Source organism: Rhinichthys klamathensis, unplaced genomic scaffold, assembly GCF_029890125.1.
Source record: "Rhinichthys klamathensis goyatoka isolate OS25496 unplaced genomic scaffold, OSU_Roscu_1.1 h1tg000256l_1, whole genome shotgun sequence".
NCBI classification, from domain to species: Eukaryota; Metazoa; Chordata; class Actinopteri; order Cypriniformes; family Leuciscidae; genus Rhinichthys; species Rhinichthys klamathensis.
This window is the reverse complement of record NW_026606778.1, coordinates 1,039,877-1,184,055: the sequence shown is the minus strand read 5'-3', so window position 1 is coordinate 1,184,055 and position 144,179 is coordinate 1,039,877. Positions and strand designations below refer to the sequence as shown.

Sequence of the window (144,179 nt, the reverse complement as noted above, 5' to 3'; positions counted from 1 at the left end):
GTCAACAGGTCATCAGTTGTGGTTCCTAAAGAGCAAGTTTGGCACATGCTGAAATTACAGAGATCACTGCAGCTCTCACAGTCAAATACTCCTGAGGTTGTCTTATAGTTTTGTGCCAAGCTCCTATATTAGCCCAGACTTTCCGCTGAGGACCTGTCTACTCATCCGGACTCCAACTGTTTATGACTGGCATCATTTATAAATGCATTAGCCCACAAATAAATGTTTTTTTTTTTTGTCCCACAATGTAGGTCTTGCTTCAGTACGGTTAATTAAATGGCATCTAACTGTTTATTAAAAGAGGAAATGCAAGTTGTAACACTTATACATTATTAAAGCATTTATGGACCATTTAAAATAGAATAATGCGCCATATCGAACTTTGGAATAACTACAGCCTCCATTAACCAGTAAATAATAATCATAGATATTTCATAACTCATAATCATTTTAAAGTGTGCATGTTTGCCTATATCTTTAAGGTCTGCAGAGGAAATGTAAAATCAGCACCAAATACCTGCATCTCTCCCTAGTCAGACAAAGGCAAGCATTAGTTTAGTCTGTATTACATCCTATTAGCTACTTTCCAATGCAAATTACAACTATGAACATTTAACCATTTAAAGGGGCCATGATGTTTTTATTTGATTTAAATGTTCCTTGAGGTTCACTTATAATGTTGATAAAGTTAAATGCACAAAAACAAATTATGTGCAAAAAAATAATATTTCAACCCTCATTCTGACAGACACTGTCTGAAATTATCAGTTATGCAATGGCTAACATCATTGCATAGGAAACAGTATCAAGGCCCCTTCACTAATATATAATCCTCCGAGCCGATCAGGACGCCATAAAAAATAAACAATCCACTTGTTTCTTTCTGATGCTGATCTGATGCTGATCCTTACGCAAACGATCTGTTTAATAAGGTGGCCCAGTGGTGCACAACACAAAGAAATTTAAAAAGCAAACATAAGTTCACAACACGAAATTAAAATTAAAGCTGCTGTCCGTAGCTTTTTTTGGGTTAAAAATTATCCAAAATACATATTTGAGAAAATACATAACCAGCCAGTGTTCAAAACTATCTGCTTGCCTTAGCTCGATTCAAAACGGTAAGCTTGTAATAACGTTTTTAATTCCAGTGGTACTGGTGGATTTCCGCGGGGGAGATTCGAGCATGTCTTTGCGTCATTACGTCACATCTGTACACATAAAGAAGGAGTCTCGGCTAGTAGGCTATGGCCCTGTCCCAAACGGCACACTCCGGACTTGTGGACTTCCTCAGAGTCCACACTTCGGTGACGTCATGTAGTGCAGACCTATAGGGCCCTTAGCGCGAGTCCGCGAGGGCGCATTGAGAGGTATTTTTGGGACAGACTCGATCGTCACGCCGGAAACAGGAAGACGGTCTGATTTGTTGTTATGGACAGGAGCTACAGGTTCGGGGAAATATGCTGCCTATTGTTGTTGTGTTTACATATGACTCAGTAAAGCCCTGACATTCTGTTCCATTTATTTAATGAATCATAATGCGATCGTATTATTTAGCTCGCTATTATTAGCCTGTGTTTAAGACATCAACCACTGGTTGATGATCATAATGTTTGTATAAACTTGTCATAAAAAGCGTAATGATAATTACACTTAAATATTTTCTTCTCAGCCATGTTAACAATTGTCCGTGAGCGAAATCCCATCCGTTGTCTGATTGGCCTTTCGCAAGGATTCCTGGGTAGTTAAAGTGCGTGGAGCCTGCATCTATGCGGGCTTCGCGGAAGACCGCTTCAAGGGTACAAAGGGGCGCTGCTGAGCACACTTCAGAGCGTTAAAATGCTAAATGGGACGGCCTACGGACTCGTAAACTCGGCGAGCACGCGTAATTTAAGTCCACGAGACCGAAAGTCCGCATGAAGTGCGCCATTTGGGACAGGGCCTATATTGAGTCAGTCTCGGCTAGTAGGCTATATTGCGTGTGAGGATGTTGGAGGTGGAGATTTATAGCCTTTTCTCACAGCACTTGATATAATCAAACTTATCAATTTGATGGCGGATCCAGAAAGGTTCAAACAACAATCACCAGTGACAACAGATTCACCCGCTGTAAAATGCAAAAGACTTCGTTCGGACTTCGGAGTGGCTACAGAAAAAAAAGAGACTGCAACCGGACCCATGCGAAAACAAGGATACATATCGGAAGGACATTACATGTAGTCACGCAATGCTGACGTTGTTAACATTAACAATTTGAGAACAAAGTATAATTTGCACGGTTTTGCGTGATTTAATAACTTATAAGCGATTGTTAGATTTAATCAGCGCAATTTACTGCAATGTCAGAACCAGAACAAAAGTGGATGGACATTTTCCGGTGAAAATTCTAATGTTGGTCATACTTCCAAAAAGAATAATCTGTGATTCTGAATGCCAGTCTCCACATCGGCGCGGTGACTGACAGCTGCACAGCACACTCTCCTCAAACACTGTGTTCATCCGCGCTGTGCCGTGTCGAGGGTGTTGAAGTACAACTCACGTAAAGTTGATAATTCCGTGAATGACTGCAATTGCAGATTTCAAACAGAGATGGCGACAAAGAGGAAAAACGCCGGACTGCAGCTTTAAGCCACAACACAACGATAAATGTACAACACAATGGAAATGAGCCACAACACAACGGAAAATGTACAACAACGAAATAAAGCTGAAACACAACGGAAATGCTCCCGACCACTATGGGCTCTCAGAGCGCGATTACGTTAGTTTTCCATGCCACTGTTCTATAGAGTCAGCAGTCTAAAAAATATATCAACACCACGATTAGTTTTAACAGTATAGCTAACCATTCTATATCGACATTTATAATTCAAAATCCCCTAAGTGCATTAGCTGCATATATACTCTAGAATGCTTTTACGCGCTACCACAGCGCATGATCCCTAAGGGAACGTCTGCCAATTCCTCCAAGTTATTAAAACGTATAATTTGTATTAATTAAAATTACTTTTAACATTCAAAAACAGACATGTTCAAAATCCAAAGCTTGATTGTTTCGGTAGTAGATTGACTTACTACAGGTGACTTTTTCCCAATACCTCCCTTCATGTATTTACAGTAAACAATTATTTTTTAGGAAATTTCTGTAATATAGCCTAATAAGTTTTTTTTTCTTTTATCATGTTTCAAAGGTTGTAGTTCCTATTAACCAGACTGACTTACAACAGGTGAAATTGTTCCAATAGCTCCCTGTATGCACAGTACACAATTTGTTTTTTATAAAAACATTAGGCCATACTGTAATTGACCTTTCGCCGGCCCCTCCCCCAAAACGGCCATTGTCCAATCACACATCATAGCAACCGTTACTATGTGAGCAGGTCCGTCAAACATTGACTCCAAGCAAGATGGTGAAGCGGTGCGCCCACGGCCGATAGATTGTCTGGAGTACCCTGATAGATTGTCTGGAGGAGTTGTGTTCTTTCCGTTTCCAAAGCCGAAAACACAACGCGAGCAATGGATAAAAACACTGTGGACGGCCCCACTCCCAGTTAAATGTGTCGAACATGGTTAACTCGCGTGCAGCGTGCGTGAGACTGAGACACTGAGATTAGTCAAAGAAAGATGGAGAAAGCAGATCAAGAGGATCTACAAAGGAATTACGTTTTCTAAAGGGTTTGACATGATATTTTTGGGGGAAAATGAGCAGCAGTCAACTAGCAGTGCAGCACCCGTAGACTACAGTTTAGAGGAGTGCACGTTCGCAACGGGGAAAGCATGAAGCTTACTTGACAACATCAGTTCATATATCAATATCTTAACGAATAGAAATAACCTTAAAGGTCCCCTGACATGGGGTTATTTTATTATTTTATAAGGTTTCCTGGGTTGCCCTTATAATGTTAGTATGTATTTTAGATCAAAAATAGCCATAATTTAGAAATAAAAGGCATTTTTCCTAGCCTGATTTTAGCCTCTGATTTGAACGCTCTGTTTGAAGGGGCGTGTCTGCTGTGGGATTCAGTGTAGCCAGCCACTGCTGTGATTGGCTGACATGCTTGCATATGAAATAGCTACGTATTACATGTGAAACTCTCTCGAATACTTTTACTACAGCTATTATACGTTTTTACTATTACAGCTATCGAGATTAACTAATCGTGAGAAGTTTTTAAAGTATTTAGATCTATTCCCATCACATAAAATGTTGCCGTGATGAGCATTGAGCAAGAAGATGACAGTCTGTTGATCGCGAGCATTAAGATCTTATCTTTGCAACGCAGTTTCTGCACTCTCTCTAATGCTTTCCCCAATGCAAACACGATGATGTACATACAGTAAGAGCTTCGTTGTGCAGTGTAACGTGCGTCATTGATTTCATAACGAGTTGTCCAGATAAACTCACGCTGTGTGGAAAGATTGTTCTTTGATCGCTTTCTGTATAATTTGTTCAGAATTTAAATAAGATTATTTTCATCCTACTAAAAGAAACGATGTGAAGTTGATATTTTAGTCACTAGCTTGACTTACTGATGCATAAACAGTATTGAACGATTTTGAGAGAAAGATTAACTTACCTGTCTGAACTTGAACAATTAGGCTACACATCAGAAATTGTTGCTTGGTAGCTCGATCGATTTATTTTCAGACGTTCATCGAGTTGAGGAAACAGTCGTCGGTGAAATGTTTGGACGGTCAAAATTGGACCATACAAAACTTTGGGAAGTTGTGTCGGCGCATTTCCAGAGAAAATAAAATTAACCCATTGTTTCTTCAGAGGCTCGGATGAAGGAACTAAAAAATACTTTTGTGTTCATTTGTACATCCGAACACTGATCAACTGCCATGCTTCACTCGTTTGCAAGCCATGATATCTCTCGAGGAAAAACTCAAATCTCAAAGCCATTTCTCTAGGAAAAACTCAAATCTCAAAGCCATTTCTCTAGGAACTTCCTGTTCCTAGCTCGTTTTCTCATGGGCGAGCCAAATTCTCCGGGCGGGCAAAGCAGAGAAAGGGGAGGTAACCTTTCTGATTCAAGATCAGCGCGTCTGAGCTGCAGAGAAGAGAAAAATAGCCAAAGCTCGGTTTACACCGATTGAAAATTCTAGACACGAGGGGACCAAATACAGGCTAGGGGAACGTACTCGGTTACTAACGTAACCTCGGTTCTCTCTAGAGAGGGAACAAGTACTGCGTAATATCTTACGCTATGGGGGAAACCTCTTTTCCACGAGATATTGAAGCCAAAAATTATCCTTAATTTTGAATTAATGTAAAACGCTGTGCAGCAGCATGCAGACATAGGCAGGACGGCTCGCGCGCCTATTGGCTGCCCTGCGGCAACAGCAGCAGCCTATCGAGAGAGGCGCTGCGTGACACCATATCCAATGGGGGCATTTCGCGCCCATTTCGTCACGTCCCGCCAGAAAGGGCGTGGTCTCGCCCTATAAATATAGCTCGATAAGGCTGGTACACTGGTTTTCATCGCCGAAGCGAACCAGAGCTGTGTATGCACGGCAAGATACGCAGTACTCGTTCCCTCTCTAGAGAGAACCGAGGTTACGTTAGTAACCGAGTACGTTCTCTTACGAGAGTATCTCTCGTACTGCGTAAATCTTACGCTATGGGGAACACAATGCAAAACGCCGTGCGTACTGGGATCCGACACTAAAGTCCCAAGGGCAGTAGCCCGGGGCTCATGTAGTGCATAATCACCATAGACTCACAGAGAGTCGGAGAAGAGAGGCTGCAAGCATCATTCCCCATGAAATAGCATCCTACAGGAGCTAGTTATGTTAACAGTGTTTCACAGAACGTGTTCGGCCTGAACTGGGTAATAGTACGGGTTATTCAACACCCATGGAGCTGTTTTATCGCTCAGTGAGCGATGCACAAGCAAAACTCAGCATCTGAGCCGGCACAGCGGGGCAGATAGCACTGAATTCTATACCGACAGAAGCTTGGCTTGTAAGGCGGGAACCTCTAGGTTATAAAACCTTATAAATGTAGACGGCGAGGCCCAGCCCGCGGCCGTACAGATATCTTGCAAGGTAACCCCACCATACCACGCCCACGACGAGGCCACGCCTCTCGTGGAGTGCGCTCTGACACCCAAAGGACACTGCAGGCCCTTAGAAGTGTAAGCCATTGCTATGGCGTCGACTATCCATCTGGATAGGCTCTGTTTTGATGCGGCCAGTCCCTTGGAGCGTCCGCCAAACAAAACGAAGAGCTGCTCGGTCTGTCTGAAGACAGACGAGCGGGACACATAAGCTCTCAGTGCCCTGACAGGGCAAAGGAGACTCGCATCCTCCTCCTCATCATGAACCGAGAGAGCGCACAGGGAAATAACCTGGGCCCTGAACGGTGTGTTGAGGGATTTGGGCACGTACCCGTGCCTTGGTTTGAGTATGAATTTTGAGTCATTTGGCCCAAACTCCATACATGACGCACTTACTGAAAGCGCTTGTAAGTCCCCTATGCGCTTCACTGAAGCGAGAGCCAAAAGAAACACCGTTTTAAAAGACAGATGCTTCATGTCTGACAAATGGATTGGCTCGAACGGGGCACCTTTCATGGCTTCCAAAACCGTAGAAAGGTCCCACACCGGGACTGAAGGAGGTCTGGGAGGGTTCAATCTCCGAGCTCCCCTGAGGAAACGCACGACTAAGTCGTTCTTCCCCAGTGACTGGCCAGACACCGGTTTTGCAAACGTTGCTCTGGCCGCCACGTATACTTTGAGCGTGGATGGGGTTCTGCCCTTATCCAACAGCTCTTGAAGGAAGGAAAGCACTTCGACCCTGAGGCGAAAGAGACCAGCGGTCCATGCCCGGGGCGAAACTCGCGCTTTCAGCCACATCTGCAGTGGGCGGATGTGAAGCAGGCCCAGCTGGAGTACAGAGGCTGCTGAGGCCATTAGGCCCAGCATTTTCTGAAACCTTTTGAGCGGGACTATAGAGCCGTGGCGGAAGGATTTCGCGACGCGCTGAATGTCTAGTCCGCGCTCCGGTCACAGGCGTGCTGTCATGGATAGCGAGTCCAGCACTGTTCCCAGAAAAGAAATTTTCTGACTGGGAGACAGCGAGCTTTTTGCCCAATTGACTGTGAGGCCCAGGTTCTCGAGGTGCTTGAGTAATGTGGCCGTGTTCTATGAGCTCTGAGTGTGATCGAGCTAGAATCAGCCAATCGTCCAAGTAGTTCAAAACTTGCATGCCCCGAAGTCTCAGGGGTGCGAGAGCCGCGTCCATGCACTTCGTGAATGTACGGGGTGCTAGGGACAGGCCGAACGGCAGGACTGTGTATTGATATGTCTGGCCCTCGAAGGCGAATCTCAAGAATTGCCTGTGATGGGACGCTATTTGTATTTGGAAATAGGCGTCTTTCAGATCTATTGACATAAACCAGTCCTCTTGGCGAACTTCCGCGAGGATTTTCCTGGTTGTAAGCATTTTGAACTGGCGCTTCACAAGTGCTCTGTTCAGCTGACGCAGATCTAAAATGGGTCTGAGACCTCCATCTTTTTTCGGTACCAGAAAATATCTGCTGTATAGGCCCCCTTCGCTCTGAGCCTGAGATAAAGGTTCTATAGCACCTTTGCTCAGTAGTTTCGCTATCTCGGCTCGAAGTAGATGTGCTACTTCTCTTTTCACCGTGGATTTGACGCGTGCCGTGTAACGGCGGGGGCGTCGAGCGAACTGTAGCGAATAGCCTCTTTTTATAGTGTTCAGCACCCATTCTGATACCCCAGGAAGCTGTGCCCACACTTTTGCATGAATAGCTAGGGGTAGAATGAGATCTGGGCTCTGGCCGTGACATAGTTACGGCAAGGGAGCTCCAGCGTGCTGTAACGCAGACACTGTGTTTACAGTGTGTGAGGCGGGGGGCGCGCCGATCGCTGCGGGCAGCCTGGCCGCGCTCAAATCCCTTATAGCAGTTTGCTGAGGGAGAGAGAGCGGGGCGAGCCCCGTGGGGCTTAACATGTCTGTGAGTGAATGTGGCCGTGGGACAGCGGGCACATATACTGCACTGAAAACACCGTCGGCCTAAGCTGACTGAATGCGTGTTGGTTTCGTTTTTACAGAACCCGTGGGACATGTGGTGTGTAGTGTTTGTGGGCACTGAGACGTGGGCACATTCACTACATTTAGAGCACAATCGACATGAGGCGATTTTGTTTGTGCGAGCCCTGCATTTTTGCGGGCTGTGTTTGTGTGTAGAAATGAGCACTGGGTTGTGGGCATTTTTATTACACTCATAACACCGGCTGTGGACGGAATACCAGAAAATACACTGCTTATGTGATTTATCTGGGTCGCCGTGGAAACAGCATTTGTGTGCAGGCAAGCAGGCCGTGGTACTGGCTTGCTTACTGCAAAATACACTGGAACAGTCGAATTTTCTGGAACTGAACGAGCGAAAAATTACGGTGGAAGTCTGGCTGCGGCGAGACTGAAACACCGTCGATTTCCTAGGAGGCTAGGAAGACTTGTGTTGGTTTCGTTTTACAGAAACCGTGGTACATGCAGTGTGTAGTGTTTGTGGGCACTGGGTTGTGGGCACATTCACTACATTTAATAATAATAATAATAATTCATTACATTTCATGCCTGTGAAGTGACGACTCAACACGGGCGATATGGACTCTCTATGGTGGACGGCACTGATCCTCAACAACTCGTCTTAAGACCGGCGTGATTACTTGGACTTCCAAAAAATACTCTAAATGTTCCGATCCAATCTGACTTGTAATGCTGCCCGAATCATGCACTGTTCCTTCGTTGGCCAGAGGAGAACTGGCCCCCCGACTGAGTCTGGTTTCTCCCAAGGTTTTTTTTCTCCATTCTGTCACCTGATGGAGTTTTGGTTCCTTGCCACTGTTGCCTTGGCTTTTAGGCTTGCTTAGTTGGGGACATTTAATATTCAATAATATTATTGATCTGCCTTACTTAAGGTGGACGTTGACGCAATTTCTTTTAGAAACAAACTTTGTTATATTGTTTTCATGTTATCACTGTGAAGCGCTTTGATACAATCTGTATTGTAAAAAGCACTATATAAATAAAGGTGACTTGACTTGACTTGACATTTATATAGCGCTTTTCTAGGCACTCAAAGCGCTTCACATGGAAGGGGGAATCTCCTCAACCACCACCAATGTGCAGCATCCACTTGGATGATGCGACGGCAGCCATAGTGAGCCAGAACGCTCACAACACACCAGCTTACTGGTGGAGAGGAGACAGAGTGATGAAGCCAATCAGTGTATATATATATATGGGGATGATTAGGAGGCCATGATGGACAGAGGCCACTGGGCAGATTTGGCCAGGATGCCGGGGTTACACCCCTACTCTTTCGAAAAACATCCTGGGATTTTTAATGACCACAGAGAGTCAGGACCTCGGTTTAACGTCTCATCCGAAGGACGGTGCTCTTTGATAGTATAGTGTCCCAGTCACTATACTGGGGCGTTAGGACCCACACAGACCACAGGGTGAGCACCCCCTGCTGGCCTCACTAAAACCTCTTCCAGCAGCAACCTGGTTTTCTCAGAAGGTCTCCCATCCAGGTACTAACCAGGCTCAGCCCTGCTTAGCTTCAGTGGGCAACCAGTCTTGGGCTACAGGGTGATATGGCTGCTGGCAATGGTAATGCACAATTGACATGTGTCGATTTCATTTGTGCGAGCCCTGTACCGTGGCGGGCTGTGTTTATGTGTAGAAATGAACACTGGGCTGTGGGCATTTTATTACACTCATAACACCATTGGCTGTGGCCGGAATACCAGAAAATACAATGCTTATATGATTTTTCTGGGTCGCCGTGGAAACGGCATTTGTGTGCAGGCAAGCGGGCTGTAGTACCGGCTTGTTTACTGCAAAATACACTGGAACAGTTGCATTTTCTGGAACTGAACGAGCGAAAAGTTTCGGTGGAAGTCTGGCCGCGGCGAGACTACATTTTTATCTGCTGCGAGAGCCGTGATCGAACAAGGGTCTCTCGCGCGAAGGTTTCGGGTTCCACCACTGAGCCACAGGGGAGAACTACACTATCTTGAGCAGATAAGAGAGTGTCATCACAGTTTTGTGTGTGTCGGCGTTTGTTTGCAGGTGTGCGTGTTATACAACAGGCTCATTACTGCAATATTGACATTTCAGCCGCTCAAACTAAGAGGAGCTGAGAAATGTTTGAGAAATGGAGATTAGTCCGGCCTCGGCGGGACTAAAACACACTCTTTCCTCATTTTGCCGGTGACGCACGCCCATGGGGGCGGGGGCGGGGTAGATTTCTTATAACGTAAAGAAAGCTAGCCGCGGTTTAGGGCTCGCGGTCTTGATGCTGGCCCGTTTCCCTGACGACTCGCGGACAGAAGGGGGAGGTCCACAGCTATCTCGTCGTCATTAATGGCGGAAGTGGCGGCGCGCGGCGGCCGTTATCCGTCAGTGAGCAACTCGAGTAAAGCTGGTGAAGCTGGCGGGCGAACCGGCGAGCTTTCACGGGCTGGAGAAGGCTCGGGGACCCGCTGAGTACGGCGCTTTTACGGCGCGGCACTGTAGCGGGTGGAAGTGCAGTCTCGCTGAAGGATGCCAGGCGAGTCCTCAGAGTCACCATAGGCAATAGCTCGTAGTGAGGGCAGCCGCCGTCGGCGAGCGCGAGAGCTGCATGATCCTCTCCCAGGCAGGAAACTCATATCACATGGCGGTCCCCGTCGCTGAGTGGGGCTCGGCACGAGCCACAGGAGGATGGCATCTTTAAAAAGACGCGGCTCTTTTAGATGATAGACGTGTGAGTTGCGGGGCGAGCACACACACACACACATACACACAGAGCAGAGTAAAGGATATATAGTACGCCGGAAAGCGCAGCAGGTACGGCGGCTGAAGGCGGCGAGGTGAAGGCCAGCGACTTCAGGCTCAAGGGCTCGTCCCGCTGAAGGCTTGCGTCGACGGCGCTGCTTCTCACTCTGGATCCAGCGGTGCGTGAGCTTCGCTGAAGAGATGAAAATCAGTGTACCAGCCTTATCGAGCTATATTTATAGGGCGAGACCACGCCCTTTCTGGCGGGACGTGACGAAATGGGCGCGAAATGCCCCCATTGGATATGGTGTCACGCAGCGCCTCTCTCGACAGGCTGCTGCTGTTGCCGCACTGCATACTGTAACCCCTTGTGCCTCGATCTGGAGGATATCGAGGAGGTATTGCTCCAAAAAAGGTCACTGACACGCACGGGTACCTCTTCCATTTGTTTGACGGGCGTAGTAACAATAACTAGGGTGTGTGGCTTTTGCGAACGTCAAATTCACCTAAAGGTTAATGTCCCAAAGCCTGTGGTAGGTTCCTAATGACCAGACTGACTTATTACAGGTAAAATTGTGCCAATACCTTCCTGTAATTCTGCAATTCACCAAATGGTTTTTATTTTTGTTTATCAAATTATATTATAATTATACGTTTTAACCACTTGGTGGAATTGCCAGACGTTCCCTTAGGGATCATGCGCTGTGGTAGCCCCTTCAAAGCATTCTCGAGTATAAATATGCAGTAATTCATGTAGGTGATTTTGAAGTAATATTTTATGTCGATATACAATGATTAGTGTTAAAACTAATCGTGGTATTGATATATTAAGACTGCCGATTCTATTGAACAATGGCAAGGAAAACTAACTTTAGGAGAGAGTGGGGGCGGTTGCAACACTTTTTACATTTCCTTCAGTTTCTCAGCGACTGTTTCTATTAGAAAGACAATATATATATATATATATATATATTAAACCCATATATGTCACCTACCTACCCATACTGTTGCAACATGTGTACATATGATAATATGAAAGTCATTTGTACTTAAATGGACCCTGAAAAATGTTGCAACTGTCCCCATATACAGTACCGAGGGGCAGTTGCAAAAGTCATTTATGTAATAAAACTCATACTTCGGCATCGTTTTTCAAATCTTTTTTTAGTTTATTTTAGACCAGAGTTCATTAAGTTAACGTATTAAAGTAAAAAACAAGTACACAACCATGAAACACCTTTGTCAACACTGCCCCCACCTGTCGGACGCCGCGCCCGGCAACAACATTTTTGTGGTTCTTGGACAGTTGTGACCCCGGTCTCATCCATATTCCAGATGTCCTTCCCTTCAAATTTGTTTTGGCTAGCACATTGGCAAGATTGTCGTAAAACAGGATACATTGTGACGGTTGAAGCTTGTGTTCCGTGTAAGACTGGTAGCTTGAGGGCACCGTATAGACAGACTGGGCTGTCTTTTCATGAACCCCATAAACCAATCCCGGCCAGCCAGGGAGCACTCATCTCCTCTCCTGGACTTAGCCTCTCTCTCATTTTAATAAAGCGGTAGAGGGTTGTGTGGCAAATTGAATACTGTTTTGCCACAGACCTCACTCTCCTGCCGTCATTGCTCACTACAGCAGCAGCTAAGGACATAATAGGTAGATGGACACCCCTATCTGTTGTCCTTTTCCTGTTTCGTGGCATACTGAAAAAACAGAACAGAAAATGTAGGATACACTGCAGCCTAGTTTGAGTTTGACTTTTAAAAAAGCAATTTGCTGAAATACAAAGAGGAGACACCTGGCTTTTGAAATACGTTCTTTATCAAACCACTGAATTGCCGTTTATATCAATTTTATCTAATTATCATTATTATTGTCATGAGGGACAGTTCCAACACCATGTGGGGACAGTTGCAACAATGCGTTGCAACTGTCCCACCCCCTGGCAGCCATCTTAAAACGTCTCAGGTTACTACTGTAACCATAGTTCCCTGAGAAAGGGAACGAGACGATGCGTCACTTGACGCTTTGGGAACGCCCCCAGCGTGCATGCGTCTGAGCATCAATGTCAACTAGTCCAATGGAAAGAATGAGCGTCACGGGCGGGTGACGTCATGACCAGGAAGGGATAAAGGCTCACCCGGTGAAACGCGGCATTAGCTTCAAAAAGTCGAAGCAAGCCGATCACAGGGAAGCAGGAAGTATGGCAGGGTGACGCATCGTCTCGTTCCCTTTCTCAGGGAACTATGGTTACAGTAGTAACCTGAGACGTTCCCTTTCGAGGGAACTCGCGATGCGTCACTTGACGCTTTGGGAACGAGAATACCCAAACCGCCAGAATTCCAAGTACCTGAGTGTCAGTCTGTTGGAACTAAGCACTAAGCACCTGAGAACCTGGGGCAGCATCCAGGTCCAAACTGTAAAACCTGACGAATGTGAGCGGTGAGGACCAGCCTGCCGCATCACAAACGTCTTGGAGGGAAACCCCAAATAACAAGGCTTTAGAGGCCGCCATACCCCTCGTTGAGTGAGCTCTGACCACCAAGGGACACGGATGGTCAGAGTACTCGTATGCAAGTGAAATAGCCTCGACTATCCACTTGCTAACCGTCTGTTTAGAAGCAGGAAGACCCTTCTTAGGTGATCCAAAGCAAATAAATAACTGGTCGGACTTCCTCATAGACGATGTCCGATGAACATAAGTATCCAGTGCTCGCACTGGACACAAGAGGTTCAGCCTTTCCTGGTCCGCAGATGTAAAAGGAGGAGGACAGAAAGCCTGCAGCACGATAGGCCTCGGAATCAAGGTCGGCACCTTAGGGACGTATCCCTGTTTTGGATATAAGAACGCCTTGACCATCCCCGGTGCAAATTCAAGGCAAGTGGGGGAAACCGAAAGGGCCTGAAGGTCTCCAACTCTCTTAAGGGACGAAATAGCTAGCAGAAAGATAGTCTTAAGGGTAAGAAATTTCTCTGAAACCGAATCTAAGGGCTCGAATGGAGCCCTAGACAGGCCTTCTAGTACTATTGCCAAATCCCAAGCTGGCACCCTAGTGCGAGTTGCAGGCCTCAGCCTCAATGTGCCACGAAGGAAACGTGTAATCAGGGGGTCTCGACCCAACGATGTACCCCCAACCAGGGCGTGGTAAGCCGCAATGGCCGCCACGTAAACCTTAAGTGTGGAAGGACATAACCCTGACGTAAAGCGCTCCTGCAAGAACTCGAGTACTGTGTTCACAGAACAGTTAACCGGATCCCACTGATGTCGGTGACACCATACAGAAAAAACTTTCCATTTCAGCGCATATAGTTTCCTAGTAGCTGGAGCTCTGGAGCTTAGGATGGTCTCAGCAGCCTCAGCTGAGAGACCACTCTCTATGAGTTGGGGCCCCTCAGAGGCCAAACCCACAGGTTCCAAATCTCTGGTCGAGGGTGAAATATTGTGCCCCCGGCCTGAGACAGAAGGTCTCTCCTGATCGGGATCTCCAAGGGAGGACCGTCTAAGAGATGGATCAGGTCCGCAAACCAGATCCGACTCGGCCAGCGTGGTGCTACAAGCAGTAGGCTTATTCCGTACTGGCGGACTCGTTCCAGAACTCCTGGGAGCAGAGCAACAGGGGGAAATGCGTACAGACGTAGCCTCGGCCACGTCTGCACCATAGCATCCAGCCCCAGGGGGGCTGGGTGAGTAAGGGAGAACCAAAGTGGACAGTGCGTCGTGTGCTGAGACGCAAACAGATCCACCTCTGCTTGGCCGTAAAACTCCCAAATTTTTTCCACCGCCTCGGGGTGGAGTCTCCAGTCCCCTGGCCTCAGCTCCTGCCTCGACAGGATGTCTGCCCCCACATTCTGGTCCCCAGGAATATACACTGCCCTCAGGGAGAGTACCTTCCCCAGAGACCACAGGAGGATCTGGTGCGCCAGTTTGCAGAGCGGACGCGACCGCAGACCCCCCTGACGGTTCAGATAAGAGACCACTGATGTGTTGTCTGTTCGTACAAGCACATGATGGCCCCTCAGGTCTGGGAGAAACTCTCTCAACGCATTGAAGACAGCCATCATCTCCAGGCAATTGATGTGCCACGAAAGATGATGACTTTTCCACAGACCCTGAACCGAGCGGCCTTCCATTACCGCTCCCCAGCCGGTGAGGGAAGCATCTGTCGAGATCGTAACTCGATGGCAGAGAGCTCCCAACACCGGACCCTGGGTTAAGAACCAGTGTTTTTTCCATATAACCAAGGCACGAAGGCATCGCCGCGTGATCTTGATCATACGAAGTGGGTTTCCCCTCGGGGAGAACCCCCTGGTCCTGAGCCACCACTGCAAAGGTCTCATGTACAGCAGGCCAAAAGGAATCACGTTGGACGCTGCCGCCAAGAGACCCAACAGTCTCTCGAACTGTTTCACAGTGCGTGACTGGCCTAGCTTTAGCTCTTTGGTGGCTGTCAGGATAGCAGCTACACGAACGGGCGATAGAGTGGCCCGCATCGTCACTGAATCCCATACCACACCAAGGAAAGTGGTTCTCTGTACTGGAGAAAGAACACTCTTCTTGGCGTTGAGCCTCAACCCCAACATCTGCATATGGGCGAGAACGACACCTCGGTGCCGAACCGCCAACTGCTCTGATTCCGCCAGAATCAGCCAGTCGTCGATGTAGTTCAGAATACGTATGCCCTGAAGCCTGAGAGGGGCTAGAGCTGCATCCACGCATTTCGTGAACGTGCGGGGTGATAAAGCTAGACCGAAAGGAAGAACCCGATATTGGTATTCTTTGCCCCCGAAAGAAAACCTTAGGAACTTCCTGTGCTGAGGGAGGATGGAGACATGGAAGTAGGCGTCCTTCAGATCTATCGTGACAAACCAGTCCTCGGATCTGATTTGAGTCACGATCTGTTTGAGTGTCAGCATCTTGAACTTGAGTTTCTGTACTGAACGATTCAACAGACGAATATCTAAAATGGGACGCAACCCCCCATCCTTTTTTGGAACAATGAAATAACGGCTGTAAAAACCCGACTCTCTGTCGGGCGAGTACACCTGTTCTATAGCTTCCTTTGCTAACAGGGCCTTTACCTCTTGCTCCATTACCAGAGCCTGCTCGGGATGCACCACTGTGGGCAGCACCCCGTTGTAACGAGGAGGACGAGAACCAAACTGGATTCTGTATCCTTTCTCTACAATCTGCAGGACCCAATGAGAAATATTCGGCAGAAGCTTCCACGCTGCCAGAAAATTTACTAAGGGAACCAGCCTCTCGAGGCTGGTCTCTGGTGTTATCGAGACAGCCAATTCCGGAGCCTGAAACATAATGGCAGGAACTACCTGAACTGGCCGCTCTAAGGCCCCCCTCAGAGGGCGCGAAACCGATGCTGTGCCGCAGCATAGCATCAGCGACTCGCTGGAGACCGCTGCGCCCTGAAGCACCAAGGGTGGCAGGGTTGGCAGAACGGTCTCGTGAGGACCCCGAAATGGAACGGGCACCGTATAATGAGGTGTACACCGCTCCACTTCGGTCGGGGCTGTCCTCACAGGCCTGATGCATGAACATCAGGACCTTTTTTTTTTTTTTTGAACCGAAGTCTTCTTCGCCTGAAGAACGGTCCTCAGATCCGGCTTCGACTTAGAAGACTTCGGTTGAGAGGGTTGCGTCCGTCTCCAGTCTCTACGTGGAGGTGCACGAGACGCAACACTCTCTTTCTGATGCACACGATATGATGAGCTCGACGGCTGGGGCTGCTCACGCCCAGCAGTCCCAGGGGGCTGGACCCGGCGAGGGAGAAACTTTTTAAAAACGTCCGCTTGCTTCTTTGACTCCTGAAATCTCTCGACGACCGCGTGGACTGCGTCGCCGAAGAGACCAGAAGGTTCAAGCGGAGCATCTAATAAAAAAGCTCGATCTTTTTCTTTAATATCAGACAGATTTAACCATAAATGTCTCTCAGTAGCTACCAAGGCTGCCATAGACCGCCCAATTGCTCTGGCGGTCTCCTTAGTAGCCCTGAGAGAAAGATCGGTAGCCCGACGAAGTTCACGAATATCGTCATGACTGACTCCCTCACTACTATCCAGATCCCCCAGCAGGTCAGCTTGATAAGCCTGGAGCACTGCCATAGTATGCAGACATGCTCCAGCTTGACCTGCTGCCGTATAAGCTTTGCCCACTAACACCGAAGTGGCTTTAAGCGGTCTAGTGGGCAAAGCCGAGGCTTTCAGAGACGATGCGGGACCAGGGGAAAGATAACTGGCTAAATTCTCTTCCGCCTGGGGCATCGCCTCATAACCATACTCTTTCAGCCCTCTTATTCTCGAATAAGTGTTAACATGAGGGCTGAAAAGACGTGATGAATATGGTTTATCCCACGATTTAGAAATTTCATTGTGCAAATCGGGAAAAAATGGAAGCCCTCGTGGTGGAGATAATGTGGTGGAAGATAAAAAGCGCTCATCTAATTTGCTTTTGGGACGAGCGCCCTTCTTCTCAGATGGCCATTCAATATTTAACTTCTCTACAGCCCGCGACATAACATCCACCAGCTCATCATATGCTGGGGAAATAAATTGTGAATCTCTTTCCCCCATGTGTGTGCTTACACTCTCCACACTCATCGCATCAACCTCCTCGGAGGAAGAGCAATAAAGTAATGGAGGGCTCTCTCCCCGGGCGGAAGAAACCGCAGAGCGTGCTTCCGACACCGGGGAGAGAGCACTGGATCTCTCGGGTAAGGAAGGAGAAAGAGCCCTCGGACCCGTCTCCAACCCCTCCGAAAGATCCTTTTGCAATCCCCAGGAATGCATTCTCCGCGCTGCCTCAGCAGACGCGGGTCCTGATCCCTGTGGATCGCGAGCCTGCCCACTCTCTTTATCAAAGAGTGACAGGCGAGAGCGGAGCATGCGAAGCGGTAACATCTCACAATGCTGGCACTCAGCCCCCTCGAAGGCTGAGACCGCATGCTCCACTCCCAAACAAACGACACAAAGCTCGTGTGTGTCCCCACCCGTTAAATAACGCGGGCAGGGAGAAGCACACTGTTTGTACACTTGTTTAGTTTCCATCCTTTTCCGCAACAGACAACAGTAAATAGACAGAGACAAAATGACACAGATCGCTTGCTGAGACACAGAAGCTAATGCCGCGTTTCACCGGGTGAGCCTTTATCCCTTCCTGGTCATGACGTCACCCGCCCGTGACGCTCATTCTTTCCATTGGACTAGTTGACATTGATGCTCAGACGCATGCACGCTGGGGGCGTTCCCAAAGCGTCAAGTGACGCATCGCGAGTTCCCTCGAAAGGGAACTACCGATGCTAGCCTTACACATTAGCTTGAACACATTGTACCTAAGTCTGTTAAGAGCTAAGAAACTGCACATTCAAACTATAAAACTATAAAGATCAATACTTAAACAGTTTAGACAGTATGACAAAAAATCTAGTTGTAAAAAAAGTAAATTTTTTACCTTGAATTTCAGTTCTCCCTCAAGGAAGTTTAACACGTGGCTGTTAACTTCCAGAAAGAAGGAGGGGCATACTGAGCATGTGCAGTAGGAGTGTAATGACTCCAGCTCATTCCGGATTGGAGAAATCAGCAATGTTGCAACTGCCACACGTTGCAACTGTCCCCACTCCGCGCTCCGAGAGCCCTCTAGTGGTCGGGAGCATTTTCGTTGTGTTGCGGCTTTATTTCGTTGTGTTGTACGTTTTCCGTTGTGTTGTGGCTTATTTCCGTTGTGTTGTACATTTTCCATTGTGTGGCTCATTTCCGTTGTGTTGTACATTTTCCGTTGTGTTGTGGCTCATTTCCGTTGTGTTGTACATTTTCCGTTTTGTTGTGGCTCATTTCCGTTGTGTTGTGGATTCATTTCGTTGTGTTGTGGATTCATTTTGTTGTGTTGTAAACTTGTGTTTGCTTTTTAAATTTAGTTGTGTTGTGCACAACTGGGCCACCGTAGAGGAAGCACCAAACAGGAAGCGCCAAAACGAATGTTCTTTTACTCTTCCATTTGTCCTGTTGTCAGGAGACTCACATGGAGTAAAATGTCAGAAACTGAGCAGGTATCTACTAGACAGAGTCAGTTATTTTAATGGGTTCTTCTTTTTTCTTTTGATGCGATGCGATGAGCAACTGAACAGTGTTGCCAGTTTGGAAATGTCCAAGTATTGCAAGTATCGTACCAGAAGCTCAAAATGATCGTATTTGGAAGATAATTATCATACACAAATAGTCAAACATACAAAATACAGCTACCGGTATTTATCTAGACCAACAACTTTTTGACACGACCTGAATTACTTTATTGCTAAACGATCGACCTAAGCTTGGAAACAACTGACCAAGCGCTGCAGCAGGAACGTTACTGTTTTTTTTTTTTTTTTTTTTTTCTTGCAAAACATACAGAGATTACATGTTTATAATATACAACTTTGTATACAACATACAAAAGGAACGTTAACTTGTGCTTGTGAGAGAGTCATTCTCCACGATGATTGGCCGAGAAGACGTAACGTGAGATGAGATGGAAGATATGCACGTTCACGTTCCCCTCACAATCATCATCACGGTAGATGTAGAATCCACAGCTATCAATGAGAAGCCGATAATTTTACTGACACATTCTGGGGACAACATAGTTATATTACATCTTGTGAAAAGGGGCATAATACGTCACCTTTAAAGTGTCACAAATTTCAGAAATCATCGTACAATATGGGATTTTTTTCATTATTGATCGTACAGAGGTCAAAATTATCGTACAAATACGATAATTATCGTAATTCTGGCTCTAGAGAGGCAGTCATATGCCAATAGGTCTGTACTAGGGCTGATGAGTTGTATAATGAAATTGACGCTGATCTACAGGTGCGTGTTGTGAATCAGTGGCTGCATCCAAAATTATATTTATTATGGATTTCTTAAATAACCAAAATTTAACAACATAAGGGTAGATCCCTTGAGTGCAGCTGATGATGCTTTGAAATGATACTCGAGTATTCAAGAATATAAATAAGATTACCTTTGATTCTTCCGTCCTCATTTTTTCCCTTGCATCCCAAGAGCAATAGTATTCAGCTGCAGACCCGCAGCACCACCAGTTTCAGAACCCCAGCGCCAAAACCGGAAGTAAGGGGCGGAGCTTACGTTCTAACACCAGCGCCAGGACCGGAAGTGAGGGGCGGAGCTTACGTTCTAAACCGAGTAACGCCACCTAACGTTTTGGAGCGTAATTTGCTTAGGCACGAAACGGCATGCTTTTATTACACACGAAACGTCATACTTTATACGTATGTTATAATGATACATTAAGGTACAGTACAATAAGCATTTTAAAACAATGATTTTGTGTAATATAATTGTATATAGTTATCCGTTTCATTGTATTATGAGAGTTACTTCCTGATCATGATGGTGAAAAATAATGCTTGAAACTATGGGCATTTTATATAAAATATACTTTATTTCACAAGAACATGTGCAGCATGCATTTTTCATTATGTAAAATAATGTCAAAAATCTAAAAAAGAGAGAAAATTCGGCATTGTTTTAAAAGAAACAATAAAAATGTATACAACAAATGACCAATTCACCCCTAGGCCCATTTTATCATGACAATCCTGTATACATTTAAAGGTGCTCTATGTAACTTTTCTACTAAAATGAATCCTTTTTTTATTGCCTGTGTGTGAAGGGGTTGTAATCACACATTAAATGATCCACTTGTCGAGTTTTGCTATTACCTCTGAAGGCCAGTATTCCTATTTCTATGTGAAGTCTCCGGGTCGGATTTACCGCGAAATCCAACGGATGTGACGTGCATGCGCGCTCCCGAGCCTCTCTCCTTATATACAGTCTATTGTAGACGGTCAGGGAGTTACATCCGGTTAAAGGCGCACGTTTTTCGGCTTATATCTCAGTCAATCTTTGATCAATATTCCCAAGACTCTAATCGTTCGTAGTGCTGGACGGGACCTTTCGAACGAGCCCACCCCTGAGATCCAACTCGCCCGGCTCCCCGAGTTATAGCCGTTCGAAATCGGGGGTCCCAGCGAACGGAGATCCGGTAGGGGGCATCCCCGAGGCCCGCCACTCTAGCGTTCGGGCAAGGGTTCCCCTGGGACCTCCTCCCCCGAATTTGAGCTCTCTGGGTCTTTGCGTTCCAGAGATACGAGCGATTTTCTTCCGAGATCGTGACGTCACCGGCGTCCGCAATTTTGCAGCGCGCCCGATGGTTTTCTGCTAATATCTCCACGAAAACACCACCAAAAACTATGGACCTTATATGGTTCTTTTCAGCTCGACTAGATGGTCCCAACGAGCTCGGTGCTCGCTGAATCCGTCTAGTATTCGCTGAGATATTTGCGTAATAGACGGTATTGTCTATGAGTTCGAGCACGAGCGCTCTTGTAAAATTTGGTTGCAATCTGAAACATCACCACTAGAGGCCGCTAAAAGTTATATAGAGCACCTTTAACTTACAATGTATCAAATGAGGAACTCACTCTCAGGCCCATTTTGTCCTTACATTCTTGGAAAAATAACTATAATGCAATAATAATAATTCCGCCCCTCCCTCACTTCCGGTTCTGGCGCTGGGGTTCTGAAACTGGTGGTGCTGCGGGCCTGCAGCTGGATATATCTCCCCAAGAGGGGTGGAGCTGAGACACAAGGAAAGGAAATGAGGATACACAAATAAAAAATGAGAAGCACCCAAAGTGTCCATCGTACATGCACACTTCAGAATCTTGCCAGAAGTAGTAGATCATTTGGGTACTTTGCCTACTCTTTTATGAGTATAGTGAATTCGGACATACTTCTTGTCACATACTATATTTATCGCCTACACAAATTTGGGCACTAGTAAGGACCCTGGCTCACTACATGATGGGCCTGTCCCAATACTAGTGATGTATGCCTCGAGACCACTTTTACATGGTCTCTGTCTTGTCACGGCCTTGACGGTCTTTGGGCTTGGTCTTGTATTGGTCTCGGACCTCTCGTGCGTGCTTTATTAATTTAGTTAATTTATATATATCAATATTATTGTTGAATATTAAATTAAATGTTACATTTGATGTCCCCAACTAAGCAAGCCAAGCCAATGGCAACAAAGGTGGAAAAAGGCGACAGTGGCAAGGAACCAAAACTCCATCAGGTGGCAGAATGGAGGAAAAAAACCTTGGGAGAACCCATGCTCAGTCGGGGGCCAGTTCTCCACTCCACTGGCCAATGAACGAACAGTGTATGATTATGATTCAGGCAGCATTATAGGTCAGAAGTCAGATTGGTTTGGAACAATCAGAATATTATCCAGTTCCATCTGGTTTAAGATAATGATAAACTTGCCTATAAGAGATAAACTTGCCTATAAGAGTCATCACACTGGGATGGAGACGGGTTTGTTGAGGATCAGTGCTAATGGCTGTCGTGTCGATGAGGCCTTCGATGAGAGTCTAGTTGATCCAATCTCTGTTGACACTTCAGGGACGCGTTGTGGCCGTGTCTAGGTGCAGGTCCTCCATCTGGTCTGGATACAGCCCGGATCCGGCTGACTACATCATGCGTTGTGGACTTGTGGCCGTGTCTAGGTGCAGGTCCTCCATCTGGTCTGGATACAGCCCGGATCCGGCTGACTACATCATGCGTTGTGGACTTGCGGCCGTGTCTAGGTGCAGGTCCTCCATCTGGTCTGGATACAGCCCGGATCCGGCTGACTACATCATGCGTTGTGGACTTGTGGTCGTGTCTAGGCGCAGGTCCTCCATCTGGTTTGGATACGGCCTGGATCCGGCTGACTACATCATGCGTTGTGGACTTGTGGCCGTGTCTAGGTGCAGGTCCTCTATCTGGTCTGGATACAGCCCGGATCCGGCTGACTACATCATGCGTTGTGGACTTGCGGCCGTGTCTAGGTGCAGGTCCTCCATCTGGTCTGGATACAGCCCGAATCCGGCTGACTACATCATGCGTTGTGGACTTGCGGCCGTGTCTAGGTGCAGGTCCTCCATCTGGTCTGGATACAGCCCGGATCCGGCTGACTACATCATGCGTTGTGGACTTGTGGTCGTGTCTAGGCGCAGGTCCTCCATCTGGTCTGGATACGGCCTGGATCCAGCTGATTACAGTAAACCTCGGAATAAGCAGAAAGACTAACATTAGCGTAGATGCCATTCTTCTTATGATGTAACGAGTACATCGGGTGTTATAGGAAGTGTTCCCGGTTCCGGCTGACCTAATTTATGCAGCCTAATAATCATATAATAAATTTGATAACGGCATTTTCGCGTTGTAGTGTGGACTGTCAAAACGGAGGTATTATAGTTTAGTCATGTGACGCATATTGTACCAATAGATATTCATGTTTATACCGGTATTGTGCCTGTTATGTGCTATTCACTTTTACACTGTTGCTAAAATACGTTACTTTGCACACTCTTCGTGCATTTTCCAAAAGTTTCTCATCCATACTGAAACGTCGGAAAACGCTAGTGTGGACAGAGAGCGTTTTTAAAAGAAAATGCCGTTTTCAAATGTATCCGGATTAATGTAGACGTAGCCTTAGAGAGCGAACGTTTCAGTGCACTGGAAGAATTTTGCGATTGCGACAGCCCTTAAAATGACTAACACCCTAATCAGTGCCCTGACTACTGAACTTTGGAGCTGATTGAGACACACCAATAGTAATGTTTATTCAAACTCCATCTTCTGGTGAAATCTCTCTGGTGACGTATGTCGGACTTCTGCAATCATTTATTCGGCTTAAACCCCACCCCTTCACCTTGACTGCAAGCTGGCATATATTTTTGAGAGCAACACCCACATCTCAAAATCCAATCAAGAACCAATGTATGAATAAAATCAAGGCCCCATCCTACATTTTTTTTTTTTTTTTTAGTAGTCTGTTAGACCTACACTGTACGTCAAAATTTAGAAGAAAAGATCTGTTGCAACTTTAATGTAGATTGTATTAATTCACATTAATAATTAACATTACAGCTGATTATAACTGTACAGTATAGCTCAGCCTCTGTACTTTTTTTTTTGTTTGCTTTCACTATTGCATTGCAGAACACTTTCCTAAACCCCAAAGTGTTCTTTAGGTCTTTTAGATGTTTGTCGTGTTTTATTCTAAAACCGCTTAAATTGTTTCTTGCAGACAGAAAACCTGCAATTATCTTTGGAAGACACTCTTGGATCAGTTATTATCTTTAAATACAGGACTTAACCACCAAAATTGATGTTCTGAAAAACCCATTAGGTAGCTTTATTTAACCGATTCCTTTAATGGATTCTGATTCCCTCAAGCGAGGGATATTTTTCCTCCCATTCTGTCATAAAAGAGTGAAAGGCGAGACATGTCTGAAAGGTAGAGGATCAGACATACCAACTCCAAAGAAAGAGTCTCTTTGTTGCTGATGCTTTTAGAAGACCCACCTATAGGTGGAGATGAAAAGCAAGTGAAGCCAATAATGCGTTTAACTCAGAGCTGAGCACTTGACACCGTCAACACACATTTCTCTTTCACGTTTTTGTACCTGTGATCTTTATACTGCCACATGGGACAAAAAACAATGATGTATCAGCATTTGTTTGACGTTTCATGCTTGATGAAGAACGTCCCAGAGACCAGTTTCAGAGTGTCTATTTCCAAGACCCTATAATTTCACCGACAATCTACTTGAGTAGGTCCCATCCACCCTTCCATTCATAAAACTCAAAGTAGCTTTTAGTGGTACAGTTAGTTTATTGAAATCTTAAATTTGTGTCCCAGTCTAGATGGGGTATCTTTAGCTCTCACTCAAAGGCAGATCCCTGTTGCATGAACCAATAATTATTATATAGCATGTTTTCCTTCTGGGTGAGGAAGTGCTCTGGTCACTGGGAGTTTCTTCAAATAACAGATCAGTAAAGCTAATGAAGGTTGGAGGTTCAAACCTGTACTCCCACCATTGTGGCCCTCAGTAAAACACTTGACCCCAGGTTGCTCCGAGGCAATTGTCCTAAGCGTACTGTATAGGTTGCGGTTTGTATGGTCCTGGCAGTGTATTTGTCTTTTGAATGACAAAATCTACTATAATTTAACAAAATATTTGCAATTTCTTTGTTGCTGGCTATTTGATTTCCATCAGAATAGACAGCTACATTTGAATGGCAAAACATCTATAGTATAATGAATTTCATCACATTATAGATGATTTGCTATTCAGAAGTGCATTCAATGAATTTTATTACACATCTACTTTTAATACTTTTTCATTACATCATAGATGTTTTGCCATTTAAAAATAGCTGTTATGAAATTCATTACACCATAGATATTTTGCCATTCAAAAGTATCTGTGTATTTTGGTGAAAAAAAAGTACCAATATAGATTCATTAAATGGTTAGTTCACCCAAAAATGAAAATTCTGTCATTATTTACTCGCCCTCATGTCGTTTCAAACCTGTCAGACTTTTGTTCATCTTCGGAACATTAATGAAGATCTTTTTGACGCTCTGTTGACAGCTACGCAACTGACAATTTGACGCTTCAAAAAGTTCATAAAGAGATCATAAAACTAATCCATACACTGTAAAAAAAAAAGCCTCTCCAACATAAATATTTGTAGTGACCCGTTGCACCTAAAATTTTTAGTTGGCCCAATTTAAGTTGCGGAAACCAACTTTTTGTGTTGTGCTGATACCCCTGCATGTAGACTGAACTTGAAATAGAATGTTGTGTCAATTAAATATTTTCTGTTGACTAAACATATCTTGTTGAGTTCGGCCAACTAAAGTTAAGTTTTCTAAACTACATCCAATAAGTTCAGCCAACTAAAGTGGTGTTTTGAAAATCAAATTTGTGTGCCACCATTATGGTGATCAGTGTTTGCTTTAGTTGGGCTTGTGACCCTTAAACTGTTAACATTAGATTTTGTTTGGCAGTTGTATCTGAGTTATAACTGCCAGATGATCAAAGAAAAAAGATGATTCTGATGGTGACATAATCATCACTTGAGAGTTTTTTAGTGATTCTATAGCAAATGATTTTCAGCAGTTTCAGTATAGTCCAAAATATTTCTTAAAAGTTTTTCTGATTAAAGCACTCTGATTTTTTTTTTTTTTTTTTGACACACTGACATCAATAATCAGCCTGTGAATCTCAACAATGGTGACAATAATAAAGCATCTTGCAGTGGCTGCCTCCAATCACAACTCATTAATGGCTCCCATCATGCATTGGGATATGAATAAATTATGATCTGAATTTTCTATGTAATTTACTTTTCCTAATTGAATATTCTGCTTGTCACTATTGTTGAGATGCATAGACTGAATCTTGAAGTCTGTGAGTGCCTATAAGAAAGATTTTTTTATTTTTTTAGGAAAACTTTTAAGAAATCCTTTTTATTATAGCTAAAATTCTGGATATTTACTCAGAATCACAGTTATGCTGTAACCAACAACATAAATCAAAATCATAAAGTTCAAATGATGACTGTCATAATATAACCAACACCATCAGATCTCTTTTTTCTTTGTTCATCTGGCAGTTATAACTCAGATACATCAGCCAAACAAAATTTAAAGTTAATAATATAAGGGTCAAGAGCCCAACTAAAGCAAACACCGATCACCATAATGGTGGCTTACAATTTTGATTTTCAAAACACCACTTTAGTTGGCTGAACTTATTGGATGTAGTTTGGAAAACTTAACTTTAGATGGCTGAACCCAACAAGATATGTTTAGTCAACAGAAAATATTTAATTGACACAACATTCTATTTCAAGTTCAGTCTACATGCAGGGGTATCAGCACAACACAAAAAGTTGGTTTCCGCAACTTAAATTGGGCAAACTAAAAATTTTAGGTGCAACGGGTCACTAGAAATGTTTATGTTGGAGAGGCATATTTTTTTTTACAGTGTATGCGGATCAGTCCAAAATCTTCTGAAGAGACATGATCGTTTTATATGATGAACAGTTTGAATTTAGGCTTTTATTCACATATAAACATTAATCAACTCACACATCAGTTAAGGTAAACGGAAACTCAAGCATGTTCGCTTGGCGTAAGAGAACCAATAAGGTTCATTCTTGTGTTACGCAGCACATTTGAGCTTCCGCACGAACCAATGAGGTTCATTCTCGTGTTACGCAGCACATTTGAGCTTCCGCAAGAACCAATGAGGTTCATTCACGTGTTACGCAGCACGTTTGAGCTTCTACAAGAACCAATGAGGTTCATTCTTATGTTTCGCAGCACGTTTGAGCTTCTACAAGAACCAATGAGGTTCATTCTTGTGTTACGCAGCACGTTTGAGCTTCTACAAGAACCAATGAGGTTCATTCTTGTGTTACGCAGCACGTTTGAGCTTCTACTAGAACCAATGAGGTTCATTCTTATGTTACGCAGCACGTTTGAGCTTCTGCAAGAACCAATGAGGTTCATTCTCGTGTTACGCAGCACGTTTGAGCTTCTACAAGAACCAATGAGGTTTATTCTTATGTTACGCAGCACGTTTGAGCTTCTGCAAGAACCAATGAGGTTCATTCTCGTGTTACGCAGCACGTTTGAGCTTCTACAAGAACCAATGAGGTTCATTCTTATGTTACGCAGCACGTTTGAGCTTCTACAAGAACCAATGAGGTTCATTCTCGTGTTACGCAGCACATTTGAGCTTCTACTAGAACCAATGAGGTTCATTCTCGTGTTACGCAGCACATTTGAGCTTCTACTAGAACCAATGAGGTTCATTCTTGTGTTACGCAGCACGTTTGAGCTTCTACTAGAACCAATGAGGTTCATTCTTATGTTACGCAGCACGTTTGAGCTTCTACAAGAACCAATGAGGTTCATTATTATGTTACGCAGCATGTTTGAGCTTTCTCAAGAGTTTTTTTCTTGCGCGTCAAGCAGGTTTAATTGAGCTTCTGTCTATGTTCGCTGATCAATATATGTGAATAAAAGCCTAAATTAAATCTGTTCATCATATAAAGCGATCGAGTCTCTTCCAAAAATGGCTCAATTCATATGGATTAGTTTTACGATCTCTTTATAAACTTTTTGAAGCGTCAAAGTGGTAGTTGCGTAGCTGTCAACGGAGGGACAGAAATCTCTTGGATTACAACAAAAAGATTTTCATTTATTTTCTAAAGATGAATGAAAGTCTTACGGGATGAACGAAAGTCCTACGAATTTGGAACGACATGAGAGTGAGTAATTAATGACAGAATTTAAATTCTTTGGGTGAACTATCCCTTTAATTTAAATATTTGTGATTTATGTATTGGTATATTATTTTTTTAAATAAAATGCACAAATATTTTTGAATGACAAAACATGTGCAATGCAATAAAATATTGCAATTTCTATGTTGCTGTCATGATCCCAGTTGTCCTTTACCATTGTTTCTATGTTCACTTCCTGTATTCAGTTATGTTCCCGTGTTTTGCCTGCCTTTTTTGTTACCATAGCCACCATCGTTAATTTCTGTGACAACTTATCACCAACACCTGTCCCTAGTCAGTCACCCTTGTCTGCCCCTGCGTGTAAATATATAGCCCTTGTGTTTCACTTGTTCCCTTGCAGTCGTTGAATGCATGTTCTCTGGTTTATCGTGTGTCCTCCCGTTACGCGTTTTCATTGTTTACGCCAGTTACCTTGTGTTATATGACCTTGTGGATTATTTTAATAAACCTAAACCCGCATGTGGATCCGTCTTCCAGCCTCCTCCTTTGCCCACCTGAATGTCTCATCCACAGTTGCTGGCATATTTTTTTTCTCTCTATTTTTTTTTTTACTTTTGTCTTTTGAATGGCCATTAATACATATTTTTTTTTTTTTTTTTTATCCACCAGCAGGGATTTAAGGGATTTACTTCACTCAAAAATAAAATTAAAAGTCTTCTTTGGAACACAAAAGAATTGCAGCATTTCTTTTCTCCATAATGAAAGTTGACGGCGTCCAATGTTTCTTATGTTCCACAAAAGAAAGAAACCCATACTGGTTTGGAACAACATGAGGGTGATACAATTGTGACAGAATTAAAAATTTAGGTGAACTGTCCCTTTAAGAGCATTGTTGTAGAATGTTAGTGTCTGCAATGACAATTAATTCACTTTTTTAACAATAGTTCGGTAGGTAAACACTTAATTCAGATGTACAGTATCTTACAGTTAATTTTATAAATGTCTACAATGCAGGCCATAATGGTTATTATAAAGTAAGATGGTGACCACAACAAGAGTGTCAGAGAGGGTAATGAGTTTAACAGAGGCATACATGGGTGAAAGACAATGTATTTCTTTCATTTGCTATCTTTTCCTCTGTTACTGCAAAGTGAAGTCACCATAACCTAAGTGCTGTGTCATTTTATGGTCCTTTGACACAGCTCATAAAAAGAAAACCAAATCACTTACATGACAGTATAGCCTTTTAATGACTTAGCAAACAGAAGCACGTTTTCATCAGATGGACACATCTTGTGATCTCAGGTTGTGAGTTGAGTGATGAAAAACCCTCTATGCTGCTCGTTTTGACAGTTTTCAAAAGAAGTAAAGACATAAATTAACAGAACCTGAAAATGTTACAAAAAGACAGACTCCACCCATACTTGCTCTGTCATTAAACTAAATGTCAGTAGCATTTTGAGTCACTCGCCTCCTTAGTGGGTTGTAAACACAAACATAGTTTGCAAAAATGAATGTTTGCTTGAGACTTCACTGCAGGAGGTGCAATGACACATTTAGAAAGAACTGTTGTCAGCGGAGGAAAGTGTTCATGGAGTTAGCACAAGCTTAAAGGGATAGCTCACCCAAAAATGTAAAGTTTGTCATTATTTACTCATCCTCATGCCATTCCTAACCCATTCAATGTTATTCTTTGTTATCTGTGGAGCACAGAAGGAAAAATTCCAGATCTTCTTTACTAAATCTTGTCTTCCAGAGAGAATCTGAACTCAAGAATCAGATCAGTTCAATAATGATGAATTCTTTTACATTTGCATTTGTGGATTTAGCAGATGCTTGTATGACTGACTAATCTCATAGAGCCAAAAATATGCATATACTGTAGAATGCCAAGTTTACAATATGTTTTTGGAATGATTCTTTTCAGTGAACCAGTTCACGTGGTCTTAAGATCTGGATCTTCAGTTCAACTCAATTAAATTCAGTTAAACTAATTCAATTCAGTTAGTTAATTACATTTTAGTTTGTTCATAACACAAAGCTATCAAGCTATTTAGCGTGACATACTGCCGTTCAAAAGACAGTTCGATTTTTTGAGAGAAGTTAATACTTTTATTCAGCAAGGATGCATTAAATTAAATGAGGAACGTCAAATAAAATTTCCAATAAATGGTGTTGCTTTTTAACTTTATAATCATCAAATAATCCTAAAAAATGTAGCACAGTTTCCACAAAAATATTGACCACAAACTGTTTTCTACATTGATAATGTCAATACATGTTTCTTGAGCAGCAAATCAGCATATTAGAATGATTTCTGAAGGATCATGTGACACTAAAGACTGGAGTAATGATGCTGAAAATTCAGCGTTGACATCACAGAAATAAATTATATTTTAAAATATATTAAAACCAAAAAGTTATTTTGAATTGTAATAGGCCATATAACAATATTAGACTTTTTTTATTGTATTTTTGATAGAATAAATGCAGCCTTGGTGAGCATAAGACACTTCTTTCAAAAAAATCTTTCTGACCCTAAACTTTGAATGGTTGTGTACATGGTCACAAATGTCCTTGTAAAAAACCTTTCACCTTTTGTGCGATACATAAAAATAACATACAGGTTTAAAGTCACATAAGAGTGACTAAATGATCACACAATCTTCATTTTAGGTGAACTATCCTTTTAAATACAACACTGTTGATCGCATCAGAATTAAAGGAAGAGGAAAAATCCTGTCTTTGGAGAAAATGAAGTGTCTGAGTGTAGTTTGTAATCAAACACGTGCTGCAGACAGCTGATAACGTGATCTTTTTTTTTTAGATGTCATGCCATGTCTAAACAGCATGTCTTCATATTCTCAGCAATGCAGTATTTTACCAAGTCGAAGAAGTTGGTATTTCAGGAGCCGAACATGTTAAAACAATGCTTGTCAACTGCAATTATTGTTCAAAACTATTTAGTAGCCTAGGCTATTTTAAGGCACCACTTTGGAAAATTATACTTGATTGAGACTAATTCAGATAATTGGAGATGTTGAAACAAACTTCATGTTCAGTGAACACTTAATGATACACTACTGTATGTGGCATAAATCTTCCATCATGTGTGCAAAAGGGATCTTCCATTAAACACGAATAAGCCTACATCATATGGAATCATATGGGCAGAACCATGCAGTATATGTTATTATGTAAAGATTTAGAAGCTGTTGCCTGCCGCACATAGCTGATCATGATCATACCTCAAGACCACTCTTGTGTTGTAGAGGGTATGATTAATTGGGTGTGCACGTTTCCCATGCGCCCAAAAATAAAATCCAGCAGCAGCCTCAGAACGTGAGGGAGAGCTGTGTGAGAAAACCTAATTTAAGGAAATAAAACATGATGAAAGGACCATAACGGCAAGAAATGCCTAGTGATGAAGATGCTGACAAATCCGAAACCATTCAAAAAGACATGCACGAGTACTGTACAAAATGTGCGCCCCCTTCTGGACGCTTTGTTAAATTGAATTCTCATCGTCACCCCCTCACAAGAGGGTAAAAAAGTCAAAGTCAGATGTATTTTCCAGAACGTCTTTTTATATATTCTTTATTAGCTGTTTCTGGGTGAAGCACTTACAAAAATACACACGTAAAGAACCATAAACTTGTTTGGCCTGAAATAGTACATTTTATGAAAGCCTCACACACTCTCCGAACAGACTCGCTGAACAAACAAGAGTCAAAGTGGCTCCTGTATGAGCATTTCTCAAGGAAAAGACTTAAATGTGTTCAGATACATTTGGATCCTTCGTGTTTGTTGTTATGGACAGCGGGCGGGTTTCAGTTCCCACACTAACCTGCTGAATTTCTCTTCCCCCTTATGTTTTTGTATATGTTTTTCTGGGAGAAATTCAAATGCACCAGACAGTCCCAAAAAAAAGTGAGGAATTTGTAAAGACAAACAGCCAGACAAGGCTAAACTTTTCAGACAAAGCAATTTTCAATAGCATTTATATTTATTGTAATATTACAGACATTTTTTATCTGTTTAATATTTGCAAGTGTCTATAATTGGACATTTCTAAATAGGATTGAATGCATAGATAGATAGATAGATAGATAGATAGATAGATAGATAGATAGATAGATAGATAGATAGATAGATAGATAGATAGATAGATAGATAGATAGATAGAGATAGATAGATAGATAGATAGATAGATAGATAGATAGATAGATAGATAGATAGATAGATAGATAGATAGATAGATAGATAGATAGATAGATAGATAGATAGATAGATATAATATAATATATGTGTGTATATTTCCAACATATTACACAAAACACATTTGCAATGCTAAAAGAAAAACTCCACACTGTTAGAAAGTCACTCACTCATATGTCAATAATTGTTTACATCATGTTTCTAAAGATAACAGCATTACATATAGGGAAGTACACATCATACAGACCATCCATACCCTAAATTTGACATTTTCAACCCAAATTTAGGACTAAAATGCATCTTTTGCAGCTTTGAGGGGAGCTTAACAAGATCTAATCATGGGTCTAAACACTCAAAGCAAAAAGCCATCCTGAAGTGACATGCCAACAGTGGGCAAATCTGCTTGGTAATTACAGCCTTGCGATGAGAGGGGAGGTACTAGTGTGGTAGGTGCTTTTTTAATGATGCAAAGGCCAGATATGGTATAAAAACCCTCATCATTGTGCTAGGCAGCAGCAGATCCTGTCTGGCTCTTACCACAAGGATATTCAGAAGTGCGAGCCGCGGCTGTGTTCAACTTTTTATTTATTTGGAACCCAAGTATGCCGGTAGGTGTCCATTTTATTTCTTCTCCTTTGTTTTTTTAGGCCTTGATACTGAGGGACATCTATCAGCAGGTGCAAATGGGAGGGTGTTCTTAAACTACATTGAGTTATGGGTTAAACAAAGTTAATAATGCAATGGAAGTTGAAATCATAGTATACAATTGTCAGCTGTTGCTTACTTTAAAAATGGACTAATGAACTGATTGTTCCATTTGAATGTTTCAGTTTTCAGCAGCAGCTGCAGTTTTCTTTACATCATCACATCTAACTCTTTCAATTCCGTTGCAGATTTGACCTCAGAGAATGGAACTACGAGTAGCAAGCATTCTTCTTCTCCTGGTGGCCTTGACGGCTGCCCATGGTGAGAGATATGTTGTCAAGAAGGTGGTGAAGGCCCCCCAGTACCAGCCTTATTCAGTGAAAAGCCATGGTATGTGTTTAAAATGGAAAAAAATGCTTTTCTTTGCTTTCTGCAGTGTACTAAAGATGTTTTCAAATAAGATGTTTGATCTAAAGACGTATTAGATTAACACATTCAGTTTAGGTTTAGGCAATACAAAACAAGTACGCGCATTAAAAAGTTCCATGGGTAGTTGAGCACACTGATTGGGTACTGATACACAGTGCTTCCACCAATAGTATAATGCAACTTGTCTAAGCTTTTGAATATTCAAATTGCAGATTCATGTCATGGCTCTACAGATGCATCATGCTATAAGTCTGTTATACTGTCTCTGATTACATACCGCAATTCAATTCATTTTTTTTAGTTTAGGTGGTAAAAATGCTTTTTACATCCAACGGATCCTTTAGTGCATCTTTGTATACTTTCTCCACACATCCTTCAACAAATTCCAGTTTGGAGTATTTCACAACAAGTTGAAGGATGTACGAAATATTCAATATGTTAAATCTTGTAGCATTTTCTTATACCATGCTTAACTGCATTGTTTGATAAAATATTCAAAGTTCAAATATAATCATTTAATTGGTGATATTGTACAACAAAATACTGCACAGATTTATACAATTTGTTTGAGCAGAAGTGATTGTTTTAGATTTTAAAGGATATGCATGTTAAAATCAACAAACTTTTGAAGGTTATGAACAGCTTTTTAGAATTAGTCTTTAGAGACATGTTGAAAAGTGATTTGTCTGGGTGTGTCACGGCAAAATCTAGACACATCTGTTTCATTAAAGCTGTGCCTCCAAGAATGACCTTTGGTATGATGTAGTTTACAAACCAATAGATTTTACCACATGAAGGCAATTATAAAACTGGAGTCCTAGCCACATATATATTACATATACATTTTTTTTGTGCATTTTATAATTCCACTGGAGATATTTTCATTTTATTTTGGTTGAGGTCTTCCATCACTGAGTATCTCTACCCTATATATATATATATATATATATATATATACATATATATAACCTATAGAACAGAGATTAGATTCTCTAGTGGAATTATAAAATACACAAAAAGAATATGTATTGTAATTCAATCCTGAAAAATATAATATATTCTTGGAGGTCTTTGTCAAGTCAAGTTTATTTATTAACAATACAGCAAAAACTGTAATTACAGGAATGAAAAGTTTCTGAAGGCTTCAGAGAAAAGAATAAAATAGAATCACAGTTATAACATTTTAAGTTAAAACCAAAACATTTGAGGCAAGCACTTTTTCACAAAAATTACAAAAAGATAAGAAAAAGTATTTCACTTAACACAAATACATGTATATAATCAAGTGATAATCAAGGTTTGAAGTTTAAAATGTATTATTTCTGATGCCTGAACACTGTGTTTTGATAAAAGGGATTTGAATAAAAAAAGACTTACCGGTAATACATATCAACATTCTCGAAGATACTGACTTCCTGCTGTTTTCTATTGGAAAAAAACCTGTAGTTAAATGTATATGAACTGTTGTTCAATTAAAACAATTTCTTACAATGTAGAAAGGGGTAAAAAGGCACTATTGGTTCATAGGAACACATTTTAGTCACACATTTTTGTAGACTGTCTAATTTGTATCTGATATGGTCCTCTCTAGCATTGTGTTTTCTCAATTTTTGTTTATACTATATTGTACTTATATTATATTTTGTAGTATATTATACTTTTAAAATAATTTATATAAACAGTCAATATAATTTTTTTTAACATACACTATAGAATTGCATGGAGAAACATTTCCAAAATGACAATTCCACCTATGACTGATTATTGAATGAATACAGTTATTGCCACTGCCATACAAACTGATTATGAGTATTGCCACTTATAAACTTCTTGTTTTATTCCAGTGGTATCAGTAGCTGGAGAACCAGGAATCCCCGGTGAGCCCGGTCAACCTGGACCTCCTGGCCCCCCTGGACCCGCAGGAGAAGATGGTGAAGGACTGCCAGGGCCACAGGGACCTCCTGGACCACCTGGTCCTACTGGTTACTCAGCACCCGGAAAACCTGGTTCTCCAGGTGGACCCGGCAAACCCGGAGCCACAGGTGCACCCGGACTTAAAGGAGACACTGGTGCAACTGGTCCTCAAGGCCCCAGAGGCATGCCTGGTTCTGTTGGTAGCCCTGGACCTGCAGGCATTTCTGCAACAGGCAAACCTGGACCATCAGGTCTTCCAGGAGCAATGGGACCACGTGGAGAGTCGGGTCTTAAAGGACATCCAGGTATTCCTGGTCTGCCAGGACAAAAAGGAGAAAGAGGCTTTGGGGTTCAGGGGCCACCAGGTGAGAGAGGTCCAGCAGGAGTAGTGGGTCCTTCAGGGAAGCCTGGTGAGCCTGGTGTTGGAAGACCTGGCAAACCTGGACATCCTGGTGAACCAGGTAAATCAGGCTCACCTGGCCGTGATGGAGAATCTGGACCCATGGGTGCAACAGGTCCAAAAGGTCAAACGGGTGCTCCTGGAATTGGAATGCCTGGCAAGCCAGGTGAAAATGGTGCCCCAGGTATTCCTGGATTTACTGGCCCCAAAGGTCCACAAGGCGCAGCTGGTGCTCCTGGTGCTCCTGGTGTTTCAGGTTATGGTAAACCAGGTGAACCTGGTGTAAAAGGTGAGAGAGGAGTAGCTGGTAGCCCAGGTACAACAGGTCAGAAAGGTGAGCCAGGTGCTAAAGGGCACACTGGATATCCAGGTGCTACTGGTCCTGTGGGTCCAGCTGGTATTCAAGGTTCAAGAGGTTTCCCGGGCGAGAGGGGGGCAACAGGTGATAAGGGTGATCAAGGTCCAATGGGACCTTCAGGGCTGAAGGGGCACAAGGGAGAACAGGGAGCCCAAGGCATTGAAGGCAAGCAGGGATATACAGGGGCAACAGGACAACCTGGTCCAAGAGGAGCTACAGGTGCTCCTGGTAACAAAGGAGATACTGGCCACACAGGTGCTCCTGGTACCTCAGGAGCACCAGGATCTGCTGGACCAAAGGGTCTTCCAGGATATCCTGGAGCAGCAGGTGAAAAAGGAGAGGAAGGAGCCCCTGGAGCAAGAGGCCCCGTTGGCCCAGCAGGTCCTGCAGGCCTACCTGGGCTTAAAGGCCACCCCGGTCTTCCTGGATCACCTGGCCCAGCTGGTTTGGCTGCCAAGGGAATTCCTGGACCTCAGGGTCCACCTGGACTTCCTGGATCTGATGGGTCTCCTGGACCTTCAGGGCCTGCTGGACCTCCCGGCCCTCCTGGACCTCCTGGAGAGGTCATGTTTGAGAAGGCCCAAGGTGAGACTACATACCCAGTTCTTGTCAAAAGTCCTGTGTCTGCATTCACTGTTGCAACTGTGACAGCTTATCCCCCATCTGGTACCCCAATTAAGTTTGATCAGATTGTGTATAATGCAGAGCAGCATTATGATCCTGAGACAGGTCTGTTCACCTGCCAGATTCCAGGAATTTATTACTTTTCCTATAGCGTGCATGTGAACGGAGCTAATGCTTTAGTGGCACTTTATAAAAATAGTGATCCAGTCATGTTTACCTATGATGAGTACAACAAGGGATTTGTAGACCAGATGTCTGGTAGTTCTGTCCTTCAGCTCAATGAGCAGGACACTGTTTATATTCAGATCCCTGATGATGAGGCCAATGGTGTTTTTGCTGCCGATAATGTCCATTGCTCTTTCTCTGGGTTCCTGATTGCCTCCACGTGATAAGGTGATCAAACCACATCATTTCTAAAACATCACTATTTCTCAAACATAATATCCTGTTCTGCAAACCTCAATGCACAACAGACTGTGCAATTGTTCTGAGAAATACAAGCATCCCAACTTGAAAATTCCAAGCAGTGGTGCCAATAAGAAGGAAGTCATTTATGTAATATGTTATCAGGGATACCAAGACGGTTAAAACCTTAACACTTTCATTTTATGTGTGTGGAGAGAGCACGTGAAGAAGTGTTCTGATCATTTCTCGCCTTTTCCTCATTTGTTTTTTTTTTTGTGGTCTTTTTTCTATTTTTTGTTACTGATCACAGTGTTTGTGATTCAAATCTTTGTGTCTTATTTTTATTGTTGTTCTTATACCCTTACTGATTAAACCGAGAGAATGCTCTTCCTGACATCCTTATTTCTGACTTGAATATTGTGAGATGGTGAAAATGATGAAAAACATCTACAAATGTTATCCCAAATTATAAATTTGTATCTGTAAACCATAATAGCTGAAATAAAATATTTCCTAAAGAGTTTTTTTGTCTGTGTTTGTGTTTTAGTGTGCTGAATAAGTCATGAGTCACTTTTTTTTCTTTCAAACAAGGGCAACTACAAAGTGGTATACAATGCAACAGAATTACAACAGTACACCTTTAAAATGCTATTTTGTTTTGGTGATTGAAAAAATGTATAAATCAAAAACCCGTACTTGCCAAGAGTAGTGTATTTAAAAACAGGATTGGGAAGTAAAGGAGTATGCTTTGATAACTGTGTTAAGTTACCAGTCAACCAAATAGATGTGGGTTAGGTGGAGAGACAAGTCAAACAGAAGCCGCTGGGCGGAGGCAATCAGAAGCTAGGAGCCACAAGCCACAGGCAGGCACTGCATTGGAGGAGTTGAGGGATGTGGTTGAATAAAAAAAGAAGACAAGAGCACCTGGAGGGTAAAGTCGTTACCATCTGTAAGTGCAGAGGTGGGAGCCACAAGTTTAACATTGGTGTATAAGATGCATATCCAGCATCTAAACTAGGAACAGGAATATTGGGTGAAAACACACCCATCTTGTGGTAGCTAGATTAGTGGTGGGGTTCATCTTGGAGTGCAGAAAATGCATGGTTCTAAATTATATTTAGCTTCTGTGGTAGGCTAAAAACATCTGAGTAGTGTCTGTGAACATTTATTTTATACTTGGAAAGTATTTGGCTTTAGAAGAACGGCATTTACAAGTGCTGAGGGTAAATACAAAAAACATAATGAAAAGTTCCTCATACCTCAAGGTCTATGTGATATAAGAAAGCAGTGTTGTAAAACCTATAAACCCTTATATAATTACTTAATTAGGTGCTTTACCATGGTACTGTTCAGTATGAGCTGGCAAACGACCCCCACCAAAATAACATGAAAATAAAGTTAGAAATGTTTTCTAAAAATGTATTCTCTTGTAAAAATGTGCAAAATTGCTGTATCACAAATTATTCAAGGCAAAGACATTCATATTATAAAGAATGTTGCACAATCAATACTCAAACAAAACCACTCATTGTCTGTCTAAATCCTTTATTTTTGTTTTGAGTGCCCCTAAAATAAAGGGGTAAAAGAAGCATTGTGAACGATTTGCACGCAGTTACATTCCATTTAAAAATCAAGTAGAGATGGTGCTGAAGTATTTACAAGAAAAAAAAAAAAAAAAAATCTACTTGACGATTGCACCGGCAATTTTTCAAACATTTGTGGAACTCTGCTGGAATAAAAAAAACACTTTGACTGCATTACACATGACAGGCCAAATGTTTGGATCTTAAACATTTCAGAACATTATTCTCAATGAAACGGGTTTTTCCAGATAGAGAGTAAAAAAAAAAAAACTTCAATTGATACCAAGGATATAAAGAAAAAAACAAGATAAAGCCATTTCAACATCATAAAATCCAGCAATGACAAAAGCCAATACCAATACATAATGCTGCAGTTTTGCACAATGCAGGCTGCTGAGGTTTTAAGCACCTGTTTTGATGATTGATGTAACGGCAATGAAATAAGAAAAGAAAAAAAAGTGACCAATAACATCTGTAAATTGTTCAATGATGTTGTTTCTAATAGCTCCTTTTTCCACACGCTTGATTTACCCAAATAGAATGGCACCAGTACCTTCAACTAACATTTCAACTCAATGTCCTTACAACAACTAATGTAAGTTCTACAAAAGAAAAAAAACATAGAAAAAAAAAACATTTGAAACAAGCAATGCTCTATTAATCTCACTCATGCACGCACACACACACACACCCACACAACTTACACAACTGCTACAAAAAATTATGAAAAACATGGGAAAAATGTGCCTTTCACTTCCAATCATTCCATCCAACTTCCTTCCTTCAAAATGCCATATACAATGTAGTGGATGGAACAGGAATGGATGAAAGTATGGGAGAAAACAGAAGGTTTGAAATGTCATTGGTTTTGTACAAATTTTCCATGTTTGTGCTCCTCGGACTTCATCTAAAATGGGCTTTTCACCTCCATCTTACTCTGTGGCAGCGACCGGGGCATCTGAGCTCTCTGCGGCTGCTGGTTCCTGAGGAGCAGCTTCTGCTGGCTTCTCCTCAGCGGGCTTCTCTTCGGCTACCTCGTTGGATGGTTTTTCCTCATTGCTTTCGGCTGGTTCGTCAGCTTTGGGTTCCTCAGCTTTGGGTTCCTCAGTTGGAGCCTCCGTCTTGGCCTCTTCGCTGGAGGCCTCAGGCTTGGCCTCCTCAGACTCAGCATCCTTCTTCTGCTCCCCATTCTCCACAACTGCCGCCGCCGCCTCTCCACCTTCAGCATCTTTTTTGGCGCTCTTCTTAAAGGAGAAGCCGCTGAGTTTGAATGGTTTCTTAAAGGAGAAGCGCTTTTTGGTTTTGGCAGGCTCAGCGCTCGCAGGGGTAGAACCGTTTTCCTCTGTCTTGGCCGAGTCTTCACCATTCGCAACGGCGGAACTTTCCGCATCCCCCTCTGGAGCGGCCTTGTCAGCGCCTCCTTCCTCTGCCTTTCCCTCCTCTGCTTTTACCTCTCCATCAGCAGAGTGCTTTCCATTGGCCTGCACGTCCTCCGTGGCTGCTTCTGCAGTTGGAGAGGCATTCCCATTGGTTTTGGCATGTCCATTCTCCTGAGGGAATAAGAAAATGCTTCATATTAGCTGTTTTTGCACTGCGTAAAATTTTTTAAGTTTGCATTCATTTCGCAGATTTGCAATCTACCAAAAAGCAAAGGCTTTATGAAAACACTGTTTGGAGTCAATAGGTTCGCCACGTGGGTGAAGTCTCATGCACTTTGTCTGGCTGATGCTGTTGCCATCTAAGTGAAAGCGTTGCAAGATGGACGAGTAGATCCACCAGCGCTGATCAAACTGAGGAGATCATCGTGTTGAGTACATAAGCAGCCTTGCAAGGCTACTTCTAATATTAAAACCATTTCTCATATTAAATATAGGGATTTTGTCTCGTGGCTTATTTGTACATCCATTTTATCAACAAGATGCAATAAAGGCGTGGTGATTTTTTTTACCGAAAATGGCTTTGCCACGACGGAAAAGCTTGATAAAGATACGAAGATAATACCATTTAAATAATACACAAAGAAAAAATCGGAATGCAAATCACTGAATTTCAACGTAATCGTAATTTTATGATTTAAAAAGGAAAAAATAACTCGCTGTTTAAACGCACTTATTACATTGGGGGTCAATTACAATCAACGTGCAAATGAGAAAAATGCCATTTACACCAAATATAACCCATTTGTGCTGATATTTTCAACATTTAAACAATAATATCATCGATATTTAATACAAAGTGTTGATTTTCAGTGAAAAGTGGAGAGTCCCTTTGTTGATCGGCTCATTGTTCATTTGAACCGACTTGATTTTTGGTACTGCACACCCTCAAAACACCACACGCCAGTACAAAGATAATAATTAAAGTTATTACCTGTCCATTTGATTTATTCGCAGTCTCGACTGGTTTTTCGGCAGCAGTCTCCTCTTTTGCTCCGTTTTTGGAGATTTGCGCTCCCATGCTTTCACACGCAACAAAGAATCGCAGATCAAATGAATGAACAAAGAGCGCGAGCTTCTCCCTCAGACGCGTCGCGTGCTCGCTCTCAAGAGCGTCTGTTTTCAAATAAAACCGCGGAAAAGAGATAACGAGAGGTAAAGCTGTGATCAACTGATCAGAGAAAAATATTAAATATAGCACTCTCTCAAATAAAATATATTATTTTGGGATACGAGGTGGGGATAATGAAATTGTTCTCTTTTGATAATGAGATGCGAGATACAACGCCCAAATACCCCTGACGTCACAGAAGAGCTGTGTGAGCCAATAAGGCGCCTCCGTGAAGCCGGGGGGAGGGGTTACACTCACACACTGGAGGGGGAGGAAGCGCGCGCAACCAGCAACTGGTGATTCGGTACAAGCGAATACAGTCACAAAGGGGTGTTTTTCTTGCTATTTTTATTTCTTTTTTGGGCATTCCTTTTATCCCCCCATAAACCTATCTTAAAAAAATCTTTATTTTGGTTTCTCAAAACTGAAGGGAGATAGCAAACATCATAGATTTAAATGGCTGAGTAGGCTATTGGTATTCGCTTTATCTAAATAGACACTTGGTCAACACATAGATTTGTGATCATTCCCGACGCTCCAACCATGGATTCCATTTTTCCAATATAAACATCCAGTCACACATTGCATGCATGATGAATTCATTCTGAGGAATCCTGGTGACCTAGATTCAGTCACAGTTTATTGTCAGCCGAGACGGAGCTATTTTGAATGCACTGAAATACACTTTCACATCACCATACTAACTCACATCACCATGGCAACTGCTCGACATCACAGCAGATTGCTCATAAACAATAATAATATTGTCACTGCGCAATGTTGATATATTTGTTTACGTCTGAACGAGTGAATGATATGTCTGAGCAATCCAGGAAAGAGTAAAGAGAGATTGAGATTGCAGACCATGCAAGCCCTAAACATTCAAATCTATACACCAAACTGGTTTGTGCAAACTCGACATTTATCTTTAAAAATCTTTAAAAAACTATAATGTATGATACAATTAATGTAACAGGACATAAATGAACAGTAGGCTATAAAACAAATTACGTAGGCTAGGGCCCTATAATGCTAATTGAGGCATTTGATCAACAACAATGTTTCAAATGTAAAAACATGAGCATATTTACAATCATTTATAATTTAACCAGTGAAGCATCACAAAAACATCTTGAAAAGTCAGCTCTCTGCATGCCATGAAGTGACTCAACAAAATCTTGATGATTATAAAATGTAGGCTATTCAAATATTTTACAATCTCACTACGGTTGGCCGACGCTGTAGCAACAGATGTTGATTTAGGGCTATGAGTCCTCTGGCAGAGTTTCATTTTCTAAGATTAAAACTAATAATATTGAAATTCAGCCCAAATCTTGATCTGTTTTTGCTGATTACTGATATTGAATACACATCTGTAACAGTGCAAGTCATATGCACACTTTGCCATTTTTTGGGACATGGTATAGAGCTTTTTTGAGGCATGGCAGTATAGGCCTGCCATTGGTTTTTTACATGTACCAAATAATTTACGATGGTGTATAGAGACCAGGGCTAGAAGTCAAGTCAGTTATAAGTCCATTTTAGAACAATCACATACCCATAAAATAATAATTTATTCACTCCCATGTTCTTCTAAACCTGTATGACTTTCTTTGTTCTGTGAAACACAAAGGAAGATGTTGGGGAGAATTGGGAGAATTTAGAACGACAGAGGCTGTCATTCTGTCAAACATCTCCTTTTGTTTTCCACGGAAGAAATAACGCCATACAGGTTTCAAACAACAGTAAATGTTCACATAATTTAAATGTACAGGCAAACAATCCCTTTTAAGTGATTTGAACATTTCCAACATTATTGCCCAAAAGATAGCGTTGAAAGATAGCGTTGAAAGAACACACATTTATGATGGTGTGTAATCATAATGGAATAATGATCTGTAAAAAGAAATCCTGTTGTTTTTATAAAAACATCCTGTGGTTGCCAGAATAATTCTGTAAAAAATACAGTAAAAATGTAAACATATTTACAGAACAACCTGTACATTTTACAGTATAAAACTGTAATTTAGAAACAAGAAAATTGCAATTTAAACCGGTAAATCCAACAACGCACAGTCGCACACTGCTACAAAAAAATCTGTTTTGTACCTTTAACATATACTGACAACCACCATAAAAGTGCCTTTCCACAAGCTGAATTATAAGGTGCACAGAGTCATTCATGCAAACGCAAAACACTCATGGCAACACACATGACACTAAAATAATGCAATAAAAATTCATTAAACAACAGAAGATGTAACCTAAAACCCAAATGTGCTTAACTGATAAAAACTATTAGGAAACATAATTATTTAAACAAAATGCTTGTCACACAGGGAATTGATTGTCAGTTTACCATTTTCACTGTAAATAATAATTCAATGTCTTTTTTACTTAAAAAACTTTTTACTTAAAAAAACTAACAGCATTTTACTGTTTAAATGACCGGATAGATATTTTACAGTTTTATTACGGGAACATCCTACTGTTAACCTATTAACAGTTTTTTTTTTTTCATAGTGGTTTATTCAGTATTTTACAGTTAAAATTACACAACATTTTTTACAGTTCATTTTAATATGCCAATTTTGGGCTTTTCAGTTAAACAATTCATGGAACAGCAAAAAGGTAAAAAGTCAAACCAACCCAGAGAATTATAATTCATAACATGTGATGACTTGCCCCCAGACATTTATGAAAAAATTCCCTTGTCCTGAGAACATTAATTTGCAACCTTTTAGTCAAAGGATTTGCATAAGCATGCATTTAGGATAATCACTTGCAGGTGATATAAACTAAAAAGTTTCACACCCATACCATTTCTAATTTAAAGGGTTAGTTCACCCAAAAATGAAAATTTTGTCATTACTATATCTCACCCTCAGCTTGTTCCAAACCTGTAGCCTGTTTCTTTCTTCTGCTGAACACAAAAGAAGATATTTTGAAGAATGTAGCTAACCAGAAAGGTGACGGCACCCATTAACTTTCCATGGTAGGCTATTTGTTTTCTTACTTTTCTTTCTTAAAACTCATACAGGTTTGGAACAACATAAGGGTGTAGAGTAAATTATGACTTTTTTTTTGTTTTTTGGGTGAACTAACTAACCCTAACGAAGAGTGTCTAGAAAAGCAGGTGTAGCTCACAACATGCATGGATTAGAAAAAAAAGAAGGTATTTTTGAATTAAATTATTGGTGTCACAAGTTGTCGACGATTACAGCGAGATTTGTGGAGCATGACCAGACAGTCCTTGTTTTCCTATAGTAACCACAGCTGTGCCCACGCTGCATAGTAGGAGCATTAAAGGACCATCGAGGAGGCAAAATATGCGCGCGCACGCACGCAGGCGTCTTCTGCGCCAACTGATTGGCTGAAGGTCCTGTCAATCACACCCTCGGTCCCCAGAGAATCCGCCTCAGCAACGCCATCATCTGTTACACTCGGCGACAGGAGCAGCCTGAGCCGTCAGGGCCAATGTTGTTATTTTCATAATTCACCGAGATTTTATTAATATAAAAAGCTGTCTGCAAATGACCTATTTTCGACTCTCTCTTTGCGGTGAAATACAAAACACTTCAGGCGACCCCTCTATTGGTAAGCATTTTTGATGGTCTTGCGCTTTTGATACACTTGGTGCAGCCGATTTGTATCCAATGGATATTGTGGTTAATGGAAATGATGGGAGATGGAGGCATTATAACGCCAGTGCGAGCGGACTAACCATAATGCGTTCGCTTTATCGGCCGCATGGTATTTAGGGATGTTTAAGATCGAGCATGAATGTGTTTTGTGTAGGGATGGTGTGATGCTTTTGCTCCGAAGCGCTCGTCTCTGGCAGCAGGATTGATGCGCAGCAGAAAAAGCCTTACGTGCACAATTGAATGGAAGAATAAGGCCTCTGTCACTAGACAGTAGTCATCTTATGTTAGAATGAAATCATACAATACCCCTTATCAGGGTTTACAATCTCCACACACATTTGTGTGACTTAACGGATTTTATTTTATTTTTTAGGACAATCTGTCTATTGATGTTTTGATGGTTTTATGTCTATTTGAATGTATATGCAGTGGATCTCAGGCACAAAAAAAAAAAAAAAAAATCCCCTCTTATTGCTTGGTTTATGCATGCAGAATTATAAATACAGGGTTACATGGTCATGGAAAACCTGGAAAAATCTGGGTATTTTAAAATAGTCTGGAAAAGTAATAAAGTCAAAAGTCATGGAATTGTATCTAGTGTACATTTGTTTCTCTGGTTTTGCTTTGAGTGCCAGAAAGCCAAATCCTTCATTTACCTGCATTCAAATCTTTTTGAGACTTAAAACTATAGTTGAAATTTCTTAATTTAAAGGATTGGTATCTGAAATATGTAAAAAAAAATATCTGTAAAAAATATTTGCGCAGTAATCATGAACAGAGAAGAGAGAAATTCAACTTTGAGGGAGAGTAAATGATGACAGAATTTTTATTTTTGGGTGAACTATCCCTTTAAGATATGTTCTATGGTTTCATTAAATATTTATGTTGTGATGAGTATAAAAGTATGTTACTTTATGTTTTTTAAGGAATGCAGATAAAACAATAGTTCTTTGAATATATTTGCTATAATAAGGTCTGTGGTTGAGACTGTGGAAGAGAGAAACTTTTCCTTGTTCAACAAAAGCATGAATGGCTCTTACTCCCGATTTCTGTTTTCTTGAGATTAATTAAACGATGTTAAAGCCAGGATAAAATGTGCATTTTATACAGAAATAAGTCCTTAAATGGATAGTTCACCCAAAAATGAAAATTCAGTCATCATTTACTCACCCTCAGATTATTCCAAACCTGTATGAGTTTCTTTCTTCTGTTGAACACAAAAGAAGATATTTTGAAGAATGTTGGTTTTGGTAACCAGACAGTTGACTGCACCCATTGACTTTTTTATAGTATTTTATTTCCATATTATGAAAATCAATGGCTACCATAAATTGACTGGTTACCAAAACCAACATTCTTTAAAATATATATTTTTTAGTTCAACAGAAGAAAGAAACTCATACAGCTTTGGAACAACATAAGGGTAAGTTAATGATGACAAACGTTTCATCTTTGGTGAACTACCCCTTTAAGTATTCCATATAGTTCTTTAGAAGTTGTTTGCAAATACCGATGTTTCTGGCCTTTGTTTTGCCCTCTCAGGCACAGGAGCAAACCGTAGATGTTTTCACCACATCTTTAATTGAATGGAATGCGAATACTCCACTGTGGTAGCCCAGTGCTCGCCTTGGTATGTTTATTGAATGTATGTTTTCATTTACTTTCTGCATGTGTTACATTTCAAATCTTCAGTCAAAACAAGCTACTCATATTAACATTTGTTAATCATGATGTTCTACAGAAAAATAGCTTTGGTACCATACTAGTAGTTAATAGTAAATGTGAATGTGGCATCACATTAATTTACCAAATTATTATGCTATTTGATGCATATAAGATGAAATGAATCACAAATTCAGTGAATGGCTCATTTATTTGTTTTCACTGTAATTATACAGATTTTTTTTGTTGCTGAAAACCAAGATGTCTTGCTGAATCTCTGGTCTATTTAAACTTTATATATATATATATATATATATATACCTTTCAAGTAATTACTTAGGGGTATTTGTTTACTTCCAGTCAGTTGTTCTGAATATGAACCTAAACCTCGTCTTTAATATGGCTCACTTGATTAGATTCAAACCAACAAAATGTCAAACAGAGGTGAACATGTCATTGTGTCTGTTAATGAATGTTCATTTATGCCCTTTTCTTCACCACAAAGAATATAGATAATGGGCTGTGTGCAATGTAAGGACAAAGAGGCAACCAAACTCACGGACGACAGAGAAACTAGTGTCTCACAGCATGCAGGATATCGATATGGGGCTGATCCGACACCTCAGCATTACCCTAGCTTTGGAGTCACCACAATACCCAACTACAACAACTTCCATGCGCCTGTCAGTCAAGGAGTGACTGTGTTTGGTGGAGTGAACTCTTCTTCACACTCAGGAACGTTACGATCCCGGGGTGGAACAGGTAAGATGAGGCACTTTACTGTTCTGGCACTCGGAACAGAAAGTGAAATATCTTCATCATGACATAAAAATCATCTTATTTATTACTCATTCTTAGTTTTATTGTGATTGGTCCATATAATTCCAAATAAAAAATAGTTAAGTTTCTGAAACAACTTTTCTTTTTGGCTGACATCACCAAGGCCTCTAATTTTTCAGCCCCTGGCTCCATTCTGGTATCAAGCATGCACATTTTTTTGTGATCTAATCAAATTTGATGGATAAAATCAGTCCTGGCGCACTGTTTTCTCATTGAATATCTTGTTTTATTTGGAAATATTTAACAGAAGTAAAATGAGTTGTAAAAACCAAATAATGTTGACTGTTTAAAATATATATATTTTTAAATATCCCAACTATTTCTACTTAGGAGCACATTGTTGAGACATTGTAATATTTCTATAAAACTATGTATTGTTTTAGTCTCTGTCAGTATGCTGATGTTATCTGTCACTTACTTTGCAGGAGTAACACTCTTTGTAGCACTTTATGATTATGAGGCAAGGTCAGAGGATGACCTCAGCTTCAGGAAAGGGGAAAAGTTCCAGATTCTTAATAGCACGTGAGTTTATAGAACATTTTATCTATAAAAAATGAAAGACTTTTCATTAGTATACTACGGAACCCTGCACATGACATGCAGTGGAAAAAAAAAAGTATATCGTGGCCACGAATTAACAATTCGTTCCCATGACTTACTAATACGTCAGGACGTTTTACTAATTCATTCCCTCGGTTTAACTAAATCGTGCACACAATATAATTTGTTCCATTTGTTTTGCTAAATCGTGCACACGATATTATAATTTGTTCCGTTGTTTTACTAAATCGTGCGCACAGTATAATAATTTGTTCCCTCGTTTTACTAAATTGTGCGCACAATATAATAATTTGTTAATTTGTTTTAGTTAATTAAAAAACGAGGGAACGAATAAGTACAACGTGGCCACGATTTACTAAAACAAGAAAATTTGTGGTCATGATATATATTTTTGTCCGCATGGCATGTGCAGGGCTCCGTTGGATACTGTTTGAAATATCAACTTAACATGTTTTTCATGTACACTGCTGTTTAAAAGTTTGTGGTTGGCAAGATTTTTTTCCAGTAATCTTTTAGTTTTGTGCTCTGCAAGGCTGCATTTATTCTACAAAAAAGCAGTAAAACTGTAAAATTGTGAAATCAGTAAAAGCAGTACAACTGTTTTCTACTTTAATATATTTTAAAATGTAATTTATTCCTGTGATGCGAATTTTCAGCATCATTACATTATTCAGTGTCACATAATCCTTCAGAAATCATTCTAATATGCTGATTTGATGCTCAAGAATATTTCTTATTAGCATCAATGTTGAAAACAGTTTTTTGCTGCTTAATATTTTTGTTGAAACCGTGATTTTCAAAGGATTTTCTGGATTCTTTGATCAATAGAAAGTTAAAAAGAACAGCATTTATTTGAAATATAAATATTTTGTTACTGTCACGTTTTGGGTTTTGTTTCTTGTTCCTGGTTCTTGTCTGTCATGTGATCCCCTGGTCTAGTCATGTGATCCTGCCATGGTTTCCCTTGTCTGTTGTGTCATGTTGTCATTGGTTCATTGTTTAATTGTTCACAGGTGTTCCTTGTCTAGTGGTTAGTCTTGTGTATTTAAGCCCTTATGGTGCCCTGTGTCATTGTTTTGTGTAACCGCTGTTTGTAAGCCTCATCTCTAGTCTATGTTCTTGTTTCAGGCCCCACAATGCTTTTGGTTTATGTTTGATGGATTTTTTTTTATGTTTTTGGATTGTTTTGTTAATAAACTGCACTTGGGTTCTCAACAAGCTTGCTTCCAGTGGACTATAAACGTTACAGTTACTTTATAAATGTCTGTCACAAAATCTTACCCCGAACCTTTGAACAGTAGCGTTTCTGCACATTACCTCTTGGGAACACAAAAATGGGATTTAAATGTGCATTATAGCACAGCCAGTTTCCTTCTAAATAATTGAAACTTGACCCAGTAGAAATGTATTCATTGTTTATTTGTTCTCTTGCACCTGTTGCCATATATCAGGGAAGGAGACTGGTGGGAGGCCCGCTCTCTCACTACAGGTGGAACAGGATACATACCCAGTAATTATGTGGCTCCAGTGGACTCCATACAGGCAGAAGAGTAAGTTCTGTTTTAGTACCAAAAAAGGCAAAAGTGAAATATAAATAGGAGAACTGTCTAGAAGAACAATGTCTGTTTTTTGCATTACTCTAAGAAGTATTTTCATTGGGGCAAGCACAATAACATAACTTTGTCATGTGGTCATACTGTTAACTAAACTAAACACTATGTATCCCTTTGTAGTTGGTATTTTGGAAAACTAGGCCGTAAAGATGCAGAAAGGCAACTGTTGTCGAATGGAAATCCCAGAGGCACATTCCTTATAAGGGAGAGTGAGACCACAAAAGGTAATTTGCCTTTGCCCAAACCCATTCACAGATACACTACCATTACAAAGTTTATGGTCAGTAAAAAAAAAAAAAATTAATGTGAAAAGAAGTCTCTTATGTTCACCAAGGCTGCATTTATTTGATTAAAAACACAGTAAAAACAGTAATACTCTAAAATATTGTTACAATTTCAAATAACTTATATTTTAATATATTTTAAAATGTTGAAAACAGTTGTGCTACTTAGTATTTTTGTGGAAACTGTGATACATCTTTTCAGAATTCTTTGAAGAATAACAAATTCAAAAGATCAGATTTTTTGTAACTAATTAACTATTAATTGTCTGTGCAGTGACACTTTTGATCAATTTAATGCATCCTTGCTAAACAGATTTTTTTTTTTACTCCAAATATTTGAACTGTAGTGTACTTTAGTTAAAAGTTTTGCAAACCTTACATGTTCTTCTCTGAATTATTAACTGATATTTGAGACTCCTGTGCTATCGTAAAACTAACCTAATTTCCTGTTCACTCATGTTTATTCCAGGAGCGTATTCCTTGTCCATACAGGATTGGGATGAAACTAAGGGTGATCACGTGAAGCATTACAAGATACGCAAGTTAGACAATGGAGGATATTACATCACCACTAGAGCTCAATTTGAAACTCTGCAGCAACTTGTGCATCATTATTCTGGTAAGTCTGTATTAAATTCTAAATCTGAAAATGAATTGATCTTAAATGATAACAAGACAGTACAAATACATGCTATGAATATCTGCATTCAGCCCGGGCTGCAGGACTCTGTTGCCGATTAATAGTCCCGTGCCATAAAGGCATGCCCCGCCTCGCCGACCTGTCCGTCAAAACCAAAGATGTATGGGAGATCCCACGGGAGTCACTTCAGCTCATCAAACGATTGGGGAATGGACAGTTCGGAGAGGTCTGGATGGGTAAGAGATTAGCTTAACCTCATGCCCAATAAAAGAGTTTGATATTCATGCATTACTTATAATTCCAGGGGTATAAATCTAGGCCTGTCAGGGAGGCAGAGAACATTTCATCTTGTCAAAAGAAAGCCAGCTGTCTTGGAAGGATTTATGTGTGGTTCCTTTCAAGGGCTGTGTGACTCACTATGAAATCTCGTCTCTGAATGGCAGGCACTTGGAATGGCAATACTAAAGTGGCAGTGAAGACCTTGAAACCAGGCACAATGTCCCCAGAGTCGTTCCTGGAGGAGGCTCAGATAATGAAGAAACTGAGGCATGACAAGCTAGTGCAGCTGTATGCAGTCGTCTCTGAAGAACCCATCTACATTGTGACAGAATATATGAGCAAAGGTAGGATTTTGCAAACAGAAGTGCCAAATTAAGGCATCACAGTTTCCACAAATATATTAAGCGGCAACTGTTTTCAACATTGACCATAGTAAGATATGTTTCTTGAGAACCAAATCAGCATACTAGAATGATTTCTGAAGTGACACTGAAGACTGAAGTAATGGCTACATTACGTTTTAAAATATATTCAAATAGAAAATAAGTATTATATATGAAGACTTCTGGTGCAAAAGCCGATATTAAGTGAATGCGCTCCACACATAGTATACATTCATTAAATACTTTCACTTCAAACCCGCTAAATCCCAGCCCATTCAGTAATTCTGGTTCGTTAGCAGAAACCTAAACGCCACTTCCCTTTGCCAGCAAAATCCTCTACGTTTTCAGAACCAATCAGGAGACGCGAATCGAATCATATGATTTCAAAATGAATGACGACGGCGTGCGTATGAGCCAGCTTTCAATTATGGACCTGCAAGTTTTATCCTGTTTAAAGAGATTTTTAATTAAACAAGATGTTTAGAAGTAGTTTATACTAGAAATGTACATTTTATGACAATGGATCGTTTACATTTTGACTAATATCAGTTTAATGTTTACTGACTTAATGCACTTCTTGTTATTTATTTATTCTTTTTTATTTTAATGCTTCATCTTTTTATATTAATTTTTTTTTAAATGTAATATTGTATATATATATTATATTATATATTTTTTATTTTAAGCATAGTGTATATGGTGTAGTTATTGTATAACGTCTTCTGTTTGTTGTTATCCACTAAAGTGTGCTGTCATTTGTGTCATTATGGTTATACTGTGTAAATTATTTTTTGGACTATATTTTTGAGCCTTTTACCTTTATTCAGAAAGGACAGTGAAGAGGGACTGGAGAAAGATAGGGTGGGATCGAGAAACGACCGCGGGTCACTTTCGAACCTGGGTCCCCTGTGAGCACTTGGATACGAAATAGGATACGAACGTGGCAGTAGTGATTTTGCAACTCTTTACTATGACTTGTCCAAAGAGGTGACCTTAGAGGTTTTTGAAACAAAAGCACACATGGACTTTGCTTGTTTTTGCAGTAAAAGACAATCAAATTTGTTAAATATCATAAATAAGTGACATTTTTGAAAATAAGGCTTTACAATAACGGACTAATAACCTTTTATTGCCATTAAAGTGAAATTACTGAATGAAAAGCCTGATAAAAATGCTCATTTAAAAGAAAAATATCAGAAGGTTTTTGCATCTGAAGTCTTCTTTATATATAAATATAAAGAAGTTTTGTTTCGTTTGAAGTTGAAGGTTTGTTCACACATATTTTGATGGTCTTTCAGGAAGTCTGCTGGATTTCTTGAAGGATGGTGAAGGACGTGGGCTTAAATTGCCAAATTTAGTTGACATGGCCGCTCAGGTTTGTAAAATGTTTTGATACCCATAATCATTAAAGGTATCTGGTATCAGTAAGCCCTTACCTAACCCCAGGACATTTAAATATTCCATTGCTTGCACACTCCTCTTCTAGGTTGCTGCAGGCATGGCTTACATTGAAAGGATGAACTACATCCACAGAGATCTCCGGTCTGCCAATATACTTGTTGGTGATAGCTTAGTGTGCAAGATTGCAGATTTTGGACTGGCCAGACTAATAGAGGACAATGAATACACAGCACGACAAGGTGAGGTATACGATTCCAAATCAGGCTTAGCTATTCTATCTTTATAGACTTCGTTAACCCTCTATGGTTTCCTTCTCTTTACACTTCACACTGACCATTCAGAAAAAAGTACAACAAACTGCATTTTTGGACTGACTGGATCAGAGTTTATAAAAAACATTAATATGCTGTTTTTTAGTCATACGATACTCAGTTTTCTCTCCAAGATGGGAAAGTGCTTTTTTAATGCGAACATTTTTCCTTCTTCACCTGGATTTTTTTGTTCACAGATCACAGCCTAACATAGTTTTACAACATAGTTTTACAGTTAACTGAAAAAATATTAATGTTACCATATGGCAAATGTTTAAATAATCCATTTACTCACTGGGCGTTTTTTTTATAAATATTGGCGTCAGTATTACTATGGTTGTTTATTTATACATTGGAAATGTATATAGCAATACAATAGTTTTTATGCATAGAAACAAGTATTTCTGTTTCATTTGTTCACTAAAACATAGAATTAATATACTGTATATATATTTAAATAATTTGTTTGTAGGGGTTCCAAATGAATAAATGTATGAATTCATGAGAGAATTTTTTTATTATTATTTTTTTTACCATGGTTTGTTCCCATGTAGGAACATTTTCAGCATGGCAACATCTCAAAAGTAATTAAGATGACGTTGCCATTTAGGTCATATAATATATGACTGAGCAGTGTTTTATCTACTAATGTTTGTTTCCTTATGCACGTATTCAACAGAGTTAAATCTGCAATTTCCCTGGGAACATTGCCCAGTTCACAAGTAGGCCACATTTCGAGATCAGATACATAATTTCAGTGTTCCGTTGTAGGTGCCAAGTTCCCAATCAAGTGGACGGCTCCAGAGGCAGCACTCTATGGAAGGTTTACTATCAAGTCAGATGTGTGGTCGTTTGGAATACTACTCACAGAGCTGGTCACCAAAGGACGCGTACCCTATCCAGGTGAGATCTGGTGGTGGAAGGAACATTCTTAAATCATTAACACTGAAAGTAACTGACAAAAATGACCTGAATTCATAAATTTTCATTGAAAGTTTGCCATTTGATGCAAGACAAATTCTTAATGTGATAATTTACTAAAAAAATGTAATTCTGTCAAACTCACACACATGTCATTCCAAACCTGTATGAACCCAAAATAAGATATTTTTAAAAAAATGTCTCAATGTCTCCTTAGTTATTTACTAACTTTTCTCAATCCAAATGAATCCAATCTGATTCTGAAAGTTCTCTTTATATGAACCCTACATTTTGTCATATTCATATATTCGTTTACATGTATTCTGAACAAAACTTCAGTGCATGCGCATTGCCCAGTCGCCCCGTTCAGAACAATAACGGCACCGTGATAATGTCACTGGATCTACCATGACTCCATGAGTATGATTTTTTTGCCTTGATGACATACCTAAAAAGAATACTGACATATAGACATTTTTAAATCAAATATTTAGTCTCCTCCACTGACCAGTTCACAAGACCTAAATAAACGTTAATGCCCGTTTATAATATGTAAAATGTTTGTAAACCTCAGAGATCTTATTATAAAATGGCTATGGTAAACATATGCAGTACTGCGAAAAAAGTATTTTTGAATCCGATTGAGAAAATATTTGAGTTCACGCGTTTACATGCTTATTTTTGAGCAAATTCTTTAAGGTCTCACTCTTTTAATCCGATTGAAATTTTATTCAGATAAAGCTCATTCGGATCAATGAAGGTGTTTACCGAAGCCAAAATATCCCAGTAACGGTCGTTGAGGTGGAGCCGCGGTATAAAGGTCCCGCTCTAGCAGACTGAATCGTAAGCACAGCTGTCAATCATGACGTGACACCCTGTTTTTATAGCATTAAATAAATAACCGAAACCAAACTTATTAGAAAAATGACCACTTGAACATATGTCTGCGTGATAAGAACTACCTAAAATGACAGAAACCATCTTTGGGGGAAAAATTATTTGAAGTGTAATTGGATTTTTCAGTGTGGCTCGCATCCCATTCAATTACATGGAGAGGGAAGGGTTTATAACCTATACTGCAGCCAGGCACCAGGGGGCGATTGAAATGCTTTGGCTTCACTTTTCAGGACACACTTGTTTACATAAAGCATTTGAGCCAATTGAGCCATCATTCTGATTACTAACGGATTATTTGGGTGCATGCAAACGTTGGACCCCATAGGCTTGCATTGTATGGACAAAAACAGTTTAAACATTCCAAATATCTTCTTTGGTGTTCCACAGAAGATATAAAGTTTGGAATGTTTTTGGGTCAACTATCTATCTTTAAAAGACTGAATTAATGAATGAAGTAAAACACAGCATCATAAAGGAATTTATTTTCCCAGTTAAAGAGCACATGCTTTGCATTTGTCCCTCAGGCATGAACAACCGGGAAGTCTTGGAGCAAGTAGAGCGTGGTTACAGGATGCCCTGCCCCCAGGACTGTCCCAGCTCCCTGCATGAGCTCATGCTCCAATGCTGGAAAAGGGACCCCGAGGAGCGGCCCACCTTTGAGTATCTGCAAGCCTTCCTGGAGGATTACTTCACTGCCACTGAACCACAGTACCAACCCGGGGACAACCTCTAAACGCATTGCTCCAGAGTACAGAGAGTGCCACAAAAGACTGCCCTTCAAAAGACTGATCGAAAGAGCGTTTGATAAGAAAAGCTTCCAGGTTTTGTGCCATCTCAATGACCCAATATCTGACACAATCCATCTTCCATCGAACAAAGGACATGCAATCGCATTATATCTGTCAGTAAAGCCAAAAATAGTGTTCTGTGGAGAGACATCAGTCATGAATAATGATAAGAATGGCTTGTTTGTATGTAGTGTAAATAGTGTGTTTAGTTTTCCCTTGTATTTGGCTTGTTTTATTACTTTTTATAATGCTGTTTTGCGTTCTTATCCAGGCCGAGAAAGAATCGACGCTGTGAGGAAAGCTTGAACAACAGAGGCGGCATCAAACATTTTAAAATTTACAATGATTCTGGAAATCATTCTTAGACGCTTCCAGTGGGGTGTTGAACAGCCTCTTTTAAATATTAAAGGAAATCTGTCAATTGTATATTAAATCAACTGTACGTGTCAAAACACTCCCGTTTTGCATAGGTAGCATTTCTGACACATTCTAGTGACTTTCACAGAGGGTAATGATGTCCGCACTGGTTTTAGTGAGTTTGCTGGGCCTAATTATTTTGCACCTGCTTTTAGCAAGCGCTCAGTGTCTCTATTTTGTTTTCTGCTTCTTAGAATGAGTGCATTTTCTATTTAGTCACTTTGGATTAACAATAGAGCAATGTATGTATCAGAATAGTATGAGACCAAGTGGGCATTATGCTTGACCATACTGGCATCTTTCCTGCAAATAAGATAAAATGACTGCTAACATCCTTACTGTTGTAAGAGAAAATAAAAGGAGTCCGTTAAATGTATCTCACAATATCATGCATTATAAAATAACACTACTAAATACGTAGAGAAATATTATAAAATGGTAGAATTCCACTCGAGATAACTCATTGCTGGTCTGCCTTGTTTTTGCCCATCATTTTGTCCTTCATGATAAAATGATGCGTATGTCTGAATATTCATTATTGGGTCATTCTTGACTTTTTTTGTCACATTTAAGAAGGGACAGACCTCTCGGTAAACATACTTACTGTAAGGCAACGATACTTTCACATTCTCATTGCGGAAATATCGGGATGAGCCATTTTCCAAGAGCAGTTATTCACCTACTGTTCAAAAACTATTCCGTGTTGATTTCAGCCAATATTTTGGAAAGAATAATGTGTTCAAATGAGGGCTGCTTTTATCAGGGCCTATGATTGAAATTATGTACTGCATTTGTGTTAAAATCCAACCTTATAATTTTCACATTTATTTTTGTACCATCTATATTTGGATTAATTCATAAATATTGTGTTTATTTAATTTCTTTGTTTCATTTATGCACAAACATTTTTAGAATAAAGTGTCATTCAAATCCATTTCTCCTTTCATTTTTTTTCACCTGACATCCAATTTTAAATTGAATATCTTTTTTTGTTAAGATTGGGAGGTGATTCTCTAGATTTAAAACATTTATCACAATTTTAAACTTTTAGATTTAACATTTATGTGAAAAAGTGGTCATATTGATATTTTTTATTTATATTGATGCATTAACACATTTTAGATGATAAAACAGTAAATATAATGTTAACGTATTTGGACACTTTCTGGCTGTCATGGCCACTTTGCTTGACATTTTATTATTTAATATTATAAGTTTATGTTAATTACATAAACTCTTATCATTCAAAAATGTCGGGTTTGTAAGATTTTTTATAGTTTTTGAAAGAAGTAGGCCTATCTTATGCTCAACAAGGCTGCATTTACTCCCAAAAAAAAGCAGTAAAAACAGTAATAGCCTACTGTGAAATATTATTATGCCTTTACGTGCTGTCGGAATTATCGTAAATACTAGTTTCCTAATTAAAAAAATTGGACATGAACCCTCTCAAGTCAAAATTGGAATGCGATGAGCTCGTAATTACGACATCAGAAGTGGGAAGTAGGCAATTTCCAATACCAGGTGATGGCAGCATTAGTCTTTAGTGTCACATGATCCTTCAGAAATCATTAAGTGCTCAATAAACATTTATTATTATAAGTGTTGAAAACAGTTGTGCTGCTTAATATGTTTGTGGAAACTGTTATTAAGCTCAAAAGAACCACATTTACTTTAAATAGATTTTTATTTTTACTTTGAAAAAGTCACTTTTGATCAATGAGGCCTAAATGCATCCTTGCTGAATAAAAATATATATATATATTTTTTTACTTACCCCAAACTGTTAATCAGTAAAGTACATTTTAAAATGTCTGTATCAAATCAATTAAACAATTGTATGTTTGCAGTATTGCTGCAGCCTTCAGCAATGCAATTCTGCAATTCCCTTCATGCCCAGCGGAGGGGCACTGGATTCCAGACAAAACATGTCGATCCGTGCCACAGATCCACAGATCCACAGATCCACATCTCAACTAGTTTGTTCCCTAGTTAAAAATAGGAGTAATGCTTCTATATTTCAGATCTGTTATACGAAATCACCAATGAAACCGTATGCAGTGAGATTTAAATAAAGAGTGCTAATTGGAAGCATGAATAATTTTGAATAAAATGTAATATCCCAATACCATTTAGTCTAAATTAAATAAACATTTCAGTTTAGAAACAAATTATTGGGTAAATTACTGTAGAGATGCAATATTACATACTATGCAGCAATGTCATTGATGGCACATGCATTAAATGAATGACATGATGTTAAATACCAAAAACCAATGACTTTACAGTCTGTGAACATGCAACTGTCAACTTTTCTTTTGCTCCCAGTAGTTCACACCCCCTACCGCCTAAAAAGGCAAGAGAGAGTGCAACTGGTAAACCCTACACTGTCTAAGAATAAACCAGGCTTGCAATGGATAAGGTTACCTTGAAGCACCCCAGCACTTTTCCCGTCCCACACCCATGTGAGGCACCAATAACATGGGCTAAATTATTAGCCCCCTGCCTGAGCCTGAACTCCCCTGTTTACGTCCCTGTCCTAACATCCCATTCTCCCACAGCCATGATCCCAAATCCGGCACTTTGAAAACCCTCATCCCACTTTTCTCACAAGATTGTGAGGTTTCACCCCTGGATTGGATGGGGTCGACAAAGAGGAACATCATTCAATGAGTTGGATTTAACATCAACTGGGTGAAACCGGCAAAATAAGATTACACAAGCAAAATCAAAGGACATTCAGCCGAAGAACCACCAGAACTACACCACCATGGCTCAGGCAACTAAAGGTACTGCAGGTTTTGTACTCATGATCTCTTGCATTAGAATGACAGACAGAGCTTAACAAATAAAAATACACAAAAATACATAATTATAATATTTCATAATAATAAAACACTGAACCACAATAAATGCTGTTGTGATGATATAAAACTGAACTAACAGCTCAGTTGATCTTAATGTTTTGATTTTAATCTGTTGAAACAAATATGCTGTACTCATCGCATTTATGTAGCCAGAACATTTTCAAGACTAATACAGAGAAGTCTATAATTAACTCAAATTTATTAATATCCTTTGAAGTGTGTAGATTTATTTAGATTTATGAACTTTATTGGTGATTTAAAAAATAGGTCTCGTGCAGAGCAGTGCTTAAACAAACGCACATTCACCACCGTTCAAAGGTTTTATATTTATAGATATCTTTTTTTTAAAGAAATTAATACAATTTATTCAGCAAGGATGCTTTAAATTGATCAAAAGTGACAGTAAGGACATATTTAATACCATTCAATATTTCTATTTCAAATAAATGCTGTTCTTTCAAACTTTCTATTTATCAAAGAAATCCTAAAAAAAAAAACATTCATAACATAATTCCTCTAAAATATTAAGCAGCACAACTGTTCGCAACATTGATAATAATAAGAAATGTTTCTTGAGCAGAAAATCTGCATATTAGCATGATTTCTGAAGGATCATGTGACACTAAGGTCTGGATCATGATGCTGAACAGTCATTTAATAATATTTCACAATATTACTGATTTTATTGTATTTTTGATACTGATTTTATTGTATTTTTGATCAAATTAATACAGCCTTGGTGAGCGTAAAGACTTCTTTCAAAAATCATACTGACCCTAAACTTACTTGTGTCATATTTTGGTGAATCTAGCAAACATGGTTGATATTTGCAATGGCAATTACAATATTAAGACTTTTGGTTATATAGTTTCTTTGTTTAGTTCATGATGTCATTAAACTCAAGCAGCAGGGAGAAAATAACACAAGATGGAGAAGTGTCTAGACTGCACTTTAGAGAACAGCTGCTACAATTATCAGTTCGTCATGATGGATCTTTATTTATATAGAAATTAAAAAAGGCCAAGACATAGTCAATAGAATTGATACCATAGGCATTTAGCAAACAACCACGAAACATTTTCTCCTGTGTGACCTTCAGGAGCAAGTATTTCCAACGTTTGCTATATAGACCATGGTATATGTGTAAAATTCATGCATGTGACTCCAGGTCCAGTGAAGTCCACCCCTCCCACTGCTGTAGATGCTCCAGTGCATCCAGCCTCTCTTACGGCCCGGAGCCATGGAGTTTTACAAATCATGAATCGCCCGGCACAATGGGTTGTCATCCTCACACTTCTGACCTCTTGGTCAATAGCAGGTGTTGTCATGTTCGACTTTGTCAGTGACGATCAGATTGCAAGTGAGTTTTAAATAATTTTCACAGTTCCTATTTTATTTACCTGTGCTGGTTTTTGATTTGTTGGCTTCACTCTAAACTGTTTTCCTAGGCATCCAGGATTTTGGTTCTGACCCAGTGCTAGCAGTGAACAAGGCCATTGAAGGCATTGAAAACAAGATATACCACATGAATGATATGTTTAATGATGCTCATGGTATGATTTCATAGTGCACAACTCTTTTAGCTATAATTTTCAGATTTTTAAATTTGGTAATTTGTTACTGAAGGAATGGTGCCTATTCCTTTCAGTGCAATTACAATGGCTAAAGCTTTCAGTCCTCAACAAAAGGTGCAAAACAATTAAAGCTCATCATACAAGTAGTCTAAATGACTAGCGTGCTATATTTGTGGAAAACAGGCCGTCATTATTTACACGTAGCTTAATCTTAAACACGAGCATCAGATCAATCGGAATCGCGAACGATTCAGACCGTTTCAACCGATTCGCTAAAAAATATTCAACTCAAAAGAATGATTCATTCATGAAGCGGCCTTGGGCCTTGTCACGTGAACGCACCAATGAATTAGAGCGAAATGAAGCGGAAGCCAGACAATAATGATTTTGATTTTGATCTCTTCCTCACACAAAAATATAATTTGTCTTGAAATATAACGCGGGAGTCATATTGACCACTTTTAAAAAAAAATACTTTTATGATGCTTGTTTGAAAGCCAATTTCATTGTAATTGCATGTAAACTTGCGAGTAAACTTGTTTCGTCGAACAATAAAATCTGGTTTTGGAGACATGAGGTGAGTAAATAATGACATTTTTTACCTTTGATAAATATTATTTGTTGATGTTTTTAAAAATTGATTTTTTTATGCCATTCTCTCTTCTCTTTTATTTGGAATACAGAGTACATCACAGAAATAGTATTCAATCCGAAGAAAGCTATTCATTTAGCGGCTGATTCATCTGTTTCTTATCTGACAGGAATATTTAGTTCCGATGGTATGTAAATATATTCATTTATGGCCTTTAAAAAAATATTCATAAGCAGTTTAAAACACTATTTATTTAGCATAGGCTTATGTTATATTTAATATGTTGTTTTCCTTACAGGAGATACAGTTATCACTGAAACAGTGAAATATAGTGGCACTGTATTGGATGAGGTTACAGAATGGATCAGATCGCCAGTGGGCTACTTATTCCACTTATTTGAAGGTACTTGCATTACTGATCATGCAATATGTGGCCGTTGTTGTTTTTGAAGCTGACATGCAATCAGACTCGTGTACATGTGTACATATTGCAATAACTCAAGAACATGGTAAAAATAAATTATTAGTTATATTTGAGCATGCCAGATGCACCATTCATTGTCTGTTTAATGCTTTCCATGCTGCATAGACATCCTGGATATATTGCTTGCTCCAGTGGATATGGTCAGTCGAGCTGTTGTGCAAATTTTAAGTTGGATCAAGACCATTACACATTATCTTTCAACCATGTTTGGGGGCACTGAAGGTACGGCAAAGCACCAACATTGATTCTTCTCATAATTTCATATAGCCTATACACTCATCTATATCATCTAAGGTGCATCTTGTCAATATTCCAGTGTGAATTCCCAAAATAAGCACTGATCCTCAGCATTTGGTCGGATTGTTTTTTTTATCAGGGGATACAGGCATCCCTGAAACAGTGAAACTTGGTGGCACTGTATTAGATGAGGTTACAGAATGGATCAGATCCCCAGTGGACTACTTATTCCACTTTTTTGAAGGTACCTACATTGGTGGTGTTGTTCTGAGGGCTGACATGCAATCAGAACCTCATGATGTGCTCTAACTCAGTACATGTTTCAATCAACATTTGAAATTGCCACTGATTCCATGCATAAAGAAATAATTAGTCATATTTGAGCGTTTCAATGAACTATGATTTCAGCTGCTCATGCCAGAGTCACTGATTTCTGTTTAATGCTTTCCATGCTGCATAGACGTCTTGGATGTAGTGATCATTTATCCAACAGACATGGCGAGTGAAGCAGTTCTGCAAGTTTTAAGTTGGATCAGGACCATTTTTTCAACCATATTCGGAAACCTTGAAGGTATTCTCACATTATTTTAGACATTTAGTGATATAATCTACTCTACTGTTCGAAAGTTTGGGGTCAGTAAGATATTTTTTTATTTGCATAAGCTGCACAAATGTTTTCAACTGTGATAATAAATCAGAAAGATAAATAAAAAAGTTTATTGAGCAGCAAATCAGCATATTAGAATGATTTCTGACACTGAAGACTGGAGTAATGATTCACAGAAATAAATTACATTTTAAAGGGGTCATCGGATGCCCATTTTCAACAAAAGTTTGTAACATACTTTGGTTAAAATTCCTCAATGGTTGTGTAAAACAACACCCTTTTTACCTCCTCAAAAACAGCTCACATTGACCCGTTTCGGTGCATGTCTCTTTAAATGATAATGAGCAACTTGCACACTCCACCCCTCTCTTCCATGGGGTTTGTCACACAAGACACATAAAGTTCTGCCTTGGCAGACAATATACAAATGGCTGAGGGCAGAAATATGCTAATACGGGACAGTCCGTCAGTGGTCGTGGGCAGAGCATGAGCAATATGACATCCTTACCTTACCTATATTGCTTAGAAAATCCAAACGGCTTGATTATTGAGAGTGTTTAGGCTTTTTGAGGATTAAAAAAAAAGGAGTGAATGGATTTTTTTCATCGTATGGTGGTTGTGTCCACACACTGCAAAGACACATTTATATGCAAACACCATATAAAAGTGAATTTTGCATCCGATGACCCCTTTAAAATATACAAAAATTGTAAATTAAAATTGTAATAATATTTCGCAATATTACAGTTTTTACTGTATTATTATTATTTGTTTTTTTAATAAATGCAGTCTTGGTGAGCATAAAATACTTTTTCTAAAATTCTTTCTGACCCCAAACATTTGAATGGTAGTGCACCTTTTCAATATTTCAGCTTGGTTTCCCAAAATGAGCACTGATCCCACGGAACTGGCTGGAATTGTTGTAGAGGAGGCCACAGACCTAAAGACTACTGTCTCTAATTACCTCTCCAGTCTCTTAGCTGGGGACGAAGGTATTGTTCATTTATCAGCTGAAAACATTTGATCTGTGTTTTTTGCCAGCACAATTTTAATTTGTGTTATATTATGTCTTTTCCCCAGGTGGTATTTCTGACATTAGCTTTGATCCCATGAAAGTTGTCACAGACACTGTTGAGGAGTTTACTGACAGGAGGGATATGTTGCTGGCCTACCTCTCAAACATGCTCATGGAAGACAAAGGTATCCATATTATTAAGTATATCACAATTCTATGCTTGTATCTAAAAAATACAGTTCTCTTTAAATATCCCTATTGTTCTCTGTTTCAGATGAAACACCACAAGTAATAAGACGAAAAGGTTTGTGTCAGTATTTATTCACTTGTTGCTGCACTATGAAACTTCGGCCTCTCTATTGCCATCTGTTCTGTTGAAACATAAAGTTGCATGTTGCATTACAAGGTTTCTTTGCTTTGACAATGGGTGAGTTCCCAGATGTCAACAAGACTTGCTGTTTAAAATAATAATAATAATTTTTTTTAAAGTATATATATATATATATATATATTTTTTTTTTTTAAAACTAACAATATTACTAAATCTTCTCCAGGAGAATTTCTGCCACCTATGGAAAAAGGTTAGTAACTGCACATTCTTTCATTTACATAAAAGCTATAGATTAACACATAGCTGCCAACTCTCACGCATTGGCCGTGAGACACCCGCATTTGATTGGTTTCACACGCTCACACGCCACACTCCCGATTTCTCACGCTGAAGTGTCAACCCGGGCGGTCAAATGCCTGGAAGATGAGTTTATCTATATATCTACCTGTTGAGCCACTCGTGATCGACTAGTTATACCGCAAATTCGTTAAAAATCTCCCGTTATCTAGAGCGAGCGTGCATGCGAGACAGAGATTGTGCTCCAAACCGCGTAGAGCGAGCGAGAGACCTTGCGCGAGCGAGACCCCCCCCCCCCCCCCCGTCAACAAATCTCACTCGTCTCTACCCCCCCCCCCCCCGTCAACAAATCTCACGCCGAGCAAAACTCAAAAGTTGGCAAGTATGTTAACACCAAAACTAACTTTAGTACTCAAACCTGATCACTACTAAAACAGCATTGAAAAACTTAATAAACAGGACTTTTAACTTTGAAAGGAACGAGAGCATGTGAAAAGGTGTTTTTTATGTAACATATGCAAGATCTTGAATTGACTAAAATGATATAGTTTCCTGACTCGTCGTCATCCCATATACATTCATCTTTATGCAGAGTTTTGTTGTGTCTTACCATGTTTCCGTCCATTTAGAAAACAGTGTCATAGGTTATGTAATATGGCGCATGAAAAGGTCCTGCATGACTGCATACAGGGATGATTGTCATTTATATCTTCTGTCTGTACTATAGTGTGAATGTTAATGTCCTGCACTCTCTCTCACACAGTACTTCATATTATGTACTTTATATTATGTAAAAGTGCTTGCATTTACTTTCTCAAGAATGTTTTAAAAGGATGTGCATGACATATTTACCAAATACAAAAATAAAAAGTTTTATGTCACATGCATTTCTTGCTGTTTGATTTCCTGCCCCCTTCTTGCGGTGTAGTGCGACGTCTAACCTTCTGTGATACATTCGTCAGTTGATATTCACAAACATAAAGCATGTAGGAGTTCTTACCACCAGAGGTATGGCACATGTTGCAAGAATATTGTGACACTCACAATATTAATGCCCTGAGATTTTAAGCTGAGGTTGTGGAAAGAAAGAATTTTCATTTGGAGTCGCTGCGCTGAACTCCTGAACTGAAAAAAAGGTATACCTTGAATGCAATGCAAGTCACGTTTGATAAAAGCGTCTAAAAAATGCATAAATCTAAATCTTAAAAAGAGTCACAAAATATAAGTATTGAGTTTTGAAGAACGGCTAAAAATGATTCAACTGAAGTTTTTTGTCAGGGTGCAACATGTGCATACTGTTACAGTCATCTATGTGATGTCGTGAGTGTAACCAAATTTCCAATCAGAACAACCTGTAATGTCTCGTACGTAAATTGCTAAATGTGTTTTTATCTGCAAATTGAGCTCAATTCTGTCATAAACCTGAATTGAAAAATAACTTCATGAAACAGTTGCAGAAATACTAGGCAAAAAACAGGACCCTACCTATGCTGCCTACATTGCTATGAGATCCGCAGTGAAGGAGACGGACAGCACTAAACAGGAAATAAAAGAGGTTGAGGAGGAACATGGTGAGGTGGAAGCTGCTGAAGATAAAACTGAAAAAGCTCAAGCTATCTTGGACGTTACCGAGGAGGAAGAAACGGCTGTGGACCACACTGATATCACAGTAGAACTCGCTGAAATGTCCTCCGATGTCACGGAGGAGGGAAAAACTACCGGAACAGTTGAAGATATTGCAGATGTTACAGACGAGAAACCTTCTTATATGCCCGATGTCATAGATGAGGAAACACAATCGGAAAAGATTGAAGATTTTTCTGATTTTGCTGCGGATGAATCAACCGAAATAACCTCTGATGCTTTAGATGTGAAGGACAGTGACGATATTTCAGATGTTGTTACAGAGGAGGAAGAAGTTACTGAAATGGTTGAAGATATTGCAGATGTTACAGAGGTGGAACCTTCTGATATGCCAGATGTCATAGATGAGGAAACAGCAACTGAAAAGATTGAAGATATCTCTGATTTTGCAGAGGATGAATCAACTGAAATTAGCTCTGATGCTACAGATGTGAAAGACCTTGATGATACCTCAGATGTGAAAGACCTTGACCATACCTCAGATGTGAAAGACCTTGATGATACCTCAGATGTGAAAGACCTTGACCATACCTCAGGTGTTACAGATGTGAAAGACCTTGATGAGACCTCAGATGTTACAGATGTGAAAGACCTTGATGATACCTCAGGTGTTACAGATGTGAAAGACCTTGATGATACCTCAGATGTTACAGATGTGAAAGACCTTGATGATACCTCAGATGTTGTTACAGTGGAGGAAGAATTTACTGAAACAGTTGAAGATATTGGAGATGTTACAGAGGTGGAACCTTCTGATATCCCAGATGTCATAGATGAGGAAACAGCAACTGAAAAGATTAAAGATACCTCTGATTTTGCAGAGGATGAATCAACTGAAATAACCTCTGATGCTACAAATGTGACAAAAGACATTGATGATTCCTCAGATAATGCAGTTGCAGAGGAGAAAGAAACCACTAAAGAACCAGCAATCAAAATAGCAGAAGATTGTTCCGATGTTACAAACAAAATTGAATCAGATAATACAGATGACAAGGAAGTTTATGATGTCCCCAGTGTTACAGAGGAGGATGAAGAACCTGAAATGGTTAAAGATACTTCTGATCTCATAGATGAGGAAGAAGAACCTGAAACAGTTGAAGAAATCATCATTATCACAGATGAAAAAGAGGCACAAGAAGATCAGCCACCTGAATTGGCTGAAGCTACTCCAGATACCATAAGTTTGAAGGAAAATGAGGAAACGGCAGAACTTGATGATCATGACAAAGTCAAAAGTAAGGTTGGTTTAGAAGTGGAAGCCAAGGAGGATGATGCTGAAAAGAGTACAAAGGACCTAGAGAATGAGGTAGATAAAGATGAGGTTGAGGTTTTAAAGGAGGAGATTGAAGAGTCTGATCAAACGATCACTGCTGGTGAAGATGACCATGATGACGAAGAGGAGCTTGTCCTTCTTACTGTCCAACACGATGTCACTAGCAGAGATGATGAAAATAACAATAACAATGACAGGAAGAGAGATGTCATCAAAAGAGAAAAACCTGAAAGTCATTCCATTGCAACAGACGACCAAGAAGCACACAAGGATCTTCATGAAGAGTCTGACAAAGGTATCAAACAATTTTTTATAATTAACAAATAGGAAAAAGTGATAGTTGATAGGTGGCAACCAATATCTCAATAGATGACCTTAAAAACTAAGTTTAAATCACTTACCGTGGGAAAATTAATCCCTAAAATAAACAGGATGTTCATTATTATTATTTTGTTTGAAATGAAAATTCATACTCACCCTCAAGTTGTTCCAAACCTGTATGAATTTATTTATTCTGCTGAACACAAAGGAAGATATTTTGAAGAATGTCGGTAACCAGACAGTTGACAGTAGCAATTGACTTACATAGTATTTTTTATTTCCCCATAAAGTCAATGGGGCCCATCTACTGTTTGGTTACCCATATTCTTCAAAATATATTTCTTTGTGTTCAGTAGAAAAAAGAAACTCATACAGGTTTGGAACAAATCGAGGATGAGTAAATGATGACAGAATTTTCAGTCGTGTGTGAACTATCCTTTTAAGATAATTGAAAAGTCATCAAAAGCACCAAATTTACAACAGTTCTGGTCCAATAATTTGACTGGCCAAGCAGTGTTTGAATTCTTGTTTGAATTCTATGGTTCACATCATTGTAACTAAACTATTTTTGTTGGCCATACACATAATGCATCTAAAAATATTAATTACTGTACTCTTTTCTGTGTGTTTTCTTGAACACAACAGTTGCAAACTATGTCTGTATTTTGCAGTGATATTCAGTGCAATAGCACTCTCTTGACTTTGATATTGCATATATTCTGAAAAACACTGTGTTATCTCTAGTATCTTACAATTTTGACTGAGAAGAACAACAAATTGATGGATGAAGATGAAGTTGCATTCACTGTTGCTTTTAGTTCACCTCTGTTTCTGGAAAGATACTTAAAAGAGGAACAACCTGCTGGAGGATTCACTAACAGGCTCCGTTGTTGTAATGTACATGATAGATAGATAGATAGATAGATAGATAGATAGATAGATAGATAGATAGATAGATAGATAGATAGATAGATAGATAGATAGATAGATAGATAGATAGATAGATAGATAGATAGATAGATAGATAGATAGATAGATTGATTGATTGATAGATAGATCAAATTATTAGGAAAAATGAAAACCATCCTTTTTTTTGCACTGATTTGTAAAGAATTACAGTCTTGTTTATTAAGTATTGTGTAGAATATATTTTTGTATTAAAGTTGATTAAAGCACAAAAACGCAACTATAACAAAAAAAACTGCATATAATTATTGCAAAGCCGTTTATTTTGCTTACCTAAATGGTTCCATTAAGAGAAATAATGATTTAACTCATCCATTATACGTTATTCATCTAACGCAATAACATGGCTGACAACCACTTTGCTGCTTTCAAGTACTATTAATGTTGACACACTTACAGTGCACTAATTCATGCACTAATTCTCATTGTTCATTAATCATATGGATGTTAAAAACATGTAACTCTCATTTAACATTTACTCGTGATTTCAGTTCTTGAACAAGTGAAAGAAGCCAAAGAGAAAAAAGCTAGAGAGGAGATATACAAAATCATTCAAGGTGAATGGTTTGTTGTTTTCTTCAGTGCTTGCACACCGTAAAATATAGTGCTTGTGCAGAATGAAAACTGCAATTTATGAGAAAACTGTGACGCATGATCTTTTCTCTTTTATTCCAGATTTGAGGGAAAAGAAGGGTGAAGAGGAAGAGATAACACTACAACAAATAAACATAACAGTAGAAAAAGTCAGGAAAAAAGAAAAAGGACATGACAAAAAGGAGATAGAAAAGGTTAAAAGAAAACAAAAATCCAAAGTGGACAAGACTCAAGAACCAACGGGTAAGACTGATAAAACATATTTAACTTATCCATTTCACTTCTCATATGTACAAAGCTCAACATCCACATCTAGATACATCTAGACTTTGTCTAGATAAGTCTAGATTCTGCTACGATCAAGATGTACTCCAACAGAGTTGCTTTTTATAGATTAGATGTAAAACCCTGCACCTTTTCAAAAGATGATGTACTTGAACTATGTATATTATGTGTTCTAGAAAAGGACATCAAGAAAAAACTTGACACAAAGGTCAAGGTGACTAAAGTGGACGAGGAACCCCCTCTAAAAAAGAAAAAATCGGGTACATAAATGATTTACTAACACCAGTAGAATAGATAAATAAAGCTCTCTTTCTTCATTACACTGTCTGAGGGTTAATGTAACGTTGAAAAATAAAAACTATATATTGCAGCTATAGCCCATTAGGATATTATCAATATTTGAACTTTTTTTATAATTATAGGATGTATTGTTGCAGTAGTTTTTATATGGAGTGTCCTGGATCATTAAATGTCACATTTAAGGCCAATTCACACTGCACAGACAAACGCTGACTAACACGGACAATCAGCACATTACAGTTTGTCACTTCTCAGAAGTTCCAAGACCCAACAAACGCTGATTCAACATGTTCAATCGGCCGACCATCGGCAACAGACGGCGATAGGGGTAAACACACTGGTCCGAAAAAACCCAACGAAGTGTCTGTTGCCATTGGTTAGCATCTGTTGGTTTAGTGTGAATTGCCCTTTACAAATTGGCGTCTGATTCTAAAGAGAAAACACCAAAAATGTTTACAAAATGTAATATTACAAAATTATATGTAATGTGTACAATTTCCTCTGCACAGGACCTGAGAAAAAGGTTAAAGTAGCTAAGAAAGGTATTCAACGCATTCTGTGATTATTTTCAACACATCACAATCAATCCGCTGTTTCTCTCATACCCTCAATCCCTATGTTGTCTTTCAGATGATGTTACTAAGAAGATGGCCAAAACCAAAGGTAAAAAGTATTTCCATGCGAGCTACTAACATACAGTAACCAGGGGGTGACCTGAAAGCTCAGTTCTAGTGGTTGAGAGATCTTTGCAGATCTGGGATGTGTTTTATGTGTATGTCTATAACAGCCAGTTCATCCACAACTGCATTAATATCTATTGTATCATAGATGTTGAGATTGCCAAGGACAAAACCAAAGCAGTCACTGTAAAGAAAGGTATGTAACTTATGTGGTAAGTGATTTTCTGTTTGGTTGCATTTAAATTAACAGGAAATAAATGTAAATGTTTATTTACAGAAGCTGAAGTGGCCAAAAAAGAGACCAAATCAGCACCATCTAAGAAAGGTATTGTGTTGTATGTTCTTGCTTTAATAAACACACATAAAGCAAATTCATAATTGAAGTACATTATGCACAGCACACTACCATTGTACAGTTTGGGTTCAGTACGTTTAAAAAAAAGAAGAAGAAATTCATACTTTTATTCAGCACAGACACATTAAATTGATCAAAAGTAATTAAAGATGTTTACCCAAAAATCAATTTCAAATTAATGCTGTTCTTTTGAACTTTCTATTCATCAGTGAATCCTGATCAAATGTATCTCAGTTCCTGTCTATATATATCTATAATACTGTCTAATACAACACCATACAACAGTCATGTGTAAAAGAAAGGACACCCTTTTGAATTCTATGGTTTTATGTATTAGGACATAATAAAAAATCATCTGGTCTTTAGCAGGTCTTAAAATTATTACAACCTCAGATGAACAACAGCACATGACATGTTACACTGTGTCAAAAACTTGGCCAAAATGGAGATGCCATGGGTGACAAACTAAGTACACCCTTACTGCTTCCATAGGAATTAAGAGGGTAAGTAGCAGTCAGGCGCTGCAAATGTCTTTGATCAATTGATCATCAGCAAGCGTGACCAACTCTATAAAAGCAGAAGTTTTGGCAGTTGGCTGATCTGGAGCATTCAGGTGTGTGTTAACACAATACCAAGGAGGAAAGACATCAGAAATGATAGAGAAGGAAATGTTGCTGCCATCAATCTGAGAAGGGTTATAAGGCCATTTCCAAACAATTTGAAGTCCATCATTCTACAGTAGGGAAGATTATTCACAAGTGGAAAACATTGAAGACAGTTGCCAGTCTTCCCAGGAGTGGACGTCCCAGCAAATTCCCTCGAAGGTCAGACCGTGCACTGCTCAGAGAAACTGCAAAAAACCCAAGAGCTACATCTCAGACTCTACAGATCGCAGTTAACATGTTACATTTTTAAGTTCATGGCAGTACAATTAGAAAAGATGGGACAAGTATTGCATGTTTGGAAGGGTTGCCAGGAGAACGCTGCTTCTCTCTAAAAAGAACATGGCAGCACTGCTTAGGTTTGCAAAGTTGCATCTGAACAAACCTCAAGGCTTCTGGAACAATGACCTTTGGACAGATGAGACCAAAGAGGAGATGTTTGGCCATAATGCACAGCGCCAAGTTAGGTCGAAAACACACTATATCAGCACAAGGACCTCATACCAACTGTCCATCACGATCATGGAGGGGTGATGATTTGGGCTTGTTTTGCAGCCACAGGACCTGGATACCTTACAGTCATTGGGTCGACCATGAACTCGTCTGTATACCAAAGTTTTCTGAAGTCAAATGTGAGGCCATCTGTCCTATACTGTAGCTACAGCTTGGCCAAAATTGGGTCATGCAACAGGACAATGATCCCAAGAACACCCGCAAATCTACAACAGAATGGAACTGAAAAAGAAAATAATCAAGGTGTTGCACTGGCCCAATCAAAGTCCAGACTCAACCCGACTGAAATGTTGTGGCGGGACCTTTGGCGGGAGCTGTGGATAAACAAATGCCCTCAAACTTCGATGAACTGAAGAGTGGGCCAAAATTCCTCCACAACGATGTGAGAGACTGATACTGTCATATAGAAAATGATTACTTCAAGGGATTGATGCTAAATGTGGTTCTAAAAGCAATTAAATCATAGGGTGTACTTAGTTTGTCACACATGGCTTCCCCACTTTGGCTTTATTTGTATTAAATGAACCATGACACGGTGTAATATGTCATGTGTTGTTGTTCATGTGGTTTTATTTAACTAATTTTAAGACCTGCTAAAGACCAGGGCCCGTATGTATAAAACTTCTAAGAAATGATCTTAAGAATAGTCTTAAGCTTTGACTTAAGTGTAAAAAAATACTTAGTAAAGAGTAGGACTTTTCTAAGAGTAGGAGACTTTTATAAAGCAGCTAAAAGCAACTTTCAGTAAAGTATAAGACTGATTCTTAAGTGCTGACTGAAGTGGGACTTAAGTGCTGCAAACTAAGGACTACAATGATGTTAACCCAAAATGGCCGCCCTCAACCTCTGAATCAGCCAATAGTGAGCCTGCAAGGGTGAGGTCACAGCAGCATGACACCAATTATTTAATGTAATTATAATAAAATAATTTAATTAAGACACTGAAACTTGAATATTTAAATGTATTTTTTTAAATGGCTTTGCATTGTGCAAAATTATCACAACTTAGTATTGAAGGAAAATTGTCAGATTCACCCTTTATTCAAATAGTATTAAAAATGTGTTCAATATTTTGTAAGCGTATTTTGTAGTTGTGCCTGGAGTCAATTGTTTATTTGTGATAACACAATGAAACATTCCAAATTGACATAATTTTTAGCTAAGCTGTCATACAAATAAAGTATGAACAGGTGAAAAAACTAGAGAGGAAAATCAAATATTAATAAATGATTATGTTGCAGACAATATATGATTTTTTTTTCTCCTGTGAGCTTTTTAATTGTAATATCTGTATTGTCCACCAAGGTGGAAAATTGTCTTTGGCTCACCAGCCATTCAAATAAATATATCATCACAGGTGCACTGCTGCATTTCTCCATTCGCCAAAAATATAATTATTACTTTAATTTCATTGCTATGAAACTTTTTAAAGGTAAGTTACAAAAAGAATACCTTGATGATTAAACTTTTTTTTTTATTGTTTGATCAACTCATTTAACTACAATTCATCATATTTTCGTTGAAAAGTGCATTGCCTAACCTCTCTGCTGCCATTTTGTTACTCCTAACTAGGTTAGGAGACCTCTCCAGCTCTCTTAAATAATTTAGGAGCTGAGACCAAGTCTTAGGACTTAGGAACTTTTATGAATCACACTTATTCTTAAGTTTAGGAATAAGAGTAAAATTATGTAATTCTTAGAATTTTGACAGACTTGAGACTAAAATTTTACTCTGAGTGGCTTTATACATACGGGCCCAGATGATTATTTTGTCCTGCATGATACATAAAACCATAGAATTTAAAAGGGTGTACTTTCTTTTTCACATGACTGTACTTTCAATTAGCAAGTCACTCAATTGCATTTTTTTTTAAATCATTTGTCTCTATTTCAGAGGTTGTTGTTTCTAAACAACAGGATGAAGCAGCGCCTGTAAAGAAAGGTATTATTCACATCCATTTTCTATTTTTCATATTTGCTATAATTTAAGTTCTCTTAATTGTTCTTCGCTCATTTGCAGAGACTAAAGTCACAAAAGAAAAGGCCAAAACAGCTCATTCAAAGAAAGGTATCACAATGCACATCTTGGGCTCTATCTTGCACCTGGCGCAAATGACTTTGTACACTGACGCATGTATAATTCCTATTTTGCACCCGCGCAAAGCGGACTTTCCCTCCACAGACACACGTCGGTTAACTAAGAAATACACTTGCGCTCCCCGGGGCGGTTCAGCGCAAAGAGGAGGCGTGTTCCGGCGCAAACTTTCCCTCATGCTATTTTGCTGTTCTATAAAACAATTGCGCCACTGACCAGAAAAAAACTAGTCTAAAGTCAGTGGCGCGTTGCGCGTTGTTCATAATGCTATTTTAAGCGCGCATGCTTGGCCATAATGTAGCGGGTGCACAATGCGCACACACTTTGATTCTCTCATCAACACAGATGCAGCAGTTTTTATTTTTGCAAATCATACATTATAACAAGGAAAAATATTAACACATGAGGGAAATCATTGTGGTGTCCATGAAGATGTAAAAAAAATTAGTTTTTTTCCTCCCACGCCTGTTTTACCGATTTGGGTGGGTTTCTCCCATCCCCATACAACTTCACTTCTCTGTCTTTCACGGTCCTGACAAGAACGTCGGTCTCCTCGGCTGTGAACCGCTCCTGGCGCACGCCTGGTAAATCCGCCGTTATAATAGCAATCCGCCATGCAACATGCGCACCTGCTCTTAAAGGGAATGTGAGATGACGCTCTGATTGGTTTATTTCACGTTACGCCCAAACCACACCTATGAATAATGAAGCTACTTCAGACCAACCCCTTTTAGATTTGCGCCAGGCGCAAGAGGCATTTATCCCGCTGGGAAAATAGCAACAGCGCCGGGATCCGCCCACAAAGTTACTTGCGCTTTGCGCTTTGACACTTGCGTTTCAGATCGTTAAAATAGGGCCCCTAATGTATCTCGTATGAAAACAGCTATTACAATTTTATATTCTTTCTTTTGTTCAGAAATAACGATGCTGAAGTGATGTCAGTGTTCAGTTTAGAAAACTGACTTCTTTTTTTTTTGTAAGCTTAATAATGTAATTATTTGCCACTTTTGTTTTTGTCTTTTGAAGAGGCTGAAGTTGTAAAGGAGAAACCTAAATCACATCCTGGAAAGAAAGGTATTTTCCAGTCTGAAGTATTCACGTCTTTTAGATTATAGTGATAAACTCTATTAGTGATAAACTATTACAAAAGGAATCATTAACCCAGAATGAGTTGTATGGTATACATTTATGATTCTTTTATGGTATTTTATTTTCAATATGTCAGAAAGATTAGCTTTGACATTCTGCATAACATCATTTTGTTTCACAATGAATAAAGTAAATTAATATAGGACTGAATGATGATTAAATGTTCATTTTTAGGGGAACTATTGCTTTAAGCAATCACTGTTATAGTTCTGTGTATTGATGGTGTGTTGATGATTGTTTGCTCAGACATCAGTATAAAATGTCACTTTTTCTTTCAAAAACTAAAGATATCAAGGAAAAGGCAAAAGCAGCTCCCAAAGAAAAAGGTATGCTTGTCCTGTAAAAATCAAACAGTTTATCATTTATAATTTATTTATTTATTTTTAATTAGAGATAACATATTTTGTCTGTTTAGTTGCTGAGGCTGTCAAGGAAAAAGCTAAGCCAGTAAACAAAGGTAGTTTTTTGTATGCGTATGTATTTATATGTTACCATATATAATGTTTTGCTTAAATGAACAGTTTGTTTCACATGCTTCCCAGAACCTAAGGTTACTAAAGAAACTGTCAAGCCCGCACCTTCAAAGAAAGGTAACAGGCTTGCATGTTCTTTTGTAAACATATTTTTGGCTGAAATGTGTCCTTTAAGGGTTAGAGATCCTTTTCTGTATAACTTTGGGGTTGTTGAGCACGCTGTAACTTTTCTCACCTTACCTATGCTTATTCAAATTTAAAATCCATACGGGCTACATGGATGATACAAGCCAAAAAAAAGTACATTTCTCTGGTAATACATTTTCATTGAATTCATTTCATTGAATTCATTGAGACATATTGTCTTCTTATTTCATATTACAGCTACAGTTCCAAAGGAAAAAGCTAAACCTGTGAAGAAAGGTCTGTTTCTAATTCAACTTTTTTTTCTGTTTCTCATTGAGTATTTTCTTGATATCAGTTTTATTGTATGATATATACCTGAATTCGCAAAAACAAAACTGTTAACGCAAAAAGTGTGGTTATTTTTATTAAGCTTTGAAAAATTGTTGAAAAATATGCATTTAAAGTAAATACATTTTTCACTTCTTTCATAAGCTGAAATCAAAGAAAAAACACCAGCACCTGTTAAAAAAGGTATTTATTGGCTGTGCTTTTCAAATTAAAGATTGTAGTACAGTTGTTTTCAATGTAAATGTAAATGTTTTTTTTTTTTTTTTTGCTTCCTGAAGCTGGCGTTGCTGTAGAAAAAGTAAAACCAGCTCCCAAAAAGAAAGGTATGACATTCCACAGACAATAGATGGCATTCAAAATTAAATGCAGTGTTTTTTAATGTGGCATATATTGCTGATGTTGATGCCAGAGTTTTCCAAAGAGAAGGCCAAACCAGAGCCCTCGAAGAAAGGTAAAAAGCAAAAGCCACATCTTTTGAGAAGTGTTTTTCTATCACTCTCATTTTACATCACACACCTCTTACTTTCTTCATACCGTAGAGCCTGAGCTTCCAAAACCCGAATCATCAAAGAAAAGTAGTGCTTTTGCAATGTGTAGTAAAATTGCAGCAATAATTATTTTCATTTATTTAGTTTCATATTTATTTCATTCAGATACTGCAGAAGTGAAAGAAAAAGCAATACCAGCTCAGGTTAAAAAAGGTATTCATGCTCTTATGTAATTAATTATTGTATTATATACTATTTCAACTAACATTTGATTTTGAAGAGAACAAGAACTTAATGTATTGATAACCTTTAGCAGCTGAAGAGAAAGAAAAACCTGTCCTTATGAAAAAAGGTATGACTCCTGCTTTTAAATATCTTATATTAATAATATTTTTTTTCAGAGACACATGTGCGTGTCTATGGTATAATGTGTTGTTTCAGATTGTTCCTACAGCCCTGCTCTTACGTATATTGATTCACACAAAAATATTATGTCTTTTGTTGAAATGTCGCTGTACATCTATTTAAAAATTATGGATTCACAAAGTTTGAAAAGCATTGTTTCTGAATGCATGTTGAAGTGAAAAATGGTTTAAACTTACTTTCAAAAGTAAAGCTGAGACAATTGGTTTACAGTTACTTTGTTGCAGTCATTCTTTACTTCTCAGAAAAGTGTACTTTTTATTTTTATGTTTTTTTTTATTGTAATATTTTCTGGTGTTTCTTGCAGGTGCTGAAAAAATTGAAGACAAAGCAAAACCAGCACCAGAAAAGAAAGGTGATTGATTTTAGATAACTGTGAATTAAAGCTGTGGTCTACTGAATTCAAATCTTAACAAAACTTAAGTTTCAGAGGAACAGTACACATCAGCAAGTTTAAATGCTTTTCTCTTTCGTTATTTGAATAATTTAGAGGCAAAAGCTCCCAAGGACAAAACCAAACCGGACCTTTTGAAGAAAGGTATGATGCACTTACAGTAACACAGCATTTCATTTAAAAGTCTTTTTTTTGTGACATTAACTGAGCCTGTGGACTCATTTTCAGAGCCTGTTGTTTCTAAGGAGAAAGAAAAGCCGCCAACTGCCAAGAAAAGTAATACGGAAAGATCGATGCTTGATTGATTTTTATTTTATTTCATATATTGTATAGAAAAATTATATTTATTAAATATACACATGCATCTTGTTCAGAAGAGAAGCCAACACCCATTCCTGTGAAAAAATAACTTTTGTAATTTTCCTTTCTTAAATTTAAGGATGCTTAACACTTAGTTTTCCTTGAATTGTAGAGCCTGCAGTTGGAGATGAGAAAGTCAAACCGGTACCTTCAAAGAAAGGTAAAAACACTTAAATATTGCTCAGAGGCTAAATATCCTGAAGATAGGACATCAATACCTATCAAACAGTTAGGTTTTTTATTATTACTTTACTTTCTAAAGCATGCAATTATAATAATTTCAGATAATGAAGCTACTATGGAGAAAATGAAATCAGCCCCAGTTAAGAAAGGTGCGGTTTGATTTTGTTGAAATTTTACTTTTTTCCCCCAATGTTTATATGATGCTAACTGTTTACATCCACTGATATACAGAGCCTGAGGTTTCCAAAGAAAAATCTATGCCAGAGCCTTCAAAGAAAGGTAAAATGAATGCAATTGGTTTTATCGTTCAACATGCATATTATAAAATGGTTGTCACATCAGAAAAAATATTGAATCTTGCACAGAGGTTGAAGCTGTTAAAGAGAAGGTAAAACCAACACCTGCTAAAAAAGGTACAGTACTCTGTATTTAAGAACCAATATTTTTTTCATTACTTATAATGTACATTGTAATGCATTGTATGATGATGAATATGAATAATTGTAACAACCGTTCCTCTTCAGTCGGTCAGTCGACGCCATGTCGAGACCGACAAATGGGAATCTTGCTAGAGAGGCCAATCTACATCGAGTGAAACTAAATGAGCCAATGCACATTGGCGTGCAATCATTTGCATCAGCTGTTCAGCCACGCAGCGCGGGTATATAATGAGCAGCAGGTGCGATTGCACTTCAGCTTTTTGCTTCGGAGCCGAGCGTTTGCCCTCCTGCATCTGCCCTCACTCCCGCTCGGCAGCAGCAGCCTCCACCTAAGCGGCGCCAAGGAGCCAGTCGCAGGCAGTCCTCCCCGCCAAGAGGAGCGGCAAAGCGGTCCTAGGACGGGCAACCCGGAAATGGATGGGACTGCTCTTCAGGAGATGGTGACCGCACCACTCCCTCCCCCGGAAGGAAAAAAACAGTGGTACCCAAATTTTCAATAAAAGAGCAGTTTCTTCCATCTCTGGGTCCGAAGAGAGCAGTGGGGGGAGAGAATCCTCACCACTATCATCCGTCTCTTCTATCGCCAGAGGGCAACAACCAAGCTTCCTCCTGCGCCTCCTGTCCCGTGGAATCAGGTCAGTGTTGCACAGCAACTCTCTCCTACAGCAACTCTCTTCACCTCACTGCCCCACTGCGGGTATGCCTACGGTCCCTATGGTCCCACTTGTATGGTCTCTGAGAGCCTGGTTAGTGCTTCCCAGTCCGTCTCGCTGGCTCATTTGAACCATTAGGCTCGGCTATGTGATTCAGTTCGCCCAGCGTCCCCCCAAGTTTCGGGCTATCCACTCCACTACAGTGAGAGCAGCCGATGCCCATGTCTTGCGAGTGGAGATCGCAGTCCTACTGGCGAAGGATGCGATAGAGCTGGTCCCTCCAGCCGATATGAGGTCAGGGCACTACAGTCCCTACTTCATTGTACCCAAGAAAGGCAGTGGGTTATGACCGATCTTGGACCTGCGAGTTTTGAATTGGAGTCTCCACAAGCTACCGATCAAAATGCTCACGCAGAGACGCATTTTCGAATGCATCCTTCCCCAAGATTTGTCTGCAGCGATCGACCTGAAGGACACATACTTTCATGTCTCGATTTCACCTCGACACAGGCCGTTTCTGCGCTTTGCGTTCGAGGGTCGAGCATATCAGTACAAGGTCCTGCCCTTCAGGCTGTCCCTGTCCACGTGTCTTCACGAAAGTCACGGAGAAGGCCTTTGTTCCCATGAGAGAACAGGGCGTTCGCATCCTCAACTATCTTGACGACTGGCTCATACTAGCACACTCTTAAAATCAGTTATGCAAACACAGGGACCTCGTGCTCAGGCACCTCAGCCAGTTGGGTCTTCAGGTCAACTGGGAAAAGAGCAAACTCTCCCCCGTGCAGAGGATCTCTTTTCTCGATATGGAGTTGGATTTGGTCGCACAGACAGCGCACCTCACAGAGGAACGCACTCGGTTGGTGCTGAACTGCCTGAATACGTTCAAAGGCAGGACAGCGGTCCCACTGAAATTCTTTCAGAGGCTCCTGGGGCATATGGCAGCAGCAGCAGCGGTAACACAGCTCGGGCTGCTCCATATGAGACCGCTTCAGCACTGGCTTCACGGGCGAGTCCCGAGATGGGTGTGGCATCATGGTACTCACCGGGTGACAATCACACCGGCGTGCCGCCAGACCTTCAGCCTGTGGTCAGACCCCTCGTGCCTGCGGGCAGGAGTGCCCTTGGAACATGTGTCCAGGCATGCTGTGGTGTTTACAGGTGCCTCTCCCACCGACTGGGGTGCCACGTACAGTGTCAGGGGTGTGCAGTGTCAGGGGTGTGGACAGGCCCCCAATTGTATTGGCACATCAACTGCCTCGAGTTGCTAGCAGTACGTTTCGCTCTGAGGCCGCTACAGGGCAGGAATGTGCTGGTTTGACGGACAACCTTGCGACCGTTGCGTACATCAAACGACAAGGTGGTCTACGCTTCCGTCGGTCTAACTAACTTTGACGGTCTAACTCGCCCGCCATCTCCTCCTCTGGAGTCAGAAGCATCTGAGGTCGCTTCGAGCCATGTATGTCCCCGGTGTGCTCAACTGTGTGGCCGACGAGCTGTCACGAGCTGTGCTCCCGAAAGAATGGCTACTCCACCCCCGGAAGAATGGCTACTCCACCCCCAGGTGGTTCAGCTGATCTGGAGAGAGTTCGGGGAGGCTCAAGTTTGTTTGCCTCCTCAGAGAACTTCCACTGCCAGCTGTTTTACTCCCTGACCAAGGGGACACTCGGCACGGACGCACTGGCACACAGCTGGCAAATATGCGTTTCCCCCAGTAAGCCTACTTGCACAGACCCTGTGCAAAGTCAATGAGGACAAGGAGCAGGTCCTTCTGGTGGCTCCCTATTGGCCCACCCGGACCTGGTTCCCAGACCTCATGCTCCTCCCTGGCCCATTTCTCTGAGGAAGGACCTTCTGACTCAGAGACGGGGCACCCTATGGCACCCGCGTCCGGACCTCTGGAAACTCCATGTGTGGTCCCTGGACGGGACGCGGAGATTCTAGGTGACTTACCCCCAGAGGTACTTAACACCATCACCATCACGTCTACGAGACGTGCGTACACCTTGAAGTGGAACCTGTTCATCGAGTGGTGTTCTTCCCGCCGAGAGGACCTCCGAAGATGTTCGATCGGGTCCGTGCTTTCCTTCTTGCAGCAAGGGTTGGAGTGAAGGCTGTCTCCCTCCACCCTCAAAGTACATGCTGTCGCTATTTCAGCATATCACAACCACATAGATGGCAAAGCAGTAGGAAAGCACGACCTGGTTGTCAGGTTCCTTAGGGGGGTGAGATGGTTAAACCTACTGTGCACCCTTATTGCTCCAGAGTGAAAACCCTGTTGAGTCCTTCACCACCCTCTGCCTGGACGTGGCAGAGCGTCCGGCACCAGGCCTTTATCCGTTGAATCCTTGAGAACCGGGTCTAGGCTGGGTCCCATATGTGTGTCCCTGCAGGGATCCCATATGTGTATTTCTACCACGGCTGCTCCTAAACGGAAGCCTGTGTCTTTCCCTTGGGCTAAGTCACCCAGTATTCATATGCAGTACAACCTTCGGGTTAGTCCAAATGTATATTTCCACATAACTCCTTCAGGGAAGAATGTGGGTTCCGCAGCATTCTCCTTCCTAACAGAAAGGGCACGTTTTCCCAGTGTTATCCAAGAATCTCCCTGTATGGGTTATTACGGAACTACAGTGACAGATATACTCTGTGTAAGCCCTCTCCTATCGTCCTTCCAGGCAAGAAGGGACAAGAGGCCTCTCTAGCAAGATTCCTATTCATTGGTCCCGACGTGGCGTCTCCGTTCCCTCCTTCAGGGAGCGAGGGTTACCATATGTAACCTAGACGTTATAATACATTATAATTATGTTAAACCTTTAGAAAGTATAATACATTCAAACACATGACAAACAAACATTTTCAGATGTACCAAGGAATCTGCAAATATTATAATGCATTTTAACTTTGGTTAAAATGCATTTAAGTGGTTTATTTATGAAAAGGTATAATGCATTATAACGTATATAATGCATACCTGTATAATGCATTATAAATAAAGGCTTTAAGTAAAGGTTTACCTTTTTTCAAGGTTTCAAGGTTTACCTAAATTGTGAGAGATAAGATTAGGAGGGAAATTATTTCTGATACATTTTCCAATCTCAACTGATACACATTTAGAGGATGAAGTTACCAAGGAGCCAGCTAAACTTGTGATTGTTGAGAAATATAGGCTTGTCATTCAACAAGATATTATTTTCTGTTTTTCTTTAATAAGTTAATTAGAATGATACAACAGGAAGATTTACTGTACATATAATTTTCTGTGAAGTTTTATTTGTTGGATTTACTATATCTCTTATCTCGTTCAGAAGATGAATTTGTCAAAGAGAAGGAAAAAGCAGCTCCTGTAAAGAAAGGTACCACACTGTGTCCAGTTTAAACATGGCCATTACTAAATGTTTTCCACATATCATATTGCTTTTTACTATAAAGAAAAAAATGCTCTCCTTGATTTGTTTAGATGCTGAAGATATTAAAAAGGCAAAACCTGCTCCTCCAAAGAAAGTTACTGACATTCCTTAAGTAGTTTATATTCCTTAAAAGTGTAATTTACAAAGTGTAATATATGTTATAATTATATACAAATAATAATATAATAAAATATAAGTTTAAATGTAAAATGTGCCCAAATTTTATGGAGGGTAATGGTAAAACATCCGGATAGTGTAATAAATTCCATAATACCATTGATTTTCTAAAATATATTCCTGTAAATCCTAATCCATTAAGATGCAAGTTCTTTTGAGAAGAACACTTTAAGTTTCTGAATATTTTACATTACTTAAGCATGTACATTAGCTCTATATAAATATTTTACCATGTGATTTGACTTGATTTTCAGAGTCTGAAATTATTAAAGAGAAGAAGAAACCTCCAAAGAAAGGTAATTAAATGCAAATGTGAAAAACAACTCTTGTGTTAATGTTATTTTTTGTTACATTTATTTTACATTTTTAGAAGCTGTAAAAGAAAGACCCCAACCTGCTTCTGTAAAGAAAGGTATTTATACTAGATATAGTCACAAGTTAAAACTTTATCTGTTGATAGATAGAAGTGGTCTTTAATTCAAGAGAAAGAAGTGGTCTTTAATCATTGGTTTTATCTGAATATGTACATGAAAATCCACACTGAATATGCTGTTGATGTTTCCATACATTCACAGAATCTAAAGTTCCAAAAGAGAAAGCAAAACCTAAACCTTCCAAAAAAGGTTAATTGTCTGCATAGTTTATAATGTTTTTGAAGTGTTTTGTTTTAAATGCAGTATTCTTTTAGTATTCTAAATAATATCTTACATAATATATATTTCAGAGGCAGAAGTTGTCAAGGACAAACGTAAACCTGTTACTGTGAAGAAAGGTATGAATGAGTCTTTCATTACAGTATAATCGCTATACACGTTTAAAAGACAACAGGAAATGTTAAACTAATTATTTTAATGATAATCTTAAAAAAATGTACAATGTAAAATAACAGTAATCATTAGATATTCAAGCTTATATAATCTTATGATATTATATCTGTAACGAATCGTCAGGAATGACATGAAGAGCGAATCCAAATGCAAGCACTTTAATTATCCAACAAACAGGTAATCCAGGGTAAGGTCAGAACAAGGTACTCAGAACACAGACTACAAGCAACATTCAACAACAACCGACAGCAAACAACTGAAACACAGGGGTTTAAATACACAGACAAACAAGCTAAACAAGATAACAAGGGGGCGTGGTTAATCAGAAACACATGGGGAGACTAATCAACAAAACGGGGAACAGCTGAACATGAAACAAGACACATGGCAGGATAACATGACAAACAGGGAATCACATGACAGACAAGAACAAGGAACAAAACACAAAACCCACACCGTGACAATATCTCAATGTTTTGCAGAACCTGCTGTTGCAGTTGAAAAGGCAAAAACAAAACCCGCACCAAAGAAAGGTAGAAATATTCTCTGTCTTATGACACATTTTTAAGGCAATTTTTTTTGCAAGCACAGTTTCTGAGCCTGAAGCTGCTATAAAGACATCTATGCATTTGCTCAACTGTTTGACAAGATTAAAACTGAAATGTAATTCTGTTTATAGAGACTGAAAATACCAAAAAGAAAGCTAAGCCAGAACATCCAAAGAAAGGTATTACATAAGTATGCAGTATATGCTACAGTATGTTACATTTAGCAAACATTTAAAAAATAAATACTTGACAACATGTTTAGCAGAACCTGAGATAACCAAAGAAAAACCCAACAAAGAAAGATACGCAAATTTATTGTGATGATGTCTTACAGTAAATTAAACTATTACGATTTTAGGTGCTGTTCAAGGCAAGGTAATGTCTTCTACTCAGTTTTAAGATAATGCTAATATATTTTGCTTTCTTAATGTTTTCATCATCACATTGTAGCGGATAAAGTCAACAAGGAGAAAGCTAAACCAGCCCCTGAGAAAAAAGGTTTGATTCACAGCATTAACAATCAATAATGCTACAGAAAACCATTTAAAGTATTAAAAACATTTCTCGTCATTGCCATTTCAGAGTCTAAAGTCATGAAGGAGAAAGCTAAACCAGTTCCTGTAAAGAAAGGTATGTGTATTAATCAACCTTTTCCTCATGCAAAATAAAAGAAAATGAATGCAAAAAGAAGAATATATAGTATATCCCTTTCACTTTTATATTATCATCATTGCAGAGGCTGAAGTCATCAAAGAGGTTAAACCAGCCCCTGAGAAGAAAGGTTTTCATTTTTTTTATCATTATTTTAGCTTGATGTGTGCTTTCATGTTGTGTTAAATATCAAGTTGAAAATTAGCCAAGGACATTGAAACACAATGCTAAAGCATCATTGCCATTTCAGAGGCTGAAGTCATTAAGGAGAAAACAACTCCTGTAAAGAAAGGTATGGATGACAATAAAATCATCCTGCATATGCTGTCACTTTTCACTGTATAATAATCCTTAAAACTATAAATTAAAACTATTTTAGAAACTATTTATTTTACTGACATAAATTAAAACTATTTCATAGAGACCGAAGTTACTAAAGAAAAGGCACCAAAACCCAAAAGAGGTGAGTTCTTAAATATTTAAAATCATTTACTTAACACTTTACATATTTTATCAGCAGTTAGTTTATTTATTCCATAGAGAGAGAGACTTTATCCTTCTATTTCAGAAGTTGAAGATGTATTGAAGTTGAATTACTTGACATTATTGAAAGTGAAATATCTGTCTGTTTTGTAGAGCCTGATGTTTTCAAAGAGAAACCAGCACCTCCAAAGAAAGGTAGAGAGATATAGTATTTTCTTTATCAACATTTGCAACAGTGAATACTAGATTAGACCAAATCTCATACAGATAATGTTACATTAAAAAAAAATCTTAAAAACATTATTTACCTTGTAACCCTTACAGTCGAGGTTCTGAAGGAAAAAACAGTTCCTGAAAAGGAAGGTATAGCTTTAAAATAGAAAAGCACTTTTATTTACCATGAGACACTGTATCGAATATAAAATAACATATCTGCAAATGCTGACAATACTTTTAAAAAGTCAATTATGACTGACCTTTCAATTACTGCTGTTTTCCAGCACCTGAAATAACCAAAGAAAAACCAAAGCCAGCACCAAAGAAAGGTTAATTTGTTAATCTGTAATGATAATGCCAAACATTTTCCCCAGCCAGCTTTAAAACAAAAGCTAATGCTTAAATTATTTTTGTTTTAATAATTTTAGAGGCTGAAGTCATCAAGGAGAAAGCTAAACCAGCCACTGAGAAGAAAGGTTTGATTTACTTTAACAATTGAATTATTATTATCCCATGCAAAAATGATAATGCTAAATTCACTTTTTCTATATATTTTGATCATTTTAGATGCTGAAATCATTAAGAAGAAAACTAAACCAGCCCCTGAGAAGAAAGGTAAGAGTTACTATTTGTATTAACGTTTTAGATTTGATCCATTTTATGCATGCTTCTTTCAGTTTCCGCTAATCCCATTTACCTATTTACAATCTCTAAATGTTATTATTTTCAGAGGCTGAAGTCATCAAGGAGAAGCTTAAAGCAGCTCCTGTAAAGAAAGGTATAGATATGAATGAGATGATCATATACTTTTAATTTTTACTGCATGATGATCATTCATCATGTGATACTGTCTCGGAGAGTCTGAAGCTGCTAAAGAAAAGGTACCTGAACCAAAACCAGAACCCACTAGGAAAGGTGTTAATATGCTAAAGTTTATCTTTTAAAATCAATGCATTTGAATGCATGCCTATTATAAATATTTTCATATAAGCTTTTAGAAACAAATATCAATCTAACTTGTGATATCTTTTCAGTTGAGGTTCTAAAGGAAAAGGAAAAAACAGTCCCGGAAAAGAAAGGTACATATCGAGTTTACCTGTTAATTCAAAATCACTTTTACTAATTATGTAATGCAGTGCCTTGATTTTATCTGTACATCTGCAAATTCTAAAGTTAAACCCTCGTGTTTTGCAGCAGCACCGGAAATAACCAAAGAAAAACTTAAGCCTGTACCAAAGAAGGGTAAACTTTTTCAATATTAGTGAGAATAATGCTTAAAACGGTTTTACCACTGGCCTTTTGTAAGGTAATGCTAATTGTTTGCATTTTATTTTATTTACATTTTAGAGGCTGAACTCATTAAAGAGAAAGCTAAACCAGCCCCTGGGAAGAAAGGTTTGACTCACTGTATTAAGAATTAAATTACTATTTTAAATTAAACTAAACAAATTGATTAAATGATTAAACTAAACAAAAAAAAATCTAAATATGTTTTGCATCATCATTATCTTAGAGGCTGAAGTCATCAAGGAAAAAGTTAAACCAACCCCTGAGAAAAAAGGTGAGTTCATGTTAATATTTTTATCTAGACAAATTCGAAAGATAATATTTAAAATATCTTTTACAATCACCACATTGCCATTCCAGAGGTTGAAGTCAAGGAGAAAGCAAAACCAGCTCCTGCAAAGAAAGGTATGGATGTCAATAAATGCTTTTGTCTAATAATTATTCATATCATTAAAATTTCTTCCTTGTGGAACTTATGTTTCATGACTTTTGTTTCTAAAAAATATTTTATATTTTCACATATTTCAGAAGCTGAGGTCATTAAAGAAAAATCCAAACCAGCCCCTGAGAAGAAAGGTTTGAGTTACTGTTTTGAGAAACGTTTTCCACAAACTCTTAATATTAAAGAAAATCAATACCTCTAAACATTTTATATCATTACAATTTCAGAGGCTGAAGTCCTAAAGGAGAAAGCAAAACCAGCTCCTGTAAAGAAAGGTATGGAAATGAATGATTATTCATCACATACAACAGTAATGTATCCTAAAATACATTATTGTATCCCATATATATTGATATATATATCTTTTACCAGCCAGCCAGTGTATTCATATAAAAAATTCAAACTAAAAGAAAATTATAAAGATAATAAATCTTTTAAAACCTAAATATTTTTACATCATTGCCATTTCAGAGGCTGAAGTCATCAAGGAGAAAACAGCTCCTGTAAAGAAAGGTATAGATATAAATGAAAGCTATATTTTAGCTAGTTTTTAAGATAACACTGATCTTTTGTTTTTTAGTGCAAAATAGAATAGAACTGGTTTGTCTTCATATTTTATATTATCATCATTGCAGAGGCTGAAGTCGTCAAAGATAAAGCTAAACCAGCCCTTGAGAAGAAAGGTTTGACTTACTATGTTAATATTTAAAATGTTTCCTCCAAGCAAAATGTAATATTATGCAAAATTATTTCTTTGGCTTCCTCTAAGTATTTTTATATAATGGTCATCATTTCAGAGGCTGAAGTTGTTAAGGAGAAAGCTAAGCCACCCCCTGAGAAGAAAGGTAAGAGTTACCATTAACTTAGCTTCATGAGTGATTTCATTTTTTGGTATCATAAATTTTAAGATAATGCAAAGAAGACATTTACAATATCTAAAGATTTTTAAACCATTCTCATTTCAGAGGCTGAAGTCATCAAGGAGAAAGTTAAACCAGTTCCTGTGAAGAAAGGTGAATGAAATGAAATCATATCCTACATATGCAGTCGCTTTCCGCTGTATGATCAATCACATCAGATCAATTTTAAACTGTTTTTATAGAGCCTGAAGTTGCCAAAGAAAAGGCTCCTGAACCAAAACCCAAAAAAGGTGAAATGTCTCCCCACATACTGTATGTGCATTTATATGTGCATTGAATGTCTCAGGTTACAACTGTAACCCTAGTTCCCTGAGAAGGGAACGAGACGCTGCGTCGATGACGCTTTGGGAACGCCCCTGCGTGATTGCGTCTGAAGCACGTATGTCAACTTAGTCCAATGGCGAGAGTGAGCCTCGCGGCGGGTGACGTCACAACCAGGAAAGGATAAAAGCACATTCGGTCTGACCGGCATTAGCTTCGAATTAGCCGAAGCAAGTAAATCACAGGGATGCAGGAAGTATGGCAGGGCGACCCAGCGTCTCGTTCCCTTCTCAGGGAAGTAGGGCTACAGTTGTAACCTGAGATGTTCCCATTCGAGGGAACTCGCGCTGCGTCGATGAGGCTTTGGGAACGATAAATTATGTTTCACTAAACAAAGTTCGGGAGGAGCACGTTCAAATAATCAATCCAATTAACTTCATCAACAATCATCATGACTATCCCATCAGCATGAGAGGAAGCATATACACTCACCGGCCACTTTATTAGGTACCCCATGCTAGTAACGGGTTGGACCCCCTTTTGCCTTCAGAACTGCCTCAATTCTTCGTGGCATAGATTCAACAAGGTGCTGGAAGCATTCCTCAGGGAGTTTGGTCCATATTGACATGATGGCATCACACAGTTGCCGCAGATTTTTCGGCTGCACATCCATGATGCGAATCTCCCATTCCACCACATCCCAAAGATGCTCTATTGGGTTGAGATCTGGTGACTGTGGAGGCCATTTTAGTACAGTGAGCTCATTGTCATGTTCAAGAAACCAATTTGAAATGATTAGAGCTTTGTGACATGGTGGAAGTAGCCATCAGAGGATGGGTACATGGTGGCCATAAAGGGATGGACATGGTCAGAAACAATGCTCAGGTAGGCCGTGGCATTTAAACGATGCCCAATTGGCACTAAGGGGCCTAAAGTGTGCCAGGAAAACATCCCCCACACCATTACACCACCACCACCAGCCTGCACAGTGGTAACAAGGCATGATGGTTCCATGTTCTCATTCTGTTTACGCCAAATTCTGACTCTAACATCTGAATGTCTCAACAGAAATCGAGACTCATCAGACCAGGCAACATTTTTCCAGTCTTCAACTGTTCAATTTTGGTGAGCTCTTGCAAATTGTAGCCTCTTTTTCCTATTTGTAGTGGAGATGAGTGGTACCCGGTGGAGTCTTCTGCTGTTGTAGCCCATCCGCCTCAAGGTTGTGCGTGTTGTGGCTTCACCAATGCTTTGCTGCATACCTCGGTTGTAACGAGTGGTTATTTCAGTCACTGTTGCCCTTCTATCAGCTCGAACCAGTCTGGCCATTCTCCTCTGACCTCTGGCATCAACAAGGCATTTCCGCCCACAGAACTGCCGCTCACTGGATGTTTTTTCTTTTTCGGACCATTCTCTGTAAACCCTAGAGATGGTTGTGCGTGAAAATCCCAGTAGATTAGCAGTTTCTGAAATACTCAGACCAGCCCTTCTGGCACCAACAATCATGCCACGTTCAAAGTCACTCAAATCAACTTTCTTCCCCATACTGATGCTCGGTGTGAACTGCAGGAGATTGTCTTGACCATGTCTACATGCCTAAATGCACTGAGTTGCCGCCATGTGATTGGCTGCTTAGAAATTAAGTGTTAACGAGCAGTTGGACAGGTGTACCTAATAAAGTGGCCGGTGAGTGTATAAAGGCACTCAGTTGACTCACCTACATTCCTTGACAGTTTTTCAGCATCCCTCCACCACCCCGACACCTCACTCTTGGCTTGTTCCTTCCACAGCCAGGAATACGGGGGGAGTACTCTGGGTTCGGGCCAAATACCGCGGCCCGGAGCCCTCTCCTCGGACAGCACGCCAAATATGCATACCATTTATTCTATCTGACTCATTTGTAAGTGTGAACTCGTGAATACCCAAACGCAGTACTTACAATTGCCTGTTATGAGAAACTGTTGGCAACTAAGTCATAAGCACCTGAGACCTTGGGGCAGCGACCAGATCCAGGCTATAAAACCTCACAAATGTGAGCGGGGAAGACCAGCCCGATGCATCACACACCTCTTGTAGGGAAACCCCTGAAATTAAGGCTTTAGAGGCCGCCATACTCCTAGTAGAGTGAGCTCTGACCACCAAGGGTGATAGCTGGCCAGAGGACTCATAAGCATAGAAATAGCCTAGACCAGGGGTGTCCAAACTCGGTCCTGGAGGGCCACTGTCCTGCAGAGTTTAGTTCCAACTTGCCTCTACACACCTGCTTGTAAGTTTTTAGCATGCCTAATGACCTTCAACAGCTAATCAAGACCTTGATTAGCTGTTTCAGGTGCGTTAGTTGGAGTTGGAGCTAAACGGGCAGTGGCCCTCCAGGACCGAGTTTGGACACCCCTGGCCTAGACTATCCACTTGCTGATCGTCTGCTTAGAAGCTGGAAGACCTTTCTTAGGTGATCCAAAATAGACAAACAGCTGATCTGATTTTCTCCACGGAGCAGCTCTGTGGACATAAGTGTCCAGTGCTCGCACTGGACAGAGGAGATTCAGCCTTTCCTGGTCTGGAGTCGTGAAAGGAGGAAAACAGAAAGCTTGCAACACAATAGGCCCCCCAGTGTTGGTCGGCACTTTAGGGATGTAGCCCTGTTTAGGATATAAAAATGCCTTGACCATCCCAAGTGCAAACTCAAGGCAGGCTGGAAAAACTGAAAGGGCCTGAAGGTCTCTGAAGGTCAGAAACTTTTCTGAAACTGATTCGAGGGGCTAAAAGGGAGCCGCAGATAGGCCCTCTAGGACTATAGCCAGGTCCCAAGCCGGAACCCGAATACGAGTTGCAGGCCTCAGCCTTAAAGTACCACAGAGAAAACGAATAATCAGGGGGTCTCTACCCTATGATGTATTACCCCCCTGGGCATGGTAAGCCACTATGGCCGGCATGTAAACCTTTAGGGTGGATGGGCATAACCCTGAAGAAAGGCGGTCTTGCAAGAACTCAAGCACTGTACCAACTCAGCAGTTAACCGGATCCCACTGACGCTGATGACACCAAGAAGTGAAAACTTTCCACTTCAAGGCATAAAGTTTCCTCGTGGCTGGAGCTCTGGAGTGTAAGATGGTCTTTACAACCTCGGTTGAGAGACAAGCATCTTTGAGTTGGGCCCCCTCAGAGGCCAAACCCATGGTTCCAAATCTCTGGGTGGGGGTGAGACAGAAGGAGCAGGGGCGTTCACGCAGGGGCGTTCCCAAAGCGTCATCGACGCAGCACGAGTTCCCTCGAAAGGGAACTGCATTATTTGACATGATTGAAATTCCTTTCTTTTTGTTTTGTTTTGTAGAGCCCGAAGTTACTAAAGAGAAAGCTAAACCAGTCCCTGAGAAGAAAGGTTTGACTTACTGTGTTGATTGATGATTTGTCATTATCAAAATGTTATTCTTTCTCTAAACATATTTGTAATTTTATCATTTCAGAGGCTGAAGTCATCAAGGAAAAAGTTAAACCAGCTCCTGCAAAGAAAGGTATGGATGTCAAACAAATCATCCGGCATATACTGTTGTTTTCCACTGTATGATGTTTATTTATAACACAACACAATGCTGTTTTATAGAGCCTGAAATTTCTAAAGAAAAGGCACCCGAAACAACAAAGAAAGGTATTCATATACTGTACAGTTTTTGCTATATTCCATATGATGGAAACAAATCATATTTTTTTGTTGTCATCCCTTTTAGTCGAGGTTGCAAAAGAAAAGGCGAAACCAGTCCCTGAAATAAAAGGTTAAGCATCTAGTTCAAAATTCACGTTTGTATCTTATATGACCTCTTGATTTGATTTGACTTGATGCATATACTGTAGCAAGTTATGCCAATTGTTTGATTGTAGCCACTTGTGACTGCTATTTAAATAGTTTCTTGGCTTTTATAAATATTACAAAGAACATGATAAATGATATGATAAATTATGTCATGAGAGAAGATGCAACAAATGTCTGCTTTTTTAACATTAAACTCTTCTTTGCTTTGCAGAACCTGAGATAATTAAAGAAAAACCCAAGCCAACACCAAAGAAAGGTATGCTTACTTGCATTCATTTGTGAAAATAATGACAATTTCTGTTGTAAGATAATGTTAACCTTATGCTTTCACTTCATATGTTATGCCATAAAAATATAGAGGCTGAAGTCATCAAGGAGAAAGCTAAACCAGCCCCTGAGAAGAAAGGTTTGTTTCTTCTAAGCACATTTTTTCTTCTGTTACATTTCTAAGCAAAATAAAATGTGATGTTAAAATGTTTTATATTATCAACATTTTAGAGGCTGAAGTCAAGGAAAAAGCTAAACCAGCCACTGAGAAGAAAGGTAAAAGTTATAATTTCATGTGTGCTTTCACCCAAACTAAAAAATCCAATTGATATTTTGCCAAAAACATAATATACACTACCATTCAAAAGTTTAGTTAGATCAGTAAGATTTTTAAAAGAAGTCTCTTCTGCTTACCAAAGCTGCATTTATTTGACCTAAATTACAGCAAATACAGTAATATTGTGAAACATTTTTACAATTTAAAATAACCTTTTTCTATTTGAATATATTTTAAAATGCAATTTATTCCTGTGATGTCAAAGCTGAATTTTCAGCATCATTACTCCAGTCTAAAGTGTCACATGATCCGTCAGAAATCATTCTAATTTGCTGATTTAGTGCTTTAGAAACCTTTATTATTATAATCAATGTTGAAAACAGTTGTGTACAATTTCTATAAGGATTTAAAACTTTTAAACAATATATACACACACACATATATATATAGAATGTATGTATATGTATTCTCTAAATATTTTTACATGATTACCTTTTTCAGAGGCTGCAATCATCAAGGAGAAAGTTAAACCAGCTCCTATAAAGAAAGGTGTGGATGGAATTACTGATTTTGACATTATTATGATCATTTATCACATGCAAAAAAAATACTGTTTTATAAACCCTGAAGTTTCTAAAGAAAAGGCTCCTGAACCGAAACCCAAAAGAGGTTCGGTTTTCCTACAGGCCTTCTAGAACACTGTAAATCTAATCATAGCAACAACAAAAAAATGTGAAGAGCTTCATTGTTTGACACTATGAAACTGAAATATCTTTCTGTTTTCTGTTTTGTAGAGCCTGAAGCTGTCAAAGAAAAAGCTAAACCAGCCCCTAAGTTGAAAGGTTTGGGTTACTGTGTTAACAATCAAGATAACAATAAGCATAAATGTTATATTACACTACTATAATGTTTAAATGTTTTTATTTTATCAACATTTTAGAGGTTGAAGTCATCAAGGAAAAAGCCAAACCAGCCCCTAAGAAAAAAGGTAGAAGCTATAATTTCATGTGTGCTTAAACCCCTAAGTGAAAGATCAAATTCATGTTTTCTCACAAAAAAGATAAGATATAATTTTTCTAAATATTCTCACATAATTTCTTTTCAGAGGCTGAAGTCATAAAGGAGAAAGTTAAACCAGCTCCTGTAATAAAAGGTATACATTGAATTAAATAATCTGCTTATATTGTTGCTTTAATAATGTATGATGATCATTTATCACACCAAACCATACGATTTTATAGAGCCGAAGGTTCCTAAAGAAAAGGCACCTGAACCTGCAAAGAGAGGTATTATATGTGTGTGCAATTTTGAATACTTGAATGTCATATATATGTTTTCATTTAGTAAGTTTTGCTCTGAAACATCCTTATTTATCTTCTAATCCCTTTCAGTTGAAGTTCCAAAGGAAAAGACAAAACTAGTCTCTAAAGAAAAAGGTAAACATCTAGTATATTACCTAATATTGCTGATTAATCAGCACCGTAGCAAATGTTGACAATTATGACTTGTTTCGCTTGCTTTGCTAAAGTTACCAATATGTTTATTACAGGATATTTGAAAACTTACAGGTTAACTTACATTACACAACATTAAATCTGCTATTTAAAGTTAAAGTTCTAAAGTTAAACTCTCATGTTTTTCAGTACCTGATCAAATTAAAGACAAACCAAAGCCAGCACCAAAGAAAGGTACTCCAATTTATCAATAAGAATAAGACCAAAAAAAATCCCTGGTCAGTTTTAAGATCATGCTAATGCTTTTATATAATCATTTCATTTTAGAAGCTGAAGCCATCAAAGAAAAAGTAAAATCAGCTCTTGTGAAAAAAGGTTTGATTTACTGTTATCTGTTAATTTTACTTTATTTGTAAGAAAAAGACTAAAATAATGCTAAAGAAATTCTTTTCCCCACAAAATAATTTTACATTGTTTTCTTTTCAGAGGCTGAAGTTAAAGTGAAAGTTAAACCAGCCTCTGAGAAGAAAGGTAAGAGTTGCCTTTTTTTTTCTTTCAGTGTGTGATTTTTTTTCAGTGTTAAAGATGAAGTTAAGATTCATAAATGTAAGATTTTTTACAGTCTCTAAATATTATCATTGCCATTTCAGAGGCTGAAGTCATCAAGGAGAAAGTTAAACCAGCTCCTGCAAAGAAAGGTATGGATGTCAAACAAATCATCCGGCATATACTGTTGTTTTCCACTGTATGATGTTTATTTATAACACAACACAATGCTGTTTTATAGAGCCTGAAATTTCTAAAGAAAAGGCACCCGAAACAACAAAGAAAGGTATTCATATACTGTACAGTTTTTGCTATATTCCATATGATATTTTTTATTATGATATTATTCCATATGATATTCATATTTTTTTGTTGTCATCCCTTTTAGTCGAGGTTGCAAAAGAAAAGGCGAAACCAGTCCCTGAAATAAAAGGTTAAGCATCTAGTTAAAAATTCACGTTTGTATCTTATATGACCTCTTGATTTGATTTGACTTGATGCATATACTGTAGCAAGTTATGCCAATTGTTTGATTGTAGACACTTGTGACTGCTATTTCAATTGTTTCTTGGCTTTTATAAATATTACAAAGAACATTATGATAAATTATGTCATGAGAGAAGATGCAACAAATGTCTGCTTTTTTAACATTAAACTCTTCTTTGCTTTGCAGAACCTGAGATAATTAAAGAAAAACCCAAGCCAACACCAAAGAAAGGTATGCTTACTTGCATTCATTTGTGAAAATAATGGCAATTTCTGTTGTAAGATAATGTTAACCTTATGCTTTCACTTCATATGTTATGCCATAAAAATATAGAGGCTGAAGTCATCAAGGAGAAAGCTAAACCAGCCCCTGAGAAGAAAGGTAAAAAAAAAAAAAAATTATTCAGTGTTAAGGGTAAATCTAAGATTATATTCTTATGAATTGAAGATATTTTACAATCTCTATATAATATCATTGCCATATCAGAAGCTGAAGTCGTCAAAGAAAAAGTAAAACCAGCCCCTGTGAAAAAAGGTTTGATTTACTGTTTTATCGGTTAATTTTACTTTATTTGTAAGAAAAAGACTAAAATTATGCTAAAGAAATTATTTTCCCCACAAAATAATTTTACAATATTTTCTTTTCAGAGGCTGAAGTTAAAGAGAAAGTTAAACCAGCCTCTGAGAAGAAAGGTAAAAGTTGGCTTTTTTTTTTCAATGTGTGATTTTTTTTTTTCCTGTGTTAAAGATGAAGTTAAGATTCATACATTTAAGATTTCTTACAGTCTCTAAATATTATCATTGCCATTTCAGAGGCTGAAGTCATCAAGGAGAAAGTTAAACCAGCTCCTGTAAAGAAAGGTACCGTATGGATGACAATGAAATCACAATGTGTGTACTGTTGCTTTCCCACTGTATAGTAATTCAAGTATCACATGGAAAAAAATATTGTTTTATAGAGTCTGAAGTTTCCAAAGGAAAGGCACTTGAACCAAAACCAAAAAGAGGTGAGTTTTTTTAATCCCAACACAAGCAGATAATATGTAATTTAAAGAAAACAAAAAATTTCACAGTAAACAAAATTGTCTTTTTAGAGGCTGAAGTCATCAAGGAGAAAGCTAAAACAGCCCCTGAGAAGAAAGGTAAAAAAAAATTGTTGTTGTTTTTTTTACATTGTGTGATTTTATCCGGTGTTAAGGATAAATCTAAGATTCTATTCTTATGAATTGAAGATATTTTACAATCTCTATATAATATCATTGCCATATCAGAGGCTGAAGTCATCAAAGAGAAAGTTAAACCAGCTCCTGCAAAGAAAGGTATGGATGTTAATGAAATCACTGTGTGTAATGTTGCCTTCCTGCTGTATAGTGATTCAAGTATCACATGAAAAAATACTGTTTTATAGAGCCTGAAGTTTCTAAAGAAAAGACTCCTGAACCAAAACCCAAAAGAGGTGGGATTTTTTTTTCAGATTTTGATTTTTTCTAAACACAAGCAGATAAGATGCGCTTTAATGTAACTGTGTAAATTGAGTTGTACTTTAATACTCTATTATATGTATTTAGTTACTTCTAAATATGTAAACATTTTCACAATTTCAGAAGCTGGAGTCGCCAAAGAGAAAGTAAAACCAGCCCCTGAGAAGAAAGGTTTGATTTACTTTAAAATGTAATAAAAAGATTCTTTAGGAAAATATAAGATCATGCTAAAAAAAACCTTTTTATTTAATATTATCAACATTTTAGAAGCTAAAATCATCAAGGAGAGACCTAAGACGGCTCCTGAGAAGAAAGGTAAGAGTTACGGTTATTGTGGCTTAATGTGTGCTTTCATTCTGAAGATAAAGACGAAACTCAAATTTACTCAAATTCGATGACGATGATAATTTTTTTCTCTACATATCTTCATTATTTCTGAAGTAATCAAAAAGAAAATTAAACAAGCTCCTGTAAAGAAAGGTATAGATATCAATGCAATTGTCCTGTATGTGTTGTTTTCTGCTGTGTGATAATTATTATTATATTAATGAATTATAACTTTTATAGAGCCTGAAGTTGTAAAAGAAAAGGCACCTGAACTGGCCCCAAATTTGTTTATTTTTTTTTAGAGATTTATGTAACTCAACATTTCAAAGGCTAATGAGGTTAAAAAGGTGTTAGACTTCATTGTTAGGCATGCTTGAAACTGAAATATCTACCTGATACTCTAAAAATGTACCAAAGTTAAGCCCTCATGTCTTGCAGCTCCTGAGTCATCCAAAGAAAAGCCAAAGCCTGCACCAAAGAAAGGTAGTGCAATTTATTTTTGAAAAACAATGTCAAAAAATATTTCTGTTTTGGATAGTTTTAAGATAATGCTAATGCTTTAATTATTTTATATTATCATCATTTTAGAAGTTGAAGTCATCAAAGAGCAGGTTAAAGAAACTTTAAGATCATGCTAATAATCTTTTTATTTAATATTATCAACATTTCAGAGGCCGAAATCTTCAAGAAGAAACCTAAGCCAGCTCTTGAGAAGAAAGGTAAGGGTTACTTAACATAGCTTGATGTGTGATTTCAAGTTAAAGACCAAGCTCAAATTTACTCAAATCAAGTTTTTCTCATTCTCTTAATATTTTAGATATTTTAGAAGATGAAGTCATCAAAAGGAAAGTTAAACCAGCTCCTGTAAAAAAAGGTATGGATATCAACGAAATCCTGCATGTGCTGTTGTTTTTATGATGTATGATGATTACTCATTACATGAATTAAAACTGTTTTATAGAGCCTGAAGTTACTAAAGAAAAGGCCCCTGAACTGGCACCAAAAAAAGGTGAGATTTCCCCATGGTAAAAATGAGGGTAATGTCATTGCTTGAAACTGAAATATCTGCCTGATATTCAAAAATATCAGTTAAACCCCCATATTTTGCAGCACCTGTAAAACTAAAGAAAAGCCAAAGCCAGCAACAAAGAAAGGTAGAGCAGTTTATATTTGAAAAATGTCTATGTTACGTATGAAACCCTGGTTCCCTGAGAAGGGGAATGAGATGGCACGTCTGATATTGGCACTAAATATAAAAGGTATAATTATAAAAGGGTGCCTGTAATACACGTCATCAAATCTTTTGTCTGATGGAGACGTGCAGGCAAGCCATAGACATGACAACGAGATATGGTATCTCATTCCCCTTCTCAGGGAACCAGGGTTACATACGAAACCTAGACGTATGCATGAACATAATGGGCATAGCATAAATTGACTCTACAGATTACTTAGACGGAGTCGGAACGCGTCAACCCCAAGGGCGCATCCAAAATGACTCATATAGACTGTATAGTGGCACTACTCCCTAAGCCAATATCTTCCAATTGTAGAAGATGGAAGCTTCTATGCTCTATAGCAAGGGAAGTCCCGGCCCTTTCAACCTTCCTCTTCCCCTTGTGGGACAGGCGTCAGCCTTATAAGGCCCCAAGAGCAGAGCTCTAAGAAAAAAGTGAGCTATGTCAGCCTCTTTTTACCTTGACAAAGCCCTTAGAGAGTAGCCGACCAAACGGAGACCAAAGGACCTTCGATATTCCCACAACTTCCAGGGGGAGAATGCAACACTCAACTTCATCAGAACAGATGCAAGTATGAGAGCGGCATAATATAATAAGACATTCGCCATCAAAACTCAACCCCTAGGGAAACTGCAAGGGAGCTCCAGGTCTACTTAAATACCGTAGAGCAATTGGGGGAGAGTGCTCACGCCATGCTTGTACTTCTCGTACTCAGGAAAGGGAGGAAAATGAGAGCAAGGTATAATGCAGTGTGCTCAGTAAATCTCATTACTCCGACTCTAAACCCCAAGGGAGCCACAGGGGAGTTTAGGCCCTAATTAAAGACCACAGAACACTGGGGGAGAGCAGCTCATACCCTGCCTAGAGTAAAGGCACTCTACTTAAGACCCGCTATAGCTAGTGCTTCGTCTTTGTCTTTTAGCTCTAGACCATAGTATGTGACAGATAACAAGGAGGGAAGCACCGTCGACAAACTTCCTCTGCTTCTTAGATTTGCCTACATAACTCTATTCATGTAGCATCAACCCTTAGGGCCATCCATAGGGGAGATATGTTCCAGACAAGAGAAAGGCAGTCTGCTGCTTCTTTAGTTTGCCAATAACTCTCATTCAGCATACGCCAACCCCAAGGAGGCCGGAGGGGAGTTTATATAAAAACCCAAGTACACTGAAGGAGAGCAGCTCAACCCTGACTTACATATAGGCACTTCTCCAGTACATGCTATAGCTAGCATTTTACTCCAGTGCAAACTATAGCATGCAATAGATAACCAGGAGGGATGCCCCTTAGGCAGTCTACCTCTACTTGTCAGGTTCTTGAACCTGGGTCATACTAGAGAGGGCCTATAAATCACCCATTCATAGGGGACCAAACATCCTAATTCAAGACCCAACAGTAGTTGGGGAGGGAGGTGAACGAAGAAGAGGGAATCTAAACTGCCTTACATAACTCCATTCACCCTGCATCAACCCTAAGGGGGTATCTACCAAGTAACCATCTATAGGGGAGTGTATAACTCTACTTTAGATCCTAACATAGGGCAGAATACAGCACAACCCTGGTAAAAGATATTTCAGCATATCAGAGCAGAGTAATAGAAATGCCAGAGACAATCAACCTCTACTCACAATCACTGATCAATGCCACTCTCATCTTGGGGGGCATGTAAGGTGGGCAGGATGTCCTGAGACATATGCCCATGCTACAACTTAATCTGAAATATCTTTACCGAAAATGCACCGGCATGCAAAAGCAATCAAGCACTGCTCAGCGCACAATATGAAACAAGCGACAGAAAGAGCAGTTTCAGATTCCTGATTTTAACCAAAACCTGATCCATTTCTGTGCTGATTCAGCAATGGCAGATTTAAGCCCCTCCCTCAGGAGGGGGTCATGAATGATAAGGTAGAGTCCGTATAACGAGGTCCTTTACATCCTATCAATCCGACCCTGGACCTATGCCCCAGAGGGAAATTGCTGAACCACAGCATTGCTCTAGACCAGAAAAGATAGCTGGTCCATACTCTGTGCCTATCACTCGGGTCCATGAAGGCAGACCCCAACTTCAGCGTAAGAAATATTATCTCGACACCTCAATATGGAGATCTAGGAGGAATAAAAAGGCTCACCAACTTATATGTGGGACGCCGGAGGAGTCAAGCATGGGTGGAGCTTTCCATAGCAAATGCATCACAAAGAATGCATTCAACTCCCTTAAGAGCCGAATGCACTCCGTGCAAACACTATAATCTTATCACTCTATCGAGAATCAAGGGAGAATGCATTGCCATGAGTGCCTCCAACTCCCTCGAGAGCCGAACGTGCTTGTGCAGACTCTATCCATCGGGAGAGAATCAAACAAGAACAGAGCTTCTTACCGTGAATGCATCATAATGAGCGCATCCAGTTTACTCAGGAGTCAAACACGCTCCAAAAGAGTGTTATCTTAAGGCCAATTCACACCGACAAGACAAGACGGCAACAGACACTTCATTGGGTTTTTGTAAGATCAGTGTGTTACCCTTATCGGAGTCTGTTGGCATCTGACGGAGCTTGCTTTCGCCAATTGAACATACTTACTCGGGATTAGAATGTCTGATAAGTTACGCACTGTAATGTGGGGACTGACGGCATTGGTCTGCGACTGTCGGTGCAGTGTTAATTAGCTTTTACACGCACATACAAACAAGCGGCTCCTGAAAACAAAAAAGCTGATGCTGTGTATTACAAGCAGCCTTTTATACTTACGGGCACTCTACTTGTGATGTCATGAACTCTCGTCAGCCAAAAAATGTTCGTGTTTGTCACACATGCTTCAGACACCGGTCGTGCTGATGGCGTTCACCATAGCATCAATATCAGACGCGCCATTAAAGTTCCACTTTGAAAGGGAACAATGTTATTTATTTTGTTATACAATGTTATTTTATTATATATATATTTTGGCCAGTTTTAAGATAATGCTAATATTTTAAATATTTTATATTATCATTATTTTAGAGGCTGAAGTCGTCAAAGCTAAACCAGCCCCCGAGAAGAAAGGTTTGAGTTACTGTTGTCTGTTATTAAATTGACATTATCCCTAAGCCAAAATGTGTTCTTCTTCTAAAAAAAGTTATATTGTCATCACTGTAGAGGCTGAAATCATCAAGGAGAAAGTTAAACCAGCTCCTGTAAAGAAAGGTATAGATGTCAATGAAATCATCCTGTAATGATGTTGCTTCCCACTGTACGATCATTCATCACATGAATCAATGCTGTTTTACAGAGCCTGAAGTTCGTAAGGAAAAGGCACCTGAACCAGTGCCAGAACCTACAAAGAAAGGTATTAATATATAGTATAATCTATGTTTATCTTTTAACATTTGCCAATTTGAATACATAACTGAACACCATATGCATGTTTTCATATTTCAAGGTTTTCTCAGAAACAAATCCTTATTTCAAATCTCTTTTTCAGTCAAGGTTCCCAAGGAAGAGGCAAAACCAGTCCCTAAAGAAAAGGGTACCTATCTAGTTGATGTTTTAATTTAATTTTTCCATTTATTTAATTTGCTATCATAAAATTTACTGCCATGTTTTACAGAACCCGAAATAACCAAGGAAAAGCCAAAGCCAGCACCAAAGAAAGGTATTTTTGTGTGTGTGTGTGAGATTAATGCCATTTGAATGTTAGAATGAACTTTAAGGTAAATTAAACTACAGCTATTTAATAAGCTGTAACAATAACAATTTTCCTTAGTTCTGTGTTTTACATTTTCTAAATATGTTTTTCATCATCACTAATTCAGAAGCTGTAGTCATTAAAGAAAAAGCTAAACCAGCCCTCCTGAAGGAAGGTATGAGTTTATATGCTTCTATTTTTCCTGTATACTGTGATTATTCTAGCAAATCAAGTTTCAGCCTCCTGAAATAAGGTTATTTCAGGCATCAATTTTTTGCCAAGCCATAAGGCAAAGAGGTTTTATTCTGTTATTATTATTATTATTATTGCTGTTTTAGAGGCTGAAGTCATCAAAGAGAAAGTAAAACCAGCCCCCGAGAAGAAAGGTTTGATTTACTGTATTAAATTAACACCAAGCAGAATTTTATATTATGCTATACTAAGTTTTTTATTTATTCTGTATGTTTTTATTTTATCAACATTATAGAGGCTGAAGTCATCAAGGAGAAAGCTAAACCAGCCCCTGAGAAGAAAGGTAAGAGTTACCAACATTTTACCTCCAATTTAAAGACAATGTATATTTTACATGAATTGATTTATATTCTCCAAATATTTTTTGCATCATTTCCTTTTCAGAGGCTGAAGTCATCAAGGAGAAAGTTAAGCGAGCTCCTGTAAAGAGAGGTATGAATGCAAATGAAATCATCCTGCATATACGTAGTGTTGCTTTCTGTAATATGATTTTTCTATAAAATTATTATCACATGAAACAATACTCTTATATAGAGCCTACAGTCGCTAAAGAAAAGGCACCAGCACCAGAACCAAAAAAAGGTAAGTCTTTTTTGAAAATGTTGTAATTATACTGTTTTTGTAATTATGTTCAAAACCTTTTTTACACAATTTATTCTCATGTTACCCTCTTATCAATTGCACAAAAGTTACATTACGATCGCCCACTTTAGACATTATATTAACTATAAATAACTTTGCAACTACATTTCAACTATTAGCCATTAGAGTATTAGTTAGACTTTGTGCTTAAAGGAATAGTTCACTTTCAAATGAAAATTAGCCCTTGATTTACTCACCCTCAAGCCATCCTAGGTGTATATGACTTTCTTCTTTCAGACAAATAGAATCAGAGTTATATTAAAAAATATCCTGGCTCTTCCAAGATTTAAAATGGCAGTGGATTGCAAACAACAGATTGAAGCTCAAAAACGTGCATCCATCCATTATAAACGAACTCCAAACGGCTCCAGGGGGTTAATAAAGGCCTTCTGAAGCAAAACGATGAGTTTGTGTAAGAAAATGAAATTTTAAAGCTTTAAGTAAGTATAAATAAAGTAAGTAAAATAACTAGCTTCCGGCCAAACGAACATACGGATTCCACTTAAGTGTAAAGCGCAACTTACAGTGTGCAAGTAATGCGACGTACTGCTGATATTTACGCTACGCCATGACGCACTACACTACTTCTGACATCATAAATTTCATAAGTTGCGCATTAGGGGCAAGTAGACTGCGTTTGGCTGGAAGCTAGAATTTTACTTTGTAACGTGTTAAATATTAATATTTTTCTTACACAAATTCATCGTTTTGCTTCAGACGGCCTTTATTAACCCACAGGAGCAGTTTGGAGTTCGTTTACGATGGATGGATGCATAGATATAAACACTAGATGTCGCCTTGGCTATGGCAGTTCATTGGAACGAATGCGTCAATAGAGCCGCCATCTTGAAACAGGGGAACCCCTCATCAGCGTCAATGTAGGAAAAGGTCTAACGGAAATAAATCGTCATGAATGCGATTTTCTAGTTGTTTTGGTTCGTTCCAACGGTCAGACATTTTTTACAAAATTTCACAATCTTGTGAAATGTAATTCCTTGCTGTCTGGTTTTTAGATTTCGTTCGTGTAAACATCCATACGCTGCACAAAAGTCCGGCATCATCCATGAATTCAGCGTTACCTAGCTACTTCCTATGACAAGACCCCTGTTCCAAGATGGCGGCGGTTTTGACACATGTTTAGAACCCCAAGGCGACATCTTGTGTTTATATCTATGGGATGGATGCATGTTTTTGAGCTTCAATCTGTTGGTTGCAATCCACTGCCATTATAAAACTTGGAAGAGCCAGGATATTTTTTTATATAACTGTGATTGTATTCGTCTGAAAGAAGAAAGTCATATACACCTAGGATGGCTTGAGGGTGAGTTTACATGGGCTAATTTTCATTTTAAAGTGAACTAATCCTTTAATATCTGCTAACACTTTATTTTGATGGTCACTCAACAGACATTCTACTGACTATAAGCAAAGTTCCTTTAAGGCAAGTCATTTCACTCGGCGACCATCTTTGAAACGCCTCTTGGGCTGCTATTTCAGTCAAGCAAATACAGCTGCTATCACTTTAAATGGGGAATCATCAAATTCTCCAAAGCTGTTCATCAAGCGTACGATTAAATTTCATATTTGAATGCGCCAATAAAATCTGACAACAACTGTCTCATAAATTTAGTTACCGTACTAAACGTTCAAATCATGACAAAAAAAATGCTTTTTTCAGGCTGGACCATCCATATTGCGTGTTGCTCTTTCTCCTTTTTATAGTAATATGAGTGCAACGTCTTTGTATATCTAAAGTCTTTGCGATAAGTCACTTTGCACGTCAACCTATTCTACTAACCCTAACCTAACAGTCTACTAATACTCTAATGAGAGTTAGTTGCATAGTTATAAAAAATAAAGTGTAACTGATAAGAGCCTGTCTGAATGGCCACAGATCATTACACAAATTATTTCAAAACACTTGTGAACACACAGATGATGTTGGTCTTATCGGTCTGGATGTGGAGCTCCTGAACTCCATCAACCAAAAACTGTCTCTTCTGGATTTAATGAGGAAGGACATTGGTGAAATGAAGAGTGATCTGGAGTCCACTCAAAATCAAATTACACTTTTACGGATGGACAACAGAACAATGAAAGGTATTTCATCCATGCTAGAAATATTTAGAATTTTGACTATCATACTTGTATTTCCCTCAATTATAATTTAAAGTAAAGCTAACATTACAAATGATTTCTTGTTTTACGTGCTGCTTGTTTCTTTTACAGAGCTGGAGACTGTCAGTGTGAAAGTAAAACCAGCGGTCTCCAAGGAAAAAGCAAAAAAAGGTATCAAAATGTTTCAATTTCACAAGCTAGTCATGAATTATAGTCATCGAACTACAGCTAAACAGGAACCAGACTGTACATACAAGTCTTAAGCCTAGACTAAAATGCATGTTTGAGCTGTTTTAACTGAAAGCCACTTGCACGGATATATCTTCAAATATGTCAGTGCCATTGTTTTGTCTCAGGATGCACACCAGTAATGTATATTTTCTAAGACACGTTTATAAAAGCCACTTAAATGTCCTAATTGAACTGAAAAGGCCTAATCCTGGCTTAATCTAACCTCTGTCTGTGAAACCAGGCTCACAAGTTTTTATATAAAGTGTGATTCCCTCTTCAATGTTCACATGCTGAGAGTGAGTGAAACTTTTTCTTTTATAGATCGTGATGCTCTGATGAACGTTACAAAGGCAGCACATTTAAAAAAAGGTAATGGGCAATCATTCTATTATCCAACCTATTATTTTACTTGTTTATTCTCAGTGATATTTGTTTCTTTTGAAAGTTGATAATTTGTTAAAGCTGCAGTCTGTAGCTTTTTTAAGTTAAAAATAATCCAAAATAATTATATTAAAAAAAACTTATTCTGCCAGTGGTCAAAACTATCTGCTTGCCATAGCTAGATTCAAAACGGTTAGCTTGTAATAATGATTTTAATTCCAGTGGTACTGGTGGGTTTCCGCGGGAAATTCGAGCATGTCTTTGCGTCATTTCGTCACACCCGTACACATAAAGAAGGAGTTTCGGCTAGCCGGCTATACTGCGCGTGACGAGATGTTTAGATGTATAGGCTTTTCTCGCAGCACTTTACATGATTAAACTTATGGCATCCAGAAAGATCCAAACAACAATCATCAGTGTCAACTGGAGATTCAGCAGTTATAAAACCCAAAAGACTTCGTACTTCGGATTTAAGGTGGCTAGAGAAAGAGAAAGAAACCGTCTCATGCGAACACAAGGATTTAAACATCGGCGGGGCTTTTGAAAAGTGCGTGAACTCCGTGTTTTGAAGGGGTTCAAAACGGAAGAAGAGACGGCTTTTTTCTGCTGAACAAGTAAGACATTTCAATAGTTCAATCGTGTAACAGGACGTTTTCTTAATTCACACAGTTATGGAGTTTCCTTTGTTGTGCCTTTCTCGTTTTGCTATTATGGAGAATATGAATTCTGAACTACACAGGTAACCATAAAACACATTAAATTTAACATTAGTCACGCAATGCTGATGTGATGTTGTTAACATGAACAATTTGAGAACAAAGTAGGCTATAATTTGCACGGTTGCTGTAAATCGCGCTGATTAAATCTAACGAAGCTTATCATGTCGAATGCTTTTTCCCCCTTAGTTGGTCAGAACAAAAATGGATGTTACTTACTTGTTCAGAAAACATTTTCTTATGAAAATACTTATGTTGGTCAAACTTTCAAAAAGTGAATCTGTGATTCTGTATGACAGTATCCACACAGCGCGGTGACTGACAGCACCACTCGCCTCAAAACACTGTGTTCATCCGCGCCGTTTCATGCCGATTTACAACCCACGTAAAGATGATAATTCCGCGAATCACTGCAGTTACAGATTTCGAACAGAGAGATGGTGACAAAGAGGAAAAGCTACGGACTGCAGCTTTAATGAAATCGAAGCTTCGTAAGAGCAATATTAGAATATTATACATTTTGCACTTCTAGTTTTTATGTAGTCTTTTATGTACTTTTTATCCATATTGTCTTTTCGTCAGCTCTGTACTTTGCATGTATACAGTACAAGATGAGTGTAAATTATATCCAGCTCTCTTTGATCAGTTATGAAATGGAAGCTTGCATTCAGCTTAGCAAAGTTTTTCTTCTCCTCAACACAGAAAGTGATGCATTGAAAAACGTCACTAAACCAGCACTTGCAAAGAAAGGTATGTCAGAAAACTTCAGCAGATCACCAGGTATAATATATATTTATGTTAATTGACCGAATTTCTTTAAGCAAATTTATGAATGCTTTGATTTTGTGGGCAATTAAGACCAAAATCAGAAGTGCATTTTTATAATAAAAAAAAAGATTATTTATATCCACATTAAATTTTCCACATTCATTTTTCTATGCTAGACAAAGAGGCTCCAAAAGCTAAGATCAGACCAGAGCCCAAAAAGAAAGGTAAAATGTATTATTTACTCCTAAAAATTTATGTATTTTGTAAAAACTCATCTAACACATTGACTTTCTCCTAGTTTCGTAAGGGATAAAGTAAAAAGACACATTGTTGTTTTTGTGTCAGTGTTTATTAAATAAAAATATTTCCTGATGCTAGAAATCACCCGTGAAAAAGTCAAAGAAGTTAAGGAACCTTTACAGAAAGGTACTATGGCTGATTGCATAGAAAGATTATTTACTAACAGACTTTTAACAATGTTATTCTTCATTTCAGCAATAGTTCTGTATTTTTACACTCCAAGAATAATAATAATTTCATATATTCATTAACAGACATAACATTAATAGTTGATAATATGATAGTTGGCTAGTATATAATAATTCATTCAGGAGTATAGAAATCTTTTCATCTACATACTTGCTAAAAATATATTTGTACACATGAATTGTAATCAGATATTGCTTGAGAAGAAATATTGAAAGTATTAATCCCACCGAGCAATCCAGCACATAATGAACAGGAATCTGCTTCCCAGTAAAAAGGAATGCATAAAGTATGCTTTAGGGTACTTTTAATACAGCTATTTTCCTTTTTTTTTTTTTTTTTTTTTTAGAACCTGAGCATGTCAAAGAAAAAGGTATGTTTTTTTAATCCTCGAGTGCCTTGGCCTTGTATGTTTTTAATGTATGCTTTTTTGTATTTGCTTGTTTTTCCAATTTAATAGTTAAGCAGTTAGGGTATAATGTGAAGTCCACGTATTCTGGGCAACATATTGTACTATTTACAACCCCTCCCATGTACATTTTACCTGATATTTTGAATGTTCTCTAATCAGTAGTCCAGCCAACTGAGAAGGAAGCTGTCATAGACAAGGAAGTAAAAGGTAAGATATGCGTGTGCGTGTGTCTGTGTCTGTTTCTGTTCTGTGATTGGTAAATTTGGGATTAGGGGATAGAATATAAAGTTTGGACAGTATAACAATTATGTCTGTGGAAGGTCTCCATAAAACGTGTGTGTGTGTGTGATGTGTAAAATAAGATTAAAATTTAAAAAATGTTTTTTTTTTTTACTGTAGTAGAACCTGATGTCACCAAAGATATTCCAGAGATAGAGGAGGGTACGTTTTTGTTTACGTTTTCACTATATCAAGTTTGTACTCAAGAACATGGTGAAGCTTTATCTGCATTATAATCAAACCATATTATGTGCTTGTTTTTTTTTTAAAGCAATCTCATTTTAATTTTATGAACCATCTTGACAACAGAAATATTTCAAAGTCAGAGACAAAAGTCTGTTCACTGTACTTTTTTTTTTTTTTTCTCTGTATGTGCTATTCCCAAAAAATAATCCTAAAAACAGCCTCTAATTTTATTTCCACTACAGAGGACATTCCCTACTTCCAGTGTTTCTTTGTGGATGAGGATGATACTCAGTATCCGTTCTTCCCCTTTTCACCGCCGCTGTGGTGAGTCCAGCCAAACCTCTGAGTCTGACGTTAAACAACATGGCAAAGCCAGTGGAGGACAGACCTCTGAAGACTGAGGAACCTGCTAATGTAATGCAGCATAGAGGTTCACAGTAGGTCCTACAGCATTACATCAACAACGACCTAGAAACGTGAAAGAGATTTGAGTTACTTCCTGGATTTCGAACTTCTTGGAAAACTTCTTTCTCGAATTTTTAAAGTCAAGTCACCTTTATTTATATAGCGCTTTTTACAACACAGATTGTTTCAAAGCAGCTTTACAGTGATTACAGGAAAATAATGCAACAAAGTTTGTTTCTAGAAGAACAGAGGTCGCAAACATTGCATTAAATATTATCTTAAGGCTATCCATCTTTTAATTGATACCATGGATTTGCGTATAGTTTGTCCAGACAGCACTGACAGGAAGTAATGAACCAACTTTCTTCCTTTCTGAACACTACAGTGGGGTTCAGGATACTAAGATCATACAATCTTTTATATATAAGGTACATTACCTCATTTTGATGGGGTGCTAATTCAAAGCATTCCACTGTTTTCTGTCAGAAGGAAGGGAGGAATAGGTCAAGATATAATAGATTAAGAAATATTTAAACAAATATTTCATGTATATTTTCTTAGTAACAACGTTTACTAAACCGTTTACAGACGTAACAACTGCACTGAGAAATAAGGGCTTTGGACAGTAAGCTCAGTTCCTCTGAATGTATAGATATTTAGATTATATAGATTTATTTTTTATTATTTATTTTTTATTATTTTTAGTTTTCCATACATTTTATTTAATATAATTTGCCAATAAATCATACATAGTTTGCCAATTAATCATATAAGTTTATAAATCTATACTTCAGGCTCTATGAAACAAATGTTTTGTTCAGTGCTCTGTATGAAGGAACACACTGGATTTTGCATAAAGAAATGAAACCAAACAGTGGTGCTTAATCCAGGAAAACGCATTAAACATCAAGGAAACTGCACTGTTTTAATCCAAGCGAATGTATTTCTTTTTACATTGCAAACGCTGCCGCATTTTTCCACAGAACATTAATAGTTTATGTAGGTGAAAATGTGGGTGTTTTGCAAAATTACATGGATAGACCTACCTAATGAAATGGAATTCTAATTGTGTTATAAAAATAGTCTGTATTGCACATTATACACGTACAGAAGATTTTTTTTCAGTATGGGATAATATGGTGTGCCAGATGAAATGTATTGCATGTAAGCACAGTGTTTCTCAGCACTGGCTTTGGTGGGTCCCTGGCACTGCACCTGATTCTCATCAGCTCATTAGTAGAGCTCTCCTTTACTTGATTTAATGATGTTAGTGAGTGTTTAATAGTGTGTACTAATGAGACTCCTAAAATGTGCTGTGCCAGTGGGCCACCCCGGAGCCATTTCTTTTACCGCCACTGTCTTTCCTGCAGGAGTTCAGCATGTGGCTCCATAGAGGATAAACTCATGTCTGTACAAAGATCTTCATAAGTATGTATGTGATATTATTTTTTTTCCTCTGCATATGCATACTATAGCAGTACTCAATCGTAACGGAAATATGTCTTTTTTTGACTTACTTTAACCATGGTGGATTATGGGCCTGTTGGCGTGTTTTCATACAAACTGTGCAGCAATGAATAACCTTTTCAAACTAGTTCCTTGCATAGTGTTGCTTTTAAATATAATTCACAATTAATATATGTTCCTCAAAGATAATAGTTTTGCATGATGTTTGCATGAATTATATTGTATCTAATCCAGATCATATTTAATTTGTTTTTGTAATTGGAATTATATCATTTATCATGTAATATTGTGTGTGCATGAGGGGTGGGAGGGTTGGTGTCTTTTGCATGGTTTTGCGGTCAGATATTCAAAATGACAAAAGTTGTGAAATGCATTAATATGTACATTCTCTGTAAAAGTTATAGCCTTAAACTGAATCAGATTTATAAATCTATCAAGTGAATCAACAATATGGCCACCGATCAAAAAAGAGCCCTGTATGCAACTGTATATGCCAGTGAAACTGCAATGCAACTCTAACTGTAATAGACTCAAATTCTGCTGAAGGTCTGATTTAAGACTTAGAAGAAATAAATGTTTGCAATTATCAAACCAATTGTTTAATTTTTTTGTGTACAAAGCTATAGAATTATTTGATTATTTACAGAATTACTTATTTACAGACTTTTTATGCTATTCGCGTTTGTTTTATTAACAGCATTTTTGTCTTTTCTTTTCTTTGACTATTTCAATATCACCCAGGCCATTATGTCAACATCCACTATCACCAGTAGGTGGCATTACTGCAATAGGCTCTCATGTTTCCTTTCGGGTCCTTTTGTAATTTTCCTATAAAAGTTTAAACCTAAAATCAATTGCTAATTAATAACATATTAATAAGTGTATTCACATTAAACTATTTTTCACAATATTAAGTGATGCAACAAACTGCATTTAAATGACTGAAATGTAATGTAGAGTGAAACAACTACATTTAATTAGCTTTTTTAAATAATTTAGATGATTATAAAAGATTAAGGATTCAGAAACATGCACATTTTTGTAATCTATCCTACAAAGAGCTGCCAAAAGTTCAGTGTGTTAACTGCATTGGTATGCACACCCTGCTTTGTGCTATTCAAGGTTTCTGCCAGACTGCTATTCAAGCATCCAAAAAAAAAAAAACTTAAACATCTCCATGCCAACAGAGGCCATTCCTAACTGAGCATATCCTAAAATTCCCTGTGCATGGTAAGCTATATATTTTATTATATACACACAGTAATGTTAAAAAGAAAGTACACCCTTTTGAATTTTATGGTTTTACATATCGAGACAATAAAAAAAAATCATCTGGTTTGAACAACAAAATAAAACATATTACGCTATGTTATTATTTATTTACCAAAAATAAATCCAAAATAAATTAAGCGTTTTTTAGGTACACTTTCCTAGTACCGGGTTGGACCCCCTTTTGCCTTCAGAACTGTCTTGGTTCTTTGTGGCACAGATTCAACAAGGTTCTGGAAACATTCCTCTGAGATTTTGATCCATATTGACATAGCATCACGCGGTTGCTGCAGATTTGTCGGCTGCACATCCATGATGAGAATCTCCAGTTCCACCACATCCCGAAGCTGCTCTATTGAACTGTGGAGGCCATTTGAGTTTAGTGAACACTTTGTCATGTTCAAGAAACCAATTTGAGATTTGGGATCATGGTGTGTTATCCTGCTGGAAGTATCTATCAGAAGATGGCATAAAGGGATGGACATGGTGAAACAACAATACTCAGGTAGGCTGTGATGCTCTTCTGCAGTTGTAACTAGTGGTAATTTGAGTTACAGTTGCTTTTCTATCAGCTCAAACCAATCTGGCCATTCTCCTCTGACCTCTGGCATCAACAAGACATTTTCACCCACAGAACTGCTGGATATTTTCTCTTTTTCGGACCATTCTCTGTAAACCCTAGAGATGATTGTCCCAGTAGATCAGCAGTTTCGGAAATACTCAGACCAGCCCGTCTGGCACCAACAACCATGCCATGTTCAAAGTCACTTAAATCACCTTTCTTCCCCATTCTGATGCTCAGATTGTCTTGACCATGTCTACATGCCTAAATTGAGTTGCTGCCATGTGATTGGCTGATTAGATAGTTGTGTTAAAGAGCAGTTGATGGTGAGTGTGTGTATCAGGCAATCATTTTTCAAAATGGATACCAGCTAATACTAACCATTACTATTTTTAGGAACACTTTTTTCCTCTCCAAGTTTATTTCAGTTTTTTTTATTTGTGTCTATACTATGGAATTTTAAATAGTTCTCACTGGTTCGACAAGGACAAGAAAATCAATATTGGGACATATGTAGCACAGATGGCTGTTGATTTTCAGCAATGGAAGAGTTTGCACATAGACATCCCTCCATTAATACAAATTTGAAACTGAAACCAAATGAACACACATTCGTTTGAATCAGTCTCTCACACTAAACATTGCTATCCATTATGCAACAAGACTACTCTAAAATTAAAAGCAGTCCCAGAGTGAACCGTGGTCCAGTCCTGGAACGGTGCCTGATTACAATCTGCATTGTCGACTGAAATATTTTCTCTTCTGTGTTAACAGTTCCCATGGCAGACATGGAGGAGTGTCAGGGTTTCCCAGAGCCTCTTTGCCTCTTTTCTTTTCATTGGGGAACAACGGGGAGAGTTTCTTTCATGATGCTTGGCAAGAGCATAATCTGGCAGTGATGTCACTCCCAAACTTATAGGCTATTGGCTACGGAAGAACGGACTACTCTCGGCCCACAAAGAAGAGAGGCGAAATCAGCTTAAAGCTGAACCGTGGTTGGCCTACAGAAGAAAAAAAAAAGGGAGAAGATGAAGGCAAGCATTCATGCTTCCTGACAAATGGCCACAGAGACTTGACATAGACTGAGGGGCTGAATAGACCCCCCATATCCTCTTGCTTTTTTCTCTCTCTCGCTCAGTCAGTTTGTAGACAAAATTAGTCTACACGGTAGTCTTGGCATTTTGGAAACACCTGTGGTGATCTAAAAGAAATGAAAGCTTTAGTTTATTATATAGGTTTTAGAATTCAGTTCCTATTAAACACGCTGTAATGTTGCTGGAGAAAGCAGGCGAAGGCGAGGATGGGTTTTTAATGAAATAACACATAGAACAAATAATAAAGAACTCCAAGGACAAAGAAATAAAACCACGAGAAGGACCGAACTAGAAGCAACCATACATGTACAACAACTGACAAAGTAACAAGTGAAACACAAGGGCTATAAATACACAGGGGCAAACAAGCTTAACTAGGAAACGAGGAAACAAGACACACCTGGGGAGACTAATCAACATGAAAAACTACATAGGACTACAAGACTTAGCACAAGACAGGAAATGACAAAAGTACACACAAGACAAGTGGAACACAAGACAGGAATCATGACACACGCAACTAATGTCTTTTCACCTACACTGCTACTTAATATAAATGCAGAGGAATCATTCAATACTCATTACAGATGAACACAAAATACTACAAATTCTTTATTATTCTACAGAAAATGCAAAAGTTACTACTTTTGTGAGAAAATGCCATGATATTGCGAGTGAACAATATATTGAAATATCATTTTTCTTCACATCTCATGTGCTCTATACAAAAGAGTGACATTGCCCGAAGAACATTTGCAATTCGCTCACAAAAGCACCGAGAAATAGTTTTTCCTCCCACCTCATATTATTTCCATCACAATGATTTTGCAAGCAACTGCAAAGTTTTTTGGGGGAATGCAATTGAAATCGTTGAATACAGTTTTTCTCCCACCTCATGTTTTTCCATTACGAAGTTTTACAAGTGCATGCAAACCTGCTGAAAGAAAGCATAAGCTAAGCTAAAACCAGCCTAAGCAGGTTGTCTGGTCTCAGGTGATGTAAGCTGGATCCTGGATGTAGCTGGTCTCCCAGCTTGGGATCTTCAGCCTGACCAGCTAAAATCAGTCTCACCAACCCCTCTAAAACCAGCCTGCTAAACTAGCTATGACTGGTGGACCAGCTAAGACCAGCCAACCAGTTTGGGTTTTTTTTTTTTCAGCATGCAAGGAAAGTTTTAGCCCAATAAACAATACAGAGTAGCATACGTTTTAGACAATATATTGCCAGTTATTACTTGTTCTGATTCAATGATTCACTCATTTCTGAATGAATCAATTATTTGATACCTATTGCATGGTTATAGAATAGTACTACAGATTACTGGAGCTTTCAGTGTAAATACAAATACTACAGTAATTCAGACATCATTTTGCGTACTTTTTTTCACATGCTATATACAATATATATTTTTAGGCATATACAGATGCAGCGAGTCACTACTGGTATAGTGAATACGTAACTAACCTGCATAAAGATTCACTGAATACCCACTACTAATGTTATTAAGTTATTATAGCAAAATATATAGACTTATCAACCTTTAAAGTCAACATGAATTCAAAATGGACAATTCTTATTTTTATATAGAATACTGCAGTATTTATTATGAATGATTTATCCGTGCACACACACACACACACACACACACACACACACATATATATATATTAAATGAATGTATAATCTTTAATCAAAATAACTTCACACCATCTCTCCTCTTCCCTGATGATGTGTTTTTGGCACAAGGTCGGGACAACCTGTCACACACATCACAGCAATAGCAAACTACAAGGAACCAATCAACAAAATCAAGTCCCACCCTACATTATTTCTGGTTTGAGAAGCCGTTTTACTCGGATATTCATCACAACAGGGAAGAAAAGACTATCACAACTTCCGTTTCATGCCTACTTTGAATCCAGGAAGCAATCGCTTCCTATATCTTTTGATATTGACTTAAAATGCTCCACGTCCAATCAAACTGATATTTTGGCATACATTCATCTGTAAATGGTAGAAGCAGCCAAACTGCACCAACATGAATAGGTTACATGAACCTCAAAAACTATCCAAATATACATGGTTAAGGAAAATGCAACCCAGCTGCATAACGGTTAATTTGTGTCGTTATACATTTTACAATTGCTCCCAATGCAAAACGGTTCTCATCACGGCAATATTTAAGTGAAGCTGCCTGTCTCAGTGTTTGTCCTGGCAAAACTGCATTGTGATGTGTGGTTAAACATTTGTTTCATTAATCAGAGCAAGTTGCTCGTGAGTCTCATGCTATTAGGTCAGCCGTGAGTGCAGAGAACAATGGCTCATTACTTTCCACTCCAATTACGGCGCTTTTGTGACTGAAACAGTCCATTCACAATCTGCTTCACTGTTAGACTGAAGCTGTCGTGACAGCCATGGGTCACGCTAAACCGTCACTGTACAAATCTGGAACACACTGAATCATGCGAAATATCATTATGAGCATTAGCAGCCAGGTCCTGACAGGACTATTGCATTCAGGGTTATTAACTAAACCCATAAAGAAAATGTTGCTTGAAAAAAAAAAAAAAAACATTAACTGCTGTTTACTTTGTAATAGCCTATATCATATTTGAGTGTATACAAGTGGTTGTGACTAATTTTGGCCAGTAATGTCACACTATAGACTATGAAGGATCTGAACATGGTTGGTCAAATTGATCGAATGATGCTCCTACGTAAAGACAACACAGATTATAGGATTAACTTTGACCCGGTGACAACGTGTCTCCTCTGGCAGGTTCAAGTTGTGGAGAGGTTACTGCCGGTCATCTTCATAGGGCTGCACGATCATTCATAGCATTATATCAAACAGGCACTGGGTTGTTCTTCTCACAGACATTTTCAATACAGATGCAGATATCTCTGGCTTGCACTGAAGGGTCTTTTAAATAGACGTTTGCCTGTGTTCAAACTGCTCTAGAAGTAAAACAAACAGTCATTCAGGACTTCAGACAGCCTTTTTCTCATGCACAACTCTGCAATTCAATGAGTTCTCCATCTGAAGTGGGCGCTTGAAAACGCTAGAACAGTGAAATAGTTCAATAATCTGGATAACAGATTAAATTCAGTCTTCTCAGATATGACTTGAGTGTTGGCCATCCGCTCAGTGGATTAAGGCGGCGCAGCGTCGACTCTTAAAGTCAAAATCTAATTAGCATCTAATCAGACTGGATTATGTGTAATGAAACTAAATTACATGTAAACAAATCAGTATCATGTGGTTCTAGAACAAAAATTCAATGAATTGAATTGTTTGAACACTAAACTGACAATTATGCATGATACCAATAATGTTTTGAAACAAAGGACTGGGTATTAGAGCATGCAGCTACTGTGTAGAAATATTATCAGAGAAAGAAAAACCCTTAACATCTCATAGACTGATTCCTTCAATGCACAAATTACATTAAGTTTTCATTAGCACTAGATAGAAGTGATCAAATTTGCAAGCAATAAAATCTCCAATTACGAATATTGCAAGCAAACTGGGGATTGTTCACTTTAGAGAAAATACAATTTAAATATACACGTCTTTATAGTTTAGTTTAGTTTTCATTTTTTAAATACCGGTAGTTCTTAAATAGTTGTAAATTATGTTTCTGAAAATCTTATATTTCAGGAAATTGTGTATTGTGTGTGTGTGTGTGTGTGTGTGTGTGTGCGCACGCTCGCGAGCTGTACATACTGCTATATAATGTTTTGTTTGAGTGACATATATCAGGACTATGGAAACTTCAGTTTCAAACCAACACTGTAAAAAAAGTTTCTGCCTTAAATTTGTAAGTACAATCAACTTGGATGTTTAAGTAATTACAACTACATTAAACTGACTTAAAAATGAGTTGAATCTTGTTGAAAATTTTGTTGAAGTTGAACATTTCTCAACTTATTTTGATGAGTTAAAGCAATGTTAAAACATTGTAAAAACGTTTTTACAGTGAATAAGAATGAAGCATTTGCAGTAAGACAGTAAGAAACAAAGAAACAATCAGTTTTTGATCAAGTGTGTATTTCATTCAATTTGACACAAATGCAGGCCTCAGTTATGCAGTCCACCAACATTAATGACATTCTGCAACATTCAAAAACAATTCACAATGTGCATTTTATATAAAAGGTCTTACAAAAAATGTCTTAAAAAGGGGAAAACTCTCAGTTGAGAATACAATGTAAAAATTCCCTTGTAATATTGTCAAGTTGCCAGGGTAACACTGAAACATCTATCAGTTTGACGTTATGCCTTTTCATATGTGCGGACAGCCTGCACGCCCTCAAAGGTCAAGGTCTGCAAACAGCAAAGACGAGGAGAGCACATTTAGGAACATTAAATATCCATGACACTGATTAAGAAGAAACAACTTCAGAATTACAATTCTAAACACACACACACACACACACACACACACAAGTAATGCTGCTTACCATAATCATTTTGCCATCCTTGATTTCTCTGACAAACTTAGTCTCCTTGCTGTCCCACTTCTGAACGTGGACAAGATTGTCTCCTTCCAAGGTTACAGTGGACTGAAATGAGAAAAGTTGTGGATGATATAAACAAAAAGTATAGCCTATCATATATGATCAAATTCGTGCAGAGTAAAAAGAGACCCAACCTGCTAAAAATACGTCAAATCGCTTTGCAAAACTGATTTTAGATATGCTGTGGAACACAAACCTTTACATGTCTGTCATCTGCTGTGGTTTCGTCAAACTCCTCTCCCAGTTTGAAAGAAATCTCAGTGTTTTTGAAGGTGCTCAGCGTCTTTACCACAACTTTGTCATCCTCATGACTGATGACAATTGTGGGTTTAGTAACATTGCCTACTTGCCTAGTGGCAAAACCAACACCTGTGGAACAAAAGAACAAAATTATTTTTATTATATAAACTGTACAGAAAATATAATTCATTGCATATAAACACCAGGCTGCACTAAGGATGTTAAGATGTCTTTCTGAGAAATAAATAAAATCTTATTTTTTACTTACCCAGTGATTTCATGTATTCATCAAAGTTCTGGCTGTCAACCAGTTTCCAAGTTGCACAAAATGCATCAACCATTATGACAGTTTAGAAGCAGTGATCAAAAACACTTGGTCCTTGTACAGTCACAGAGTTCACAGTGTCTGCGGACTGCAAAGCCCAAACTAATTAATACTTTCAGGGAGGCGGGGCTTTAGGGGACGTTTGTGCTGATTGGATGGATTTTTATCTACTCAATCTGTGATTTGTTCAAATACATGGCGAGAAGTGACACTGAATTTTCAATAGACTAATCCAATAATGGGTCTGGGATTTTGCTTTTGAGAAAAGATTAAAATGTTAATAATTACTTTTTTTATCTAATTAATCTAGATTATCATCTTAATAGTGTCCGAAATGATAACGAATAAAAAAATGCATACAACATGTATTGCACAGTAGAATATAATGATAAATAATTTTAATGCAATTTCAGGTCAGTGTGAAATGCTTTTATGTTTGAATTATACATGATTTCAGAGCTGGGCATCTCTGTGGCACTTTTGTGAGAAAAATACATTACGGGGGCTTTCATCAATGCACAAAGAAAATGACTGATCAAACAGTAACTCTCAAGCATTTTGTAGTACATCACAGTGCACCAATGATCTGTAGTATGTGTGGCAAGCTAAATTGACATATATTGACTATCCATAAATATATTTTAGATAGTTACAATTGTATTTCGACTAGTCATAATTATAATTTAACTAGTCAGAATGTGATGATATCTGCATTATTCATTACAGCGAGGTGGTCTTTCTGCTGGGCTTTGGGCCTGTCGCACCTCCAACAGTGCCTGTGGTGGACTGTGCAGGGGCGTCCTCTTCCCTGAGGCAGGCTGAAACTTGACCGCATACCGCACGGTTTTGCTGCAGGGTCTTCAGCTAGGGACCACCGCGCATTGACATTTCGGCCCTTAACCCAGAACATCTCCTGGTGGCGGGGCAGTGAACAGGGACATCTCCCTGACACCCCCTGCAGCAAAACCTAATTGGATGTTACTCCCCAAGCCTTGTCTCGTCGTTTCAGCCTGAGCCAGTGGCTTGCTTTCTCAGTTTCCTCAGAGAGCTCTTTGGTGGATCTACTCAGTGTGGCTCCCCACAGTCCCAGGTCCTTGAGCAGGCGTGATGTTGATCTGCCCACAAAGCCTCTGGCTCCCACCTCCACCGGGTACAGCCTCACACTATATCTACTTTTTCTGCACTCCAGGTCTGCATACTTCGCCTTCTTTCTCTCGTAGGCAGCTTCTAGTCCCTCCTCCCATGGCACTGTCAGCTCGATTAGTATCGCTGACTTCACTGCGGCAGACCACAGCACCACGTCTGGTCTTAAGGTGGTGCTGCATATCTCCTGTGGGAACTGGAGCTGCCTTCCCAGGTCTACTTGCATCTTCCACACCGCCCTGGTGTCAACAGCTTGGCGGGTGGTCTCTTGCTAGTATGCATTGCGGGTTCCCCCTGCCTGAGGAGGCGGATCCTGCATCGGCTCTCTGATGGACTCTGGTTGTTTGCCTCCTGCCAACTTTTCTCCAGCACCTCTGCCAACTTCCTGAGCACTTAGTCGTGCCGCCATCTGAGCCGACCCTGTGTCAGTGCTGTTTTGCAGCCCGACAGAACTTGCTGGAGTGAGGCATTGATGGTCCCACAGAGGTCACAGGATTGCTCTATTCCAAGCCATTGGTGGAGGGTATTAGGGCTCGGGAGGGTGTCATATGTTGCCCTAATGAGTATTGCCCTTTGGATGGGTTGATCCACGATGCGGTGTATGTCTTCCCTCTGATGGTGAAGGTGACTCTGTCATTTCTCTCCCCCTTTCGCAATGAGAGGCTCCTTGACTTCTGCGGCTTGAACTTCATCCTGACCCATGTGATTAGCTCATCCAGTCTCTTGAGCAGCCTGGATGTGCATGGGGCGGTTCGTAGCAGGCAGGTGATGTCGCCCATATTCTCTGCTTTCTGGCACCTGGTATTGATGTAGTTGTTCTGAGGTCATTCTTCTCGCCATCACAGAGAAGAAGATTTTCCCCTCCACATTTAGTAGAGCTATGCTCCTGAACTGCTCGATGGTCTTAGCGTTCTGTTGTTTGGGAATAGAGACTGCCACTGCCCTCTACCACTCAGATGGTATGGTCTGCTTAGTCCAGGTGATTCTTATCAGGGTCCATAGCAGCTTCAGCACTCCTGGGCAGTTCTTATACAGCTTTTACGGTATTCAGTTCGGGCCTGGTGCTGAAGCAGATCTTTCCCGCTGGATCACCTGCCTGACCTCCCTGACCTTGGAGGATTATGCGTCAAACAGGGCTGATGGTTCTGAGGGTCTAAGCACATACCCTGGCGAGCCTAGGGGGTTGTTCCTTGCTGGATCACTGTACTGAGTGCAGATGTGCTCCTGCAGTTCTCCTTTGGAGATATCCAGGGTTCCACTTGTCTTCTCCTCAAGGAGCCTACGTGCATGCCGGAATGGATTCCTGAAGAAACTTGATCTTTCCTTCTCCTTCCTTTTTCTCTGTCTTCTGATGTGTTCTGCTCTCCGGAGGTTAGCAAGGCGTCTTCTGATCTCATCCCAGAGAGCTTTCAGGCCCTCCTTCTCAGACTCCTCTGCCTTCCTCCAAAGCTTGCGGAGCTGCCCTCTGCTTGCCACCAGGTCTGCTTTCTTGCCCTTTGATCTTATTGCGGCTTCTCTGATGGTCACCTTGCCATACCTGTTACTGCATTCTTCATACAGGATTTCCCCGAACAGATTTAGCTTGGCTACCACTGACCCGCACAGAGCTTTTTGCAGCAGCCCGCTCAGATGTTCGTCCAGCTTTCTCCACTCCTCGACCTCGTTGGCCTTTGGCCACTTTATCTTGTTCCTTCGAAATGGCTTCTTCGGATTCCTGGCCCCCTTGGCTCGACTCCGTTCTTGGGTCACTTGGGGGTGCTACTGGGTTCACTTCTTGGGGTTCATCAGCATCTCTTTCTTCCTCCTTCTTCCTTTCCTCCTGCTCTACCTCTGCAACATTGGGCCCGTTGGCACTGTGGTTGTCAACCCGGCCTTGGATCCCATTTGTCTGACCTGCCCTTACCGGGGTAGTGCAAGGTTGCATCAGGCTACCACCACCACACTTCTTCTTTCCCATGTGGAGGTGAAGTCCCCTCAAAGTTGTTGTTTTTTTCAAACCACACCCACACCTCCTTGGAATCTTCTCTTTTACCGATATCCTTGCATCGTTACCGTGTGGTCCGTCTTTGTTGGCCCTTCTTTCATCCCGTCTCTCGGAGGGCCTTCGGGTTGTTTTTTTTTGTTTCTTTTTCGTTGTAGGCTTTGGGTGTCTTCCTCTAGGAAAACTAGGGGGTAGGGTTACTAGCCCGCCTCTCCCGATGCAGTCTATCCTCCTGCCACCAGTCTCTCCTGGTTGTCCTCCAGTCTTCCCTGGACTCCAACTGCTCTATTCACAGTAGCCACTGTCTCCAGAAATGCATGAAATGCAAAAATGCACCAATGATCTGTAGTATGGCAAGCTAAATTGACATATAAAACTATGGTTTGACTATCCATATATGTATATATATAGATAGATAGATAGATAGTTACAATTGTATTTCGACTAGTCATAATTATAATTTAACTAGTCAGAATGTGATGATATCTGCAATTATAGTAAGAAATCTGATTCGAGATATCTCAAAACTCTATTTAAGATATCTGTAATGACGTCATCTATTTCAATTGACACGTCACTCATACGCAAAGGTAATTCGAGATATCTCTAATTCACTTTCGACTAGTCATAATTATATTTTAAGATATCTGAATTGTACTTTCTCCTTGTCGAATCTGCTGTTGTGTGATGTGGTACTAAATTTACTCAGCTCCTCCCCCTCACCTGAGCCCCTCCCTGTCAGCATGTCTTGTTGATAATGCTAAGTGCTGCTAACTGCTAACAACAGTCTCTGCTTTTGTTGTCACTGAGAGAAAAACTACGGGTTAAATGACTTCACGGATTCTTATTAAATAATATCTGGATGCATTCATATGGTAAAAGGTCTGCAGAATGTGTGTATGTAGCACTGTGATTTATTGTAATCATGTTGCATGCCGATCAACTGGAGTGTAATGTAATAAAGACAGAGAACAGCAAACTGCTTGTAGGGAGGCTAAACAGTTGGAGTGGAAAAAGGAAATGATGTCCTGTACAAAAAGTTGATGCATAATTTGAAAATGGTGTTTTATTGGAGGGTGCAAAATATTTACATGTGCAGGAGAAAATAAAAATAAATAAAAACTCTCCAAAATTAAAACAAAACAGCAACAATGTACTAATTTGGCTAAACCAAATGGCCCAATTTTGCAACACTGCACAATTCACAATCAGAACTGAATGCATTCAGCCAGAAAGCCTATAGCCTAAAGCTTATAGGCTGAAGCCCCACCTATAGGGCATACCAACAGGAACAAACTAAAAAGTTTGTAACAATCAAATTAAATAATACAAACACCCAACAAAACAAGACTTAAACTTCCAAACAGCCAATACAACCATTAACAGAAAAAGACAAAACTTTCTATTCTCCCTCTCTGACATCACACCAAAATGGAAGCTTCCACGGGAAGGGATGTGGCTGTTTCTTTAAAAAGCAGTTTGACCACAGGTTTGGTTGTACAGGGTGTGAACTGGGAAGTGTGAAATTTGTGGAAAAATAAAGGTAATTATCATGTGAATTATTGTGTGTTCTGGCATTTTGTTCTTTTAGAAAAAATAGTGACAAACTTTAAGAAAAAAAAACTATAAAGAGTTGAAAACTAGAACAAAACACAGCAGTATCAAACTTAAACAACACAAAAACTCCACCTTCCTGGCGTGTACACAGATGTTAAAGGTGGGGTAGGTAGAAATTTTCTAAAAAACTTTTTTTTACCAGTGCCGCGGAGAGGAGCGCAGTGCATGTAGTGACATGTACCTAACTTTATCATGAATATAAACAACTGACATGGCTGGTAGTACTCACTATCAAGCATATAGATACTGGTAATGGTAAAGTTTAAAATATATTGAGTTAGATTCGGTAACGAGCTAGTAACATAAAAACTAAAAACAGCAAAACTAAAAACAGGTTGCATTGATACACATTTTCCCGTTACCATCAGTTACACTGTGATGAAGGTGAATTTCGTGTAAGATTCATAACATATACGGTGTTTTACATGTAAGAGCTTTCTGGCTGGAAAGCCCTGCCGATATTGACTCTCGTCTGACTTCTTGCTTTATTCATGGTAGCCATGGTAGCAGTGGCGTAACGAGCCAACACCGGGCCCTTATGCAGGATTATCAAGGCGGGCCCCCCTACAGCACGTGATGACGCAATGTCCACGAGTAGGCTACCATGAATAGGACAATAGCCGCTTTCCGACCGGAGGGACTTTTGCAGTTCCTAGAACCTAACGTTCCTATAACCTTTTTTTTCGCGTGTTCCGACCGGACTAAGTTGGGGATTTTTTAGTTCCTCAGACCGTAGTTCCTATAACTCTTTCAGTACCTAGTCTAGAGCGAGGACTTTTTTAGTTCCCTTTCCCTAGGTCTACGTTGATTGGTTCAACTTATAAGTCACGCCCAGTGTCAACACATTTTATTCACTGTCTGTTGCAATTCGCCTATGTATGCTATGCTAACTCATAACATAACGCATTCAACCAGCTAATTGCTATGCTTGCTAAACTTACCCGTCGTTCTGTTTGTCTCCTGCGCTCTGCTCTTCTATCTTCTTCCATTATATTACTTAAGATCATATTACGCTGGAGCCTTCGTCTTCTTTGTTTCTCTGTACAGAACTCAAGCATAGTCTTTAAACGCCGCCGTTCGTACTCGTTATTAAGCTCCCGGCAAGGCAGAACAGGAACATTCCGATAGCCTCCTCCATGCTGGTTTGTTGTTGTTGTATGTGGCGCCGCCGCCGCCGCCGCCGCCGTGCTTGCGTCACTCCCTTACCCCTCCTACCAGTTCCTATGGCCACTTGGCCAGTGCGAACGCAAACAGCAAAACCGAGTTTGGGGGAGAGTAGTTCTTAGAACTGTTTAGAAGTGGACAGTTCCTATAACTAAGTTCCTGTAACTACTTGGACGGAAAGCGCCTAATATGATCATAGAGACACAGCATATAAGAGATGAGATGACTGACAAAATCAGGAGTAGCCTGTCGATATTGTCTGTCTCAAGTTCATCGTTTTTACTGTTTTGCACGCAATACGCATGTTCACTTACCAACCCGGGGATTCCCCAGTCCCAATTCGAAACAAATTACACCAAAATCCATCATTGGTCTTTTCATACTTGTATCTAATGATCAGTACACTATGTTGTTGCCATTATTTATTCAAATAAATTTGCGATAAAGTAAAATGCGATCAGACTAAAAGTAGTAAAATGCGTTTGGGGGCCCGGCTGTCAATCAATATCTTCCAGTCACGCGCGGGCCCCTGATTGGTCCGGGCCCGTAAGCAACCGCGTACCCTGCTTACCGATAGTTACGCCTGTGCATGGTAGCGAGGGAGAGGGACAGTCTCCCAGCCAATCATTTCTTTCGTCCCGGTTGGAAATAGTGTTTATTGCAGCACTGAGAGGACTACGGACACTCGATTTGTATACTTTCTTTTTCAGAGTACTTACATTTTAATTATGTATTGGTATATATAGACAGTTTAAAAAAATTTGGAAAAAAGTTTTTTTTAGAAAATTTCTACCTACCCCACCTTTAATTCGCAGGCAATGCACAGTACAAGTGATATGAGATGGGCATAAATACATGGAAATGTATTTAAAATACAAAATACTGTGTGGAAAAATGTATTTAAATACAAATACAAAATACTGTGTGAAAATTTTTTATTTAAATACAAATACAGTATTTTGTATTTTGAAAATACAGAAATTTGAAATTGGCATCCAGTGCAGGTATAGGTCACAGTGAATGAAGAAACTACATAGGCCTATTGCTGGCCATTACAAATAAACTTGTGCAAAATAGCAGCCATTTATATACTTATTTCTGACCAGGTTACAATGTAGTCGATTACTTGTGGTGAACACTATTAAAAAATTCATACTGTATATAAAACTGTGGGAACCTTTTCTACTATCTAGCAAAGAATATGATCCAAAATCTTAAATTTTACATCACAGTAACAATATATATCATGGTTTCACAATTCTCAATATCGAGATAGTTTTGATACAACAGCAAAAACTGAATTTCAAACTGTTGAGGCTTTTTTTTTTTTTCGGGTAGTCTAATGTCACGATTCGATACATATGACGATACTGAACTCAAGATACGATATTATTGAGATACTCCAAGACATATGACAAAAGGTTAACAAAAAATGTTCTGTTGATTAAAATGCTAAATTTGATATTACATTGTGTGTGTAAAAATGAATAGGCTTGGACTTGGTGCTGGAAACCCAAAGCACAGGACAATAGAGACACCAGAATAAACTTCATGATTCTGAAGCTGAAAATACAGAATTATTTAAGACGAATATGCTTGCACTCTTTCACTGACTAGATATATTTAAAATAATGTAGGCCACATACTTTACTTCACTGTTAACATCAGACATTTGGCATTATCAGGACATTTGGCATTATAGTAGTTTAATGTAGTACTACTGACACTAAAACTCTGAAAACGTGAATTTTTTCTCACAGTATTTTTTATTTTGTGTGAATTATCCACGATACATATTGTTGCATTTTTGTATTGCGATATATTGTGACACGATATTGTTACACCCCTATTTTTAAGTATAGTAAATAATTTTATATTTATTTTATGTAAAGTTTATTTGTTTCTATAAGTTCACTAAAATTATAAAGTTTATATAAAATATTAAATTAGAATTCATTTGACACTATTTACCCAAAGTTTTTTTTCTTTTTTCAATGAACAATAAAACTAAAAGCTGAAGATTTTTGTGGTGTATCATTCATCTTTTCCCACTCCAACGTTCCAATAATTCCTAAATTGCCCAATAAAAGCTGCACGGATAAATTTGCTTACCCCACAAATAGGCCCATCTATGTAAAAAATTTAGAAAAAGTTCCATCGATTCACACTTTATATCATTGCTATGATATGTAGTGTCACATCACCTGGCCCTAACATAATGCTTTAAACCATAGGTCTTCAACCCTGCTCCTGGAGGCCCACTGCACTGTCCTGCAGAGTTTTACTCCAACCCTAATCAAACACACCTGAACCAGCTAGTCAAGCTCTTCGGGATCGCTTGAAAATCACAGACTGAAGCAGGTTTGATATAAACTCTGCAGGGCACTGGGCACACATTTGACAAGCTAGTTGATAAAAATCAACAACCGATCAAGACTGATTGGCTAATGCTATTTTCCCACTTGTCTGTGCTCTTTTATTCTTTCATGTTAACTGAAGGCAAATCTGAATAACTTTATTTATCCAGGCCTCTAAATTTAACTTTAATCAACAAGTAGAATTGATCATGACATCCTCACCTTATTCCAGAATAATCGCTGATCCAAAGCTGAGTTGTACTGCAGCTCACATGCATGAATGTTGGGGTTGGGGGAGGGGCATGTCTGAACTTGTTGATGCATGACACCAGTAGTACCCTGATAAAGAGGTTTACTGGCAAAAAGTATTTCATGCATTTTGAAAATACAAAAATACTCATCTTAAATGTATTTAAACAAAAATTAGGCTACATTTGATTTTCCAAAAGGCTTCAAAATACAACATAGTATTTTGTATTTCAAATACATATTTTAAATACATGTATCTGAAATACTGCCCATCCCTGCATGTATGTTTGTTAATCCAACTTTATACGGTCAACAGGTTAGGGTGTGACACTGCTCGTCGGATTTTATTTATTATACATTTTGAAAAGACAAGAGTGAAGAACAATGGAATTATGCACCAAAAATGTGAAATATAGTAGACTACGAAAAAACAAAAACAAAAAAACATGTGACGGACAAGAATGCTTCAGAATCAAGACCGTATATCAATCTGACTAGCATTGTAGATATCTTCAATACATATTATGACTAGTACAGACAAGGGCATTCAATGCTAATACGGCTTGCCATAGTAGCCTATAAAGACGCGTAACAGTATGCACGACTGTAGAATAAGATCCTCTTCACACAATAAATTGCATAGCACTGTACATCTGTAATAAACTGCTATTCAGTCACATGTCAAATGAATTACATGGAACATTTTGTTATTACATATTGTAACCACGTTGACTATGTTGGTACAGCATTGGGCGAGTCTTCATGTGGAAAGATGTCTCCCTCCAGGGGTCACATGAAGGCTCAGACAGCAGGTTGTGTTGCTCTTTGATACAATTAAAATATTGTGTTTTTAATTTAATAATTCCTCTTAGGATTGTCTGTAAAAGCCATAGACAGTAAAAGAAAAAGCTCTCCAGCAATCTCTAAAAATTATTCAATAGATAACGTTCTACTGTGATTGGATCATCCTCTTCAGCGTAGAGAAAAGTAACAGGTACACACGTGATCCTCTGTTACTTCATCTGCTGTGCAGTGGGCACCTGAAAAAAGATTATGAGAAATTAATTACCAGTACCACTAAACCGAAAATAAATGAAAATAACTAGAAAATTGTTAGGTGTATTTATTTAAACTCATCGTATCTGACCAATCAGAGGACCCGTCCATTTCATTAACTTTAGTGATGACCGCACTTCTTAAAGTTAGCCGCCAGATGGCAGTCGTGTTACATTGGGCGCATGCGGTTGCAGTTTACCGCAGTCCTTCGAGTTCCAGGCAAGTCACTTTAGTACATTTTCCCGCCGATATTGTACAAATGCTTTATTATACACTTTATTAATATTTATTATACAGTTACAAATGCTTTATTTAGATATTATTTAGTCATAAGACTTTCAGCATTGCCACTCACTGGTGTGAGTCACATAATGGTATCATTACACTCTCCTGATGTATGAATTAAAACAACAACATAGTGCCATCACATGACAAATAGGATAGGAAGAACAAAATATCATGAAAGCACCATCCAGCTAACAAATGCTCTAAGAACGTTTTACCGTACTAACATTCCCATTAAGTTATGAAAACATTATATCTGAATGTTCTCAGAAGAAAAACGTCCTTTTTAAAAAATGTTTAAAAAACGTTTTCTTGGTTATACGAAAGTTTAAGGAAACATTCCATTTTGCAAACATTATGAGAACGTTCTGAAACAAGTATTAACATTTAAAGAACATTATTAAAGACCAGAGAATTTTGAACGAATATTCTATTAACGTTACTGGAAGAACGTTTTTGAGAGAACCTTGCCAGAACGTTAACCAAAGTTAAGAACGTTCCCTGTTTAACGGGCCCTCTTCTAATACCAACTTAAATTTTAAGTTAATTTTAAGTTTAAGTCAAGTTAATTTCTTGCTTCATAAAACTTTTAACAAGGACTATATTTCAGTTTTCTTCCATTTTAGTCATCTACACAATTTGCATCATGGACTCTCTCAATTCTGGACAACAGGGAGAAAAACTAAAACTGAGGTCAGTTATTTGTCATGTCATGAGCCCAAAACAATTATGTCATGAGTTTTTGTTACATAAAAGTGAGAAACTATGCCAACTGTGAAGCTTATTGTGTTTTCTCCTTTAGCCATGCCCTTTGCCTTTGTTAGTACAGAAGACAAATTCACCCTCAAAAGTATCTCAAAAATCTTGGAGCGGCTTGAAATCCTGGAGGAAATCACGATCCCTCATCCCACTTAATGTTGAGCTGACTTTAGTCTGTACTCCCGAATAAACCTCAGTGTCACCACAAACCATAAGGCCTATAACCACTCCCTTGTTTGTCCAAATGTATTGCCAAAGAAGAGGCCTGGTTGGAACCATGGAGCTTATGGGTTTAGTGCGAATATTTAGTGTAATTAAAAAGATTGATGTTCATGGCATGTAAAGTTCACCTAATAGACCAAGACAAGCTGTTTCTACAAAGACTTTAAGTACTAGGCCTACATCAAAAGCGCACCCCGCACACTGAGAACAAAATGTTTATTATTAGACAGTTTGTGGTCCTGTTATTTATGCAAGTATGGTATCAAACATGTGCTATTCCATAAAGTTACACACAATTAGACACCGCAAATTTATATATGGTACGTTGTAATGCAATCGGTATGGCAGAACGTTCTGAAACTAACAGAACTAGACCCTGCTGTTTTCAATTAAACTGGCAGGCTGAAAGGTATGTCCGGCCGCCTCAGAACGTACAGTCGGCCAAGCAAGAGTAAAAGATGAGCTTGGCTGCACTTACATTTTATATGTGTACTTTCTAGGTTTCTATTTTGAACCTAAAAATGGAATTTAAAACAAAAATAGGTTTTAAAGTTTGTCAGGACAACCTCAGTGGAAAAATCTTGACATTTGAAGATTTAGGCCTTATGAAGTTTGAAAACATGAGAATTTTTTCAGTTTGAATGTTATTATTGTGTAGTTGCATTACTGTTGCTAGGGTGTTCTGAGTTTTTGGTATGGTGCTTTGGGTGGTGTTTCTATTCTCTTTGCAGTTGCTAGGGTGGATGATAGATAGATAGATAGATAGATAGATAGATAGATAGATAGATAGATAGATAGATAGATAGATAGATAGATAGATAGATAGATAGATAGGTAGATAGATAGATAGATAGATAGATAGATAGATAGATAGATAGATAGATAGATAGATAGATAGATAGATAGATAGACATAAACAGAATTACTGATGACTAACAGTGATGTATTTATCAGTTTATATTGGGAAATAAACAACGTAGAACCACTACGGTAAGTTAAAAAACTTTTCAAACACTTTACTTTTGAGACATCATAGTGTAATCATGTTGGTCGCTGGTGGTTCATCCAGGCTATAAAGCTTGAGGCAGAGTTTCAGTTGAAAACTAAGTGTTTTACTGAGTTATTAAACCTTCTTCAAAGTCTCATTTCATGACTGAAGAACATTCAAGTTTACAAGAGCCAGATTTCAATAAGGTCATATTTGATCATCCAAATAAGGAATGAAAGAAATGCCAACAAATTTACCTTGTAAGATTTTTTAATGCCTTTGAAAATGTGCAATTTTTTTATTTTTTTTACATACGATAGTAAATAGCAAATAATTCCTAATTCCTTTTATGCTACATAACCACACCTTGTCCTTGATGCACTATAGCCCAGATTTAACTAAAACCTTTTTTTAGAGTAAAGTGCAAATACACAGTTCACATTTTTTTTATTTTTGCCTTTCTCTTCAGCCACATGTGGTTGGCAGACTTGAGTGTAAGCATGTGTTTTCATTTAGCCCTTCAAATAAATAGGAAACTCTGAGAACAGAAGAAAAAGTGAATCTAATTAACTCGTTTTAATTTCAGACTCTTTTAAGGCTTTCATTTGTCAATCAGAGGGAGTCAGTTTGCACTGGGGAATTATGTGAATATGTTAACCGACATTTATGTCAACACTTTACAGAAAACACTGATAAACAGTCAGGTGGCTTGCTGTTGATATTTACTGGCCCACAGCAGAAGACTATGTACAGTTACTGTAAAGGTTCCAGAAAACAGTGCTCCATTTATACGAGCTGGCTAACTTCCCGTAATGGAAAAACGCTGTCGGAAAAAAGAATAATGGAAAAAAAGTTAAGATCCTGCTGGAGTAGAATGAATGGTCTTAATTTATTCCAGTAGGGTTAAACTTGATAGATTTTCTTGTGCTCCAAAACAGACTTGATTTCACTCTTATTTTCTGATAAATATAAAAGTGTTTGCTGTATCTAAATCGCATATGAGTACTTTTGGGGTTTTAGTTCTAGTCAGGAATAACCCTGGGTGATATACGACATGCTGAACCCCATCTAGAGCCATTTGATCATTTCAAATTATATAAAAAATTAAAAAAGAGTTATATATATATATTAATATAATCTATTTGAAGTTTCAAAAAATCCATTTGTCTATTGAGGTAAATGCAAAATGGTGTTTAAAATGAGGGAAACATTTTAAAGAAATGCTGACCAGTTACAGAACTTACAATTTCCATTACATATTTTAAGCTGAATGAGTGTATGGACACATATGCATCATCCAGCCATATACTTACTGTATTAAATGTTTATTTTAGAGTAAACCTGTAAAATTAGTGTATCTGATTTTCGCAATCATGGCTCATAAATACAGTTCACTTAAAAAAAACAACTGTTTGGCATGAGTTACAATAGCAAAAACGAATAAAATAAATATATACGCTGAACCATCATTCTTTGGGTGTCAGTTACAGTGTCCTTTTCACAGTTTATTTAAATGTTCACCACTTGTGAAAGAAATTGTCTATGGGCCTGTGCTTAAGGCTTCTGCTAGATGTCAAGATCATCCGGCCTGGCCCGACTGCTCGCTCGACTACTGGGTCGAGGTTCAAGCTCTTTGAGCAGCAGAAGATCCTTCCCCAGAGTTACTTTCTCAGGATATGGAAAGCGCTGGGTATGACCCAGCTGATTCTGTTCTGTACTGTAGTTAGTCCAGTTCTGCTCATTAGCCTGCTTGTCGTAATTGTCAGAGGAGTTGGACTTGTCGCCCCTATCTAGGTTGTACCCCAGATTAGGGACGGGGGCCGAGCAGTCGTTGTAATAGTCGTAACTGGACAGGTTCCTTGGGCAGGGCTTGATATTACAAGTGCTGTCAAAGTTTTTCGCAGACTCTCTGATTTGGTCCTTCATCCTCTTGAGAATCACGTAAAAAAACTCAAAGACGTTGAGGGCCAGAGAGACCAGCGAAACAACCAGCATGAAGATAATAAAAACCGTCTTCTCAGTGGGACGAGAGAGAAAGCAGTCCACTTTATGCGGACAAGGGAACCTTTGACACGTATAGACTGCTGACAGCTTGAATCCGTAAAGGTGCCACTGTATCAACAGGAAAACAACTTCAAATACAGACTTTAACACGATGCTCATTATATACGTGTAATATATCCCTCCTCTCATTTTGATCTTCCCGTGATCTTCCAGGCCGTACTTGAACTTACTCGTTTCGATTTTCCGCAGGAGCACATCCACATCTCCGCCTTTGCTCTGGATGTCTCTTAGTTTCTCCTCCTTTTTATTTAATTTCTCCTCCTTGTGCATGAGGAACACGATGTGGCTGAGGTACAGGAGAGTCGGCATGGACACAAATATGATCTGCAGCACCCAGAAGCGCACGTGGGAAATGGGGAACGACTTGTCGTAGCACACGTTCTCGCAGCCGGGCTGCAGCGTGTTGCACTTGAACGCCGACTGCTCGTCTCCCCAGGCGGACTCCACCGCCGTCCCCAACACCAGGATCCGGAAGATGAAGAGGACGGAGAGCCAGATTTTGCCTCCTGCCGTGGAGTACGCCTGGACCTTGTCAAGAAGTTTCCCCAGTGCACTCCAGTCACCCATGATGAAAGATTGAGCAGCAGATGACCAACCTTCAAGCTGAAAAGGAGAGTAAATTCAATGAGTGTTATAAACACAGATGAACCCTGGTGTTATACACATCCGAGTGGTCTCCTCGCTCCCCATATCACTGCCAAATACAATAACACAAGTCCTTGGCTCATCTTCAGAAATGTTCATGGGTCAATCTCCACTCTGAATGAATGTTCTGGGGTTTTCTCTTTTCAGCAGCTAACCTAAAAACAAAAGTTGCTTTTTTAACTATATAAAAATCAAAACAAAGGAAATAGGCTAAAACACATATACTAACTAAAGGACAACATATTTTTTAAAAATAAAAGTATATTCACATAATCAAAAATAGTCTTTTCTGGAATGCAAACTACTCAGGATCAACACTTTTATCACATTTCAGCAGATATTGAAATTACTTAAAAACAAAACTAACTTAGTTATATATTTCGAAAAACAAGGATCCAGGCTACAACCAAACGAACTAAATGACGCCATTAAAAAAATTAAATAGGCTTCAAAAAAACAAAAACATACACATACCTAATCCGCTAGGCTATAACGTTAATATACAAAAAACACCGAGTTTTATCATGCCGTTTTAAGTATAAACATATCTCCAATCCATGTTGTACGAAGCTTATTTCTTACCTGGAAAGTCGTTAAAACCCCAAAACTTCTTGACAGTTACGATGACTATCTGTAACACATTTCAATTATACATTTCCCATCCCAATTATTAATAAGTAACTTAGTTTCGATATCAAATTAAGTTCTCCTACGGCAAATGTTCGGTCATGCCATCCGTCGGAGGGATTGAGTCAGAAAGGAGAAAAGTTAAACGTCAGCTGACTCAAACTTCTGGACTTCGAGAACTTCTCCATCTCCGTTATGTTTTTGAGAGGAAATGGCCTGGAACAAGAGAGTGCTGTGAAGTTGGGAATTACCGCCATCTGGTGTAGAATCAGTAACACGCCACAGAACAGAAGCAAACTGGCTTCAAAATGTTAGGGCTTGTTACTGTTCATCTGTTGTTACCATGACAACGACAGGTATGAAAGCGAGGCTGTGAGGGATAGACTTGGCATCCGCTGTAAAAGCTATGTTCTAAATCACTTTTAGTTTCCACACCTTGTCTTGTCTAGTTTTTTGCTGACTGAAATTTCTTGGAAATATATTTTTGCAGTGTTTCGTCAGCAGAACAATCCAAAAACACATTAAATAACAGTGGCTACAACCCACTAAAGAGATGTATGTTTAGTTCATCCCTCACAGCCTCGCTTTCATTCCCGTTAAAAAATCAAAGATGGCTCTGCTGTGAATAAGGTCCATTTGAAAGAATGAAGTCAGTTTTCAACGGCTTTGGTCAGGATTTTATTTTATTTTAGATTTTATTTTAGAGTTGTTGTTGTTGTTTTTATTTTTTTGTAAATTAGGTAAATTAATGAAAGCATTCCATTTAACAAGCTCAATTTATGTAACAAATAACTATATTTAATCTACAGGGGATTGTGTAGATTAGAACACATTACAGAATAATCTGTATATCAAATGTAGGGCTGTCAAACGATTAATCGCATCCAAAATAAAAGTTTGTGTTTACATAATATATGTGTGTGTACTGTGTATAATTATTTTGTATATAAATGCACACATGTATATATTTAAGAAAAATATGTTATTTATATATAAAATGTTTATATTTATATAAAATATACATTATATATAGGCTACATTCAGTCTATATACAGTATATACATGCAAATATTTCTTAAATACACATGCATGTGTGGGTATTTATGTATTACAAATAATTATACACAGTACACACACATATATTATGTAAACACAAACTTTTATTTTGGATGCGATTAATCGCGATTAATCGTTTGACAGCCCTAATCAAATGTTAATTATATTTCCATTTTTAAAAAAGTGCATTCTATCTTTTTTTATTCAATGAACAGTGAGATTAATGTAAAGACACTAGACAAATTTTGTTTTACTTATTTTATTCTGGAACAAATCACAACACATCTCTTAAAATACTTATCAATTTATTATGTAAAGATATATTATCTATTATGATTAAGCATATTCTACATAGCTATTTCCCAGCACATACTCTTTATATTTTGCAGGATTTAAATGAAGAAACTGATTTGGTCATTGAAAATGCTTGGTTTGTTTTGGGAACCAAGAATTGTTTTTCTCTCGCAACTAAACATTCAAGATCAGGAGGTTCATTTCCTCGGGGTCATGGAGGACCTCAGGGGAAGCTCTCCCTCAACCCAGCAGTTTGGATTGGCCAACATTCTTTTCCATATTTGAACTTCTTCATTCAGTGAATCCATCCAATCAACTTTCTTGCCATAGCTCTTCCCTGCAAATAAATAGAGACACAGTTTAATGAAATGGCTTCAAGAAACCTTCCGTCAGCTTTTAAATCAGGATTCTAGTGTTGTTAAAGTGCAAATACAGGTGCAGTGAAGGAAAGGGTTTTGTTACTGTACCTGTTCCAAGACTGAGGCGCAGACCTCCGAGAAACTGATTAGAGAGTTTGTTGTGATCCCAAACGGTCAATTCGCAGCAGGCCTCACTGACTTCCCCAGCTTTGAACCCGTCATACACCATGGCATGGTTATACACAGGGTCCTGGCTCTTTTTTACAACACGGGTCTTCTGACGGCTTTTCTTTCTGGTGTCCGGTAAAATGTAGCTAAAAAAAAAAAAAAATTAAGAGGTGAATCTCACCGGTTAAGTATGTAATATATTAATTCTATTTTACAAAAAAAAAATATATATATAAAAAAATAATAATAATACATTACTTTTTGTAATGTAATCTCAAAATAACTCATTACAGTAATGAAAATATTTACTTGTGCACATTTTTTTTAAAGTGCTAGAACAGTTATTTTAAACCTTTAAAAATACAACTATATTAAAACTTGATTTGACCATGTGTAAAATGAGGTTGGGAAAATGTTGCCATTTTTACTTTTGTCCTCTAAACCAAACAAAATGAATGAAATGGGTCATCTGTGTTATTTCCTTTCTTCTCATGTCATTTTAATAGATGAAAACAAAACAAAAACACGACACTTCAAACATGACAAAGAGGAAGCGTGAGAGGGAGGGAGAGAGTTAGAGATGGAACAATGGCTTTAGCTGTTTTGAAAGTCAGGTCCGTAACAGATGACAGGCGCACCCTCACCACTTAACAAAAGAATCCACTCCCTGAGGCTTAAGCCCACGTAATTCTTTTGCCTCCCGCAGCCAGACATGAATCTCCCCAGTGCAGTTCTTCGACCCACCTGAAATCAAATAAAGTGTTTTAGAGCAAATACAGTTCGTTAGTCATGAGCAATATTTCTCAAATTAGATGTACAGTATGAAATGAAATACACAGAAGCAACATCAATATTTGAAACTGTACCGGTGGACTCCTGAGGAACATATTTTAGTGAAACTGACAAAAATCCATTAGACTCTTGCGATTCTTGATTCTCTGCAGTCTATAATAATTAAAAAAAGGAATATTCTGTTATACAAGAGGACTAGGTTGACCAGAGACATCACTTTATATGAAAGAAGGCTCTGTTCCTAAACTCTCAATGTTACTTAGCTTTTCTAATCACACAAATATCTTTAGAAGGTGTACCGTTGACTGTAGGTTGTACCAGGTGAGGGCTTCATGTCCCCAGTCCCAGGTCTTAAGACTAATCTCAACCTGCCCCAGGAACACATTTCGGCCCCTGGAGTCATTGTGCCACACGGACAGATTTAGAGTCTTTTCCGGAAGCTCTTCGCGCTTCACTTTGTACTGATTAGAGATTTACAGTACAGATAAGATTAAAATGTTATATCAAATGTAAACATAATATTTCTATCATTTTAGTGTTACAGAGAAACATACTCTCAGAGATTCCACATAAACTGGATTCACGGTCCGTTTCTTAATAGAAGTTTTCCTTTTGCTGCGGCGAGACTTATCTGGATAGAGGTAAGTCTTCACATAACTGTAAAGGAAAGTTTGTTATTCTAGATAGATAGATAGACAGACAGACAGACAGACAGACAGACAGACAGACAGACAGACTTAATGTCATTCATTAGTAGATGTTTTCTTTTAGATTCATAACTCACGGGTCCGTGCGTTGTTTACGAGGATTAGCAAAAGCCAGATCCTGACACTGTTCAATCATAATGATCAGCTCTCCAACAGGGCTGTACATCACTGCAAACTCCACAGAGCCCTGCACCTCAACATTCCCAAAATCCCCCGCATCGCTGTACACGCTCAGCAAACTACTGGTGCGCTTATGTGAGGGGAAAAAATAGCAGGGATAAGTCTCTGGAAGGCTATATTTTTTATTTTTGCACTTTCAATGCCTTCTACTTGGATAGGAAAGTGACTGATGACAGGAAAGGGTGGGAGAGAGACAGGAACATGGGATTGGGAAATGACGCAGATGAATTTAAATGAATACTTGAACCTGCGCCCCACTGGAGCACAACGGCCCTTGTATCATAAGCATGTGCGCCAGACAGCAAAACACCATTTAATGACATTATGCAATGTAGTAATTTCATGGCATACCACTTAAGGTCTATTTAAATGTGTTTCAAAAGTTTTTTCAAATGTTTAATATGCATAAACATCTATTCATTTCCAACACTGTGGCTCTATGGTGCTTTCTAAACAAGTCAACATAATAAACTGTTTATCGGACAATTGACAAGCTTGGCCAAGCAATGGTAAATTGGCCTTTGAACAATGTTAAAAACAGAAAGTGGAAATGAAAATCGTCCAGCTTACATCAGTAAGAGACAATGCGCTAGCTGAATAGCCTTTTCTGCTAGAGAGATCTGACCCATAGCTGGACAGTGAAGTTTCATCATCATCGTCATCTGAATCGACTCCTTCGTCCTGCAACATAGAAGACAATATAAACAAAAACAGCAAAACTTTACTTTTTATAGTCAAGCAACTTACTCTGATCAACACTTCACACTGCAGAGGATGATGAAATGATATTTCAAGTACAGCAAAAGTATGAATTATAATTGTAGGACGAACAGTAGCTCACCTTCCAAGCATCTGCAGTGTAGGAAGGCGTTTTACATGTGGAAGCCTCAAGTAAAGCCTCTAGAACGGACACCCCATGTTTACTTCCTAAAGACATCAAAGAATAAAGCAAAGCTCAAACCAGATATAAATCCATGAAAATCTACAGGGAGAAATCGAACAGGTTAAACCGGAGCTTAGGTGAACATACAATACTGGGTGCGTCTTTCTCGAATATCAGCCCTTAAGGGCACTTCAGAAATCAGACACGCCACTGTATTAACATGGTGACTAAGCCTCTAGTATTAGATATCAGAACCATTTACCTTTCAACTCTGTTGGATCTGGAGATTCAGATGGTATAATGACTATTGTGGGAAGCGTATCATCTCTAATCTCCTGCTTTGGCTCCAGTGCGGTGATCTTCTGCAGGACAGGCGGTCTTGCCCTTTGAGCTCTTGCGAGGACACTCAGTAGAATATCGGCACTGTCCTCCTCATCTTTCAATTCTGAAGAACCTTGACCCAGTCCAGGATCATCTACACTTGTAGATTTAGCTGGTTGAATTGGTTCAACGGATGATTTGTCGATATGTTCAGAGTCAACATCCAATCCAGCATCTTTAATGTGCACTAATTTCCCATCATCTGTCATTGAAAGATACTCTTGGCTTAATTTTCTTAAAACCTGACTTGTGTGGGTTTCTTTTGGGAAGTTCTGATCATTTGATAACTTTATTTTTTCTTTATCTTCATGGGCATCAAGAAGTCTTTGCACAGTTTTGTCACTGACACCTCGTATCGCTTTAAAATCTTTATTCACACTAACATCAGCTGTTTTATTCTGCTCCTTTAAATTAGACGTTTTCTTCTTTCCCATCTCGACTGGGCCGTCATCGCCAGAATCAGTGGAAGCGTCTTTTCCCTGCAGAGTGTTAGAAGGAAATTCATGAGAACTCATTTCAATTTGCCATTTTAATGACTGACTTTGGGATGCTTCTTCAGCAGAGGAATGCTTATTGATTTGTTCCTCACCAGCTACACGCTCAACTATTTGATTCGCATCCGTCTCGGCACGTAAACCAGTGCTTACATTTTTTCCTCCACCTCCCTTCCTGTCTGAACTTGCTTCATCATTAAGAAAATCACTAGAGACCATCCTTCTCTTATCATGCTCATTAGTCGAGTCTGAGGGACTCAGTTTATCCGTTTCAGACTCTCTAAATATAAGTTCAGCTGAACACTGCTGATCTCTGCCTTTGTTATCTTGGAAAGCATTAGAAGACTCATTAGACTTCTCTGAACCTTCATGATCTGAGTGTCTAGTGAATTCTGGTCCATCACTTGTGAAAACTAAGGAAGTCTGTGGTTGAATCTGAAACTTGGTCGATGAACATCTTTCTAAGAATACATCTTGGTTAAAGTCTAGAGATTCAATTTGAAATGATGTCTGATCCATGAAATTTAAAGACGGACTTGATGTGTGCTGCTTCTCTTGGGTCTCTGTGTTCTCAACATGTGATTTTACCTCTTTTAGTTCAGGTTCAACACTATTGCTTTCATCATGCACAGGCTTCACTGCGTTCGGTTCGAGGGAAATCTTCACCCAGTTCTCCTCAAACGATTGATCTTTCTGTAGTGCTGGAGGGAGTGAAACTTTTCGCCTTGGCTCTCGATTTGTTGCATGTTTTGCGGGGCCTCTTTCGGGTTTAGTGTCTTGAACTGCTCTTGAGAAGGGGAAAATGGTTGTTATTCGGTCATCAGAGAGCTGTTTGGGTTGTGCTTCTGTTGAATTGCGTTTTGGGTCATTGCCATTGAGGACATGATTGCCATCAATTTCAGCTTGAAGTTTTATTTTTCTACCAGACACTCTTGGAGTGGATGAAGCCTCTGCAAATACAAACACCAAAACATCACCAAATCAATCTGTTTTTTTTTTTTTTTTCAAATGTAAACCAGCGTTTTTTTCTTATTAATAATTTTATTCAACATTAAACTGAAGATTAAATTGATGATTACATTTAATTAACATGCATTAAATTGATCAAAAGTGACAGTAAAGACCTTTACATTGTTATACAATATTTCGAATAAATAGTAAACACTGTTCTTTTGAACCTTTTCCAAGAAAATATTAAGTTGCACAACTGTTTTCCACATTGATAATAATAAGAAAAGCAACAAATCAGCATATTAGAATGATTTCTGAAGGATCATGTGACACTGAAGACTGGAGTAATAATGCTGAAAATTCATATTTGCCATAAGAGGAATGAATACATTTCAAAATATATTAATATAGAAAACAGTTATTTTAAATTGTTATATAATATTTTAATCTTAACAACCCCATATTTTTGAACGGTAGTGTAATTCCCTACAAAGCACTGAAATTCTGAATTTACTTGATCATTCATATATATAAATAGGATATATATGTTTTATCATGTAATTCAAACTCACCATCATCCGTAAAGTCATCATCAGTATATTGATGATAAGTCTGTGAATAAATAGAAACAAAATAAAATAAATATATATTTTTAATATTTAATTTAATTTAACTTATTTTCTGAATACTTACAGAAAAACTCAATATAATATACAGTATGTGACAAACCTCTTTACTAAGGGCCGGATGAATTAATCTAGGGTCAGCAAATGGACTGCAGTGGAAAGAAAAAATGTAGCATAATATTAATTTGTATGCAGTATTCAGACATAACGATAATCTAAGGCATTGTCTGTCCTGATTTAATCTAGCCTACATATTGAAAATCTATATATTGAAAATCCACCCAAAATACATGTTGATGGCATTTTCTGTGAAAATAAAGGCCATTACTGTGGAGGTGTGCTGAGCTCCTCCTTTTCATGCTCTTTGTCCTCGTCTACTATGTCATTCAGGAAAGGGTTGGTTTTATGGGCTAAGTTAAAAAAAGAAAGAGTACATATACAGTAATCAGTTCTGACATACAAAAAACTTCTTGATTCAAATCTAGAAGCAAAGTAGTTCGTATTCACTTAACAGTGAAATGTAGTTTTACGGTTACAGCAATGAAGAGCAATGCAGAGCATGTTGACTCAAATGACTCAGAGTCCAGAAAGTTTGAAATGTCCAGACAGGTGTGGTGTGTGTACTCAAAGATAAAATTCTTCTTAACAGCATCAGCTCAATAAGGAAGGCATGAACTCCTACATACCTGCTGTTTTCTTCCATCTCATGGAGGTCCGTACCACTGCGGTGACATCCGTCTGCAGCCCATATCGCTTGACCCTGAGCTCTTCAAACCACTCACCTGTTAATGTCTTCAGCTTTTGAAGGTCAGGAACTGACTGCCTCAGTGTCCTGGTATGACAGAAAAAGCAAAGACAGGATTCCAAACAGTGAAAAGTGTGCAAAAATCATTATAACATACACTCACCGGCCACTTTATTAGGTACCCCATGCTAGTAACGGGTTGGACCCCCTTTTGCCTTCAGAACTGCCTCAATTCTTCGTGGCATAGATTCAACAAGGTGCTGGAAGCATTCCTCAGGGAGTTTGGTCCATATTGACATGATGGCATCACACAGTTGCCGCAGATTTGTCGGCTGCACATCCATGATGCGAATCTCCCGTTCCACCACATCCCAAAGATGCTCTATTGGGTTGAGATCTGGTGACTGTGGAGGCCATTTTAGTACAGTGAACTCATTGTCATGTTCAAGAAACCAATTTGAAATGATTAGAGCTTTGTGACATGGTGGAAGTAGCCATCAGAGGATGGGTACATGGTGGCCATAAAGGGATGGACATGGTCAGAAACAATGCTCAGGTAGGCCGTGGCATTTAAACGATGCCCAATTGGCACTAAGGGGCCTAAAGTGTGCCAGGAAAACATCCCCCACACCATTACACCACCACCACCAGCCTGCACAGTGGTAACAAGGCATGATGGTTCCATGTTCTCATTCTGTTTACGCCAAATTCTGACTCTAACATCTGAATGTCTCAACAGAAATCGAGACTCATCAGACCAGGCAACATTTTTCCAGTCTTCAACTGTTCAATTTTGGTGAGCTCTTGCAAATTGTAGCCTCTTTTTCCTATTTGTAGTGGAGATGAGTGGTACCCGGTGGAGTCTTCTGCTGTTGTAGCCCATCCGCCTCAAGGTTGTGCGTGTTGTGGCTTCACAAATGCTTTGCTGCATACCTCGGTTGTAACGAGTGGTTATTTCAGTCACTGTTGCCCTTCTATCAGCTCGAACCAGTCTGGCCATTCTCCTCTGACCTCTGGCATCAACAAGGCATTTCCGCCCACAGAACTGCCGCTCACTGGATGTTTTTTCTTTTTCGGACCATTCTCTGTAAACCCTAGAGTAGATTAGCAGTTTCTGAAATACTCAGACCAGCCCTTCTGGCACCAACAATCATGCCACGTTCAAAGTCACTCAAATCAACTTTCTTCCCCATACTGATGCTCGGTTTGAACTGCAGGAGATTGTCTTGACCATGTCTACATGCCTAAATGCACTGAGTTGCCGCCATGTGATCGGCTGCTTAGAAATTAAGTGTTAACGAGCAGTTGGACAGGTGTACCTAATAAAGTGGCCTGTGAGTGTATATTGCAAAATAAAAAAAAATGATTAGTTATTTATCATAAGTTCGTTCAGGGTTCACTAGCATACTTAGTGCTGTATTCGATACAATATGTCACACTAATTTGCAAGACAGACTACATAGCTGGATTGGACTTTCTGACACCGCATTGAACAGGTTTAAATCTTATCTCACAGAATGTTACAAATTTGTCCACTTGGGTACTAATAGATCTGAGACTGTGCCATTACAACTGGGTGTCCCTCAGGGGTCAGTGTCCTACTCGGTTTAGTACCTATATTATTTCTATGCTGACGATGACACCCAGATTTATTTTAGCACTCAGCTTGATTTCACCTCTGCCTCTTCAACTCTCTCTGCTTGTATTTTGAAAATAAAGGCCTGGATGAAACATAACTTTCTTAAATTAAATTGCTCTAAAGCTAAAATGTTGTTAATCGGCACTCCAAATAATGTTAATAAATGTATTAACTTTAAACTTACCGTGGACAATAGCCTAATCTCCCCTTCAGTCATTCACGTCTTGACTTTCACACCTTAACGCCGACACATTACCCCTGTGCTTCTTCAACTACACTGGCTCCCAGGTCAATCATGCATCGTTTTAAAAAAAAAAGGTAATGATTTTAACTGAAAAAGCAGTACATGGGTTGGCTACAGTTCACATTTTGTGAGTTGGTTACACCATCTATACCTTCTCGTTATCTCTATTCTCCTGGTTCTCAATCTCTTCATCTTTGTAAACTCAAAACCATTGGAGGGAGGGCTTTCTTGCATTGCTCCAAATTTATGGAACTTGATTAAGAATTTCTCCTTATTTTGATTGTTTAAAGAAACTTTTCAAAACTTCTCTTCATCCTTTTAGTAGTTTTTAATCTGTAATTATTAATGTGATTATTGTTATATACTATGTATTATTTGTTATTTTGCATTCTATAACATGTTGTAACACAGGGAGTATGAGAAAGTAGCATTACTAATAAAATGTATTATTATTACTATTATTATTATACTTAAGTAAGCACACTTTTTTCAGAGACCCACTGTCAATGTTATTTTCACTAAATATGGGTCAACCGGTGCTCACACTTTGTTTATCATAACAACAAGTTGCAGTATGGCATCAAAATATTTACAATTTCAATGTCCCACCATGCCAAGGCCTATACTGACATCAAACTTAGCAATCTTTCAAGAAAGTATTTGAACTGTGTACTCAAGTACACAGTACTGTGTACTTTCTGTGTACTCAAGCGCTTGAAGTACACAGAAAAGCGCTATATAAATGTAACGAATTATTATTTTTAACTGTAATTTTGTCTTAATTACCAACATTTTTAGATATATAAAAATGCCAACATTCAAATTAATAAATAAGTGAATACACAAATTGTTTACAATTATTAAATAATAATAAAAAAAACATTACATTTAACAATTCAATTTTATAAAAATAAACAAATTAAATTAGGAAAAAGAATAACAGTGAATTCCTAAAAACTTTTATGGGGGATAACCATGAGGATAACAGGAAAATACATCATCATTGTTTTGGGTTCAATAGTAGCATGCGTACTTGTACTTGTACGCTAAAGAAAAAAAATCAATCTTCACTCAGAGATTGCTATTACAAAGAAACGGCAATTAGCACATTGCATTAAACATAGAAAAACAAAATAGATTAAATTAAAAGTAGGAAAAAAATAGTATTTTTTGTAAACAAACTCTAATAATCTTTGTTTTATTTACAACTTAGGAAAATATTTGTTTTACAGTGTACAATAAGACAAGGAAAGGTCTTGCAGTGTAGATCAATCAAACAACCAGTTCTTACCTGACTCGTCCACTCTCCAGTCGCTTTAAATCTTCATCTCTCAGAAGCACTTGTCGGATGGCTGCCTCTTCCTCAGCAGACAGAAAGCTCAAGTCAATCAATTCCGATGCACTTTTTGATTGTTTCATCCTGTTCAATAAAAACAAACGCTTTCCAGCAACCGAGCACTTTCCCCCAAGGTAAGCTAGCTGCAAACCACCGCGTTTTCCTCGAATCAGAAATCTGTCAACCCACTTTCAATCCGTATGAAATCGTGCCTGTACAGGTAAACAGCTTCCGTGTGCTCGAGGAAGAGAGTTACTGCACTTACTTTTAACGCGTGTCACAGTTATTCACATTCACACGGTGTAAAAAAAAGCTAAGGCACGATGTGACGTCATATGTCAACATTTAGTTTGAGAATAGAGTTAATGTTTCCCTACTATGTCCTTCAGGAGCAACCTAGATCCCTAAACCAGAACAAATACAGAGGTGAAAATGTATTTATTTATTTTATTTATTACATTTTCATATTTAATAAATAGTCTCTATAGATAGGCTATTGGTTTTGTTATTGTTATGCGATCCACATAAAGGGTAAATATAGGCCTGTTTTAATCTTATGATTATGAGCTCGACTAAAAAAACACATG

General features: G+C 38.7%; 8 protein-coding genes across 9 annotated transcripts; 3 read left to right on the top strand and 5 right to left on the bottom strand.

Moving 5' to 3' along the window:
* Positions 1-32,689: 32,689 nt before the first annotated feature.
* Positions 32,690-37,266, top strand: col10a1a (collagen, type X, alpha 1a). The gene is made up of 3 exons (XM_056267233.1): positions 32,690-32,793; positions 33,079-33,220; positions 35,104-37,266. The coding sequence occupies exons 2-3, from the start codon at positions 33,094-33,096 to the stop codon at positions 36,942-36,944; spliced, it is 1,968 nt and encodes a 655-aa protein (XP_056123208.1). The 5' UTR covers positions 32,690-32,793; positions 33,079-33,093; the 3' UTR covers positions 36,945-37,266.
* Positions 37,267-38,488: 1,222 nt separating this feature from the next.
* Positions 38,489-41,266, bottom strand: marcksb (myristoylated alanine-rich protein kinase C substrate b). The gene is made up of 2 exons (XM_056267157.1): positions 40,914-41,266; positions 38,489-40,093 (listed from the first exon to the last, which is right to left on the bottom strand). Exons 1-2 carry the CDS (start codon positions 40,998-41,000, stop codon positions 39,476-39,478), a joined length of 705 nt encoding a protein of 234 aa, XP_056123132.1. The 5' UTR covers positions 41,001-41,266; the 3' UTR covers positions 38,489-39,475.
* A 135-nt stretch (positions 41,267-41,401) lies between these two features.
* On the top strand, positions 41,402-55,702 carry fyna (FYN proto-oncogene, Src family tyrosine kinase a). The gene is made up of 13 exons (XM_056267156.1): positions 41,402-41,420; positions 46,277-46,364; positions 46,902-47,158; positions 47,662-47,758; positions 49,249-49,347; positions 49,531-49,634; positions 50,164-50,313; positions 50,406-50,570; positions 50,778-50,957; positions 52,295-52,371; positions 52,483-52,636; positions 53,480-53,611; positions 55,051-55,702. The coding sequence occupies exons 3-13, from the start codon at positions 46,912-46,914 to the stop codon at positions 55,257-55,259; spliced, it is 1,614 nt and encodes a 537-aa protein (XP_056123131.1). The 5' UTR covers positions 41,402-41,420; positions 46,277-46,364; positions 46,902-46,911; the 3' UTR covers positions 55,260-55,702.
* Positions 55,703-59,808: 4,106 nt separating this feature from the next.
* Positions 59,809-109,169, top strand: si:ch211-266g18.10 (titin). The gene is made up of 109 exons (XM_056267165.1): positions 59,809-59,955; positions 60,044-60,148; positions 60,853-60,948; positions 61,060-61,164; positions 61,351-61,467; positions 61,622-61,726; positions 61,943-62,053; positions 62,941-63,081; positions 63,170-63,289; positions 63,379-63,408; positions 63,659-63,685; positions 65,184-66,947; positions 68,431-68,496; positions 68,615-68,776; positions 68,995-69,078; positions 69,628-69,660; positions 69,749-69,781; positions 69,947-69,994; positions 70,076-70,123; positions 73,222-73,269; positions 73,348-73,395; positions 74,449-74,496; positions 74,859-74,897; positions 74,987-75,028; positions 75,114-75,161; positions 75,429-75,467; positions 75,663-75,701; positions 75,794-75,841; positions 76,172-76,219; positions 76,320-76,358; positions 76,737-76,784; positions 76,920-76,967; positions 77,052-77,099; positions 77,296-77,343; positions 77,598-77,645; positions 77,732-77,779; positions 81,765-81,812; positions 82,298-82,339; positions 82,414-82,455; positions 82,619-82,666; positions 82,768-82,815; positions 83,869-83,916; positions 84,001-84,048; positions 84,155-84,199; positions 84,320-84,361; positions 84,491-84,532; positions 84,706-84,747; positions 84,877-84,915; positions 85,053-85,097; positions 85,197-85,244; positions 85,336-85,383; positions 85,499-85,546; positions 85,627-85,683; positions 85,803-85,847; positions 85,963-86,010; positions 86,116-86,163; positions 86,282-86,329; positions 86,416-86,460; positions 86,584-86,631; positions 86,725-86,772; positions 86,969-87,010; positions 87,133-87,180; positions 87,295-87,342; positions 87,463-87,510; positions 87,600-87,647; positions 91,010-91,057; positions 91,143-91,190; positions 91,280-91,324; positions 91,404-91,448; positions 91,698-91,742; positions 91,845-91,892; positions 91,985-92,029; positions 92,532-92,579; positions 92,825-92,872; positions 92,971-93,018; positions 93,136-93,183; positions 93,272-93,316; positions 93,422-93,466; positions 93,674-93,718; positions 93,812-93,859; positions 93,971-94,015; positions 94,135-94,182; positions 94,272-94,316; positions 94,419-94,463; positions 94,704-94,748; positions 94,851-94,898; positions 94,965-95,051; positions 95,165-95,209; positions 95,330-95,377; positions 95,476-95,523; positions 95,611-95,658; positions 95,788-95,835; positions 96,996-97,043; positions 97,142-97,198; positions 97,286-97,333; positions 100,563-100,604; positions 100,698-100,745; positions 101,714-101,761; positions 101,863-101,910; positions 102,013-102,060; positions 104,056-104,220; positions 104,350-104,409; positions 104,791-104,838; positions 106,269-106,346; positions 106,511-106,558; positions 107,170-107,193; positions 107,392-107,440; positions 107,630-107,673; positions 107,940-109,169. The coding sequence occupies exons 1-109, from the start codon at positions 59,853-59,855 to the stop codon at positions 108,023-108,025; spliced, it is 7,704 nt and encodes a 2,567-aa protein (XP_056123140.1). The 5' UTR covers positions 59,809-59,852; the 3' UTR covers positions 108,026-109,169.
* A 7,355-nt stretch (positions 109,170-116,524) lies between these two features.
* Positions 116,525-117,675, bottom strand: fabp7a (fatty acid binding protein 7, brain, a). Its single transcript, XM_056267234.1, has 4 exons — positions 117,524-117,675; positions 117,212-117,384; positions 116,959-117,060; positions 116,525-116,821 (listed from the first exon to the last, which is right to left on the bottom strand). Exons 1-4 carry the CDS (start codon positions 117,594-117,596, stop codon positions 116,771-116,773), a joined length of 399 nt encoding a protein of 132 aa, XP_056123209.1. The 5' UTR covers positions 117,597-117,675; the 3' UTR covers positions 116,525-116,770.
* A 12,902-nt stretch (positions 117,676-130,577) lies between these two features.
* Positions 130,578-132,769, bottom strand: gja1a (gap junction protein alpha 1a). Of its 2 annotated transcripts, none has more exons than XM_056267159.1 (2): positions 132,693-132,769; positions 130,578-132,265 (listed from the first exon to the last, which is right to left on the bottom strand). In XM_056267159.1, exon 2 carries the CDS (start codon positions 132,030-132,032, stop codon positions 130,968-130,970), a length of 1,065 nt encoding a protein of 354 aa, XP_056123134.1. In that variant the 5' UTR covers positions 132,033-132,265; positions 132,693-132,769; the 3' UTR covers positions 130,578-130,967. The 2 variants fall into 2 exon arrangements, with proteins under 2 accessions (XP_056123134.1, XP_056123136.1); XM_056267161.1 differs by having other exon boundaries at positions 130,578-132,068.
* Positions 132,770-134,228: 1,459 nt separating this feature from the next.
* On the bottom strand, positions 134,229-137,788 carry LOC130101438 (synaptotagmin-like protein 2). Its single transcript, XM_056267158.1, has 10 exons — positions 137,439-137,788; positions 137,135-137,220; positions 136,864-136,974; positions 136,191-136,363; positions 135,961-136,063; positions 135,706-135,867; positions 135,481-135,559; positions 135,259-135,358; positions 134,555-134,760; positions 134,229-134,424 (listed from the first exon to the last, which is right to left on the bottom strand). The coding sequence occupies exons 1-10, from the start codon at positions 137,764-137,766 to the stop codon at positions 134,285-134,287; spliced, it is 1,488 nt and encodes a 495-aa protein (XP_056123133.1). The 5' UTR covers positions 137,767-137,788; the 3' UTR covers positions 134,229-134,284.
* A 58-nt stretch (positions 137,789-137,846) lies between these two features.
* On the bottom strand, positions 137,847-143,837 carry LOC130101483 (synaptotagmin-like protein 1). The gene is made up of 8 exons (XM_056267237.1): positions 143,548-143,837; positions 140,315-140,460; positions 139,957-140,038; positions 139,732-139,777; positions 139,575-139,614; positions 138,640-139,001; positions 137,941-138,036; positions 137,847-137,861 (listed from the first exon to the last, which is right to left on the bottom strand). Exons 1-8 carry the CDS (start codon positions 143,673-143,675, stop codon positions 137,847-137,849), a joined length of 915 nt encoding a protein of 304 aa, XP_056123212.1. The 5' UTR covers positions 143,676-143,837.
* Positions 143,838-144,179: the final 342 nt, after the last annotated feature.

Bases quoted from the DNA above. Each gene is read 5' to 3' on its own strand.
- col10a1a (XM_056267233.1), top strand. From the start codon at position 33,094: ATGGAACTACGAGTAGCAAGCATTCTTCTTCTCCTGGTGGCCTTGACG. The intron at 33,221-35,103 runs GTATGTGTTTAA...GTTTTATTCCAG, and splicing joins TTATTCAGTGAAAAGCCATG to TGGTATCAGTAGCTGGAGAA.
- marcksb (XM_056267157.1), bottom strand. From the start codon at position 41,000: ATGGGAGCGCAAATCTCCAAAAACGGAGCAAAAGAGGAGACTGCTGCC. The intron at 40,094-40,913 runs GTAATAACTTTA...TTATTCCCTCAG, and splicing joins CGAATAAATCAAATGGACAG to GAGAATGGACATGCCAAAAC.
- fyna (XM_056267156.1), top strand. From the start codon at position 46,912: ATGGGCTGTGTGCAATGTAAGGACAAAGAGGCAACCAAACTCACGGAC. The intron at 49,635-50,163 runs GTAATTTGCCTT...TGTTTATTCCAG, and splicing joins GGAGAGTGAGACCACAAAAG to GAGCGTATTCCTTGTCCATA. The intron at 53,612-55,050 runs GTGAGATCTGGT...TTTGTCCCTCAG, and splicing joins AGGACGCGTACCCTATCCAG to GCATGAACAACCGGGAAGTC.
- si:ch211-266g18.10 (XM_056267165.1), top strand. From the start codon at position 59,853: ATGAATCGCCCGGCACAATGGGTTGTCATCCTCACACTTCTGACCTCT. The intron at 73,270-73,347 runs GTATTATTCACA...GCTCATTTGCAG, and splicing joins AGCAGCGCCTGTAAAGAAAG to AGACTAAAGTCACAAAAGAA. The intron at 84,362-84,490 runs GTATGGATGACA...ACTATTTCATAG, and splicing joins AACAACTCCTGTAAAGAAAG to AGACCGAAGTTACTAAAGAA.
- fabp7a (XM_056267234.1), bottom strand. From the start codon at position 117,596: ATGGTTGATGCATTTTGTGCAACTTGGAAACTGGTTGACAGCCAGAAC. The intron at 117,061-117,211 runs GTTTGTGTTCCA...TTCTCATTTCAG, and splicing joins CAGATGACAGACATGTAAAG to TCCACTGTAACCTTGGAAGG. The intron at 116,822-116,958 runs GTAAGCAGCATT...TGCTGTTTGCAG, and splicing joins AGGATGGCAAAATGATTATG to ACCTTGACCTTTGAGGGCGT.
- gja1a (XM_056267159.1), bottom strand. From the start codon at position 132,032: ATGGGTGACTGGAGTGCACTGGGGAAACTTCTTGACAAGGTCCAGGCG.
- LOC130101438 (XM_056267158.1), bottom strand. From the start codon at position 137,766: ATGACAGATGATGGGAAATTAGTGCACATTAAAGATGCTGGATTGGAT. The intron at 135,868-135,960 runs GTATGTTTCTCT...ATCTCTAATCAG, and splicing joins TTTATGTGGAATCTCTGAGA to TACAAAGTGAAGCGCGAAGA. The intron at 135,560-135,705 runs GTACACCTTCTA...TAATTATTATAG, and splicing joins GGTACAACCTACAGTCAACG to ACTGCAGAGAATCAAGAATC.
- LOC130101483 (XM_056267237.1), bottom strand. From the start codon at position 143,675: ATGAAACAATCAAAAAGTGCATCGGAATTGATTGACTTGAGCTTTCTG. The intron at 140,461-143,547 runs GTAAGAACTGGT...CTGTCATACCAG, and splicing joins CTGGAGAGTGGACGAGTCAG to GACACTGAGGCAGTCAGTTC. The intron at 138,037-138,639 runs GTAAAATCACAT...AACACTCTGCAG, and splicing joins TTGAACCTGAACTAAAAGAG to GGAAAAGACGCTTCCACTGA.